General features: G+C 40.3%; 1 protein-coding gene across 4 annotated transcripts; it reads right to left on the reverse strand.

Annotated features, from left to right (window-relative positions):
- Positions 1 to 2,241: 2,241 nt before the first annotated feature.
- Positions 2,242 to 71,525, reverse strand: DAB2 (DAB adaptor protein 2). Of its 4 annotated transcripts, XM_019464231.2 has the most exons (16): positions 54,027 to 54,371; positions 24,438 to 24,624; positions 23,289 to 23,428; positions 22,036 to 22,134; positions 20,220 to 20,351; positions 19,414 to 19,494; positions 18,892 to 18,918; positions 18,600 to 18,653; positions 18,129 to 18,191; positions 12,788 to 13,441; positions 11,625 to 11,787; positions 7,017 to 7,649; positions 6,353 to 6,462; positions 5,685 to 5,752; positions 3,956 to 3,991; positions 2,242 to 2,668 (listed from the first exon to the last, which is right to left on the reverse strand). In XM_019464231.2, the coding sequence occupies exons 2-14, from the start codon at positions 24,526 to 24,528 to the stop codon at positions 5,690 to 5,692; spliced, it is 2,310 nt and encodes a 769-aa protein (XP_019319776.1). In that variant the 5' UTR covers positions 24,529 to 24,624; positions 54,027 to 54,371; the 3' UTR covers positions 2,242 to 2,668; positions 3,956 to 3,991; positions 5,685 to 5,689. The 4 variants fall into 4 exon arrangements, with proteins under 4 accessions (XP_019319776.1, XP_019319775.1, XP_019319774.1 ...); XM_019464230.2 differs by lacking the exon at positions 54,027 to 54,371 and adding an exon at positions 71,397 to 71,525 and having other exon boundaries at positions 2,242 to 3,991; XM_019464229.2 differs by having other exon boundaries at positions 2,242 to 3,991; positions 54,027 to 54,370.
- Between the last annotated feature and the right edge of the window lie 72,654 nt (positions 71,526 to 144,179).

Genomic DNA, 144,179 nt, shown 5'->3' on the forward strand with positions numbered 1-144,179 from the left:
CAGTGGAGGTTTAGTAATTAAGTACATAATTCCAGAAAAGCAAGGGCAAAGGAGGGGCTCGTTCCCTCATTAGGTGAGATGACACATGGCTGGCCCTTGGCCATCAGCCTGGCTGTAATTAGGACATGTTAACAGGGCTGCTGCTGTCCTACAGCCTGGGGTGTGCCTAAGTTTGGCATATCAGTTTAGAACTGAGTCTGTCTTCTATTTTAACAGAAGAAAGTTAGTTAAAACAACATTTCCCAGCAAGAATTAGATGTCTTATTATTTAGCAATTTTTTCCCAATGGTAATAGCTTAAATATTTACCAGGGACTTTTAGGGAGCTCCCGTCTTTTACTAGAAGACTTTATATTGAACCTATTCCGGGAACATGGGTCAGAGTCCTCACTCATCAGCGTATTGCAGGGTCAACCAAACTCCTGAGTTAGCCCGTTCTTTCCCCCTCCCTGCTTTCAGCACAGGGAAGACACAGAACTGTGCTGTGTTTGGCTCTCTTTAGACACCATCGTGAAGATTTTGATGGAGGAGTTTGAAGTCACGGACTGAAAAGATATCCTTACCGCCATGCACAGTTTTATAATAAAATAGCACAGAAACCACTCAAGAGTTGGAACAGATTGCAACCCTTTTATTTTCTTTTTTTTAATGTGTATTTATTTTTGAGACAGAGAGAGACAGAGCATGAAGGGGGGAAGGTCAGAGAGAGAGGGAGACACAGAATCCGAAGCAGGCTCCAGGCTCTGAGCTGTCAGCACAGAGCCCGATGTGGGGCTCGAACTCATGGACCATGAGATCATGACCTGAGCCAAAGTCGGACGCTTAACCGACTGAGCCACCCAGGCGCCCCAGATTGCAACCCTTTTAAAGCATGGATGCCATCCTCAGATGAGATGGAACAGTGACAGACCCCTCCCCCCTGCCAGGATCATGATATCAAACGAATGAAATTATGTTGTGTAAATGGTAAAGCCCTTCATAGATGCAAGATTATCTTGAGAAAACCAATACCTTCTCCCTTTGTATTGCCTACATTTATGTGAGGAATTTGGGGTCATGCTGGCTGTTACAGTTCAGCTGTTAGCTTAGATCTATTAGACGCCTAAAAGAAACACTCTTCCAGGTATAATAGGGTCACCGTAAAAGCTGAACTTCTGACATACAGGTGTGAATACTACTGTTACGAAACAGACGTACAAAGAAGAGGTCTGTTTCCACTTTGCAAAGACACTTCGGTGAGCACCTCTCCCTGCTTGGCTGACAGTAGTTCCTACTGCATTGAAATGAATGTCCTCCCCTTGTATACATGACCAAGGGTTAACCGCTGGCAAGATCTTACAGATTAAGCCACATGGAAACAGCACACAAGGCTCAGTGGGTTAGACATACTGCAGAGCATCTGGATAAGCCAGATAATTTGTGCAACATGTTCTTATCAGCAGCCTTCTCTGGCCCATCTGTGGCTTACTGGAAGCTGCTTTTCGTGGAGTCTGTTTTTTGATATTCCACTCGTTATTGGCAGAAAGCCAACAAATGTTTCAATTAAAGGGAAAGGTAAGGCAGTGATATCAAACAACCTATAATCAAAAACCAGTCAATGACACCCATCGGCTACCAAGTTTGTCTTAATCCTTAGAAAAGTTTAAGATCAAGACTCTGTACTGGAGCAAGGCCTGCCTTGGGGTCATCTTCCCAGTAGATCTAGGTCATTTGAAAAAAATTAGAGCCTTGAACTTTTATACCAGGGGAGAGTGTTTAAAAGTGTCCTAGGGCAAAACAATGTCTAATCACGGATCTTCCCAACACACACAGAAGTTTCCCCAAGTGGTCTACACCAGCCTGGACCAGTCCACACAGTTGTGTCTTGGTGAGGTCAAACATGGCTGAATAAAGAACAAGGAGAGGCAAAGGGCAGGTGTGAATCAAGGGTTCATTAATAAACGATTTTTATATTGGATGTCAGTAGAAGTTGTTCTGATACAAGTCTTATCCACCAGACTCCCATTAAACTCACAGGAAAAGAATATGTGTAGGCCTAAAAGAGGAGAATAAGGCATTGAAAGCTAGCAGACAATAATTTACTCATGCTCTTGTTTCACAGATTTCCACTTTCTCTTCACCTGACAATCCAGAATATACTAACATTTGCTCACTGTAGACGATATGTTTTATACCTTGACTCTAATACATCAACTCAAAGCAGGGGTCAAATAGAAGAATAAACTGATGGTAACACATGAGATTCTGCCATTCCAGTTTATTGAAATGAGTAAATTTATAGCTTTATTTGCATACAGAAAAAAGTGCACAAGAAAATAAGTATGTACAAAACAGTTGTGTGGCTGATCATCACTTTCAAAATTTTTCTACTTTCAAAAATTCAACTACCTAGAAATAATTGCCTCCAGTTTAGCACATTCAGGTATTTGGACACATAAAATACTATTTTAGGTCTGTGTTTATAATGACTGAGTAGGGAGCCAGATGGAAAATTATGCCATACATAATCAGCTATTACCATTAAAAATAAAACCACAGGGCTTTAGCTTGGACTACTTGGGGCTGATCAATAAAGGTCCATGAGGCCACCATTTGTTTAGATCCTGAGCAGTCATCCTCCTCTTCTACTCAAAGGTAACATTGTATGGTTGATTAACGCCCACAAGAACCTGAGCATTAGGGGTCAAGAGACAACATTTAAAAAACCAACATGAACATAACAAAGTGAAACTCATTTTGGCAAGAACAAATCCTTCAGAACTTGGCTAACAATATGACTGGAAATGAACTGGGAGAGTTTCCAAGGTTATGAGGAGAAAAACACTGCAGACATTAGATTTTCAATGATAACACCAAATACTTGTTTTACAGCTTCTCTCCCCCTTCCCCACCATTTATCTTCCTACTAACTATGAGACTGTGGCTTCAAGAAAGTTTTCCAGTTACTTGATAAAGGTCTAGCATGACCCCAAATAAGCACCTAACATGTTTGGCACAATCACATTCAACTTTGTGATGTGTTACTCTTCAGAATACAGTCCTTCATTGCTGAGTTGAGTTCAGTTTTTCTTCAACATTAACTGCTCTTCTGGAACTTCAGCTCAAGAGGATGGCCTCCTATTCCATAGAAAGGATAAAGGTTGTGTCCATTTGCAGTTCCAGTTACTGGGCTTAGCAATTACTGAGAAGGCAGAGACATTTCAGATCCATGAATCATTAGGTATTTTTACCCCATAAAACTCTGTTGCTTGTGAAAGGGAAGTAATGCCATATGAACCTAGGAGCAAAACTGACTGAAAAAAGAATCACAGGGAAGAGGAGAGGAGAGACAAATAATGCTTTTCCCTCATTTGCAGTATCTAGCAAGAGATTGGAAAACAAGAGCAGTCTTACCCTTGAGAGAAAATAATCTTCAGAAAGAGAAACTATATTTTTAAAAAGGTTCTTAAATGTGTCAGATTCCCAAGTGTCTAGAAGTTGGACTTGCTTCAGATTTACTTTAAAAATTCTCTCTAAATGTTGATATGAAGCAAGACTTAAGAAGGTGCCTTGTTATGCTATAACCTTTAGGTTCTTTGCAGTAAAATAGAACCCCCAAACAACTTGGAACAGTAAGGATTTTAAAATGTATTCAAAACAGTGTCATTTGAGGAGCTGTGATGGCTGCATCTCCCAACCAGAGGGCCCATGGTAGAGTGTTCTAGAAAGTTCTAGAAACACACTAGGCAACTGTTCAAATAGGGAAACTACTTCATTTACATTAAGCTAGAGAATTTAAAGTCTTAATTTATTTAAAGCCATAGATTCAGTTTAGCTTTAATCTAAACAGAAAGTGAAAGACATTTTACAAGTGGAAGAGGCAACAAGAAATAAGGCAACAGCGAGTATGTCAAAGCTGGAACAAGAACAGAGGTCAAGCCATCTGGATATTAGCTTTGTCCTTGACTAAGGCCAACCTTTTTGTTCCTCTGGATAGTCAGCATATCAAGTTCCTAGAGAAGTGTAGAGAAGAAAAAACCTGTGGTTAATATCAATGTATTAAATATGAAGTCATCATTTAAAACATCAGTAATAGAAAAAAAATAAAAAAATAAAACATCAGTAATAGGATCTCCTAGGGCTGATGTGAGAGGCTTAAATAAGATAATAAGTGTGGAACCTGTAATAAAGTGATTAATGCAAGTGTTCACTAATATTAACTTTTTTCTCCCATAACTGCTCACCCACCCCAAAACTCAATCTGTAAGTTTAGCAAGTTGACCAAAATAATCCTTCTTTCATGACCTAAGGAAGAAAGGGCCTTCAGGGAGACCTCTAGTCAATTCAGTTTAGTGCAAACGATCCTCCTAGACTCCAGATACAGTTTATTCCTTTCTGTTTGTCCAGGTTTGCCTCCCATGGAGAGGAGGGTGAGAATGAGCTTCTGTTAAGACTTCTAGCCCTTCAGTATCTTGCACTGCTCTATCGGCATTAGAAATCACCAGGCTGCTTGTTAAAATGGACCTTTCCTTAGCACCAGACTCCTTGGGCTGCAGTGGGGCCCAAGAACTTGCCTTTTCAATAATCTCAGCCCATTCTCTGAAGCAGATTTTATAGAAAAGCACTTTAAGAAACACTGTAATTATAGAAGGTGAGTGAGGGGCAACAATCCAAATTGCAAATAAAGCCAATCTTACTGTCTGTGTCAGATTTAAGATATTTATCTACTTAAAATAATGGGTCAAGACAGAATTGAGGAGTCCCACCTGGATGGCGCAAGACTAGAAAAAATGGGTTTGGGTTTCTTTCTTTCTTTCTTTCTTTCTTTCTTTCTTTCTTTCTTTCTTTTTATTTATCCCCTACCAGCTATGCCCTCCCTCCTCGAAAATGCAGACAAGCCTTCTTTCCTCCACTAACTTCGATCTTCTAAGATGAGACAAAGTTGCTTCCATTCCTTGTTGATAAAGAAAGGGTCATGCTGAGCCAGCAAGGCAGTTAAGGTAGTTACACCTAATAACTTACCTACGATGACGTCCGCTAGTGAGAACAATCAACCAGCAGACTCATCTGCGCCCATGCTGCTTTTGAAGGAGATACAGGCAGCTGTCACCACCTTTGAACTTGATACCCTCAGACTATTTTGGACTAACTTTGAGACCTCTCGCAAAGTAATAAATTGATTTGGAAGGCAGAAAATGTGATCAGCATCTGTTTAGCTGACCTGTTCTGTAGCTTAAAAGGTCCTTCAGATTTCGAACTTTCTATAGGAAATAAAGTAATGCCTTTGCAATCACTTCAGTATGAAGGTTAAAAAAACCAAAACCAAACCAAACAAAAAACAACTAGAAAGGTATTAATGTGTTATATGCAGAATCCGAAGCAGGCTCTGGGCACAGAGCTGTCAGCACAGAGCCCGACACAGGGATCGAACTCATGGACTGTGAGATCATGACCTGAGCTGAAGTTGGACGCTCAACCGACTGAGTCACCCAGGCGCTCCCTTATTGTTTTTTAATGTGTGTAAGAATTCTTTTCTTAAGTGCCCAGCTTATTCATTATTGAATTAGTTAAGCACAGATTTACATGTCTATTCCTTCTAAGTTACAGAGATTTAAGCTGGTACCAATTCTAAAATTAAAATTTCACCCTCATCCCCTGTGCCATGCTTTCTTACCAAACTTAAGCTTAATAAAATCTTCTACTTACAGAAGTTAGGCAAAAGGATTTCCAAAAGGATCCCTATATACATCAGGAGATGTGGGTTGAGAAGCCATCTATGAAGATAAAACCATTCAGTCAATAGGGTTTAATTACAGTTATGAAGGAAAAAAAAAAACCCTGCAATTAAGATTTCTCAAATTCCTTTAAAAATCACTTGGGTCCCAGAAAAATGAGATATCATATTGGTCTACAATGATTTGTGTTTGCCTGATCGTAACTGGTGACGCATATTTATTATTTATACCGATGTTAAAGTTGAGATGAATTATGTCTGCCTCTCCCAAATGAGAGGTACTGTTGTTATGAGATAAAAATTGTGGGTGGGAAATCAGGAACTTAAATCTTTGAAAGATTTTTAAAGATAGTATTATTTTGCTCAATTTTCTCCCACAGTGCTTTTATGAGCCAGGCTAAGTGAGATACAAAAGACATTTTCTATATGATACTCATTTCTCAAGCTCAGGATAGTAGCCCCTGGAAACATAATCTCTCCCCAGTTTGAGTCGATGTTTTCACTGTGATGGTTCTCAATGGCAAAGCTTATTTAAATATCCTTTACCATCAAAGAGTTATCATTCAAACAAGGTTAATTCACAACACAGTAGCTCTAGGTGGCACGTACTTTGGAGCAACAGCTTCTAGTAGATACTTACAGAGGCTTGTGATGAACTGAAAGAATCTTTAGAGAAAGGGTTCTCAAATGCATTGTCAGCAGATTTGGTAACTGGCAGGGAACCCTGTCTGGGAACTGGCTTTGGTGGTTCTAGAAGGGAAAAAATGCCAAGTAGTCAGTAGAAAATCTCTCCCCAAATATAGGCAAAAGTCCCCCAGTCAGGCTTATCTCAGAAATTAAAGTTCCATACTTTTGAAATTTACATCATGACACAAAAATCACCACCAAATACTAGGACTCCCAGTGATTATTACAGGCAAATTCATCACAAGGGGAGGCTGTGCGTATTTACCTGAAGTGGAAGAGATTCAGAATTCCCTCACTTAAGGCCGTGTAGTATGGCTGAGGCTCTGTTTTACAGCCTTCCAGGTACCACAACCCACTGAATTTCAATAGTTCTTGGCAGCCCTTTTAGGGATTGTCACAAGAGGGCAGCATTGGGCCAGCCCTTAGAAAGAGCCAAGGTAAACAGTTCGTTCCATAAGTAACTAACTGGTCAAGTTGTCTCCATAACCACTGATTACCAAAGAAAGCGAGCCTAAGGCTCTTGGTGGGTGGAGGAAGTTTCTTCTAAGGGACTCTGCGGACCCATATGACAGTGGAAATACTTGTTGGTACAGTAGGCAGAGCAGTGGGTAGCTTACCATTGATCTTTTTCAACAGTTGATTAGCATCAAAGTCATCATGGTCTGCATTCTCCTGAGGAATGCCAACTTTGCTGTTGAAATAACTGGAGAAGGCACTTGAAGTCCCAGAGGAAGTCTGCTCTCCCTTCCTTGCAGGCACAGCAGGTGGCTGCCGAAGTTGAAAGTCCTTGAACATTTCTTTCACCTCTTTCACTTCTTTATCCCCAAGTGGGTCCAAGGCAGTGAAGGCATCACTGGAGATGTCCTTTGGAGGGCCAGTTCTGGGAGGTGGTTGAGGAGGAGTGACCAGGAGAGAGGAGAGCATAGGAGGGGGCTGGGAAGACATAGCAGAAGTTGGAAAAATATTGCTCTGGAAAGGGTTCCCCAAAGAGCTTGTTGATGACCAAGTATTGGGTGCCACAGAGGCTGACGGGCCCCAAACAACAGGGCCTGGAGGGGAAGTTGAAGCTGCAAAGGATGACGGCTGATTCCAACTTGGAACACCTGGGCTTGTGGTAAAAACAACTGGCTGACTGAATCCTGAAGGCTGACCACTCATCATGGCTCCCGGGACCACTGACGCAGACTGATTGAAGACTAAAGATGTTGGGTTCCATGGTCCTGCCTGAGGGGGACTAACTGGTATACCACCTGAAGAAAGCAAGAGAAAGGACTTATTAGGACACAAGCTTGAAGACAATTCTTGAGTTTCAGAAAGCACAACTCTCTGGGGGGGCATTTACAGGGCATCTACATGGTAAACACCTTCCTTAAGCCTTAAAGCTGACATGGAAATAAAGGCCCCAAGAGATTAGATTACTCTAAAGATTAAGTAGCTAATGCAAGATAGCTGGCATTCAAATGTTGGTTGCATTTTGAAGCCCTTTCTTTCTACCACAGCTTTTTAAACTTTTCTCATTATAAGAGGAATACAATCCATAAGGACCTAGTCATGAAAAAATGAGTGCTTATCATACTGATACATTTCAAACAGCTAGGACACAGCCTGTCAATAGCATGAATGTATTTGTTGAGTGAATACATTTATATAAACAAACCATGCTGATTATGAACTAGTTAATTAAGATAATCCATTGGGTACTCTGAGTCATTGACTTGATCTTTTCATTTGGCAGTTGGCTCATGTCTGGAGTCTTATGGAAACCAGCTATCATGCCTGTATATTAGGCCTCAACATGCTTGCATCCTGAAGAAACCATTTCAGTTTCCTTGCTTTTAAATGCTGCCAAGGTTGACATAGCCATATAAAAGGATGATAAAATCTGGCTGATGCCAAGATAGTTTAAGACTTTTATATATATAAATGTGGAGGAAAGGCTGGTTATCCTGGGAGAGCTGTTTCAAATAAAAGTGCTTCCTGCCATGTGTCACTCACTAAACCTTGCCAGAAGTCAGAACAGAATACTTCAAAGAATGAGGGAGGGAGAGAAGCCCTTTCTTTCTACCACAGCTTTTGGTGAAGCGAAGCAAAACAAAACAAAACAAAACAAAAACAAACAAAAATATCCCCCCCCCCAAGACAAAAAAACTATACCTTCTGAGGTAACTAATTGCCTGTGTCCAGGCATCTAATCTTTGTGGGGGGGAATGACTCCTTCTCTAGTGTCTTTGCCATGCGGATTAAGAACTGGTGAAATTGTTAAAATACAGGTCTCTCCAATATCTTCTCCCTCTACTTGAGAAACAAACTGCCACCACAAACAAAAAATCTAAATTCAGCCTCATACCATTCTACGAATGATGCACTGCTCTCAAAATCTACTTGCTTTGAGCTTTGGAGTAGAGTGTTCTTTAGTTATGAAAATTTTCTGACTAAACTAAGAAAGGGCCTCCAAACTCCTAACTTGGGTTAGGAATGTTTTTGTTTCCAGAGTGAGAAATATTTTAAAAATGATGTTCAGGGGCTGATGTAGCAAGCAAGATATTCTATCTTGAATTTTCTTAGTATTGGAGATTAACGTTATTTGACTCAACTGTATCATCATGAGTGCTAGTCATCTGGCCATGACGTTGTGTGATGTGCTCATGGACAGTGGTAGGTTTCAGAAAAGGCCATCTAGCTAAATTAACATGCTTATTTTTTGAGGTTAGGGAACTGGGTACAAGAATATTCATTATTAAAATTGGGAAGCTCACAGTCTGTAACAATATCCTGGTAACCCAGGAATACCAGCTCCAAATCCATCACCCTATTTTCCTGTTCTGCCTCCTTGGCATCGAGGGACAGGACTACTTTTTTTAGTGGAAATTAATTCAAATACTCATTTTGTGGCTACAGAAATCAGACTTCATGTACACTAAAGAACATATGTATTTTTTTTCACAACTAATCAAGGGAAAAGTCCTTTTGCATTCCATAATATGGGGTTCTAAAAGTGGGTTGGGTTTGAGTGAAGTTATGGCTAGCATTTTAAGGCAAATTTATTTAAATTTTATTAACCAAAGCCAGAGTCGCTCATTAATAATTTACGTCAACTGAATGTGCAAAGTGGGTAGAATTTTATCATCTTCATGTCTGGATGACTTTTGCCTTTAGTAAAATGTATGGCTTTAGTCATAGATGCTGTTAGTGGGAGTGGTGGTGGTTAAAGAGACAAATATTGTATTTGCCAGGAATTAAAGGCTTTCCCAGTATATGCAAATGTCAGCCTTCATTCCCATCTAGGAGATCCCATGCACCGTGTTTCCAAGACACTCAAGGCTCTGCTGGAGAAAGTAGAGGCAAGAGGTAAGGAAAAAGAGAGTGTGAGTGTAAGAAGTTAATTTTATTACCTTCTGGTGCTAGATTAAAACACAGGGTAGCTAGCCAAATCTGAAGGCTCAGCTTTCTACATTACCCTCTCCCCACCCCCAGTTCTCCAGAAGAGACAGTCCCCCAGCTGGGTCTAGCGGAAGCCAGACCTACAACCTTCCATGGTTTGGCTGAGGATCCCTGCTAGTGGACAGGGGCTATACTGTAGAGCTCAGTTTGAGTCCCATGTCCAAACTTGGAAGAATCATCAGTATTCTGCAGTTGTATACCCCAAGGCCTCAACAGGGGCACCTAGCCAAAAAGCTTCACTTCGTCTGAATAAATTAACAGTTATAGGGTCCAGCTGTATTTTCGAGCTGACTTGTTAAATATTGGCTGTAAAAATTCTTCAGGGCACTGATATTAGACTGCAGAGCTCTGTGATGTGATCTAGTCGCAGGCAGTGCACGCAAGCTCTCAACGTTTCTACAAGGAAAAGCACCTTCCAGCTCCACTTGGGGGACAGGGAAAGGAGCGACGCAAAAAAGGGGAAGCCCCCAAGACACATGAAGTTTTTAGAGAGAGTCTTGATGGTGTAAATGCGATCAGAGACCTGAAATAAGTTGGTTTCTCACACTCACATTGATTTCAGCCACTCAGCAGTTGGGTAACACCCCACTCTTGTCACCATACTCCAGATATGATTAAACAGATTTAACATGACAAAATGGACATATTTTCCTTTGCAGGAAAGCAGCAGGAGAAACAAGCAAACAAACAAACAAATAAACAAAGGGTCCTGATAACTGACTCTGTAGGAGGCAGAGAAAACCAAGAGCCCTGGTCAAATATTACAAAATGGGGAAGAGAGTCCCTCTTCATCCATAGTTCTCCAAACCCCTCCCAAGACAGAGAGTCTGTTTGGAGCTTATGGAGGTGCCAAGAAGCAGAAAATCAAAGAGAATTCCCAGCAGGACAGCAAGGACTATTGTCAGGGTTTCTGAAGACTACCACGGAGGCAGAAAAGAACTGGAGGCTGTGGGCAAAGAACAGCAGTGCCAGTCCTCAGCCAAGTGGCCTTCCCCAGTGTCTTGCTTCAGAGTGGCTCAGTGGCTCACGTGAGCTGAAGACACATTTATGAATGAGCCCCAGCACATCCTGGGTATCTGATAACATCCCATCTCTTCCTTTATCTCTGTGTTCTCCTCAACTTCAGGTTTCTGGCACTTGTCTTCCAACTCTACTAAGACACTCAGTGGGCCAAAATATGGACAAGGAACAGCTAAGGCTGAAGTATTCAGAGACTGCTCAGAATATATGCCTGTCTCATACACACTGTATGTCCAGAACAGAGCTGGGCTGAGAACCTAAGACTTTCATTCTATGACTTACACTTGCATTGGACTTAACTTCTATCCCTCTCAGGGGAAGGATAGGATACGATATCCTATCCAAGAAGCGTATCAACTTAATAGGAGATAGGGCTTTGATCTAGTAAACTAATCACCAGTTTTGCCAATGCAGATCACAGATGAGACTCTCCCAACTCCACCCCGTTTCTCCAATGAAGCTGGTCTGAGCTCCAGAATCCCTTACAGTTGTCTTCTGTAATCCATTGCCACTTGGCTCAGGTAAGTGCGATATTGATCATGGATTTCTTCTCACATGTCAACTCCAGCAGCCAAACTTCAGTTACAAGTCAAGAGTACCAAATGAGGGCGGGGTGTACAGAAGTAAAAGTGGGAGAAAGTCTCCCCAGGATGCTCAGCTCTTATGTCCCTGGCACCTCAATGGATCTGAAGTACCTTCCTCCTTTGCCTTATAATCTTATGAGTGAAAGCAACAGCAAATCTAACTCGATCTTTGGCACCTACCTAGACCTGCAAGGGGTCCCACTGGGGTAGAAGCATTTGTTTTGAAGAGATCCAGAGGGTTGGTCTGCAGGGTTGCAGACTGTCCTGTAGGTGATGTCTGGCCGGGAGGTTCGGAGACAGGAGGGGTAAAGATGTCTGATGCAAGCAAGTCTTTTGCTGGAGACTGATAGGGCGAGAAGGAGATACGAGAGTTACTCAGTAACAGTTGAAAGGCAGCTTTATTCCGTCTCTTATTCTGTTACCTCAAATTTGGGAACCACACAAAGAAAAGCTTTTCCTCTTACTGATAAACTACAAAAAGCCAACCCTTCCCCCCCTCCTCCTCCCCGTTCCCCCAGCCCCCAAAAAAAGACAGATCCCTGCAGTGGACAGAATATTGGGTCTTGGTAACTGATGTAAAGAAGACTGTCAAGGTGAAATCTATTTTAGTCATTTACACATTCGTATCTGTCTGGTCTCCTTGTCAGCTAAAAGCTTAAAGCTGGGAAGGAAAGGACAACTATAAATAAATAAGTAACCCACATTTTTTTGATTATTCTACTGGATTTAAATAAGTCTGCATAAAGATGATACTGCAGTCCAACTATGAGGCCAGCCTGCACATTCTAGTGAGATTTTTAAAAAGATTCTTACAGAAACCACATTTTAAATTGCTTTTGAATGAAGTGATCATAGTAAATATATAAATCTCTCTTAAAACAATGGATTATTCAGTCAGCATTGAATAGAGGAGGCAAACTCCAGAATTTTCCACCACCACCTTGGATATTAATGCAACATGAGGGGTGGGGGGGGGGTGTTAGTGTAGGTAAGGTACACAAGGAATCACAAGAACCCTTGCCCTCCCCTTCCAGAACGTGACGATCAAACTTACCAGAGGTACAGAAGCATAGCAGCATTAAAAATGGAAAAACTTGTGTTTAGTTAATAATAAGTGACAAGACATGCAAACAGCAAGCAGGGCGTGAAAACACTGGTGAGCGAGCTCAGAAAGGGTGGTGACTGGAGGAAGGTATTCCTGGAGAAAGATGTGCCTTATCCCACCGTCTATTTTACAGCCACACAGGAAACTACAATAGCAGCAGGAAAGAGAGATTGCATCACACCACCCTTTGGTACCGAACATGCATTCTGCCAATGGATATGTGGAGAAGACAATTCACCTTAGCAGTCCTTCTGCCTCGTCCTGGTTTGGTACTTTGTGGAGGTGGGATAATGGCTATGGAGTCATGTGGTGAGGACTGGACAGAGCTTTCCAAGTCCTGCTTTACGCCATTCGGTACGGACAGTCCTTTGGGAGGGCTTCCCACAAAAGGGTTCGGGGAGGATTTGACATGGAAGCCGTTCTGTTCTCTTTCAGATACCCCATTTTGAGTTCTCACTGCTGGCTGTGTTTGCGTACTTGAAAAGGGCCACGGGCCTGCCTGAGCTTCCTGTTTGCCAGTCCGGTTAGAGATTTGGTCAAACTGCTGACCAAAGTAATCAACATCCCCATTCAGGGGCCCGTTACTCAGTGGAGGAGACAAACTACTCAAATTCTCTTTCTTCTGATCTGAAGATTTGAGAGAATCGAACGAAGAGGGTGTCGATTGGTCTGGCTGTGCAAAAGGATCGTCACGGAAAGGATCAGGATTAGGGGTGGGAAAGAAGTTGAGATTGGCAGAAAAGGCATTTTCAGGCAAGAAAGCTGCCTGAGGCTTTGGTCGAGGAAGAGAGCAGGAGGTAATGCCATTTGTTAAGAATGGATTTTCTCTTAAAGAATTCTGATTGGTGTCGATTTCAGAGTTTAGATCCACTAACAGGATATCTTTGCTTTCCTATCACATTTGGGAAGAAAAAAAAAAAGAGAAAAGAAAGTGTTAGTCCATGTCGTGACTTCAAATGAGAAAGCTACCTAAGATGATCAGGACTATCAAAACTCCCATTAAAGTTTTGTCTTGACAGACAGATTGACCATTTTCTCCTCCCATCACCTCCCTGAGTGCATTCTTTACTAGTGGTGAAAAGGTCCTCCCTGGCCCTCCCTGCCCCTTGACTTTTTATTTAGGTCTCAATTTTGCTGGCCCTTCATTAAGTGAAACTATACTGTTGTTTGCTCTAGTCATGTGTCTCTTACCCTTACAGACTGGCTGAGTTCAAGATCAGCATTGTTCTAATTCCTGCCTTTGCAAGTCTTAAAGGGAACCGACTGCAAGTCACTCTAAGCAATTATCTGAGTACACTGAGCTTGAAAGTAAGACAAGACCTCTGACACCTAACTCTGCTTCCCCACCTGATGCACGGTCCCATCCCGTCCCATGTGTCTACCCTTAGAGTCCAGTAACAGTGTCTCTCTAAATGACCAAATTCATTGCCTAATATTTTATAGTTTCGGTTGTAATAAAATTTAAGGTCAAATATATTTCCCTATAATTGGTCTTTCCTCTAGGGGGCAAAAACAGATTTTCCCATCACATCACACGGTATGGCAGGTATGCCTCTTTAAATATGTAAGGATCCTTTTGAAGGTGCTAGTCAAGCTGGATCTCTCATTCTCATCATCCTAATCTCTGGACACATCCTTTTGTCTGTGTCCTTCTAGAAAGAAGAAAGTGTTACTCAACTACTGATATATAACAACATATCACATTAACCTCTCGCATTTGTGCATTTTTTTTTATAATACAGCCTAGAGTTGCCCAGGTTGTGACAGTAATCTCATCTATTTGGTGAATAAATTCAACTAATCTTTAATTTATGTACAATCTAATCTTTACTTCATGTATAGGATGGAGATTTGGGCTTAGAGTTAATTTGAAAAGCATACCAAATACCTAACTCTACAAATTATATTCCCTCTCTATCGTTTTTCTGGTATATTAGTTACTCGTGTTCCCAACTGTTAGATAAGATATGCTTTTTAACATAAAATCAGCGAGTTTGAAAAATCTGACATGTCTTTATTCAGGTCAGTGACATAACTAATTAAGGTTCACCCTGGGATAGGACTGTCAAACTGACACACCTTCTTCTGACCAACTTTGATCCATTAACTACTCATCTATGCTAGCTGCGGAAGAATATAAACAATAAACAATGCCTAGCTGAGATGGAAGTTAGAGGTCCAGCATCACCCTGATGCTGGATATTTTTGATCACTGGGACAAAAACAACTTAAAGGGAATATGAAATTCTCAAATTAGTAAATAAAAATAGGCCTCCCTGGCTTTAAAAGAACATATTTTTAGAAAGTCTAGGTCCTCAGTCAGACCTAATTGGTAATCTATTTTTTGGCTTCCTTTACTGTTAGGTATAAAAACACTATTTTTCAAAGCCAGTTTTTCTCCATAACCATAAGAATTTGTCAGAAGAAAGAGCTTGTAATTAAAAAAAATTTTTTAAATCAAAGAAATGGATTGGAAGATCTCTTAATGTAGGGATCTGTAACAATCAAGAGAGGACAAAACATACTGCAAAAGTTTGTGATTTCAATATTTATTCATTTATGATGAGCCACCTCTGGGTTAGAACAGTTGGGTGTTCACAGCTGGTAGGGTTCTCCTTTTCAAATACTTCTGAAGAAGTTCTTAGGACACCAAACAGGAGCCACAATGTTAGACTTCTGAATAGTCACCCTATAAGTAAAATGTATAAGGCTCTCCTCAGGTTGGGTTTGTTGTTAACCCAGGATTAAGAGTCTAGTTCATAGGCCACAGTGGAATGATGTAAGACTCCGCATCCACCTCCTAGGTCAGAACCTCATTAGTTCTTTGTTGCATTGTCAACATTGCAACCACTGGGTCATCATCTGAGCACCTGAGAAACGAGCACTGGTAACATGAACGTGAAATGCAATCAATCCCTGCTCTTATGGGGCTTCAGTAAGAGGAGAACGCAGGAAATCAAAAAGGTCTCTGTACAAAGGCAACGTCTTCTATACTGAGTTCCACAGCCTAGCTTTCTCCAAGTAGCTAATCTCTCCCAACCATTCCAGTCTGCCTAATCCTGGACTTCTCTGCCCAAAGCTTTCAGTGGCTTCTTTCTATCCCCTATGTTAAAATAACTTCATTAGCTAGCCTTTCAAAATGACCTACAATAGGACCCAGTTTACTTTTAGCTTAACTACTCTCTATTTTCCTACACACTTCAAAGACCCAATTCAAGTTCAGATTCTTTACAAAACCTTTTTTCATCGATCTATTTCATCATCACCTGTGCCCACCCATGGCATCTTATGTATGAAAGACACTGTGCTTTGTGCCCTGATTCCATCCCTGTACCAAACTTAACCTCCTTCGGGGTGGGTCCTACCTTATGCTCTTCTCATAATAACGGTTTTGAATGGTTATTTTTAAAGTTTGAGAGCATGTCATTTTGTTTTTTCTTCTTTTTCTTTTAAGTGACAGTATGGAAGAATATCGTTCAGTTAATTGCCAATAAAAATATGTTCTAAGGGATGCCACTTAGTTTGCAACATGAGTCTCATTTGCAATGCATAAAACTATCCTGTATAAAATGTTGGGGGTGGAGCAAATGGGTCAGGGAACCACTAATAAAGTCCAAGTAATTTAGATTTCTTCTCTTCATCTCTTCCAGAGAAACTGTTGTAAGATTATGAACATTTTTAAACATTCTGGTTTTATCAAATAGAGATAAATCTATTTTGTGACCTAGGAATATGGAGTCAATATGTAAGACCATGTTGGCAAAATCCAATCGGCACATAATTAGTTCTGTTAGCATTCTCTTTCTTAATCAGATATCATCTGCTTTCATGATATTTATCACTTTAATTTATTGTTAGTTTATCTAAATCTTCCATGTTATTTCTTTAAACCAAAAACTCTTTGAAGGCATTAAGTATAATATAAATAAAACTCAGGATTAATCATGTTGTTTTTCATTTCCTTTTTCAGAACTTTCTAGAAGTCTACTGAAGCAGATTAAATAGTCATTGCTTCCTTGCCTATCCCACTGGAATTCTGCTTCATAGCCTGAGTGCTTAGATCTCTGTCAATGTACTTGTTTGAATGTCCGTTACACTTGGAAAGTAGATCATTCAGATATCAATTTACTTTGGGAAGGGGCTACAATAGAGGAGGGGGCGAAGTTGTGTAGGAATCAAAAGGACCTCAGAGCTATGATGGACATTTCAGGATCATCTAATCTTGTATTGCAAAAAGTTTGTGAAGAGTAAAGTCTCCACAGACAAGTGAATTAGAACTCACTGCTGAAAAGAACATTAAACAGGATTCTTCTCTATTGGAGGCTTTGTACGTCTTCATTAAAATGCTGGTTTGCACTGTGCATGTCACAGGGTTGGGGACAGAAGAGAGACCATGCAGCCCCGGCTGCTTTCATCTCAGTGGGCCTGGCCATTTTATGTGAAAGTTCGGGGCTGGCATTCCCGGAGATATTCTGGCAAGTGAGACTTACCCAGTCCTTGATCTGCTGCTGCTTTAATTCCTATGACCTTTTTGGTCATGTAGACTTGCTTGGTAATTCCCTGATGTAACAGACTCCTAGACAGACATTCTTCTCATTATTCTAGACCGATGTTCTTTTTGTCTGGTTACTGCCTCGTCATCTTTTACATTCAAGTCCAGAAACTCATTTACTCTGAGGCATTATATGAACCTCCAAACTAGATAAATACCCTCTGATTAACATCAACTAATAGGCTTTGTGATTAGTTTTAATGTTGGGCTCCCCACTTGACAGTAAACTCCATGATCTCATTGACATTGTACATCTCACTCATTTCTGTGCCCTGCAAATCTCAGGTACTCAAGAAACTGTCAAAACAAAATAATAGTTGTAAGAAGTGATCCAAAATTTCATGGGTAGTTTAACTTGAGGACTGTTTTGGAAGATGTGAGGTTGGTGTTTAGGCCTTGAATCTGGACCTCTTTCTTGGGCAAGTGAGTTTTTCCTGCATCACCCTTTCCTTATCTCTAAAGGAAAATAGTGCTCCATTCTCGTGTAGTTGTCACGGATAGGGTGATATTAAGAAGGCTTGATACACTATAGCGTCCTGCACAGAATGAACAACGTTTTTAAACAAAAACAGGCCTTGGTTAAACGTAACTGAACATCTTATTTGTTTTAAGACTTACTTCACACCAAGCTTATGCCGCTAAATCACAATAGAAAGAATAGAAAAATATTGAAGAAGCCAAGTGGCTTTATAATTAATCATCTAGCAAATACTTCCTTCAGGTAGACTTTTGCCAAGAATTACTTTTCAGCTCTTCTTCTGATCCTAAATAATACCAGAAAGGATCGCATTGCCTATCTTATTGCTCAAATCTAATCTCCAAGCAAAATTAATATATCTGAGTTAGTGTTGATATGTTCCCATGGTAACTTAAGATGCAAATTGGTTCTAGGAGCCATTTATACATTATGCAGAAAAATCAGCAGTCATCTTCCAAGTTTCGAGATGTTCGAGATTTCTGGTTAATTGCCAATTTGAGTTACAGATGCCATTTCCATTACATTGCAAATTTAAAAACAGACACTTACTGTTGGACTATTTAGGTCAGGAGGTGTAGACATGTCCCCAAACAAATCCATCTGGTCAACACCCTTGAAAAAGTATTTGGATTAGATTCAGATGTGTCTACTAAAAAATAGTACTTTGTATATTGTTGTAATTGTTTCCTAAACTAAGACTTAGGAAAACCATTGTCACAATTTTATTTTTATTTAACTAATACAGATTTGATATTAGGCTATTTAGGTCTGGAAGTGTAGACATGTTCCCAAACAAATCCATCTGATCCACACTCTTAAAAAAGTCTTTGGATTAGATTCAAATGTGTCTACTAAAAAGATTACTTTGTATCTTGATATAAATGTTATACTAATGTTTAGGGAAATAGCTGTCATAATAGGACGTCCATACGTATTCAATGCAGATTTGGCATAAGCAACATCTATAGGAAGTAAACCTATGTTCAGGCAAATAGGAATCATAAAAAATAACATACATACCAATTTTAGTTTGTTAGCTTGGTCATCAAGGGTCAGGAGGGTCTCACTCCCGTTCTGAAAAGATGGCAAATGTTTAAGGGTGACTTTTCTTATAGAATTTAATTTCTTAGTGTATTGGTTTGCTAAGCAGTTATGATTTTGGCACTGGCCATTCAACTGTACATCTTCTATGGCTAGGGGAATCATGAACACATGGTCATAAGCTGGTGGGGGAGCATGCTTGGACAGGTAGCAAACAAGGACTTATACACATCACATGTGCAATTCATAAGACATAAAGACGCAGTTTTACCTCTACTGCCTTGTTGGCTTCTTCCATCTAAAAAGAAAGACACAAACTCAGTGATCTTAGTAATTACAGTTAAAGGGAGTTAAATTAGTATATATATATATCTATAGTTATACACACACACACACACACACACACACGTATGGGTTCACTGGCACAAGGCAAGAGAGAGTCTTGCATATTATTTCTGCTCTACATTTCCTGGCCTGCCCTTTTCATATCAATACTAGATTTGAATACAGTTTCTGAACTTAAATTTGGTCGACCTGTATAGTCCTTAGAACCAATGTGAAGCTTGTGGGGACAGATAACAAAAGTCAGGAACAGAAAATCAGGTACCTAACTATAACATCCATCAATTGCTGTATTGGAAAAATAGACAATACATTTCTATACTTTCTATACTTTGAAGAGCCACAAAGAAGTCAACTCTGCAGACATGCCATATATTTATTTACATAATGTTCAAACATGGTCCTGAATATAGTCTTAAGTGTAACAGAGCCAATAGTGGGTAATACTTGCCTTTTTCTTTTCTTCTTCCTTTTTCTTTACATTATAGATAACTTGAAAGAGGTCTTTAAGATCAACAACTAATGGCTCAGCCTAAAGCAAGAAAAAGCATCTTTATGAGTATTTTAATCTTACTATTTTCTTCTCTTTGTCCCCATTAGTTCTGATTAGTACTGTTTCTTCCTTTCTCTTAAAGTTCCTTACTATCCTCCCCCGGTTTAGAGGGAATCACCACTACCTCAATCCCCACTGCCAGATACATACAGGCCGGCAGAGTTAATAAGTATTTAAACAAAACAAGAAGGATCATGATAGTTTTCCAACTGCTTCAGGATTTTTGGGAATCATTCACTATTGTTCTAAAATCAACATTCACCTTAGGAGAAAGTCCATTCTAACAATCCTTGTCCATACACAATATGGGTGTCAATGACATTTAAAAATGATTCCTGGGGCACCTGGGTGGCTCAGTCGGTTCAGCAACAGACTCTTGATTTCAGCTCAGGTCATGATCTCACAGTTTGTGGGTTTGAGCCCCACGTTGGGCTCTGCACTGGCAGCACGGAACCTGCTTGGGATTCTCTGTCTCTGTCTCTGTCTCTCTCTATCTCTGCCTCTCTCTGTGTCTCTCTCTCAGAATAAATAAATAAGCATGAAAAATGATTCCTAAGACCGATAAAGATAGTCATCTTCCGAGTCACTGTTTAGTCCTCCTACATCTAACTGTCTCTAGCAAGCTCTCTAGTTGAGTGACAGACACTCTATGATGAACTGAGGACAAGTCTCCCTCCAGGTGTATCTCAAGGCTTGGAGCTTACCTGTTGTCCTGTTTTTATGGCAAAAAACTGATGCTGGCCTTCTCCTCCACACACATAACCAAATGCCCGGTTGTCTGTCACATCACGGGCAATGAAAGAAATTTTATTTACTGGGTGTTCATGCTCTATTACCTGAAAAATAAACATAAAAAATGTTTTATTGTTCAAACTAGAATCTATTTATATGGCAGCACGATGAAGCATCAGATATTTGGGCGTATATAAAAAAGCCAAAACACTTGAAGAAAGAAATTTTTGCCTCTGGTTGAAGGTTAGAGCTACATTTATTCTTGTTAGTAAGGGCTCCAAAAGGAACAAAGAGGAGAAAACAGAAGTGGGAAAAACACTTCCTAGAATATTGATACTTGATTATCTCCATCCCAAAGATATGATGCCACATAGCAAGAAAGGATTGAGGACTGTATTAGGAGACCACGAATTTCTAAAGCAAAGATGGCACATTTCATTGCTAAACCATCTATGTGGGTCGACTTTCCCAACTCAAAGTCAAACTTAGGTGAACAGCATAACTAAGTTCGTTATGGGATCTTTCGACAATGGCTCTGAGTGGCCAGAAAATCATCTGAAGTATTGTTAGAACAATCATCCCCAGAACATTCTGCAAGTTGCCAAATGCTCGTATCAGGTTTTTCCCATGTCCACCTCACTATCCACGAGTTGCCTGGGGCAGGGGGTTATTGGTTTAGTGGTGCCTTCCCATCTATTCCCTCCACTCCCCTTTGTCTTGATCCTTTCAAGCACACAGCAGGGCTCAACCCTTCAAGGATATCTGTAGGTGGTCATAACATACCTTAGTTTTTGTCTAGATGCCTAAGGCCACTGGAGAGTATACACTGGATATCTTAGAAGGTTTGGGGAGCAAGGGAATGCTTGAGGGAAACCTGCCACCATTCTCTGATGGGCTTGGGAAGATAACACTTGAGAGATGAGGGACAAGAGAAACAGCAGTGCACAAGGACGAGCAGGGTAAGTGAGCGGCTGCCAGGGTTCCAAGGCTTTGTATTTGACCAGTGGATTTTGCATGATAGATAACAGACATCTCTACGAAGGGATGGTTGATAATTGGAGGTCTCCCAATAGTACGTTAATACAACAGAGTACCTTGATTTACAGAAACGCAAATGAGCTACAAATAACATTTTAAGTAAATACATCTCATGATGTTATGTTGAGCAGAGAAAAAAGTCCCAGAGAACCTGTAGTATGACAGTTTTTTGATACGGTGGCAGAAAAACAAACAAAATAAGTAATACCTTTCATATGCGGTCAAACAACAGCAACCACAAGTAAATGAACAAGTTTATACCTACAGGATGAGAGATTATAACTGCAGGTGAGGAAGAAGGGAAAAGAGAGAAGAAAGAAAAGGTAGATGTGTTACGGATAATATTCTAGCTTCGGATTAGCCAGTAAGTTTGCAGGTAATCAATATATTAAAATGAGACCCAGGCATAGACCTATGACAGCTTCACAAACCAGGAAGTAGGGTTAATCTAGTTCTGTGTACTTGAGGTCTAAAAAATGCCGAAGTGATATTTATAGCATATCTGTGTTTATGCTATATCTGTGTTTATGGAGGCTCACATCCATTACAGAGAATAAATTTCAAAATAAAGTGTCTTGACTCCTCAGTTCCTACCCTATTTTCTGCCTGTTTTCTCTAGAAAAGTAACATGTATTATTATTTTCTTTCCCCCACAGAATTTTGAAAAGGGAAACAGAGAACTGAGAGTTAAGTCACATCGTTTGTGAGACTCAGGTGGTCAGAAAGGTGTCAGTGAAAGCGGATTCTTACCCCAGTTTTCTCATCAATTATTTTTATCCCAGAAAGGGAAATGTTGACCCAGATCCTTTGTTTGTGTTGTCCCTGAGACCGACCAGCTGCCGCCATTCCCTGATGAGAGTGGGAAAACAAGAAAAATCTAGTTAAAACTACCCTATGATGCTTTGGATACTAAATCATTTAAAAGATAGTTTTATTTTCAGCCTGGTTTGCCATCTATGAAAGGATCAGGCACCTTTCAGAATAGATGCAGAATGAAATAGAAGACACTGAGCCAGGACATCGTGAGTTAGCTGCGTGAACTTGGATAAGTCCTTCTGATTCTCTCGGCTTCAGAATACTCATTGGTAAACACAAGACTGAATTAGACCTTCAAAGATGTTCCTTCTAGGTCTTGTCTTACTTAACAATTATTATTTATTAGGTTCACATAGTGACAGTACTAGAATTTAAAAATTAAAAAAACCAAAAGGCTAATACTGAAGAGCCATAGTTTCCAAATAGAGACCTGAATTTTATTTATTTTTGGAATATTTAAAAATTGTTTAAATCTTTATTTATTTATTTATTTATTTTTTAAATTTTTTTTATTTTTGGGACAGAGAGAGACAGAGCATGAACGGGGGAGGGGCAGAGAGAGAGGGAGACACAGAATCGGAAACAGGCTCCAGGCTCCGAGCCATCAGCCCAGAGCCCGACGCGGGGCTCGAACTCACGGACCCGAGATCGTGACCTGGCTGAAGTCGGACGCTTAACCGACTGCGCCACCCAGGCGCCCCAAATCTTTATTTATTTTTGAGAGAGAGAGAGGCAGAGTGTGAGCAGGGGAGGGGCAGCGAGAGAGGGAGACACAGAATCTGAAGCAGGCTCCGGGCTCTGAGCTGTCAGCACAGAGCCCGATGTGGGGCTCAAACTCACAAACTGCGAGATTATGACCTGAGCCGAAGTCGGACACTTAAGTGACTGAGCCACCCAGGTGCCCCTAGAGACCTGAATTTTATCCGAATACTTCCAGGACCTAAAACTTGATTTGCCCAAAGATAGAGTCCCGCAATACTTGATTAAGCCAGGTCTTTAGAACAGCAGACAAAATATGTGAACAAAGTCATGTTTCCTCATAAAATGAGGTACCACAGGATCAATTATGTGATTAGAAATGTTTTTCTTTCAAATAATTGAGATATAAGTAAACACAAAATTCTGATATAATTCCCGCTGTTGGATATTTGCGTAAGATGGAGACAAAGCATGCTTTCCCCTTTTACCTTTAGTTTCATCATAGAATCTTGGCTCATTTTATCCCCTCTTGCATCGGGCACATCATCAATGCCAATCAGCTTGGCCTTATATTTTACACCATCACCTTTGAATCTGGCCAAAAGATACTCATCTGTCTTTTCAGAGCCTGAGGAGGGGGGGAAAAAAGGATAAAATTTATCTAGGATAAAATTTATGAACGTCTTTAAATATCATCCCCAGGGTATGACCAAGTATGTTCCAGAATCTCCAAATCTGAGTAGTATAAATACTGGTCATATTACAGTTGATCAACTATGCAATGTTCTATCTTTATTCTTACTTCCTTTGAGTGAAAGCATGTTCTGTGATACTGTATATGATGTTGGGGTGGAGAAAAAATAAACTCTTAAAGGTACAAAATGGACTGAATTATGGGAAATTTATGGAAATATATGGAGTGGGATTTGGGGATATCCTTCATCATAATTAAAAAAAATATCTTTAAAAGGAAGTAAGGAGGATAATGCCTTTTTTTTAAATAAAGAAAAATAAGCCATTTCTCTATTTGTTAACATTTTGAACTGTCAATAAAGCAGAAGAAAATTGTGAGTAAATTCCTTTGAAAATTATTAAGATTATTATCTCATCTTTATAACTTCTTTTGCTTTTCTTGAAAAGACTGTTCAGTCTCATTCCCATAGCTAACGTATACTAGCAAAAGGCAAACAAACCAGGGCACATTCTCAAACTACGAATGATTAAGGATTCTGGCACTTTCTGGTGGTACTTCAGGTCAAGAGAACAGGGTCTAATAAAATAAAGATCTTGGTTTTTGAAAAACGGCTACTTCAGTAAAGCAAAGTGGTGAACAGGTTCCTGAAAGATAATCAAAGAATAATTGATAGTTGTGTTTATCAACCAAACAAGCTGCTATGAACGCTCCCCAGCAAGATCCAAGTTGGAGCAATCACCCCCTCCAGACACAGGTCTTATTCGAAGTGGAGCAAACTAATCTCTGCCAAAGTCCAACCTTCCTGCTGAGGAGAACCTGACATGAGGCGGAGGTTGAAGTGAGGCAAGGGCCAGCTCTTGCCTCATTTACCCCGAGCCTCACATTTCTTCAGAGGTAGCCAACCCGCGCTCCCCTCAGCGGCCTCAAGAGGATTGCTCCATACCTTTCTTTTTTTCCTTCTTCGACGGTGCTTTTGGTGCAGCCTGTTGGTCAGGCTGACCATTAGTTGTGCTCGTTTCTACTTCGTTAGACATGGCAAGAAGGCAGACAGCCAACTCCAGCACCAGCAGAAGGCTAGTGACACCAGGCGATCCCCGCAGTCTCAAACGAACATAACCTGCTACAGATACCTGTAGGCAGAGTTTAGAGGCATAATGAGATCGTAAGACAGCAAATCCAGACTTTGTGCTAAAAGGCTTATAACCAGTGATTTAGGAGTGTATTTCTTCAGACTCATTTTGTTCTTTCTGAATAAACAAACAGACTGAATTCTGAAGAGGAGCGGGTAGGACTGTTTCCTTTGTAGTTTCCAAAATGGAAAGAGGGTGTTTACTAGATTTAAAAAAAAAATTTTTTTTTTAATGCTTTTATTTTTTTTTTTTTTTGGGACAGAGAGAGACAGAGCATGAGCAGGGGAGGGGCAGAGAGAGAGGGAGACACAGAATCTGAAGCAGGGTCCAGGCTCTGAACGGGCAGCACAGAGCCCGACGTGGGGCCCGAACTCATGGACCGCGAGATCATGACCTGAGCTGAAGTCAGACGCTTAACCGACTGAGCCACCCAGGCGCCCCCTAGATTTTTTTTTTTTAAAGCAATCTAGTAACATTTAATGATTACCTACCTAAGTAGTTTGCATTGGAATTTTGGCATAAAAATCTAGTATTAAAGGTAGGGATCAAAATGTGTCACACATACAGAAATAGGGTTTCATAGCAAAACAGAAATATTTTGGCATTTGAAATTGGACAGTAATGAATCCTGGTTCTTCAAAAACCCGTTTAGTTGCAAAGGCAGTGTCAGGAATAGCGTTATAAACTTTATCTTATTCCCATTGATAAATATAGATTTTTTACGTATTAGGATTCTGGAGATGGCTTCCAGGGCTATCTAGCCGCTATACTTTAAAAGACAAGCATTTTTGACATTAACACTTAAACGTATCAGGGGATCAATGAATTTACGGGATGTCTATTGTGCAATTCATTGAGCGTAAATACTTTTATGCTACTATTCAGCCTTATTATCCTCAAGGAAGTTGTGGTATGTGCTCTTATAAAACTTCTCTATGTATCATGGTAGGTAAAACAGAAAAACTCAGAGTCACTGTAAACACACAGAAGCGAACTAATGTTTCTAAAGGTTTTTTCACGTCCCAGGAGTCAAAGTTTCTACACAGCTTCTGAGAGAGCTAGAGAAAGTTTAACCTTCTACATGGACTGAAGACCAGAGGCACAGCCGAGCCATTCATAGCTTTGTAATCGTGTTAAGACCACCCATGGACTGTGATGCCTGGGTGGCTCAGCTGGTTGAGCATCCAACTTCGACTCAGGTCATGATCTCGGGATTTGTGAGTTTTAGCCCCAGAGCCTTCTTCAGATCCTCTGTCCCCCTCCCTCTCTGCCCCTTCCCTGCTTGTACGCTCTTTCTCAAAAACAAATAAAAGAAAAAAAAAAAAAAAAAAAAAAAGACCATTCGCTAACTGGTACATTCCTCCCACCCCAAAAAAGCTTAATTCTGTTGTTAAAGCATCCATTTATTTGAGCTTCTTAAATTCAAGGACCAAGTCCACCCAAAGAAATACATGCTACTTTATAGATAACTAAAGGATAAAATTTTTGAGGCTCCATCAGCCTAAATTGCACTTTGCTTACTTCATAAATGTCAACATGTTTTCCCCAAGGTCAGTTCTTCCTCTCTCCCTCCATGAGTCTTTAAATGGTCTTTATAGTCTTAATAGTCTTTAAAAACATATATATACAGAAATCTATGTATGACTAATGTTACCTGAATGATTTAAACTGGAGATTTCATTGTTAATTTTGCTCAAAGGTACCTGACTGGTAAGCAGTCAGGGAGACAATCTCTTTACAGGTTAAAGTCTTACATAGCAGAGGACCCAAAGCCCTGTTTACTCAAGACTTAGTCGGGGGCCAGGTATTAGTAGGTTACTCAGAGTAACCCTATGAGTATTTTGATAGGAAAAGCCAAGGCACGGGGTTTTTAAACTATACAGCTGCTGGGGCGCCTGGGTGGCTCAGTCAACTGGGCGTCTGACTTCGGCCTACGTTGTGATCCCGCTGGTCCCAAGTTCTAGCCCTATGTCGGGCTCTGTGCTGACAGCTTGGAGCCTGGAGCCTGTTTCAGATTCTGGGTCTCCTTCTCTCTCTCTCTCTGCTCCTCCCCCACTCACACTCTGTCTTTCTCTCTCTCTCTCAAAAATAAATAAAAACATTAAAAAAAAAACAACAACTATAGAGCTGCTAAGAGGTAGAACCTGGGTCTAACCCAGGATGTCTGGCCCCAAGTTCCTCTCATGTTACACTAATGGATCTCCTATGAGAAGACTCCTACTAGCTACTGAGATGAGCTGTTACATACATGTAGTGACCCCTAAAAAAGACATTTCCAAATTCTAACCCTCGAACCTTTGAGTTTGTCCTTATTTGGGGAAAAGGTATTTGCAGTTGTAAGTAAAGATCTTGAGTTGGGATCATCCTGGACTTAGGGAGGGCCCTAAATCCCATAACAGATGTCCTTATAAGAGAAAGGCAAAGGGATATTTGAAACAAAGAGACACACAAAAGAGAAGGTAATGTGAGTACAGAGGTAAAGAGTGGATTGACACATCTACAAAGCAGGAATGCCAAGGATTGCCAATGTCCACCAGAAGCCGGGAGAGAAACACGGAACGCGTTCTCCCTCAGAGCTTCCGGAAGAAGCAAACCCTGCTGACACCTTGATTTGGGGCTTCTGGTCTCAGGACTGTAAGGAAATGGGTTTCCGTGGTTTGAAGCCACCTCATTTTTGGTGTTTTGTTATGGCAGCCCTAGGAAACGAATACACCTCTATTTTGTGTGCCTTGACTGGTTTCAGTGGTTCCCAAGATTTGTCTCCTGGTGACACGATAAATCTCCTAGTCATATACACACTCTTCCAATTCCAGGAAACTGATAGTTATTTCCTTAACTTCAGAGAATTTATTCCAATTCAAGAGGATATTTGCCCATATTTACATCAGGAGGTGAGACTACACTCTGACCTAAGGAGATACAGGGACAGGCCCTTTCCTTTATAAGTTGCTCAGATCTTATCTTAGAAATAAGGACCCTGTAAGTCCTCCAGTCATCATCTCGTGATTCTTTCATGATTAAACATTTCAACTTAATAGTCTCCTACCCTCTTCTTTTTCTTCCCTTTCTCTCAAAGGACTGTTCATCTCAACTCTACTCTCAGAAACTCAACTTCAGCTGCTGATGGGTCTCCTGACCAAATCCAAGCACTTTGCTCTTCGGCCTTTGGGGGTATCTGATTGCATATATCAGATACCTCTACCTTTTTCTGAGCCTTTTCTCTCCCTACCTTTCGCTCCCATGACAACCTTGGTGCTCCAGTCCATGGCTAGTGTTTGGCTAGTCCATGGCTCCAGTCCATGGCTAGCACCATGGGGTGCTCCACCCCATGGCTATTGGGGTGATCTGGATGTGTTTTTTTTTTTTTAAGTAATGAAGTTCTAAATTTTAGAATAACATTGGAAGCTTTCCTGCTTAGTCTTGGGGTTCCCCTTGCATTTAGCACAAAGACTTAGATGCTTTTGTTTTGTTTGTGAGACTCTTAAATATTTTGCCCCTTCTTATCTTCAATCTCCTTTGTTTTCATTTTTGTAGAGCAAGCCCATATGTCTCATTTCTTTTAGAGTATTATTTGCTTTTGGATCCCTTACCTTTTCAAATATGCCAAATGCCCCTCTCCCCCACATCCAGCCCATCCCAGTTACCTATTTGTCCCTGAAGACAGTAGGTAAGACCTCTTCCTGAAGCCTCCCCACTTTCCCTCCAGTTCAGCTTAAAATAATCTGGGTAAAAGAGTTCATTGGCCATCTTTGGAGCCCAATATTGTACTTTTCTGTAAGATATTATTTCTGATAATAAAATATTTAGGTTATTAAATTTGGCAAATTTTATTCTAAAGTGAGAATATTTAAATTTTTAATGTTTATTTATTTTGGAGAGAGAAACAGAGAAGAGCTGGGAAGGGCAGAGAGAGGGAGACACAGCCTCTGAAACAAGCTCCAGGCTCTTAGCTGCCAGCACAGAGCCCGACGCGGGGCTTGAACTCACAAGCTGCGAGATCATGACCTGAGCCGAAGTCGGACGCCCAACCGACTGAGCCACCCAGGCGCCCCTAAGGTGAGAATATTTTAAAGGAATTTGAGAAGTGCAACAAAACACTTTGAGGGGCTTGGGAGAGGGAATGGTGGTGTGCAGTTTAGTCGCAAAGGTGATTGTGCCACAACCTCACAGCTCAAGAACGGGTCTCAAATCTAGTGTTGGCAGACGGGGCCAAAATGGAAGGGTTCTAAAAAATTTTTTTTAATATTTATTTAATTTTGAGAGAGAGGGAGAGACAAGAGGTGAGCAGGGGAGGGGCAGAGAGAGAAGGAGACACAGAATCTGAAGCAGGCTCCAGGCTTTGAGCTGTCTGCACAGAGCCTGATGATGGGCTCGAACCCACAAACTGAGATCACGTCCTGAGCCAAAGTCAGATGCTTAACCGACTGAGCCACCCGGATATCCCTGGAAGGGTTCTAACGTGAATGGTACTACCCTGGTTTTACAGCAAAAACTTCTCTTTTCAGACATTTAAGTACAACTTCTCACAGCATTGGAATTGTTTTAAAGGCAGTTGGTATCTTTTAATTATATCCTTCCACTGTTCAGGAATGAGCAAGGGGCAAGTTAGAAAAACATAATAGGGAGGAAAAAATTTTTTAGCATAAATTCCCTGAAGAAAAGGTATATAATGTTACAATAACAATGCAAACATAGGTCTGCATTGCAGGCCATGCCATTTAAAATGTATCCATGTTTGGGGGCACCTGGGTGGCTCAGTCGGTTAAGCATCTGACTTCCCCTCAGGTCATGATCTCGAGGTTTGTGGGTTTGAACCCCATGTGGGGCTCTGTGCTGACGGCTCCAGGAGCCTGGAGCCTGCTTCGGATTCTGTGTCTCCCTCCCTTCCTGCCCCTCCCCCATTCACACGCTGTCTCTCTCTTTCTCTCAAAAAGAAACATAAAAAAATTAAAATGTATCCATGTTTGGGTGCCTGGGTGGCTCCATAGGTTAAACATTGGACTCTTTATACCAGCTCAGGTCATGACTTCATGGTTTGTGAGATCGAGCCCATGTCAGCACGGAGTCTTCTCAGGATTCTCTCTGTCCCTCTCTCTCTCTGCCTCTCTGCCACTCACGTATGCTTATTCTCCCTCTTCCTCAAAATAAATAAATGGACTTAAAAAAATTAATAAAATGTGTCCATGTTCCCTGAAATGATCAGCGAATAGACTCTGCTCCAATGCCCCAAGATTCACAGATAAACTCCTTCATGAAGAAATGTGAGAGGTTTTTGAAAATATTTTCATAAAAGCATCCATCCAGTATCACATATACCAGAGTGATAAGCATTTACTTTTCTCCCAAGGTCTAAAGAGCAAACCCCCCCATTACAGGCTTTCTGAATGTCCAATCTACCTTTCAACAAGCAGTAGATGGAAGAAGTCTTGCTTCTAGACTCAGGTCCCCCTGGAGAGAATAAGCAACTTAAACATTTTCAACTCAAATGCATAATAATCCTTCTAACGTTGTTACAGAATTGCCCATTGTTCTCATAAAACCTCCAGCAGGTTTTATAATGAATTGGTTTTGGACAAAGATTGGAGCTGGAAAAGGGATCTGAGGGCCGAAAGGTGCCCTAGTATTTTCTTTGATTACTTTCCCAAGCTAGGGTATTGTTTAAAACAGAACTGTCTAGATTGCATTAATCTGTGTGTTCTGTTTTGAGCTCTAGCAAAGTAAAAGGTTTCCATAAAGGGGAACAAGCAGATACAGGACACCGAGAAAGCCCATAGTCTTCTGATTCATTGGGTTTAGTCCCAGAAAGTCTTCTGACCAAAAAGCACAAAACTAATCAGGAAACACACACAAGGGGTGTTATCATAAAGCAGGGATTAAAAATTAAAGCTCAAAAACATATACAAAAAGCCACATGAACAGCTCTCCATCTAAACCTAGCTGGTTCTCATTCTTAGGGAGGGGCTGCTTCCTTTATTAGGAGCTGGAGGAGAGGAATAAAGATACAGCTGGGAAGAGAGGAGGATCTAAAGCTATTATGTATTCTTCAGTCCTTGTTAAGGCCTAAAATACAACAGAAAGCCCTAAAAGAAACTTTGCTAGCTTCCATTTGAGCAAAGATACATAACTTGGATTCTGGACTTGACACAAACAAACCCCCCTGAGAGAATGCGAGAACTTCCCCTTTCCACGGCACAAGAATCACATGACTAGGAGAGATTTTTGGAGCTTGCAACATCTTTTTCAGTTTCTGAGAAGGCTCTGAGAAATGTATACCAGAAGACTGCCTGAGTCATCTTACCGCCAGTATATCCCTTGCACAAGAAAAAATCTGCTAGTTTGTTTAGCCTTTCAAGTGATTCATGCAAGACGGCAAGTATTTAGAACCCTGGGATGCCCGGTACAGGGATACATTTGTGTAGGGAGGAGTCTGGCTGGTGCCTCCTTATTCTTGTTTACCCTTTCCATCAGCAGGGTTGCATGGGTATCAGCAACGACACTACTTAATGATTCCAGGGTTCGCACAAATATCCTGACACAAGTGTGTCTCTCCCCCCCCTCCCCGCCTCCTCCCCCCCCCCCCCCCCCCCCCGCCTCCTCCCCTCCCCCCCCCCACCGGGTGACCTTATCCTAATTATATAGGGCAGGGAGAAATTTGCTTGGGTCAGTCTCAAAACGCTAGTAAAAGGAGTAATTTAAGGACTTACTTCATGATGGCCCCATTCCACAAATGTTTGAGAATCTGTTTTTAGTGATAAGGAGGATGGGACAAACATTTAACCTACCAAGCACTTGAAACATTTAACCTGACAGCTCTGTGAAATAAAATGTGTCTATTTTATGGGTAAGTTAATGGACTCATTAAAACAAAATCAATCCCTAATAAGTTCCTAGGCTCAAAATGAACCATGATCTATGTTCCCTTTTCTACTATAGATGCTGGTTGCTCTTTTTTTTTTTTTTTTTAAACAAATCATACTGATTTTAATGTGTATTTCATAAGCTGCTTTTAAAGTCATAATCCCACTGACTTTCACATGCCAGTTAATTTTTCAGAAACAGTAACATAAAATAGACACAGGAAAGAGAGTTGAGAAGAGTCAAGAACAAAAAAACATAAACATCTTTGCTAGAGTGTCCAGGACTTTGTACTTGTCAGAAAATATGCTCCTGTGTCCTTTGGAACTTTATGCCTGTCTCAGCTGAGGTACTGAATCAGCATATGTGAAATATTAACCTCTAAGGCAGATCTCGGGGTCCAAGAGGGCAGCAAGCTGCCTTCACCATTATTTTCAAAGTAGCCTTTTGAGAATAAGGTATGTTGCCAGAAACACACAGCAAAGTCAGGCTGTTTCTGATACTTGATGTAAAGCCTTTCTCCTTTAACTGCTTGGATTCCTATGCTTTCAGGAAGGCTTACACTGCTCTGCAAAGGCCCAGTATAATAGACGCTAAGGTTTTTGCAGCTTGTGTAATTGGGGAAATGAGAGTATGTTGATGCACAGTGAAAAGGAGTCCTTAGATTTTCTTGTAAGTGCTGACACTGCTGTAGAGGCCTCAGTAACCAAACACGAGGAAGTATACACGAGGTATGCATTTACCGGGACCATTTTTTCATTGCTTTTAATCGTTGGAAAGGACGCTGTAGGACTTAAGAATACTGAAACGAGAAGCTTTTCCCTTTCTTTGGAACCAAGTCAGGCCAAGAGTTCCCCATACAGTTAATTTTGGGCGGAGGTGTGATGGCATAGCTGCTTTCAGCTTGGGGGTTTTATTTACACTTTCACCATTTCTAGCTCTGTGGCTTGAGGCAACTTATCTAATAATACTCACTTAGGTATGATGGGAATATTGTTTGCAGAGTTGTTACAAGAAATCAGTAAGAACTTATGTGGAAACCTCAGTGCCTACCACATAGAAAGCACACTCAGCAAAGGGTAGCCATGCTTAAATCAAAGCTACATCTTACATACTATGTCCTGCAGAGTCTTCGGTTGTATCCAGCATTGGTTTTCCACAGCAAGTGTTTAAACAATTCTGGAACAACCAGGATCGACAAGTAAACAGCTAGCAAGGACACCCATAGAGGGATGCAGTACTTTCACTAGCAAGGCTTAGGTGAAAAGGTAAGAGAGTTTGTCAGTGGGAGGGCCACCCCCGTTCAACTCTGGCTTTTGAATCTACTCCATATCACCAGAGGTGCTGAGTCAAATCCAAGCCTACATCATTACCATTAGGAGTTTAGAAGGTCTACCTCACATCACCTGGGGAACGTTTACTGGGGGCCTCTTAAAAAGACGTCCATGCTGTTCCCGGATTGATTAAATCCAAACCTCTGGGGAAGGAGACACAGGCACCCATATATTTTAAAGGTTTCCAGATAATTCTAATGTACTGACAAGCTTGAGGTCCCATCATCTACTTCCATGATCCTATGTCTCCTTAAAGAAATACCAGGTGGTTAGATTTTCAGCTGGAAGAAACCTAGGGAATAATTTGGTCATACCCTTTCATTATTAAAAATTAGGGAACTGAGGTCAAGAAAGAATGTATAACTTGTCTATTGTTAAGCAGCTGGTTGGGGTAGAGCTGGTACCAGGAGAAATCTAGATCCTAATATGAGGCTCTACTGTCCTATTCCTAGAGATTATACGTGTCAGGTTTTTTTGTTTTTTGTTTTTTTTTAACTGTTTTTGAAGACTGCACAAAGCCCATTACATACAGATTGAACCAAGAGTACCTTCCATTTAGATATATCAAGCAAAGAACAGGAAGATAGCTTAGCAGAATAGTTTGAACATAAGTTTTCACATACATTTTCTGAACCAAAACCAAAAAAGGATTCTATGTGATCTAACCATACATTATCACTGGATTCTTTTTTTTTTTTTTTTTTTTTTTAACCTAGGTAGCTGGAGTCCTAATTGGTCAAACTGGCTTATTAATGTTGATTTGGCTGCTTAGAAGAAAGTATTTGGCTAGGTTTGAGATGCAACTCACAGATCAAAGGATTCAGATTTATTTCAGTACATTGTCTACTATTCAGTGTGTGGCCTTTTCATGTTTTTCTTTTTTTTAAGCATGATAGGAAGTTTGACTTCTTAAGTTGGCAACTTTCAAGACTTTTGACTCATTATAACCTCTCCTAAGTTTTGTACCCACCACACCCTTTTTTGTTTTTAAAGTAAGTTTTTATTAAGAATATTTTCTACTAGAGCCTAAAAAATAGTCATTATAATAGTGTTTAGGAGAGTTTAAGCTTAAGACACAGCTTAACGCTATCCAGATGAGGGCCCATTCTCTAGACCGGGCAATGCAAACAGTTCACTAGGAATGTCTGAAATTGTTCACAGGTTGAACTGAAGTATTAAGTTTATGCTCAACTTTACAATCATATTACTCAGCTATTTCAGCATAATGGCTATTCAGTTTGAATGCTTAACGAGTTAGAAAAAGAAGAAAATGTAAATTCATAATCAAGATACTCTTGCCTTTGGAAAAGCTGGTTATAAGTTAGTATGTTTGCATGAACAAAGACACGCACAGAGCACTGAGTCTAGAACTTCTCTTTACATTTGTTCAGACTCTAAGAAAGAATGTGGTGTTGAATACCCTTGCGGCCTTTTGACCATGTGGAATTCTTGTGCCCTTGGACAAATGAAGCTTGGAGATGGATTAATTGACATTAGAGTGCATACCCATCTCAACTTTAACATCCCAGCTGATCATTCCACACTAGTTCTTGAACATGACCTCCTCTAGCTTAGACCGAACAGAGAAGAGAAACGGGAATCCGATTTTATCCTTTAATTCACTTCTACAAAGGGACGAAGTGACATTGAAACTTTGGAGGTTTGAAGATCATATTTCTGTAATTAGTTTACATTGGTGGCATTGGATCATTTAGGGTATGTTCTGCCATGGTACCCCTGACACCAGTGACTATCTGGATGTGGCTCAACCAGCCATGGTACGTGTGCTCTGTATATCTCGGGTGAGCTGGGCAGTGCAATGTAGCAGATGCACCTTGACATGGAAAAGAGAATGGGGGGTTTCTAGTCTAGTGAACAGTGTACTTCAACCCAGATTTATCAGAGCTCTGCATATGGAGGTTACTAGGACCTGATCCCCCTTTTTGTTTTCTTATCTTCTATTGTTCCATTTGTATTTATACCTCAAGAGCCACGTGGGGAAAAGAGACTGGCAAGGTGATGACTGAATCCTTGAGTCAGTTTATAATACTAAGTACCATCATGGACTGCCTTATTAGCTGCTGCTCCATTAGAAAGATAGCAAGTCACTATGGAATAAGCTATGAGCGATTCCCAATAATTCTGAGGAAAGGCTATTAGGAATTCATTGTTTTGGGAGAGAGAACAATATGGCTCTTTGTGGGGTGGGAGGGCCATACACCTGTGCTTTAGGCTTGAAGGTAACTGGCAATCTGGTGGGTAAATTTGTATGGCAAGCCAAGACATTTCTGGGAAATGGCCAACGGACTGAAGTAGTCAACGCGGGGCAGATGTGTATGTGTGGGGAGGGTAGGGGGTAGGAATTAAGGGAAAATTCCTTATGGTCGAGAAATGGGTATTCAGTAAGAAGTCTACACTAAAGACCTGGGCTGAAATGTACGGGTTCCCATCTAACCCAGTCAAGAAGATACTTTCGTACTTTGGGCAGCCTCACTGGTACAGTGGCTGGTGGGAATGCAGAAAGAGCTGTGTGGGACGTGATGGGATTCTCGTGAGCACTCCCCCCACCCACTCGTGCTGAGACACTACCGCAGGGCCAGCGATGGCAGCACCTGCTTCAGTCCCCAAGCGCTTGCCTTAGTGGAGAAAACCCAGCATATTTTAGTGGTGGCACAGGAGCCTGCACCAAGGCGCTGTCGTAAGGTAGGGGGCGCCATGCTGCAGTGACAGTGACAGTGACAGAAAGGGCCTTTGCACAGCTTGCCTTTTCTAGTTAAGAAGTGATGGTAACCAGAAAGTATGCCAAAAAAAAGCATGTGGAAGGAATAAGGTTTTTAAAAGCTGAAGTGCTGATAGATGACTGGAATGGACGAATAGAGTAAGTCAGTTTTAAAATTTGAATTTAGGAGAATTCTACTGTGTACTATTAAATAGTAAAGTAGGATACAGTATTTCATTCTGTTTTCCTCTCATCCTAAATCCAAGGTAAGAGAGTGTTCTAAAGAATGAGCAATTTACGTGAACAATTTTAGGGTTTTCAATTAAAAAAAAAATAGCACTCCTAACATGGAAGCCTCTAGAAAGTTTCTACTGCAGGGCCTTTGGGCTGGTGATTTGAGGAGAAGCATTATGGAACTGGTACAAAAGCACAGCAAACCTATGGATTTTACTTTGAATTTGGCATTTAAATGTATAACGGATATTATGCTTGACCCTTGCAGGAAAAGGTAGTCAAAAAGCTAATGAATCAGGGCGAGGGAAAAGGACTGTCATTGCACATTTGATTCCTAAGCCAATACACTGACACTATTCATACTTTTTCCAACAGTCTCTCCTCAGATATATATACTCACCCAAACTGACCAGCAAATATTTCACTCTTTTCATGCCTATTCTTCCCAGGCTAGGGTAGCTCCCCAAACGAACTCCTCTTTCTAGCTCCACACTCGTTTTAAACTAAATCATATAAAAGAATCTTAGTTTGCGTCTTTGAACACACAATATCAAGTAGTGCTTTCTTGTTCCCATATGAAATAATCCTGAATTAAGTCAAAGTTGGTGTGCAATATATCTAGCATGTGGACTTTAGGACACAATAGTGTATTCATTTGGGCCCTTCCCCTATGATACTTGTACATATAAATCTTAATTGTGACACACAGTCCACTTTCTACTCCGGTCCATTGCAACAGTCATCTTGAAAGTCTACGTGGCTGTTAGAAGAGTTAAAGAAAGCATGTTATTTAGAGCCATCTGCATTTTCAACACAAGTACGGACGAAAAGCCACATACACTAGTAGAATTATTTTATGCTATACGACAGCAGAGCACTTTAAAAGCAAGCAGGTAATCTTAAACTTTTCCTCTTCCAAAAACCAGTGCAAGAAACATTGCCTGATATTTGGTTTCTTCTTTAATAGCCTGGCTGAATTATATTAAATCCCAATGTGGTTTTCCTTTCCAGGCAGAGGCCCACATTTATATAATCCTCAAAGCCATTGCTTGAGTGTTTCTGTACCTTTCTGCAACTCATGTTTCAGAGACAAGCTGTGTTTTGAAGAGTTTAAAAGAGAGAGACTCCAGCTGCCTTATAACATCAGCACAGAAGAGTAAAACGGCCGTGTGTGTAGGAATTGACTATGGACAGGCAGCACTTCTTTCTCTGTGTCTACACAGAGACCAAAACCATGCAAAAAGTCCTTCTAGTTATGTAGACACAACACGAGATCAGTTTAAGTTATCTTAACCTAACATGTTATCTCTGGGTTCTAGGTGGTCTTTTCAGTAGAATGTGTCCTTTGTTTTAGTGTCCAGTCTCCCCGTAGAGTTGGCATTAACCTTCCATGAGACACTTGCGAATGGCTCACATTTCCACATCTGATATGATCTCCTCCAGTTGGGCAAGATATCCACAGTCAACAGGGCAGCTGAGTTTCATTTCTAAGAATGATGGTGGCCCTGCTAACCCTCATGGTTAAGAATATATATTTTTATATTTTTAATTTTTTTTAATGTTTAGTTATTTTTTTTTGAGAGAGAGAGAGAGGCAAAGCACAAGCTGGGGAGTAGCAGAGAGAGAGAGAGAGAGAGAGAGGGAGACGCAGAATCTGAAGCAGGCTCCAGGCTCTGAGCTGTCAGCGCAGAGCCCGTTGTGGGGCTCGAACCCACAAACAGTGAGATCGTGACCTTGAGCGGAAGTTGGACACTTAACTGAGTCACCCAGGCGTCCCTAGAATGAATATATATATATATTCATATACATATATATACATATACATATATATATTCATATACATATATACATATACACATACATATATATACATATACGTATACATATATACATATATAATATATATGTATATATATTTTGAAACCACTTTTTTGTTTACTGTTATCCGTGTGCTTGATATATCAATTATCACTTTATGGATGGTTCTTCACAACTTAGCTGATTTCTCTTAGAAAAAAGACTTGGTTTGTTTTTAAATAGGAAGGAAGAAAGAATCGCTTAAAAAATAAAGAGATTTTCTATTTATTTGTCAAATTTCAGTTTTACATAGAACTAGCAAGCTGATAACTAGCCCTCTCCCCTCCTGATACCATTGCTCTACACACCAAAGGTTACAAAGTTCCAGAAGGCTATCTAAAAAGCCAGGGGAACTCTCCTACTTTTTGGTTGCTGACCAAGTCAGATAGGTTAACAGATAAAAATTGCCTAGGTTATTTCAGGTTCTGGTGTACAGGGAGAAGGGTGAATCTACCAACTGTTTTTCTTGCTTCTTGAGGTGATATACGAGTACTACTCAAGTGCTGAAAATTTAGGAGGCAGGATCCAAAAAAAGGTTCTGAAATAGTTAGACTTCGAAACTGTGTGTTTATATACAAAAACTCTAAGAAGCTGCTGCAGAGTGAGTAAAGATGACAAAAATTCACAAGTGTCCTTGAGCCAAAGTTCACACTCTCCTTGCTCTCTCATCTTTCGGGAAATGATACTAGACCGAATAAGCATTCAGGAGGGCACTTGTTGGGATGACCACTGGGTGTTGTATGTAAGCGATGAATTATGGGAATCTACTCCCGAAGCCAAGAGCACACAGTATACACTGTATGTTAGCTACTTTCACAATAAATTATATTAAAAAAAAAAGAAAATGAAAAGAAATGAAAAACTTCAGTGAAAGAAGAAAAGTATGTGACAATAAATAAATGCATTTTAAAATTAAACTGAAGGATGGAAATATTCTAGGTAGCATATTAAGTCATGCTAAATGAAACAGATTTGGGATTTTAATTGCTGCACAACTGAAACAAATACATCAAACAATAAATGATTCTAATGTGTATTGAAGTATCTGTATGCGGTCCATTCACCGCACAGATCGATGAGCACAGAAGTTCCAATCGCAATAAAAAAACCCCTACCACTTAATATCAGACTCTTGCTTAATAAAGTCTAAGCAGGCGAGGAAGGTTTTGTTTCACGAATTATATATATAAATCCAAGTAAATGTAACCATAATTACGCCTGTTGGAATCATGAGTCACCACCATTCACTGGTCCCCCTTCCATAAAACACATCTAGACATCTACCTTAGGAATCATGAAATACAGTCAGCAAGCTTGGAAAAGTAATTCAAAGAATCTTGTATCTACTAGAGCCTTCAGGAAAAAGCCACTCCTACGGGATTCCAAACACTAAACACGGTTCCTAATCTAAAGAAGCTTTTAGAGTCAATTTCCATACCACCTTCGGTAAGTCATTTGGCATCAACCATGGACTTTGAGGAGCCTAGAAAAATGCTAGTTTTTCCCCAAGCACGATATAATTTTGTTTGTTTGTTTTACTTTTGATCTAGTTATTATTCTAGAAGACTGAAGAAATAATTGGTGCCTTAACTGTATATTTTTGTGAAGTAACAGTGAATGTAATATGCTGCTTCTTATAAACCTATACTGCTAGTCTGAGAAGCAACTCAGCTTGTACATTTTAAAAGGAAATAAATGAATTAACTAAACAAATCATCAATTCATATGGTTCCAAAGGAACTGTTACTTCCCTAAAAGGGCTTAACTTAAAATGATAAATTTATACACCTCCACCTTAACTTAAAATGATAAATTTATACATCTCTGGTTTTCTAGACTATAAAGTCTCACTTACTGGATCTATGTCTGTGCCCTTTAAAATCTGTTATTCAAAATCATCTCCAGCTGCAGACAGCTTTCATATGAATCTAATGCTGGGTAACTGTTTACTCATTTCATGTTAAATAAATACGACTTAAGTTAATAGTGAGATTACAATTGTCTAACAGTTGCGCTACGATTTTTTGAAGTATATTCTGTTTTCTATTTATCAGAGTTTTGGCTCGAAATTGTGTCACGTATTCTGCCTTTGCATTAGGTTATCACTTGTAAACCTGCCTAGCACTCAGGGACACACGTATCCTTTAATGGCAAGCCTTTGCTTTAAAACAAGAAGTTGGTAAAAAAAACAAAAACAAAACAAAATCTGACTTACCACAGGAGCCTTTCCCAGAATAAGCGGATGGAATGAGAGTTCTTTCTTCTCCCGGGCCTCTTAAATGCACACCATCCCCATTGGGTTTTTGGAAGATGATAAAACATGATGGTGCCGTGTGGGTCTATAGTTTAGCGTAAGATGTACTAGTAGCAATTGGTGCTTATCACGTGCCACTTTGCTGAGCTTCCACTGAGACCTCCTGGCCCATTATGATACATTCATATTTTTGTTGAACTACAAAAAGGCTTCTGGTTAGCCTACACAGGAACGTCAGCATCAATGACTCACTATAAAGGAAGTGTTCCTGGTTCATAAAAAATGTACCATTTAAGCAACATGTTTCATAGCTTTTAGAGCAATCTTGTCTAGTCCCTGAACTAGTAATGACCTACTGGAAAATTCTGTGCTTGGAAGTGACTGATACTTGAATACTTACGGAAAACATGGGATAGATATAGGTGATTAGATAGGTGTTCCCTGTGTACCCTCTCTTTATTGTCCCTATTACGGTCATTAAATAAATGTAACTTGATCTGGTCCTTGAAGTTTAGACAGATGCACGGTGGAATCTGCTAATTTCTAGTCTTATAATGTAGGCATTTTTAGCATCACAGAATGTAATTAGATCATTCGTTTCCTTAGCTGAACTCTATAGCCCTATGCAAAGACAAGTCTTCTTTGAAAGCCACTATTAAGTTCCTAATCCAATCTTTATTAAAAAGACTCAATATTGTAGACAAGGAGGTTAAAACAAATCCTCAAAAAACTAATGATCAAGCCCTTCTATACCCCATAGGTGGCTTCTAGTGCGGCAAAAGCTGAAATTAGGAATGTTTATAGCTGTAATGTGTGTTTTTTTTAAAACTAGGATGTACTCCTTAACGAACTATAGAAGCACATAGATAATGAGTTTTGCCAAAGAATATAGTAAGAGAAACAACATTAAGGGATTAAGTTTTCTTAGTCCCACTAAAATAAGCAAAGTTCTACTCTTAGGGCTAATTATCAGAAGCGGATGTGATTAAAATTTCTTTCTGAGGCTTGATCTCTCCAGTGTCGAGATTTCCTACCCAAAGTTTCATTCTATGTTTGCACCTCCATTTAAGAAATGCCCTTAAAAGGATTAAAAAATTACCTTAAAAGGAATAAAAAAGCTTTCAAATACTGACAGCTTTAAAAATTTTAATTCTTCTTTTTTTTTTTTTTTTTTCAAAGCATATGGGGTTTGGCGACTAATCTCTGCTCAAAACCACTGCAGTTTAGAGACTGAAAACAAAGTTTACCCCTGAATGAAGCTAATTAATGTAATAAATCTATGCCCCTACTATGTGCCAGGTACTCTTCTGCAGCTTGGGATATGTCAGTGAGCAAAATAAGAATCTATTCCTTTATAGGGTTTACCTTCTAGCAGGGAAACACATAAATGGATTACAGTCTTTCAGAAGGTGATAAATGTCCCGGAAAAGAGAGAGCAGAGTGGATAGAAAGTGCAGGATCAGTGATGGCTTAAACAGGTTTCTTAGAGACACAGAAGGTATAATGCCATATTTTTAAGTTAAGTTTATTGGATGTTTATTATATGCCAGCTGTGATGCTAAGACTCTGTCGTTTAGTGCTATGGGGGAAGGATCATCATCCCTACTTGACAGAAGAGAAGGTGAAGTGCAAAAGTCAACAGGGCACCTGGGTACCTCAGGTCATGGTCTCACCGGTCCTGGAGTTGGAGCCCAGCATGGGGCTCTCTGCTGTCAGCATGCAGAGCCTGCTCTGGGTCCCTCCATCTGCCCCTCTCTGCCCTGTCCCCACTAGCACACTCTCTTTCTTTCTCTCTCAAAAATAAATAGACATTTAAAACAAAATCTTAAAAAAAGTCCATGAACCTACTAAAAACCACACAGGTCTAATACGTATGCTCTCAACTTCTTTTGTTTTAGAAGTATACAAGAAAAGGAATTAAGCTAGTTCTTCAGATTGGAGGAATGTGAACGATCCAGAAAACACTTTTCAGAGAAAAGAGAAATTGATAGCAGTCAGCAAAGGATATTTATGTCAGCTTCGTTAGAATACAAGACCCGTGCTGGGTGATAGGAGGAAAAAAGGTTAAAAGGTGGGTCAAACTGGATTAGAATGAATTTTCAGGAGTATATTTTGTCTAGACAGTACTGGAAAGACTTTGAGGTTTTGAGCAATGGTGTGGAGGTTGGGGAGGTGACGAGTCTGAATATGGAGCCATGGCTTCAAAGGGTCACACAGCTTTGTAGTATGATAGTTGCGTGAACTTGCCATTTTGAGTGATTTAACGCTGCCATTTTTTTTTTTTCATTTAAATACTTGCCTAATCTTTTGGAAACAAAGCCTTTTAATTGAAAGGTTAAGGTCTAACAATCTCAAATGTCAGATCCAAGGTTATCCCATCTTGCCAAGCTATCATGCACAGTGACCCTCAAACTTCATATGAACCAAGTGTCCCAAAGGTGGCTTTAAAAAAAGAATCAAAGGCCATTTTGTCTTATAACCTTCATTCTAAGATCCATTTTATCCTAAAAATAGAATTCCCATAATGCCAGTTTGCTAAAAGCTTATGTAAGTGAATTGGTACTTTGAAATGTGAGCACCTAAAGGAACATCCTTTAGAAAAGGCAGCTACTGACTAACAGTCACATCATTATAGCTCCTCATATGAAGCAGAATATACAGCACTTTCCCATTTTATATATGCGTTCCACATAACTTGAGAAGACTAGAAAGGTCAATACTAAGGAAATGCTGGTGAAGAAGGGGCAAGTAGAATGAGAGACAGATTGCTTCTTATGCATTTAGAATAGTGATATCAGGGTGACAGTGCCTTACTGCATTTTTAAAATTAAATTCCTTAGAGATGAGCTAATTTGTCAGACAGCAATATTTATAATGTAGATAAATCTATAGTCTACATTGGGCTAGAGACAGAATCGTGAGCGCTTGCTAGAAGTCATGTGAAATTAAACTCAAAAGCTAAGAGAAACTACAAAGTGAACATGCGCACATCTGAAACATAGAATCCTGCCTGCCATTATTGACTTAGACGTCATTCATTGATACTTGGTTATATAGTTATCGAGAAACACTCCTGATGTATTAAAAAATGAACAGTAAGGTTTGAATCAAATAGTCACTAGGCCTTAAAAAAATTCTTTTATGATGGGATTTTTAAAACTTGATCAGTATATGGTCTATTGTTGGTTTTTTGACTGGTTTTCCTTGGATCCAGTGGGGTCTGTGCAACAGTAATTAATTGGCAACCCAATTTAAGCAGTTTAAAGAGCCTAATGGATATCACATCTTTACCTACATTACAGCAGCATATGCCAACTAAAAAACCAGGCTTCTTTTGATTTTGGCAGAAATTGTGTAAGTCAAAGGGATAACGTTAATTATCCAGCGTTGAGCCAAAGGTTTCATCTATTTCCTCAAGTTTTATTAGTTTTTTTTAGGAAACAGTTTCCTAGCCACTTTAAAAAGAAGAAACAGAAGGAGAATAAGAAGTCATCCTTGGGAAGAGTTATCAGGTTGAAAACTATTCACCACTACGATAATTATTGGCCAGGTGATAATACCTATCAAGTAAGATCCATGTATGAGCCATGATGAATACTCCATTGGTAGAAGTTAAACCAAGGACTTGAAAAGACCATACCATCTGGAGAATTTCAGTAACAGCTTGTCTGCCTTTCTCAGACCCTGAGCAGATATAAACTAGAGGAACACATGGATGTTGCTCATTATAAATAACCTTAAAGTTAAAAAAAAAAAAAAAAAAGACTCAGAACTGTTTTACGTATACCAGTAGATGGTAAGGCGAGCTGAAATTTCTCATTTTGCTCACTCTATAATAATTTACAATCAATAATGCAAGTGAGAGTAACTTGCCATTCATTCACTTGGCCATCTGGTTATTGGTTAGTGAACACCTACCGGGTGCCAAGCGCTGTGCTGTGCTATACAGACTCTGATGAAACAGACGTGGTCTCTGTTCTCAAGGGCCTTACGATACAGAGAACAAGCAAGTGTTAGTAAACAACTGGTGCCAAGTTTTTTATTTTTGATTTTATTTGTTTTATTTATTTGTTTATTTATTTATTTATTTTTGTTCTTCGATTTTTTCTTTAAATTCTAGTTATTGAACATATAGCGTAATATTGGTTTCCGGAGTAGAATTCAGTGATCCATCATTTACATATAACACCGAGTGCTCAATAGGACAAGTGCCCTCCTTAATATCCATCACCCATTTAGGTCACCCTCATCCCCACTTCTGCCCATCAATCCTCAGTTTGCTCTCTAGCTCGTGGTAAGTTTTTTAGAGGAAATGCTTCTGATGAAGGTAGAAAGTCTCATTGCCATTAATAGTGTTTTGTAAGAGCAAAATTAATACTACTTCAAGGAATCCCACATAAACTGCTTTCTTCATATCAACCGTGGAAAGATGCAAATTTCATCTTAAGGGCTTAATTATCATCTTCGACACACGGTTTTCAAATTATGACATTTACTTAAACCACTAATTAGATAGAGGATATTTACATTCAATGTTTGAGAGTCTCCTATAACCACATTACAATCTGGAAGAGCATCTGTGTGACAGAAACAGTGGGAGGAAAGAATCTTGTGATACACTAGGTTATTAAAGAATGTCAGGGGGCACCTGGGTGGCTCAGTCTGTTAAGTATTTGACTCTTGATTTCAGCTTAGGTCATGATCTCATGGTTCATGGGTTCAAGCCCTGAGTCATGGGTTGACAGCGCAGATTCTGCTTGGGGTTCTCTCTCCTTCTCTCTCTGCTCCTCCCCCACTCGTGCATGCAGGCTCTCTCTCTCTCAATAAATAAGTAAACTTAAAAAAAAGAATGTCAGCGATGTTTCCTAAAAAGTTATCCAAATTTCTGAATCAACATTATTTTCATAAACACCAGAAAGAAACGCTATGCTCACTTGGCATTCAGCTTTGTCATTCAGAAAAGCAGGCGATTCAGAGATGACATGAGCCTCTGTATTCTAGAAGCAAACTCCTAATTATCAGATTTTCTGAGTTCAGTGGTGTCACTTTCAGATCAGGCAACACTACTGACTTACAGATTTTAATGAAGCAGTATTATGAAAATATAACCAGGGCCACCCCCCAAAATAGCTTTGGTTATTTAAGCGGCATAGTCTGGTTACAAGAGCACTACAAAGGGAGTATCTGATAACCCCTGGTCAATGTCAGTCTTTAAAAATTTGGACTTTATAACCACTGCAAATAGTATGCCCTTAAACAAGTGTTGGCTGCATAAAGTATAAGGGTCCAAATCCTAAAACAGAACACAGTTTCCTCCATTGTTTCTCTTAAAGGGTTTTCATAAAGAAAGTTGAACATTTGTATCTCTATACACTCTCTGGAAACAGAGCTACAGAATTTATCTGGTACTTGGATTTACCTAAAAGATCTATTCGCAGTACGGTCTGTAGTTTAGAACAAAGCTAAGATTTATCTTGGGTTCACATGTCTACCAAATCAGGCAAACTTTTGGCCCTCTATTCTCTATAACTACCCTTTATGTCCATACCCCCCTCCCTCCCCATCAAAAAATTTCAAAAAATTATTTTCAGTATTCTTCCCTAATCTTGCCTCATTGCCACCCCCAAGTTCCTGTTTCCAAAAGAGCTATACTTCCTTATATCACGTATCTTGTCCCTCACAATTAGCCAACTCATATTACGGTGTTATTTTGCTATTTTCTGTACACATAACATAGGTACTTTTTAATATATTTAGAATACATAAAGTAAAGAAACTCTTTGTGGGATGAATTTTTCCTTCACCTTCTCAAAAGGGTCCCATGAAAATCTAAGTTGTAAGGCACTAGTTGTAACTGGCCTACTTTTATGGCTGAATTCTTGTGGTAATACTTTATCGGACCTCATGGCCTTCCTGCTTTTGTACTAATCATGTCTATCTATCTATCTATCTATCTATCTATCTATCTATCTATCAATGTATCTTTAGAGAGACAGAGACAGAGACCTGTTCCCTAGAGAGGCTAATCTTTTCCATTTGCCCTGGACAGACACACACACACACACACACACACACACACACACACACACACTGTGCCTTCCTGTGTTGCCTTCCTCATCTGTAATACTTACTGCCTTCACCTGCATGAATTTCTGCCTGTCATTCAAAGTCCACTCAAGGTGTGTTGCCTTAGGGGAGTCTTCCCTGACCTCTCACCAACGGACCGCTTTTATACACTTGCCATGACCTATTGTTGCCCTCTGATTCATGTAGAACTCTTTCTCCAACTCAATGAAATTTTGAGGTCAGCTCCTACTTTTTGAGGTCCCATACAGCGTGGTAAAGAGCAGGGCACTTAAAACATTAGGGGTAATACATAACTTCCGTTTGCTCCTTAATATTCCATTTGCCGGACGTTTTCTCTACTTTGCTGATTTTTCATGAAATACAGGTTTTTCTTTAACCGCTAAACCATCTCTGCTCAAATTCATTCGACCAATATAGCTAGGTTAATTTATCTGAGTCAGCATTTTCTTTTCCCGATTTAACAAAGACATCTACTGCATAACAAATACAGATTTAAGTTCTTGTCCTTACATCCAAGTCTCAGCACAATCCATCTCTCCTTTCCAAACCCATCGCTTCTCTTTCTGCCATCTGTACTTTCTCTTGGTCACACTGGCCAGTCTGTATCTTTGGACATACACCTGCACAATTTGCCTATGTGCTTCTGCCAAAGATGTGTTTTTCTTCTGACTTCCACCATTCCTTTAAAAGCCAAGTCCATTACCACACTGGTGGCCTTTTCTTTCTCTGGACCCTACCTGTGTCACTTAATTATAATAAAACCACGGGTTAGTTGAGTAGATGCCACTTTTTTTTTTTCTAAATTTCTTACAGGCAGCAATTGTTGGCACTTATCTGTCTGCTAGCAGGTGTCGGGTAAATATTATCATCCAACTTTCAATTACAGCCAACTTTTAGTCACTGAGAACTTTAGACGAGCAGGATAAATAAATCAGAAATCCCAAAGAACAAGTTGGCAGGCAGTTAAGCAAGCATCCATGCATCAGGATACCCTTCAGAAGGCAGCCTGGACACCGAATAAAATGACCTTTTCAATTCAAGTCTATGAGTTTTTCCAAAATCTTCAGTTATAGCTGAGCCTTGGTCCAAGCAGAAATCGATATGAAATCTCACTATCAACCAGATGCGGGTAGAAGAGCCTATTCTATCAGTTACATATTTGTCTTCTACTTAAAAAATAGGATTGCAATTAAGATGTTTAACTTTAGAAGCAAAGGTTAAAACACACACACACACACACACACACACACACACACACAACCAAAAATACCACTACCACCGCCCAGTGTTAATGTAATTAAAGCAGATCTGAGACTTTCTTTTAAAGAACAGACATTTGAGCAACTACTATGTGTACCATTCCCACTCTGACCCTCTGATCTAGAGGTCAATTATATGTTTCCCATCTGGATTAACATTGCGCCCCGAAGCCCAATTCTTCATGTAACTCAGCATTCTTCCTACAACTATCCTAGACCACTGACAAATGCTCAAGCATATGATAAATAAAGAAATGATAATAAAAAGCACTTTAGCATCTGTGTGACATATTCTAGAAGATTAAAACAGGCCTTGGGCCCCTAATAGGACACATAAAATATGAAAACTCAGTGAGGTCATTTGTGTGAAATGTTTAGAACAAGGAGGGCAGCAATATCCAATATGGACACATTTAGTGAAGCTGTTCATCACTGTCCAGTTCTCTGAGTATGGATGAACTCTAGACCTTAGGAGGACTGAATTGTCCTGCCCGGATGAGATTTAAGTGGTACCTTAAGAGTTAATATTTGCGTGCCTGTACTGGTTTATGAAGCATTGCCACATTCTCCTGCTTGACCCTCACATTTTATAGTTTCAAGGTGTGCAAGAAGGAAGGTCTCCTAATTTTCAGTGGAAATTCGTCTCTAGATTTTAGCTTGCTTAAAGCTCACAAACGATGAAAGCAAGAACATTTTCCAAATATCAGCTTAGTTGTTGTACCGAGAATTTTGGTTCTAGAGTAGGGGTACTGCGAATGCAACGGCTCTGAGAAAGTTTGTTTTTTTTTTTTTTTTAATGGGTTCACCTTTAACTTTGGGGCCACCTATTCTACTGATGGAGAAAACAAAGCTCAGACATGGTATCTCTTGTCTTCAGTGGCAAAGTGACTGGTGGTCCCAGTCATTTGCCGTTCATAATCCGAGCTCTTACCCACTAATCATGTGCCACCTTCTCGAAACCAGAGTTCCAATTCTCTAATTTTAGATCACACCCTTGTATTTTTCAGTCTAAGGTGTGATCTCTGCTCAACATCACTCTCTGATTAACATCAGGCATTCTTAGGACTGTTTTGCAGGGTGGGTGAGGCAACACCCAAGGGTCAGAGACGTGAGCAGCGTGCCTAAGAAATGGTGCAGCTGCCACCGCAATGCAGATCCAGAGTCCACGGCCTTTGCCTCAGGAGGTACAGACTTTCTTCTAGATTTCCACTCCCTAGGAGTTCTTTCATTGTCAGGCTAGCAACATAATTAACATAATAGGTACTTACTAAAGAAACACCAAGATTCAAATCATGCTTGAATCCTGGCTTTCCCCTTTAATGGTAGGACCTAGGACAAGTTGATCTGCACTGATCAGATCTGAGCTAAGAAATGGAGACATTTTTTCTATGGTAAGTTATTTGAAGTGAAAGTTAAATGGGAGAATGGAATGGTACTTTATAAACCATAAAGCTCTATAAAAACTAAGTGCAGTAGATTCATTTACCAATTTGGAGAGGCCTTCATCTGCACTCTCGGCATTGCATAAAAAACAAAATAAAAAGTTTTATAGGTTAGAGAAAACCATCTGGTTCAAGGGTAATGATCTAGTTTACTAGAATCTTTTTTAAAAGAAGTAACTGGGACAGTCTCCTAATAAATGGAGATTAATTATGACCTTAAAAAAAACCCAAAAGTGGAGAAAGGATTTGGAAGTGAGGTGATATATAAAACTAAGGAGTATATCGGTTTTCCTAGGATCAAGACAGCAATAATTGAGATAGTAGGAAAAATGTCAAGGTCTGTCCTTTTTCATCGTTTTGCATCCTAAGATGCGGTTAAACTGAGCTATGTTTAAGTGCTTTGCTTATTATTTCCATGACTGTAGGAATCCAAATACTTTGTTATGCTTTCCACTGAACAACTGGATTATAAAACAAATGAATTGTGAAAGTTACTCTTAGATCACACAGAGGGCTGGTTGAAATACCATTGGATGAAACCTACTGCTAGAATTTGGCTCAGTGGATTTGGGATGGAGACCAAGAATTTGCATGTCTAACAAGTTCCCAGATGATGCCAATGTTGCAGTCTGGGGACCACACTCTGAGAACTACTATCTTAGATGAATTCTCTCTAGCTGTGAAATACACACCAAGGCAACTAAGTGTCCAATCTTGGAAGACAGAATGCATTTTATTTTTTAAACGAGAGCTTATGCATTTCCTCTATCACACAGAGACCGAAGTCTATTTCAGAGTAACAGACTCTTTGCATCACATTGCTAGAGAGAGATAGGACAGCTGTTTACTCAGAGAAACTGTTAAAGCACATATCCCTCACCCAAAAGTCTTCCAGGTTGAATAGTGTTTTAAATCTCACTCTGCCAGGATTCCTAGTTCCTATGCCACCTGCTCCCTTACTTTGTGGTTACCTAAAAATCTAAGTGACAGCCCTCACGCTTCCTCATTCTGCCTTCTGGTAATTTCCTTATAGCCGACCACTCTGCTTGCTCAGGTCATTCAGAATTCTCGCTAGCGTAAGGCAGTTAAAGGTCACTTGCCTCAGCTAGCTTGTATAAATTATGGTAGCAGAGAAAAATTGCCAGGCTTCTTCAATACTGAGCCAACAGCTCCCATGTTCCTGAAATTTCGTAACGCTTAAGGTTTGGCCACCTTGATGACGTAAGAATTAGTAAGACTTAGACAATTAAGTGGTAAGATTAAAGTAAGTTTAGAAGAGGAAAAGGGTGAGGTAGGTAGACAGGAGGCTACCAATAAAAAAGCAACTTCCATTTTTAGACCAGGAAGCAATTTGTTCAGATTTTGCTTGCCCTGGAGTGGCAGGCTTCCTTCCAGGGTAGGAGAAGGATGCAGGAAGGGGAGTAACCATGGCAACCTGCCCAGCTATGTGGGCAAGGATAGGATGGGGCCGCACGCACTTGGAAGACTTTATTTCTAGCCTAGTCACTCAGTGTAGTATGGGTGGTCCCTCCTTTCCCACTTCCTTCTAGTTTCATGCTGACTTGGGGAAGAACTGCTCTTTCTCCGCAGGGAGGCTGAGAGGGGGTGGAGACCAGAGGAGGTCAGCTTGACCAAACCAAACTGCAGGCTTCCAGGCAAAGAACAGAGAGTAACTCCCTGTCTGTTCCAGCCTCCGTGAGCACAGCAAACACACGGCTTTGTTAATATGAAGTGCTTGAATGATTCACGTTTTCCAGGTTGATGAGCAGCGCCCTATTTTGATGGAGACATTTCTCCCCTCTGCCTTCAGTTTTCACAAAGACACTTAATTCAGTGGTTCAGTGGGCTAAATAAATAAATAAAGCAACACATTTCTAAGTCAAACAGAATAAAGTATTCTATGCATAGGGGCATCTGGGTGGCTCTGTGGGTTAAGCCTCTGACTCTTGATTTCAGCTTAGGTCATGATCTCATGGCTCATGAGTTCAAGCCCCGAGTCAGGCACTGTGCTGACAGCATGGAGCCTGCTTGGGATTCTCTGTCTCCCTCTGCTTCTGTCCCTTCCCTGCTCGTGCTCTCTCTCTCTCTCTCTCAAATAAATAAATAAACATTTAAAAAAAGTATTCTGAGCATATTAGACTCACGCTCCTCCCAACAAGCTTGGGGTAGGTACTCTTATTCTCTCCAGATAAGAAAGCTTAAGTACAGAGAGGTTATGCAATTTGCCCAAGGTCACTTAAGCAACAGTGGTGTGGCTGGGATCTGAACCAAGGCAGCAGGATCCCAGAACCCACGCTCTCAACCCACTACCTGACTGTCCTGGGTGGGAGGCAGAAACTGGCATGACTGCTAGTCCTCGGTGTCCATACTCGGCCTGCCTTGCCCTCCTCATCAGAAAGTAGCAGCTTCTTGTAGAGGAGGAAACTTGACTGCCCACTTGCCTCCTGATTCATGCAATCCCGTCAGGCTCCGTTCCCGTGAGTTAGGTTCCCACCAACCACACCTAACCAACGGTACAGCTAGTTCACCACAAGGTGACTCTGGCTTACCTCCGTGCCACTCAGTGGCACGACTTCAAGTTGAGAATGACACACAGCACCAGAGAGAATTTTAAAAGAGCACATCCTGTGACTCAGGTGTCTCAGATCGCCAGGGTAGTTCTCGTTCTGATTCCGTTTGGAGGACAGAAAACCTGATACGTTGGATCTGTGAGCCGAAACTCCCCAACCAGTGAGCTTTCAAGCTTTTCCACCTAGGGAGGTGTGCTCTGATAACCATTAGGGCAACTGAGCACGCTGGAGAGCTCAGTCTTCAGTAGGCTTCTCCAGTATTTCAGCACCTCCGCTTGTCCTTGACATTAGTTACATCCTCCGGGCAGGAGACATTGAAGGAGAGAAACACATGGAGCCTTCAAAACCATTCAGGTAAAAAAATATCAGTGGGAGCAAGCTTAGGCTTAGGGTAGAATCAGAAACGAAGCAGGATATGTTTGCTGTGCCACCAAGAGCCCACGTGTCCACAAAGCCTCCTGCTGGCCTATATCTTCCTACTCTCTTAATCTTCAAATAATTGAGGCATGACCAAGCAGGCCAATAAATATCGCCCCCAGCCCACCTGGCCAGAAGCTTCCAGAGGTCCCTGTACCACCTCATGCCAACAAGTGTCTTAAGAGCAATTCTCTTCAACTCAAACAAGGAGACAAAGATCCACTCAACCTCGTGGAACAAGGCACCAAATAAACCTAATCCACAGGAATTTGGACTTTTAGTTGAATCTAAAATCTGTAAAAAGTCTCGAGGGGAAATGTGGACTCTTCCTCAGCAAGTTGGACAAGGCTTTTAACAAGGGCCACACATGGCTCCCTACCCTCTCTCACATCCTCAGGGGAAGATCGATTGTGTCCAAGATGGCGAGAATGGCAATGACGTTTGTGTCCTGGCTCAAAGTTGGAGGACATTCCACTACCACCACTTTGTCCCAGCCACCCATTAAAATGTGGGAGGGTATAGCTTAAGAAGACCTGGTTTCTAGAGCAGTCATTTGGATAAGAAGGGATAGAGATGACAGTGGGAAGGGGAAGGGGAAGGTAGCTTATTCACCAATGGGAAAAAGAATCCCTTCTGCCTCAGGGGGAAACTGATTAGCAATTTAGAAGTAATCAGTCCCAGAAATACACATTGGAAAAGGCCACTAGGTCTCCTTCCTGCTTTTTCTAGGACACTGTCTACATGGCACACTCCTTGGTGTATTAAGTGTGGTACTGTTTATTTCCACACGTGCAGCGCTTCAACAAAAAAAGGTCCTTCCCCAAAGATTAAGGAGAGCTCAATCCCAAAAACTTCTGAATTCTCAAGGCCATAAACTTTCCTACAATGTCATCGAGGCCTGTCTCCCTTCAGTGGGGGACAGAACCTGGGGTGGGCGGGGCAGTAGGCCCAGAGAAAATCGGCCTAATCGTGGCCTGACTGCCAGTGCCCGAAGCAAGCATGGAGATGTCATGGAGCGTGGAGAGGAGCCATTTGGTAGCTAGGATGCTCCCCCATTCCCAGCTAGTTCCTCCCTCCCCACCAGCCAGTAGATGCTCCTGTGCCGACCTCCAGCCCGCAAAGAAGATCAATTATATATCCCATCAAAGCCATTCCAAGAGCCTTATCAGACATCTTGAAGGCATTTTTGTAGCTGCCTTCTTCCTTCAGCCATTACTTCTGTTTGAGTTAGTTTTTGTCTTACCTCCTTCTCCCCCACTCCTCTGCTTTGCCTGATTAGAGCCAGAAATTTTTTCATTAGGTCACTTTATAGTGTAATAACAACATCTACTATTCATGAAGTCTCCCCTCCATAATTTTTAAGTCTTTCCATGTGTCTGGAAGCTTATTTCTGCTCTTCTCACTTTACAAGTGTGCCTCTCTTCCTTCCAAACACAAACCAAAAAGAAAGAGGAAAAGGTGGGGTGGGGGTGGGGTGGGGGAATGCGGTGGAGATAACATCCAGATTCTTTAAGTGCTTTTAATCCAGTTAAATTTCCCTTTGGACTCAAACAGCTCCCTGCTGAAACTGACTGTGGACCTGAATTCCAGGCTAGGAATTGAGTCAAGAGGAAAGGAAGCAGAAACAAATAACAGAGTCAGCTCTATGCTATGAAAACCGCTATGCTGACTGGGGCTCCATGGTTTTAACCCATTCATTTTTCCCCCCTTTTCTAGAATTCTTACTTAATCTTTCCAGCCAGTTTACAGCAAGCAGGCCAACACCTTTTAAACGCTCCAGGGATTTAAAACAAGTTTGTTCAGTCTCTTGGGCAGATACTTTCTTAAGAACGCGGGTGTAAGACAAAGTTCACATTTTCATGCCAAACGTTGTCAGTCACCAGGAAAAAGCTTCTCGGGGGCACAAACCAGGTCCCCAGCCTTTGTCACAGGGCAAAAATAAACACCCTTGGAGGAGTTAATTAGGTAGTCAGCAGCCACACCAGCGTCCTACCAGGGTTGCCCACAGAGCTTTTAAACAAGCACACACACGCACACACAAAAGGAGGTGCTTGCTAAATGTCACAAGCTGGACATCTGGAGCCCGACCCCAAAGGTAAATGCATTCCGTGGAAGCATTCCTCGGTTGTCAGGCCACAAAACCGCCGTTTCCCCAAGTACGGTCTCATTTCTAAGATTCCCCCCCCACCTCCACTCCATCCTTCCCCCCCCCCCACTCCATCCCCCCCCCCCCAACACACACACACACACACACACACACACACACACACACTGTCCCTGTCCCGGATCTGCACCCCTAGGGGGAAAAGCAAAGGAGGGGAAGGAGGTCGCCAAAAATGGAGCCACGGGGAAGAAGGCCGGGCAAGCTACTCACGGCCAGCTAGAGCCTCCGCGAAGCGAGCATGACTCCCGGGTGTCGAGCCTCCAGGCTGCCGCGCAGCCGACACGGCGGGCCGCGCTTAAATAGCCGCCGGCCCGGGAGCCTCGGAGCCGCGCGGCCACTCCCGGCGAGATATGGTTCTAATCAGATGCTGGCAGCCGAGGACTCCCCAGGAATGCGCCGGGATGTTTTTGCTGCCTGGGCTTGGTAACTCCCCCTCAACGTGTCTGCTGAGTCTTCCAAACTTAACTGTTTATTAACTCGAGCCGCGGCCACGCACGGCGCCCGGCTCCCCTCGCGCGCGAGCCCCGCCAGCGGGGGGCGATCGCGCCCCCCCCCCCCCAAGCCCCGCGCGGCAAAGAGGAGGGAGGGTGCAGCCGGAGCCCCGGCCTCCCCAGCTGGGGCCGCGGGACAGGGGAGGGGGCAAATAAGGACAGGAAAGGGAAACTCCGCAGGAAAGGGGTGGGATCCACCGGACCTTCGTTTCACAAATTCCTTGGCCGGATTGCCACTTCCAGTGATGTGGCACCCGAAGTCATCCTAACCCGTTGGGGACCTTGGAACAAAGGGCTGCCTTTTCTCCTGACTTTCCTGGCGAGAGGCAGTGGGTCCCAGCGCGGACCTGCTGTTTACAGCGAAATGGGTGATTAGCCCCTTTACAGGCGTGGTCTCTGTGGGGGCACTTAAATTGGTGGGGAATCTGTGTGTGTACATGTAGAACATACTGTATTTAGGTATGACATGACATCCCGATATACAGCTATAAAAACAATACTCTATGAAATTGATATAAACAAAAACGTTCACCTCTATATAACCTAAGTAAGCTGAACATCTGATACCAACAAAAATTATATATTTCCATTAGCGTGTGCATCTGTGCGCAGACACGTAAGATGAACACTCTCCTGCACTGATTTCCACGGTGGTCCCTATACCTCTATGAAAAATATGAAACATAAGAAACATATTTGAAAATGAGGTGCTCAGCACAAGGCATTCTCATCTTGGTGAAACTTACCAAGCTGGAAATTCATTTTCTCCATATTTTAAAATCATGAGCAATTGTACAATATCCCCAGAAACTCTGTCACTTTTTAAGAAATATGAAATTATTCTGGTGAAAAGCATGTCTGTGTTCCTGTTTTGTTTTTGTTTTTTTTTTAAGTTGGAAACGGTGTGTACTAAATGTGAAAGTGCCAAATTATGAGTTGGACGAGAAGGGGTTATTGATTTCATCGAGTAAGCAACACACAGTGGATTTGCATCTTACCTCTGGAAACTGAGGGTTCAAATCGGGCTCATGGGACACCAAGGATGTATTTTGTGGTCCAAGCCTAGCCCAGCTGTAAAGCCGCAGCGTGATGGGCACTTCCTGCTCTCAAGTAGGTCAGGCTTGGGACCGCCAGGGAGCCAGGGGCACTGAGCGGCACCACCCTGCCACAAGGAGAACACCACCTCTCCTGGCCTCTGCTATTTCTGCCACCTGTCTCATCCCCTCACACCTGAGGGTTCGGGGGTGGGGAAGGTGGTGCTGACAGTTTTCAATGTTGCTGAGATGATTTGCTATTATTAAAAAAAAAAAGGACTTCCTGTGAATGATAAGTATGTAGGCTTTAATCTTAGGATAGTATTTACAACATTTATTCAGAAAACTTAAATTCTGGTACATTTTAGGATATAGTGTTTTATTTCGAAGACCCAGAAGTCCAGAAGGATAGTTTCACCTCCAAGGCCTAAGTAGCTGAAAAAATGAGGCTGATTTCAGGCAAATAGAGGCATTAGCAATTCAGGGGGAAAAAAAGGGTTTCCCTTTTAACTCAATAGGTAATACTTTCTCAACTCAGAAGTGACCACCCAAACCTATTTTTTTAAATTTTTTTTAATGTTTATTTTTGAGAGAGAGAGACACAGACCATGAGCAGGGGAGAGGCAGGGAGAGAGAGGGAGACACAGAATCCCAAGCAGGCTCCAGGCTCTGAGCTGTAAGCATAGAGCCCGATGCGGGGCTCAAACTCACAAACCGTGAGATCACGACCTGAGCCCAAGTCGGACGCTTAACCCACTGAGCCACCCAAGTGCCCCAAACCTATTTTTTTTAAATCAAGACTCTTATCAAGCAATATTAACTTATGTTTGCTCTACCAAATGGAAGGGATATGTCTAAGGAGCCAGAGGAAGAAAATGATTTCGTCCGCAATGAGCTGGAATTTCAAGAGAAGACTTTGATGAAAACGGTCCATTTATGAACTGCGGGCTCACACATCCAGCTTAAAATAGACGGCCCTGTCATTTTACAGAGAAATCTTGAGTCCACAGTGGAGAACTCTGATTTGAAGAGTACTTTTATATCTCTAGGGTGCTGATACTGCTTCTGGCAGTAATTCAGTGTCTTGCTCACAGTAAGAAGAAAAAAAAAGAAGGATGAAAATAAATTTAACCCTTTTAATCTCTGATGGAACACAGTCTCCTGCCCCATCAAAGCTGTTCACTTTTCAGTAGGTCTAAAATGAACTCCCTTCCAGCTGGAGAATCACACCCAAGACCACCCAGATGTTAACCCTGCTTCAATGGTCTTTTCTTATCACCACTGAAATTTAATGTTTAGAAAATTAAGGTAAGGAAAATTTAATGCAATGTTTGAAAAAGTACGGTCCTTGCATGACTTTCCCTTGCACAAATCCCGTCTTCGAGGGAGAAGGAGAAAAAAAAGAAAAAAAAAAAAAACCCAAAAAACCTGACGACTGTGTTCCCAGCCTAGGAAAGGGGTAGTTAATCCCGTGATGGCTTGCTGAAGAATGCATGGTTTATTATTAAAGTAATCTCTTAAGATTTTCCTGGAATGTGCTTCCACAGCAACTCTGCTTGTGCAAGCTATCCTATGTGTGTGTCTTTTCTTCCATAATTAAGCTGGTTTTTCCCCCTTTAGCTCGCAGACCTAATGCTTTCTCTCTCCCTTCTTCTATCCGCCTCCCTACTCCTCTTGTCTCCCTTAAACATCCCATTCTGAATCCTTCCATTTCTCATGAACTGAAATGGAACTTTGGATTTGGTCATAGGTGAACTGTCTGAGCACCTTGGTGCCTTGTTGGACACTTCCAGATGTTCTAATCGAACAAGGACTGGTTAAAGTTTATGGATCTAGTGAGGTCACGTCTTTTCTTTTTCCTCCTCAGTGTCATAAAAAAATGAAGAAAATGGCTATTGTTCCCAGAAAATGTTCTTTGACCTTGACTTATCCTGCATGTTTACAGATACAGAAAAATTGACCCTATCAGATTTGGCTGTTGGCAAGGCATGACAAATATTAGAGGCTTTCCTATTATCTACCTATCTATCTATCCATTGATCTAACTAAAATCTAAAATATCTGGAGGGCAGTCTTACTGAAGGCAACCTGTTTTTGTTTGGTTTGGTTGGTTGCTTTGGTTTATTTTCTTGGTTATACATGTATAGCACCTCAGAACACAATGCTTGGTATTTGCTTGTGATGTGTAGGACTAGTAAAATTCAAATGGCACTTGATAAGTTGGGATGTTTAAAGTGAAGGACTTTAAAAATTCAATATGATAAATTCATATAACTAATTACATTTTGCTACCAGTATAAACTTTTATAATGAGAAGTTATAAAGGGGAAAAAGAATACGCGTATGAACTACCAGTTACAACATCTTCTTTGGAAAGCAATTTGAAGAGTTGTTAAAGATAAAAATGCATAAAATCCTACAAAATGCCAGTATTAATTATTATTGTAGCCAACACTTAAATAGTTCTCCATCCTATGAATAAGAATCTATCCCTAGAAATAAAGCAGAGATGTTAATCACTGCATTGTCCATAGTAAGAACCTGGGAACAAATTTTGTCTGTCAATAGGGGAATGATTGAGTCAGTTCTGATTCATCTGCACTGTGAAATCATATGCAATCATTTAAAAGAATAAATTGTGGAGTTAAACCTTGTAATATGGAAGAATTTCTATTAGGTATTGTTGAGTGAGAAAAACAAGACAAAGAAAAATTTAAAATATGTTTCTGTTTTAGTAATACAAAAAGCAACACCTATCTGTGTGTGTGTGTGTGTGTGTGTGTGTGTGTGTGTGTGTGTGTGTGTTTGTATGATTATAAGGGAGACTGGAGGCTGGATTGCATTATAGATCACTGGGGACCTGATGGAGATGAGAATAGACAGGGGAAGGAAGGAGGTACAAGTTGTGCAAAAAGGGAAAAAAATTAAAATAGCCTATATGCAGATCTATAGAGATCACATTTGTGCATCTACGTGAAATGGTATATACACAGGTTTGCCTAATTTTTTTTTTTAAATACACCAAATGATTTTAAGATAAAGAAGGAGAAGAGTTATAAAAGAAATCCATAAAATAGCTTTCAGGGTGCCTGGGTCACTCAGTCATTTAAAAGTCTGACTTCTGCTCAAGTAGCAATCTTGTGGTTCGTGAGTTCAAGCCCCACATTGGGCTCTCTGCCATCAGTGAGGAGCTCGCTTTGGCTCTTCTGCCCCACTCTCTCTCTCTGCCATTCCCCTGCTCTCTCTCTCTCAAAAACAAATAAACATTAAAAAAATAGCTTTCACTGAGGTGTTTTCCTCAAGATCTTTCAAAAGTGAGTTGAGTATTCATCATGCGTTCTCATGATCTCATCTGGCCTTGAGAACAATAGTTCTCCAACATTGATGTTCCCAGCAGACACTCTGGGAGCTTGCGACAAGGGCTAATTCCTGGCCCCAGCCCCAGAGACCTGGACTGGAAAGGCATGTGAGTGGGTCAGCAGGGGGCACGAAGTGCCTGGGAATCTGAGTGCTTACCCACACCTCCGGGTCATTCAGATGCTATAGTCCTGGGTACCACACTTTAAGAAACACTGAGCTCTCCCACAACCAAGGGCATACTCACTCTGTCCTTCTCTGAGTGATGAGAGTTAAGTGGATTGGGCAGAACTGCTAGGATGAGAGGAGGCAGCTGCCATTGGTCTTTAGACATTGGCTTTTCTCTCTCCCATTGGCTCTCAACAGCTTCAGACACTGTCCTGGCTTTGGTGGTGACTCTCTCCCTGCTCCTCCCCTGTCAAAGCTTGTTTTCAGAGAAAGATCTGATATCAGCCATGTACACTGACCTATACCCAGACATTTGCACTGCATTTCCAATCCCGTGTCTTACTGTGGCATGAAAGACACCGCTCATTGTTAAAGAGATCTTAGTCATCAGGAAGAACAGGGACAGATTTTTTTTCCTGTTTTGATCAGGTGAGGCAATTGTCAACTCCACTCTGTACCCAGCTTAAGGTTACCGGAAAGAGAAGAATTAGATGACTTCCAACTCCTAGGATGACCCTCTACTACCCCTGAAGTCATACTACATCTTGGCTTCAAAGGGACCACTGGAAAACTGAGACAGGATGTCATGTAAATGCTTACCTCTGTGATACAGCGAAAGAAAGTGGGATTTAGGATCAGATCTGGCTTAAAGTTCTGGGTGTGTCTTTTACTGACTGCAAGACTTAGGGCAACCGGCCTAACTCCTCAAAGGCTCAATTTCCTTATCTACAAAACGGGCCTTCCCTGTCTCCCGCTCGTGTTTTGGTTTTTGGTGGAAGTCAAAGGAAATCATGTTCAATGAGAAGAGTTTGGAGAATTTGAGACAATATGATAACTGTAAATGATGTTAAAATTATGCAAAAAATACAGTAGTACTAGAAATCATTTCTACTCCCAATGGAAATTCTGCCTAGTCAATCATGTGTTAGGCAGCTATGTTCCTCTGGCTGTGGGGAACTTTCTTAAGGTTGACTTCTCCGGTGGGATAGTCCTTGGACACTGATTTTCTAACATGTTAGTGAGGATCACTTTAACGGATCAATTTCATCCTTTCAAAGAAAGATGAGTAAATTTCTGCTGAGATGGGGATATTAAAACGGGAGAAAAGAGAGAAAATGAGAAAAGGGGGACTGAAGACCAACCTCTTGCCCTTCGGAGTTCTATTGCTCCTACTGAGAAGGTGCCTCACTGTCCACAGACGCTGAATTCAATCCAAAAATCTTTCTACTCTCCTTCAACTTTGGCCACATGCTGGGCCGGGCTGGCCTAACAGCCTCAGTTGTAAACCAGAACAGCCATCTGTGCATCAAGAAGGAATGCTATCTTCTGTAGTCATTTAATACTCAGGCTCAAATTCACATCTTAACTAGAGAACAGGGAGAACCCATGTCTGGACTCCAGAGTAACCCTACTCCCCGATTCTTCTGAAGCTTATATATGTGTGTGCGCCCATGCTTATGTGCAGTTTCTGAAGCAGTGCACCCTAGGTTTCACTGGATTATCAGAAGACCCCATGACATAAGACAAGGTTACATTCCATTGCGCTCTGGGTGTATAGCCACATTCTTTCTACCCATTTTTATCTGAAGATTTTATCTGAGTCTTTTGTACCAATCTGATATTTTTTTTCCTCACAACATTATTGTCAAACAGGTTAGGGCAAGTATTACTGTTTCTAAAGGTTAAGAAATATAAGTGCAGAAACTTTGATTTTTTTCTGTTTACAGAGTTAGGGACAGAGCTAGAACTGTTACTCAGCTCTTCTGAATGATCTAGAATGTATGGCTTCATGCAGTCATGGCCCAAACAATATTATAAGGGTTATTGGCACCTCTGAGGGTTCACTGTATTCTGTCTTGGTCTGTCCACACCTGGAAAAGAGTATCTGTTGAGGATGCCCCTTCAGATGCAGAAGACACTGGCAAATCAGTGCAGGGCCGCTTGGACAGTGAGGGAATATCTTGGGAACTGAGAACTACGGGCTTTGCCAGTGTGGCCTGGCTGAATTGGGCACGCGTATCCAGGGAAAGAGACTCCTTGGGCACATCAGGTGGGTTAGGGAGGGAGATCTGTGAATAGTAGAGCTCTTTCCAAATATCCAAAGGCTTGTCACGTGGAAAGTAGATTCAACTCCTTTCTTTGGCCACAGATGGTAAAAGGGGATCCTGTACCGGGTTGAAGAGTGTCCCTCCCACCCCTAAGATTCATGTCGACATGGAACCTCAGAATAGTCCCTTTGGAAATGCACATACAATTAGTTAAGATGAAGAAATACTGTATTATGTGAGATCTTACCTTTTTGTTTGCCTTATGATACCTTTTGGCCAGAATACCTTGGCTTTTTATTATATCCTATTTTGCATTTGGCACAACTGGGGACCCACTGTGTCTCCAGGTGTGGCTCTGAGGAAAATGGCTGAACTTCTCTTCTATAAAGCGAGAGAAATAATCGAACTTCCTTCACAGCGCTGTTCTGAGGGTTGAGTAAGTTAATCTGTCTAAAGGACTTCAAGTAGCAATTAGCACATGATAATGTGCATTTTTGTCTGAGTGTCTTAAAAGAATAATTTTTCAAATGTTAAGTAAATTTGAAAATGAGCTTACCCTAAACCTCAGAGATTGCACTTCTAAGTCAGCTTAGAGGAACTCCAATTCATTTGCCAAGAAATATGTCTAAGAATGCTTAGAATAACAAAACGTAGAGCAACTTAAGTGTCCATCAACAGAACAGACAAATAAATCGCGGTGCATGTATTCATTGGGAATACTCTAACAATAATAGGAATGACATGAATCTATGACCCAGAACTGTTTATATCAACACAGATGAACTGAGTAAGAAGAACAAGTTACAGATGAATACATAAAGCATGATGCCACTTATATATGGCTTAAAATATGAAAAATAAAATTACTCATTACTTAGAGATACAACTATTCATATAAATGAATATATAGATGCCCAAGAGTGATAAATCACAAATTCAAGATGGTGGTTTCCTTGGAAAGAAGAAAGAAGGATGAATTAAAAGGAGGTCTAATTATACTGGTATTTTTTTCTTTTTCCTAAGGCTTGATGTCAGGTACATGGGTGAATATTGTTTTACTTTTCATCTCTTTACACAGATGCTCATCTAAGCACTTTATAGATATTAATTTACTTAACCTCGTAACACTGCTGTAAGTTAAAACCTATTGTTAGCACCACTTTACAGAGGAGGAAACTGCGGAAGCTGATTAAAGTCACAAAATTACTTAATGGCAGAGCCAGGCTTCACACCCAGGTATTCAGGTCCCAGGGTTTGTGGCTTAACCCCCATGCAATGCCCATGCTCATTAGAATTTTATAAAGAAACGAAAAGGCTGCAGGTGACATTAACTGCCCAACGCAACTTTGGAGTGCACGCAGATCACGTTCCGCTCCCTTGCTCCTGTGACTCTTCCACCTCCAGGCCCCTTGTCCTTCTCTGTCCCCCTTTGGCTTTGTACCTCAGCCCCTGTTTTTTTTTTCTTTCCTCCCTGGATCAATGGATTCATTTGGACTCATGTTTCTGGCTTTGATCATGACCTCGGCACACTTTCCAGGACGTCTGTCCCTGGTGTCTAGACTTTGACCATAAGGAGAAAGTTCTGTGCTGACCCTAAGCCTGGGTCTGGACCCGAGAGAGAGACAATGGGAAGTTATACACTGAGCACAACAGTGAAGGGTCACTGAAAAGGAGTGTTTCTCTGAGGAAGTTGTTAAGAATGAGAAGGTAGAAGTAGAGGTGGTAGCAGATGTGTGTGTGTGTGTGTGTGTGTGTGTGTGTGTGTGTGTGTGTGTATTTATTAGATAAGCTGCTATTTTTCAGAAGAAATTCTGGTGAAAGATACAAGCTGTGGGGACAATAGAAACTACCAATAACATTCCAGACAATTTCTACCTGGCTCTCAGACATCAGCACTCCCTCTAACTGGAGCTACCCTGATTTTCCCCCCATGCCAGGGAAAGCATACTTGTTCTGGTTAATATTGAGACTGATGCTTCTCCCATCTTTGGTAAAAGAACATTCTTCCAGGCCAGCACAGGGAAAGAAACCTCATCGCTTGCTTCTGTTGGGAGAGACGCCCAAGCTCCTGAAACCCATGAGTGGGCCTCTACCCAGATTGCTGTTGCTGCAGCCTTCCGTGGAAGAACTGAGCTCACCGAAAGTGTGTTTGTGGAAGAAACACCACCTGGGAAAGTTAGGCTGGGTGTGGGTTTGGAGGGAGGAAAACCCAGTCCAGAACTCCGCAGTTGTTGCTGAAAATGCTCAAGTCCTAAAGTCATTTTGCCAAGGCCGACCAGGAAATGTGTAATCATAAACTTTAAATGTGTTTATCTGTCAAGTGGACGCATTCTGTTATTTTGGTTTATATTGAGGCAGTTTTTAAACTAATGTTAGACATTAACTACACCCAGTAATTTGATCACACTGTCTCATCTCTCTTTTTCCCTCCTCTCTTCCTTCCTCTCTCCCTTCCTCCCTCCCTCTCTCTCTTTCTCTCTCTCGCTCTCACACACACACCTTTATATTTTGTTGTTATTGAATTCGAATTATAGACAACAGTTTGTTTTTAAATCTGGTCTATGAATAAAAACAGCTCAGGTTCACTGTAGCTTATTTCAAGGTGTCATGTGATGTCACTGAATATAGAGATGGAAAGAGATCTGCGCTGCAATTCAGCTCCTCTGAGCCTCTGGCACACCCTGTTATGAGGTGTAGACTAGCTGTTTTCTCTCCTAATACATTGACTACTGAAGGGTCTCTTTTCACAATTTTCCTGGTCAATAATTATAATCAGTCAAATTAATTAATCAACCATCTATAAATGAAGAACATCAAGTAAAGTCTCTCTGGAACACGGTGTTTAAAGATCGGGACCACAGTGATTAGCTACTTAAATAGAATAATGACTTTGTTTTCCTGTCTCACTGCAATATAATGAAAATCACTTGGGATGGAGATTCAGAATACCTACATTAGAATCCTGGTTCTGGCATTAACTATTTGTATGATTGGATAAACTGCTTAAAGTCTCTAAACTTTACGTTTCTACTGTGCGAAATGGAAAACAATGCTTGTGGTACAGGCTTATTTCGAGGGCTAAATGATATAGGGATGCATGTAAAATAACAAATTCTTGGTAAGTACCAGGCCCTATGATAGCTGTCTATGTTAACTGCAGGACAAAGGAAATGGTCATTTCTCATTTTAAGATTTTCTCATAAAAGCAATTCTTAAATTTTGGTGCTTGCCTCCATCCTCTGGAATGAATACTAAGAGGTGACAAGACACCTGATAATAACAGAGATAAGTATTAATGGGAAACAATTTTTGGGACATTTTTGTGTGTTACTCTTATCACCCAATAGCTTCCAAGTTCTGCCACTGCTACCACTATGGTCCAAACCATCATCATTTCTCACGTGGACTATTGAAATAACCTCTCACTGCTTCTGCTCTTATCCCTCCCACAGTCTAGTCCATATAGCAGCTAGTGGTCTCATGAAAAATGTTCAGTAATTTCACACTTTTGTTTAGAACCCTTCAATAATTCTCATCTCCATCAGAGTCAAAGCCAATGTCCTTAGAAATGGCTTCCAAGGCTGTATTGAACTGCCCTCCCTTCCATTACTTTGTAACTGCTAATCTTCCCTTCACTCACTTTACACCCCAGGCCCATTCATATCTCAGACTTTCACACTTGCTGCTCTTTGCCTGGGCTGTCTTCCTCTGGATTCATGACTTCTAAGCTTTCTAAGTAGTTTTGGTAGTCGTTCAAACGTCACCTTCTCATGGAGAGTATTTGTGACCATGGTTTCGGGTTGAGTAGGGTCCTCCTAAAGTTCATGTCCACCTGGAACTTGTGAAAGTGACCTTATTTGGAAATAGGGTTTTTGCAGATGTAATCTAGTTAAGATAAGGTCATATGGGATTAGGATCGGCCCTAAATCCGACAACTGGTGTCCTTATGATAAAAGGGAAATTGGACACAGACACACAGGAAAGAAGATGATGTAAAGATGGAGGCAGAGGTTGGGCCAATGCAGCTGGCCAGCCTGGGTACACCCAGGACGGAGGCTGTTAACAGGAGCTAGGAGAGAAGCATCGAACAGATTCTTCCTTGGAGCCTTTGGAAGAAGCAGGGCCCTGACACCTCCTTGATTTGTGAGAGAATAAATCTCTCTTGTTTTAAACCACCTAGATTTTAATAGTTTGTTACAGCAGCTCGAGAAAGCTAACGAAACCAATCAATTTTCAGTTGCTGCCCTACTACCTTATCCTTATTCCCTCCTCTGATTTATGCTTTCCCCATAGCACCTATCCTGACAGAGCCTGATGATTTCTAACTTCCCATAAGCAACATGTTTCATTGACTGTAACTACCAGCAAATCATTGTAATCTTCAAACGTGATTTAGCTTTCCCTTCTCACCTATTCTTGCCAACCAGAAATCTTTATCTTTGCCTCTGTGATATTCCTACTTTAGCGAGGGGAACACCCACTAAACTTGTCTGACTTCTACGGTTCCTCTTGTTCCAGGTTCAACAAAATAGCTGCATGGGGCATCTGGGTGGCTCAGTCAGTTAAGCATCTGACTCTTGGTTTTGGCTCAGGTCACGATCTCATGGTTCGTGAGTTGGAAACTTGCATCAAGCTCCCCACTGACAGTGCAGAACCTGCTTGGTATTCTCCCTCTCTCTCTCTCTCTGCCCCTCCCCTGCTCATTTTCTCTCTCTCTCTCTGAAAATAAATAAACTTAAAAAAAATAGCTGCATGTAGTTAGTTACTACACTGATACAGATCCATTAAAACAAGTAAAGCCAAAAAGAGAGGACATATATCGTTTAATTTGAGGATCTGATTTCTAGTAGGTCCAGAATAGGAACCTGTTATATTCTATACTTGGCATCTAAACAGGCTAGACAATGCATTCACACACTTGACAAAATTAACAGTAATTCTTAATGTCTTGTAAAATCCTGATTCCTCTGTCTCAAAAATATCTCTTAATATATTATTTGCTAGACTCATAACCTAAGCAAGATTCAAAAATCAAACAGAAAATTGAATAGTTTGTCTTTTAAATTGTCCATAAATCTGTAGCAGTTTTTCCCACCTTACACCACTCTATTTTGTTAACACCATTGACTTGTCGGAGAAAACTGTCCATTTATCCAGTTTAATGTACCACATTATGGATTTGTTGACATGGCTGGTGGTGTCATTTAATTTGATCTTCTATCTATATTTCCCCTAACCTGGTAGATATATTGACAGGCTTCAGTATACTTCAAATAGACTTCACAGTTAGCTGTGTATTTTCTACAGCATATCACAGAAGTGATCTTTTAAAAAGCATCAGGGGCTCTTGGGTGGCTCAGTAGGTTAAGCGCCTGACTTTGGCTCAGGTCGTGATCTTGCGGTTCATGAGTTCAAGCCCTATGTTGGGGCTCTGTGCTGACAGCTCAGAGTCTGGAGCCTGCTTCAGATTCTGTGTCTTCCTCTCTCTCTGCCCCTCCCACACTTGCGCTTTCTCTCTCTCTCTCTCAAAAATAAATAAACATTAAAAAAATAAAATAACTTACTCCATCCCCCAAATTGAGGGGGAATAGACAAAACAAGATTGTTGAAGCAGAGTGATGGGTATGTAGGGGTTCAATGTACAATTCTCTACATTCTTGTTTATATTTGAAAATTTCTGCAATACAAAGAATTAAAGATCACTGGCACCATTAGGTGTTTCATATAGTTCATTTGTTCATAATTCATTCACTCATTCATTCATCCAACATTTGTTTTAATTATTTTAGAGAGAGAGAGCGTGCAAGCAGGGGAAAGAGGGGGAGGGAGAGGGAGAGGGAGCAGCAGACAGAGACAGAGAGAGAGACTCAACGTGGAGCCCAACGTGTGGCTCGATCCCACGACCCCGAGATCATGACCTGAGCCAAAACTAAGAGTCAGATGCTTAACTGACTGAGCCACTCAGGTGCCCCTCATGCAACATTTTCCATAAGCCTGTTACTGCTGGTTTACCACTTGGGTGCTGTCTGTAAAGAAGTCGTGGCTCCACTCCCTAGGATTCCATGCTTAGCTCAGAGAGCTTCCCACATGGAGCTATTTTAAAAACCATTATTCTTTCAGCCTTTAGAAGCCCCAAATTCAGATTCTGGATATCATGGCACCCCCCCTAACTGAAAGAATGGCTTTGTTTCCCTAGCTCCCCTCCAGAGCAGACCCAGACATGCGTGCCGGAGGGGCGCCTTCCAGGATCACGGATCCATGGAGTCCTAATAACCACTGTCCACTCAACATTAGGCCTTATCAGAAGGCCCAGGCCTGGGCCCCTCTTTGATGGCCCTATGTTCCCAAGTGCTTTTTTTCTGGGTTACTGATTTCAGGCTGGAGTCAGATGATTTGCAAAATGACCTGCCTTTCCTGTCTGCTTCACACCACGGGGGCGAGGAGAACAAATAGGTACAAAGTCTGGCTCCTGAGCCCTAGAAAGAGGCCTGTATTGCTGTCATGTGCTTGTCTGATGAGATGTTACAGGGTTTGTTTTTTTCTTTTTCCTGGCTTGATAAAGTTAAGGAATTAATCTACAAAGCTTTAAGTAGATTTTCTTTTGGGAGTGTCTTTGGTAGTCAGGATAGAGCTGCAAAAGGCAATTCTACATTTTGAAGGTACTGCTGATGTCTTGAGGGTGGGGAGGGCATCACTTCTCTTCCTTATCCTTCTGTCACTCCAGCATGAGTGGCACCTCTAACCAGGGAACAGAAAAGGAATGGGATAGAACTTTGACCTTCACGAAGATGATGCTGATTATGCATTTTTGCATATAACTTTATAGTTTAATAAACTTTCAAAAATGTTCTCATTGGATCCTTATATCCTTGTTGCAAGTTAGAGAAGTATAATTGTCCTCATTTTGAAGGTGATAAAAATGGGTCTCAGAGAATCAGGGATACTCCTTCAAGTGCATGTAGATTCCTCGTGAAGGTGCCAAGATTCAAATAAATTCTTCTAACTCTTATTACCCTGCCAAGTCAACTTTAAACTACTCGGAATGACCTCCTAAACATTTGATGAAGGAGAAGGAAGAGGATATATATATTAGAGTTTTGAATTATCCCTAATGTCTCTCTTAGCACAGATGCTATTAATTTTCCTATTTTTTTTATTTTGCTAGATGCATACTCTTTTTAATCTCCAAGTATCTTTGAGCATTATAATGTAAAATCATAATGCCTTATGTTTCTATTTTGCCTAAAACACTGTAATTGAATCAGAAAATTATTTTGGTACTACTGTATATATAATAAATGGCACTGTATATATAAGATATAGTACAACTTAGGGCTTTCTCCAAACAATTTGTTCTCCAAACCAGTCGACTTTTTGCTGCATAAAGGTAGGATTCTTCTGCCTCATGTCTGCCATCAAGATAGGACAACTGTCCTTTGTTATTTGGATTAGTATAAGTCTCAGAGCAGTGGTAAGTTAGCACACTTGTCCCTTGTGAAGAAAGATTGCCCAGAGGACATGTGAGGGAAACATTAACATCTCTTCATGGCCATCTGGTTCTTCTTAGCTGAGGAATGCTCACCGGTTATGGCAGTCCTGAGTAAAAGTCATAGGAAGAGATGGAGACTTGGATCCAAGCAAGGAAAACAATGTGAGGGAATAAAGATAGAATAGAAATAGAGTTGGCAACAAAGTACTACACACACACACACACACACACACACACACACCAAAACCTGAGATGAATCAGGTGAAAAACTTACTCTTTGGATTGGGAAACATTTGGGGCTGAAATAATCTTTTTGAAGAATTTGTACTATTCATTATCATTGAACAGTCTCCAAACTGAACAGCCATATAGGTCTGGACACAATAAAAACATTTTTTAAAGCCATAACAGTATTTTGTTAGTTAAAGAAGGAAGTAAAGATATTTATCTGAATGGATCTTCTTAAAATATAATGGAAGATGATATGTTAAAGAACACAAATGTTAATGAGGACACAAAGATCGTAAGATAATTTATTCATGGCAAAGAAGGTTCAAGTTCGAGTTCCTCAGTAGAGAAGGTCTTTTTTCCACTCCAATAGAGGGTACGCTGGCCTGGGGTATAGCTGACCTTGTGGCTCATAATGGCACAGCCACTACTTTGTGTCTTATGGCAAATAACTACTCTGTGTGTGCAGCATTCTTCAGTTTGAAAAATACTTGCCCTGCATACGATGATAAAAGATAAAATTTATCATGCCAGAAATGTTGTATAAAATCATATCATTACATATTTTGAACACAAAGAAGAGGATTAAACATTTTGCTTTCAATGGATTTATGTAAGTCATAATATATCTTAAATCGCAAATAATTTGACAATGCTCTGAGCTAGTGATCATCTTACTTTTTTAGGGGAGCTTCAACATGCTTAGTCAGTAAGATATGTTTATTAACCCTTCTCCAAATTGCAAACACCATGCAGAGAAAGATAGGTATTATTTGCACTGAGTACACAATATATCTACAGAGTCTGAATAAATACATACCCCAAAGCAATTCTCATTGTGAAATTAAAAGTGGATTATAACCTGTTTAATAATATTAGATGCTTTATATTTGTCTCCTAGCAACTAAATAATATGGATAAGTAAAGAAATTTTTTTAATATGTCTTCAATCATTATTATAATTACGTATAGAGAGTATTTGAAAAAGTATCTCCAAATATATAATAATTCTTAGTTATAACATAAATATCATGCAGACCCAACTCCTGAAATATAGAGCAAGCAAGCCAGTATCCCAATTAAACCTTCTAAGAAGTAATTAAGTGGAATAGATTTTTTTCTCTCATTATGTCTACAGGTGATATCGAATATTGAATAGACTTTTTAAGTCATCTGATAGAATTTCTCACAGAAAATTTATTCTGGCTTATGTCCCAATTTTACTCTTCCATACTCCTCTTTGCTCAGTGTCAATAGAAGTTGAATTTTCTAAGAACAAAACACAGTTTCTCCTAAAATTGTTAGATTTTGTCACATAACACTGTATACGACTGATTTAATAGAATAAGAAACATTCTACTTCTTGGGGATACTTTTTGGAACTTATTAAATACTAATCAGTGTGTCATGAGTTTTTTATCTAGATACCAGGATTTACTTTCTCTTCAGCTTAATTTTATATTTATTTTTGAAAGGTGGGGTGGGGTGGGGAAAGAATATCCCTTAAAAGTTACTGAAACATTCTAACTTGCTATTGAAACTTGTGAACATTAATGAAAGCTTGGAAAGTGACACCTTGCAAAAATATTTCAGTCATTCGGAATAAGACTGGAAACAACATTTCTCCAACATTTACCTCTGGGTAAAAGCTGGAGGCCTGGACATCCAAACAATGCTGTGTCTATCAGAAAGCAAGCCGAAAATGAAATGGAAATCGTATTTGCTTTCATTTCCTTCCCTCCACATGAAAGGAAGGAAGGAAGGAAGGAAGGAAGGAAGGAAGGAAGGAAGAAGAGAAGAAGTAAAGAATTGAACAAAAGCTATCTGGACATACTTTAGAAATGCTGCGTGCATATGTGTGTGTGTTTATGATTGTGTGGGTATGTGTATGTTGGATTTCAGCTAGAGAGTATTTTCTACATCTCCACAATTTCTACACCAGCTTGAGACCAAATAATATTTAATCACTTCCATAAAAATGCCAAAATAAGAAAAACATGCATGAAAAAGACAGCAATACGAAGAAGGCATGCTATATATGTTATAGCTGACCACAAACATCATTCACAAAACAAGCAAGCGGCCTAACCAGGAATTTTCCAAATGCTTGTTTTGGGAGAAGTTAACTCCCATACAGACAGCTTTAAAATAGAAGAGGAAAATGACAGGTTAGTACCGACCCTTTTAACTGATTTCTCCCTAAAATAAAGACAGCATCTTGAATTAAAATGCAAGTCCTTAGAGCGTGCTTACGAGAAAGCATCACATATACAAATAATAGTTTAGCACGCTGACCCTTTTCACAGAAACAAAAACCCGGTCCGGACCAGGAGGAGGCCTCTGTGTAAGAGGCTATTCCTGCCCTTCCAAGCTGGCCCACTTCTTCCTGGTTTTGGAAGCTTTTCCACTTTGGACCCTTGTTCCTTTCTCCTTCTGGTGTTTTTAGAGAATGACAGAGTTTATCCAACAGGAAATAATAGCATAGTTTTTGCAAGACCTCTATTTCCCCACCACTGGCTTGAACAAGAATCAGGACTACCATGTGGTGCTGTTGAACTTCGCTAAGAGAGCTTTGAGGCATACACACAACATCAGTCTGACGTTATGTTAGTTACGTTTGGGGAAAAGTGGAGAGGTTGGAGTCCGCACAGCTCTTGGAACCCTGGACTTTAGGATCTTAAAGGACCTTGGGGGCCATCCAGCCCCGTCTCCCACTCTCTACTTACATTCCTTCCCCAACACCACTTCTCCCTGCCCCAACTTACCCTGGGCCACTTTCTGCAAAGGGGATCTCCTGAGCCATTCTATCGTGTCCTTACTTAGGCTAAATACTTTTTTCTGTTTGCTCCTCATCAAACGCAGACAGAGTATAAGATGCTGCTTCCTTCGGCAAGTTTCGCTTACCTTTCTTTTAGGCTCCGAGACATTGCATAAAACTAACCCAGATGTCAGCTGATGTATTATGAATTTAGAATGGGAACCTCGAGTTCCTTCCTGTCTCTCCGTGGATTTTCAGGGGAGATGATTTACAGTTGTCCTGGCCACTGCTGGCTTGAAGCTGTTGTTTCTGCTTTTTTTTTTTTTTTCCAGTTCATGGTTTTTACTCTGCTGTTCCTCATCTGCCACTTCTTTTTGTACCCTGTCAAACTCAACATCCTTCCTTGATCAGTGCTCTCTAACTCCCTTAGGAAATCCACCTAAATCAAGACTTTGGGTGTCTTTTCCAAAGGTGTGTGGAAACGAACGGGATTTATTTTGACATACATATATTGACCTGTATATGAGTTAAATATATATTGTATTGTGTTAACAAATACGAAAAATACATATTTATTTGTTGTGACATGTATACCACACACACGTGTATTTGAATATTTGACATCCCAATGATTAAAAGTCTTACTCTTTGCTCCTTTGCAGAGCCATACTTTTTCTTATCCTCAAATTCCTATTTTTTCCTGTGCAGAGTGGTTTCGAAATGCTTTTTGTTTGCTCCCTCTTGCCTTCGCAAGCTTCTAAATTCTTGCTGGTGACGTGCTGAATTATCTTTATTTCTTTCAGTGCCAGCCTCCTCATGCCCTCAGCTTCTTACCACCCACACCAAAGGTTTATTGTGACATTTTAAATAAAACTGCTTCCTTCCTTGGGGAGGATACCAGCGTTGGAGACTCTCTCCAGGCCTTGCCTGGGGGGAATGCATTTGTTGAGAAGGTTATAAGGAAAAGGGAGGAAACCGAACAATCAGTCAAAGAATAGTAAGTAGTGGATTAACCAACTGGACCTGCTGCTGAGGGCGATTTTTAAAAATCTGAGTTGTTGGCTCAGTTGTGCTGTGTCAAACATACAAAAGTAACAAAAAAAAAAAAAAAAAAAAGTCCTTCTGAGCCGCAAGTAGAAAAGTTGACCCTTATCTAGATTAAAAATCTGCCCCGGGGCACCTGGGTGGCTCAGTCAGTTGAGCATCTGACTTAGACTCAGGTCATGATCTCACGGTTTGTGAGTTCGAGCCCCCATATCGGGCTCTTTGCTGTCAGCACAGAGCCTGGAGCCTGCTTCGGATCCTCTGTCTCCCTCTGTCTCTGCCCTTCTCCTGTAGGTTCTCTCTCTCTCTCTCTCTCTCTCTCTATCAAAATAAATAAATAAACATTTAAAAAAAAAACCTGCCAAAGCCTGAAATTGTGCGTATAAATTCCATGAAGTACCAGTGACAGCATCTGGGGGATCAGAGTGCGAAAGTTGGGATCATGAGCGAAAGCTGCCTGGATTCAAGTGTTCCAGGCATCTTATTATTCCAGCTTGGCTTATGATTTTCGAAAATTTAACTAAGGCCAAAAATAGTATGAAAATAGAAGAAAGCAGAGAGTAGGTGTTAGCTAGGAACTACGACTGTGCAACTTTAATTTTTCAGGAGAGCTCTGACTTCCAATGTCTTTCTGTCTCTCATAATGTTCAGATCACGCTTATTGATTTATGGCTCAGAAAATATATTTATTCCATACATGAGCCTCAGGAATTACTCGAGCTACAACTTTGCAAATCTAAATTGCAAATATGGCACCGAGTTTAAGAAGACATATTGAACTCACATGTTTACCCCCTCTGTCTCCCAAGCCTCCACTAAACTCAAATAAATAAAAGGCTATCAAACCTAATACGACAAAAAGAACAGAAGAGGGCTTCAGCAGGCAAGCTATTTGAACAAATTGCTGGGTGACAGACATGGATGAAATTGTAGACGTTGACTTCTTAGGGCAGGGGAATCCAGACCTCATGTCCACACAGGTAGCACAGTAACTGTGGTGAAAGCAGTTCACACTTCAGAACCCTGGAGAGGCTTAGCTCCCAGCAGCAGCCAGTGTGGTAGATGGAGGGTTGAGGCATGGGGCTGGACCCAGGAGTAGATGAGAAGATTATATAAGTTGGTCCTGTCCAAGGAATGGAACCCTAAAAGGTCCTTCTAATTCCCCAGCGCCCGCCATGAACAGAACATTCATGCCTACAACACTTCCCACTTTGCCCATCATTACCATGAGCATCATTTATTAACTAGAGAAACCGGATGGGAGTGGCTGGTGATTCAAAGACACCAGACATGGTGACAGATGAGTGAAGGCTAGAGTCATGACGCAACACAAGGGAACTAATAAAAGTCTGCTCTTATTAGAAGCCTCTAGAATAGTTTAATCCTCCAGTCCCCTTTCCCTTCACATGCACATAACACCACAACCAGGATGCTGTCAGAGGTAAAAGATTAGAGGAAAGACTAGTGGTTTGGAAACCCTGACAAAATGGCCAGGTGTCTGTACAACCCCCCTGCAGGGAAGTCAACTAACCCTGTGTGTGTGTGCACGTAGCTTCCACTCAGATTTTAAAGTCCCACTCTTAACTAGGAACAACCTTGGATCACCAGAAAGTTAAGGTAAGTCCTCATCATGAAGAGAGGAACCAAAGTAAACAAGGAGAAATCAGGGGGAAAAAAAGAAAATGGAGATAATGCAGGGATCATGCAGATGCTAAAAATGTTTATTAATATTCTTTGAGAAGAATATTCTTGGGAAGCTATTAAGTCCGTAAACAATAACAGATTGCTGTAAAGAAAAAAAAATAAACCCAGGGCACCTGGGAGGCTCAGTCGGTTAAGTGTCCAACTTCAGCTCAGGTCAAGATCTCATGGTTCATGAGTTCGAGCCCCGTGTCAAGCTCTGTGCTGACAGCTCAGAGCCTGGAGCCTGTTTCAGATTCTGTGTCTCCCTTTCTCTCTGCCCCTCCCAGCTCATGCCCCGTCTGTCTCTCTTTCTCAAAAATAAACATTAAAGAAAATTAAAGAAAGAAAGAAAGAAAGAAAGAAAGAAAGAAAGAAACCCAATAGAGTTCTCAGGAATTAAAAATACAGTAGTGCTACTTCTCCCATAAAAATATAGGAGTAGTAGCATTGGGAGATAAATTCTAGGAGTGTTCCCAGACGTAGAACCATAAGATGGGGAGACAGAAATTTTGAAGAAGATAAAAATTAAAGATCAATCTCAGAAGCCAAAAATCTGACTGGTGGAACTTTCAGAAAGAGATACTAGAGGGAAAAAATATATAATGTACTAAAGAAAATATATCAAAATGGATAGATAGCCATCTCCAGAAGGAAAAAACAAAAGTGGTTATCCAGTACAATGATGGTACAACTTCAGAAGCCAAGGCAGAGGGAAGATCCAAATCATTATTCATAATTAATCTTATTCTCACAAAGAGAAAGTAAGACAAATGAAAATAAAGGATTTACCTGATGTTGTCACTTTATGCTCAGGCTCTTCACTGATTTGCCAATTTCCTCAGAATCAATTTTCATCTCCTGCACACAGCAGACCGGGCCATTCAGGAGCTGCTTCTAGCTCACCTCACTTCTTTTTGTCCTACAGTCTTCTGGAACCTTTGGCATTTGCCAGAACACAATACTAACATTTCTCTCAATGCCTAGTGTTTTCTTCATCTGAGTATCTTTCTTTTCTCATCTGCCTTCTCCCTTTGAATGGCTAAATGTTCTTATATATTTTTGAGATCATGGCTCAGATGCCTTCTTTCTGGAGTGTTCTCCTAACCTCTGCTGGACTGGGTTAGGTTATCTTTCCCTGCTCTTATAGAGTTCTGTGCTTCTGTCTAGTAGAGCGATAGTCACTCTATTGTAATTCTTCAGCGGCTTTGCGTATCCACACCTCCAATGAAACTGAGTCTTGAATACAAAGACAGTCTCTTGTTTACTTAGTGACCCCAGCACCTACCACAGGACCTGCACATAGTAGACAAAAAAAAATTTGTTTTGGTGATAAAGAAATCAAGGGAAGGGAGAGATAAGGCAGTACTAGAGGCAATGAGGAAACCAAAATGGGAGAAAGCCGGTGGTTCTATTCATACTCTTATAAGGATATTTAAAGCTATTCTCTTTTCTTCTTGCCTTAAATTACCATAGTTCGTCGATTCAGAGATAAATATTTTTTGCACAGTTTAATATTTCTGAAGTTAGAATGTGTCATGCATTTGATGGCACGCATACACTTTTTAAGTGGCAACATTTTCACTGTTTTTAGTGGTAGTTAAAATAATGGTGCATCTTGCTGTCAAAGAAGTCATAGAGTTGATGAATTATGGTTCACGTAAGTTAAATACATATACGACACGTCCACCAGGTCTGGGAAGGAATGCAATGGGATTGAAGTTCTGAGGTGGACTGACAGAGCATGAGGGCCAAGGACTGTAAGAGCTTCGAGCTATCAGTGTTTCTTGGCACCGAGAGAAAAGAGGGAGCAGAGCCATGGAAGACGAACCAGAGTAGTGCAGGAAAGTTATGGGCTTGTTTTTGGTTTTTTGTTTTCCAAATAAGATAGGCTGCAAGCTGATAAAGCTCCTTACCCCAATCCCTCGCCCAGGCCTCTGACAACATAAGTTGTAAAGGCAAAAGGTTAGTTTGACTTCTCGTTTGGTGGTGTGGAAATAACATGTTTTAATTAGGTCTCATGAACTGCCCTGCCAGAAGTGGGGGGGAAATCATTGAAAAGAAAAACAGCGATACTTGTTTCCGGACGAGTCACCAGTCAGTTAAGAAAACTTGGAAAGTGGAAGCCCTCCATGTTCTTAAAGGCCACGACCCCAAAACCAAAACCCAAATTAGCCACTGTTGGGTAAAACCCCTGATTTTGCAAAACCCAGTCTCAAACCAACTCTGGCTGGGTACAATCAGGTGAGGGACTATATTTGGAAAGTATTTTTTAGAAGAACAGTAGAATGTTCAGTCCAAGAGGAAAAAAACCTCTCCTTGAGCCGGTGGTGAAAATTAGTGAGGGCAGGCTACGATAGTATTGGAGACATGACTGAGACATGCTAAGAAAGATTTCTTTTGGCAATTTGTGGGAAAGCTGAGTATGTACCTCCAGATAAGCAGCCCTTCTGTCAGTTACCTGCTGAAGTCTACTGTGTGGGACTCTAAGCAGACTTTAATGGATATCCTGACACATTTACTCCCTTCTTTCGTTATGACTTTATTGAGGAATCCAAATCTTTTACATTTTTTTCTGGATTTTATTTAGTTCTACGTGTACAGCTGTGAGTAAGTCTATAAAAATCATTGCTCATATGTGGAAGCTGAGAAAATTAACAGAAGACCATGGGAGAAGGGAAAGAAAAAAAAATATATGGTTACCAACAGAGAGGAGGGAAACCGTAAGAGACTTTTACATACAGAGAAGAAACTGAGGGTTGATGGGGGTAGGGCGGGGAAAATGGGTGATGGGCATTGAGGAAGGCAGTAGTTAGGATGAGCACCGGGTGTTTTAGGTACGTGATGAATCACGGGAATCTACTCCCGAGGCCAAGAGCGTACTGTATACACTGTATGTTAGCTAACTTGACAATAAATTGTTAAAAAAAGAAAAAAAAATCATTGCTAAAGGAAAAACAAGGACGCAAGCAACAAACCACTTTTGAAATGTGAATTCTAGAAAGAGCAAAATAATAATGCCTCTTTTTTAACACTAGGTAAATCTTTGGCAGTAAACTGCTCACCGCCCAGGAACCCTATCAACTGTTTCTCGGTAAGAAAATCCTACTGGAGTGCAGCAGAAGCAGCCCAGGACTGCGTGTCGCTTATCCAGACAGCTGTATCATTAATGTGCTCACAGATTGCCTAACCTTTAGTTTTTACCACAAGTCAGTCATAAATATTATTGTAAAGGTAGAATTTTTATATTTTAAGTTATATATATATATATTTTTTTAACATGAGGTTATCACGTCTAGGCCTTAATTATCACGGGACGTTTTTTTAAATGATGGAAGTGCGGATCCTGAGAAACTTAACAGAAGTCTATGGGGGAGGGGAAGAAAAAAAAAAAAGAGGCTAGAGAGGGAGAGAGCCAAAGCATAAGAGACTCTTAAAAACTGAGAACAAACTGAGGGTTGATGGGGGGTGGGAGGGAGGGGTGGTGGGTGATGGGTATTGAGGAGGGCACCTTTTGGGATGAGCACTGGGTGTTGTATGGAAACCAATTTGACAGTAAATTTCATATATTGAAAAAAAAAGAGTATAAAAATAAATACATACATACATACAGACAGACAGACATGAAGAAAAAAAATAAATAAATGATGGAAGTAATGAAGAAATGCCATCCTTTACAATTAATGAAAGGAAGAGGGCAAATTGGACGCTCACTTTTCTGAGCTACCTCACTGAGCAATTGGGTGGCCAAGTTACTGTCATATTGAGCTCCGTTTGTTTTATTAGAACTTCATCTTAGTCATACGCTAGCTTTGATTTTCTGACAGTCACTGACCGTCCAAGTGACTCATGATTACACTTTCCTGCAGCACCTCTGGGCGCTATGGAGATATTTCCTATTTCCAAAGAAGCGCCATCATCGTGTTTGTGTGGATTGGTACCCCCAAGCAAACAGCGTGGGTCTACAAATTGAGCGAGTATTTCTTAGACAAAGATGGCCATTGTAGCCTCAAAGGAGCCGATTTATTTGGGTGAAGGGAGTATTTCGTGAGGGAATGACAAGCTGACATATATTTATTAATGTCTCTCGTACCATGTGACAAAACCTGGCAGCGTAACTGTGAATGGAACAATTTGTCACCATTTCATGGAACCCTTTCATATGCAGAATTCATGCCTTGTCCAAGCTGCCTGAAGTGTGTAAGTTTTCTCAGAGATGTCTTGGGCAAAATTCCCACAAAATCCCCCTTATTATTTTCAAAGCTTTCAGCTCTTCTTTGTGCACCTGAAGTTGCTTTTTTTGTTTTTCCCATTCTCCCCAGGAGAATATATCTCTTTAGGAACACCCAGGAAATATGAGTTGAAGTTTCAAAGAAAATTATTATACTTATATTGGGTATTTTCTTATAAAAATGTTAGTCAAATTACATCGATGAGCATTTTCTGGCAGCAGAGGTATTTGCAAGAATTGATTATCAGTGAATCGTTTTTTAGATAGCTGATTGCTATTTCTCAATGCTTCCGTTTGTGGCACAACTTCTCCTGTACCTAATTATTAATTCTATAATTTTAATTTTTGCTACTTGCCTCTATGGCATTGGGTTATAATTTTCACTCAGGTAAGACATGGAACGGAGCCCAAAGATGTCCCCAGAGGTTTTAGAAACTTAAGTGAATGTAAATATATTTTTCATATATTTAAAAATATTTTTTAGGACATTTTGTAAAATACACACTTACACATATTTACCTATGTATATATAATTTAAAATATAAAATATGTATGCAATTTTGCAAAGCTCAGATGGTTGACCAAAGACAGTATGGTGAAAATTTTAGGGAGGCAGAATTTGGCTCAGAATCTAACCACCAGAAAAGGCTGCCACAGAGAGGACTGCTCCAGGGAGCACTGGGTTTTTCCTTCCTAGAGATGTTCAGGCAGAGACTGGCCTCTTGCTGAAGATACTGGGAAGCATTGCAGGTGTATACAGAAAGGTCCCTAAAGGCCCTTTTTGTCTCTGAGACTCCATGAAATAAAAATATCACTTGAGGGAAATTGACTTTTGACTTCATGTTGTTTTCAACAGAAAGGAAGTCTTCTGAGTAGGGGAGGGAAACATCATTAAATTTAACTGAATGCTGCATGTTGAGATTTGGACAATCTGTTTACAAAGCCTGGTATTTGTTGTCCAAATGTTTGTCTTAGAAGGGATCAGAACCATACTAGCACTTAATCATGCCTTTATCACTTAACTAGTAGTCTTATTTTTTTTAAGTTCATTTACTTTGAGGGAGAGAGAGAGCGAGAGGGAGCACCCATGCAAGTGGGGGAGGGGCAGAGAGAGAGAGGAGAGAATCCCAAGCAGACTCAGCGCAGAGCCCAATGTGGGGTTCTATCTCATGAACTGTGAGCTCATGACCTGAGCCAAAATCAAGGGTTGGATGCTTAACTGACTGAGCCACCCACGCACCCCTTAACTAGTAGTCTTATTAACTAGTTTTTAGTTTTTTCTCTAAGTTCAGATGGCCATATCCTTCTGTTATGAGTTGATTTGTCTCCCCTAAAGGCTATGTTAAAGTCATAACCCCAAAAGTTTAGAATGTGACCTTATTTGGAAATAAGGTTGTTGCAGATGTAATTAATTAAGATGAGGTCTTACTGGAGTTGCATGGGCCATACCCCAATATGACTATTGTCTTCATAAGAAGAAGGCCATGTGAAAATCTAGAGACAGGTCATGTGAAGATAGAGACAGGGATGGAAGAGCTGCATCTACAACCAAGGAACACCAAGGAATGCCAGCCCTCATTGGAATTTAGGAGAAAGGCATGGAACCAATTCTCCTTCACAGCCCTCAGGAGGAATAAGCTTGGCCAACACTTTGATTTCTGATTTCTCAACTCCAGAACGGTGAGAGAATAAATTTCTGTTATTGTAAGCCCCTCAGTTTATGGTACTTTGCTACAGCCACCCCAGGAAACTAATACATCTTCCTTATAGTCAATCACCTTTAAGAGCATCCTTATTGGGCTGGCTCCTTCTGTTGAGCATCTGACTCTTGATTTCAGTTCAGATCATGATCCCAATGTTGTGGGATTGAGCCCCATGCTAGGCTTTGTGCTGAATGTGATGTCTGCTTAAGATTCTCTCTCTCTGTCTCTCCTTCCCACTCTACCCTTCTCCCCCACTTGCTCGCTCTCTCTCTCTCTCTCTCTCTCTCAAAACAAACAAATAAATAAAAAGAGTGGGCTTATATTCTTTCAGAAATTTTCTTTGCATATGTATTAACACACACACACACACACACACACACACACACATATATATACATATATATATATATACACATACACATATTCTTTTTCTTTCCAGTAGATATTGGGAGTATATCATACAGCTGCTCTGTACTTGGTTTATATTATTTATTTTTTAATTAACATAACTGAAGTTTTTTATATATCAATACACAAAGAACTACTTTGTTGTTTTGAATGGATGTATGCTAAGCCACTGCATGGATTTTATAACATATTTAACCTGTCCTCTACTGATGGCCATTCCAATTTTTTAAAATATGAACAATACTGCAGTGGACATTCTTGGATGAATGCCTTTGTGAACACATAAATATGTATACAGGATAAATTCCTGGTAGTGGAATATCAAGTCCAAGGATATATGCATTTCAAAACATGATACTTTTGACAACTTGTCTTCCAAAACAGTAGGTCTAGTTTACTTTTTCACTGGGAATTCCTGTATCTCAGAGCTCTTTTTTTTTTTTTTTTTGGTTGTTTGTATTCATTTCCTTAGAAATTAGCCATTTTTCCTAATGGGTTGTTCTTATTTATGTGTCCTTTTAAAATTTTTATTTCTTAGTGCCTGGGTGGATCAGTTAGTTAAGTGTCTGACTCTTGATTTTGGCTCAGGTCATGATCTCACAGGTGGTGGGATCGAGCCCCGAGTTGGGCTCTTTGCTGGCTGTGAAGCCTACTTAGGATTCTCTCTCTCTTCCTCTCTCTGCCCCTCCCCCACTTGTACTCCCTGTCTCTCTCAAAATAAATAAATAAACAAAAAAATTTATTTCTTAGCCCTGATGAATTGGTGTCAGAGGGGGCTATTGCAGTTAGCAATTTTAAAACGTGAATGTTTGGGGGGCGCCTGGGTGGCTTAGTCGGTTGAGCATCTAATTCCGGATTTCGGCTCAGGTCATGATCTCACGGTTTGTGAGATCTGTACTGACAGTACAGAGCCTGCTTAAGATTCTCTCTCTCCTTCTCTCTCTGCCCCTCCCTTGCTTGTGCTCTCTCTCTCTCAAAAAAAAAAATAAATAAATAAATAAATAAACTCAAAAAAATAAAATAAATGTGAATGCTTTTGTCCTAAAGTGGCTTTTGTATATGGAAGAGACTAATCAGAGGTTTGCTTTTGCTTAAGAATTTAGCATTCAATTTGTTAAAGTTAAAAATCCAAATCTGTACTTCTTAAGTTTTTTAAATTCAGTTTCCAGTTTTTTTTTTTTTTCTATTTGTAAAGCTAGATAATTTTAGTAACCATTTGTAGGGGAATTTTAAAAATAATGTTTATTTATTTATTTTTGAGAGAGAGAATGGGTGAGGAGCAGAGAGAGAGGGGAGAGAGAATCCTAAGCAGGTTCCACACTGCCAGTGCAGAGCCCGACTCCAGGCTGGAACTCATGAACTGTGAGATCATGACCTGAGCGGAAACCAAGAGTGGGACACTTAACTGACTGCGCCCCCGGCACCCCTAGGGGAATTTTGAAATGTGTATGATCACATTTATAGACTTAGTTGACTAAATGTCTGCATATATTTTGAGCTAATTTTGTTAATTTAATCTGCTCAGCTTCCTTTTTAAGTACGTCAATTATCTGTCTGAAAAATTTCCCATGTAAGATTCTTTAAAATCTTAAAAAAAAAACACAGAAACATACTGATGTTTAATCCTGTTTCATATTCAAAGCTTTCATAAACATTGTGTGTGAGTTACAGATTGCAAGTCTGTATCAACTATGTCATTATGCATTTTAAATTGGAATTACCTGGTCTCTCATCTTAATATCTCAAGTTCCCTTAAACATTAGTAGTATTTTATAATTACCAAACACAGATATATCACCTAGCCAAAAGCATTAGTAAGATTGTTTTGATTCTCTTAAACACTTCTATACTTAATTTTAAAGTTTTCTAGGGTTGACAAATGCAATCTCCTAAAGGAATTATGTCATCTAATATCATTTTTGGAGTTGCATTTCTAATTCGCTTGCTTGAAGTTACATAACAACAGAAATTTAAGTCAAGAGAGTCACTAAATCCTGATAGAACATTCTGATAGTTTACAACAGGGACTTCATCATTTGAAAGCTGGTATTTCAGTCCTCTTGCTTTGTGTCATGGAGGTCCACAGTCTGTTATAAGGACCTCATATCTTCTATCTAATTGATTATCTGAGAGATTTGGCCTTTTTTTTTTTTTTTTTTCCTTTTTTGAGTTTTAAGACAGAAGCTGTATATATGTATGTATAATCTAACTCCATAGGCGGTATAAGTTGATAGAAAGCTGCATTCTTTAAAGATGCTTCCAAAAATAACTCTTGTAGATATTAAAATATTCAAATCAACCTGGCTTTCTCTTACTATTCAGTTGCAACTTTCAAGGACATTCTACTGACAAAAAGAATGGTGCGGGGCATTGGTTGCAACTCATATGTAGCCCAACTACTTTTGGCTAATCACTTGTGTAAAAGTCTTCATACACCTTGATACTATGGCTACCAAATGAAGGTCACATGCATATCCTATACACATATTCAAATGTATTCACAAAGACATTTATCCGGAAGTATCCATGGTGGCATTATCTATACTATCAAGATTGGAATCAGTCTAAACGCCCATTAATAGAGGACAGGTTATATCATCCATTAAAAGGCACTCAAGATCCTGCTTCACATTTCATAGGACTGAAGATGACCTATTTATTAGCTCTAAAGCTTTAGTTTCTGGCAAGCTCAGCACCGAATCCCCTGAGTCCTCACATCATGATACTTGGCTTGCTGGAGAACAACCTCAACAGCAGCTGCCATAATACAGGGAAGGTAGGGAATGTGTTTTCGTGGAAACACTCATCCTGATAATTCATTGCACCACCACCTGTACATTCATCTGCTCCACTTTTCCAAGATGTGATATTTGTGATGAAAGAATGTACAGCATTTGGAAAGGAGTAAACTTGAACATCCTTTCTCATGAGTAACGTTTTGGGACTATCGTCACTAGAGTCTGTTTTACTATACATCAAAAATAAAGACCACTGAGGGAAGAGGCACAGATTTTGCCTTCAGAAAGTTGTAATCAGAAGGAGGCATATTTATCTACTCTTTTTTTTAATATTTTATATATTTGTGTCTGAGAGAGAGAGAGAGAGAGTGAGTGGGGAGGGGCAGAGAGAGAGAGAGAGAAAGGGACAGAGGATCCGACAGCAGAGACCCCGATGTGGGGCTCAAACCCACAACAAATGAGATCATGACCTTAGCCGAAGTCAGACACTCAACCAGGTGCCCCAAGAAATCTTAAAGTTAATTGTCGACTTCCCTCACTGCACAAATAAGGAAAAGGCAAAGAGGCTCCAGGTTCCGCTTATGGCGGCAGAGCTCTGAGCTGTAGGACCCAAGAATCCATGACCAAAGTAAAAATAACCTATCCATTGTTACACCATTCTAGGGCCAATGAAGATAAATTCCAGTTTTCTGAACAATACATCAGAATTCAGGTACTGACTTTCATTAATGCCAAACAGAGATGCTTGAATGGAAATCTAGAAACCAATGGCAAAGGATTTAAAAAAAAAAAAAAAAAAAAGCACCGGGGAAAAAATAAATAAATAAAAATAAATAAATACATAAATACATAAAAATAAAAAAAAAAATAAAAAGCACCGGGAGTTTTCAGTTAACTACTGAGAGCATTTTATACTGAAAGCATACTGAAATACACAGTAGTTAACTGATAAGAGCATCAGGGATCACTAGCAGGGTTTAAGGCAGAGAGGCCAGGGTCCAACATTTGCCACGTTTTTAAAATCTCCCACAATATAGCACACAATATGGTACTTTCAGTTATAGGGGAGTAAATAACGCCCTGAGATTTTATACAGACTTCTGCATTTCAGTGAATATCTTTCATCTGGCTAGAAGAGTCACAGTTTAAAAAAGATTCTTAAAAGTCTATGCAGCTAGAAACAGGCATCAGTAATTGTTTATGGTTAAAATTCCTGCCTGGTGAAGAATGTGCCAGCAAGAAGTTATTCCTAAGATGTAGGTGCTAAGTTCCCCCAACATTTCATCCACAATCCTGTCAATGCTTTATTCTTTTTCCTACAGAGATGGCAACTCTTTAATTAAAAAATAAGGATTTCAACAGAGATATGAATTACTGTTTTTGTAAGCTATAAATATGCAGGTATAATACCAGACATGAAAATAGCGGCATTGGAAATTAAATAATTTCTCCCAATGAATTTAAGTATTGTTAATCACTGCTTATGCAATCCAAAGATCAAGGGGGTCATCTCTTTAAGATTTAAATAAAAAGCGGTTTTTTTTCTCATTCCTTATTCTTATTGTTCCTCCCAATATTGGTGGTGTGGTGGGGAAGAGGCTTTTACCCCTCCCCCGCAACCGCCGTCAACTAAAGCTCTTTTGTGTCTGCTCCAGGCCTTTCTAAACTTGAATGAAGCCTGTTACTTTGTTATTTTCTAAAACCCTCCGCCGACTTTACTGAAGGTTTTGGGTAATGCAGGGCAGTTTTTAAACGTTTATTTATTTATTGGGAGGATGGGCAGAGAGAGAGAGAGAGAGAGAGAGAGAGAGAGAGGGAGGGAGGGAGAGAGAGAATTCCAAGCAGGCTCTGCAATGTCAGTGCAGAGCTGGGCGAGGCCCTTTCCCTCCAGCCATGGGATCATGACCTGAGCCATCATCAAGAGTGGGTCACTCAACCTGCTGGGCCACCCAGGCGCCCCATGCAGGGCATTTCTATTGCAGCATTACAGATGACTTTAAATTGAGTATTGAAACTTCTGTTCATAAATGAGCCCCAGCATCCCCACCCCGGGCTCTCTCATAGATCCCCTGCTGTTTCTTTCTTTCTTTTTTTTTTTTTTTTTTTTAATTGAAGTGTAGTTGACACACATGTTACATTAGTTTTAGGTGTACAACACCGTGACTCCACAACTCTAGTTATGCTGTGCTTACCACCAGCTAGCTGCCATCTGTCACTATACAACACTGTTATAATACTATCGACTAGGGGTGCCTGGGTGGCTCAGTCGGTTAAGCGTCTGACTTCCACTCAGGTCATGATCTCATGGTTCCAGAGTTGAAGCCCTGCATCAGGCTTGTGCTGACAGCTCAGAGTCTGGAGCCTGCCTCGGGTTCTGTGTCTCCCTCGCTCCCTGCCCCTCCCCCGCTCGCACTCTTGCTCTCTCTCTCTCTCTCTCTCCCTCTCTCTCTCTCAAAAATAAATAAACAATAAAAAGAAAATAATACCATCGACCGTATTCCTTGGGCTGTGTCATGGAGCCCTGCTTCTATAGGCCTGCAGCTTGCTGTGGGTTTTAACCCTTCTTTTTTCCTCTAAACTTCCTTCCCTCTTTACTTTTCTTTCTTACCCCAATCATTGAATAACTGTTAGCTGTTTGTGAAGAACAGCTTATCTAATATGTTTAAAAAAAACCAACCTGCCATTTTATACATCATGTTTTTGCAGGAGGCTCATTTTTCCACCCAAAGAAACATTTCAAGGTATTTTCCTAGACAAAGATAGCTCCTCTCTTTAAGAGAAATTCTGCTGCCCCCAATTAAAGTTATATATGTATATGTAAGAGTAATAATTAAAATTATGGGTGTGCATATAACTTGAATAATTAATATGAAAATAATAAAATTGTTTTATTTTTTGTTTATCATGCTACACTTAACTGTCCTGTCCAGGACTCTCTTTTCTTCTCACCTGTGTGTACCCAGCTGCGGTGTATGAGGTATAAACATTTCCTTGCTTTTATCTGGTGTTTATTTTGAGACCTCTTGATGGTTTTCCCCTGCTTCTCCATTCTCAACATTTGTATTTCTCTTTCGGAAATAGTTTTCCTATGATCTTTGGGAAAGCTTATATTTATGGCTTCTCCATCCACACTTAGAATGCCTTTGTTTTTTCCCTTTTTCTTCTCATGATTACAAAAGCAGGGGGAAAAAATCCCACTCTCTATATTGCTAAAGCCATCCTCCAACTCTGAGATGCCTTTTTTTCAATGAGGAAAAACACAGCAAGTGAACACATGACTGACTCATACAGTTTACTTTCCCTTTCTCTATACTCAGTACTCAATGCGCCATGCACCCTCTCTAATAATTCTAAATCTTTAAACTAAACTTTAGTCTTTACTCAGGGGCTACATATTTTATTCCGTGAATGTTTAAAAATACATTTTGAACAGAGTGCAGCACTCCTATTTTATATGAAGCCATCTAGTATCCTACTGACATAAGCAGCTAGTAATGTTTAGAAGATGCTGGAGAGGTTGGGATTGCAGGTAAGGCCATGTGGATGCTCTCGTGGAGGACTAGAGCCATAGATGTAATGAGGAAGGAGTAAGAAGCCATTGTAGGATTTCCAGGTAATGGGACAAGCTGTTACTTGGGGAATGGCAGTCAGGACACATTTGAAGGGGTTGGGAAGGGCTGCTCAGAAGGAGGAAGGTGGTCCAGATAAGCTGAAGATTTCTCAGCATATATACTCAAGAGTGTCTGAAAGATGCGTTACTTGCCCTGGTAGGGATGGCAGAAATGAAAGATAAGTTGGTAAAGCTTTGTAATATTCAGGGTCAGTTGATATTTGTGTACCCATTTCAGACAATGCATCAACTACGATTGATTTCCTGGGAAATTTTATGTCTTTGAAAGAAGAAGTTCCTAATTAGCCTCTGTTTCACTTAGACCATGTAAATGGCAAAGACTACTCAGGCATCTGTTATGTGTCCCACATTATTTGAAAAGCTGTCTACATTAATCAAATTAATTGTGCAGAGCTGGGCTTCAGATTCTCGGATTCTTTTTTAACACACATACAAAACATTTCTACTTGCTCTTTAGAAATTCTATTTTTTAAATAGTTATGTCTAATGACTTTTTCCTTCAAAGTCCTGTGTTTAGAACAATCACTGAAGGGTTGTGATAAATTGTTTCCAATTTCACTCTTGTCTTAGGCAATGTTATCCAGATCTGTGGTTTTAAAACCATTTCATATGCCAGCAATTCTTAAACTTATATCTCCAGCTCTAATCTCTCCCCTTAACTCAAGACTCATAGACCTACTGCCTCTTACACATCTCTACTTGAAGGTCTAAGAGGCAGTTCAATCTAACAGGACCAAAACAGAACTCTTCATTCTCTATCTTTCCCTTCTCTCAACCTGTTCCTTCCTCATTCTTTCTCTCAGCTGAGAATGCCAGCATCCACTTGGTTGTTCAGATCAAAATTTAACCAAGTCATCCTTAGTTAACTTTCTCTTGTCCTTGATGTTGATACCGCTAGTGAGCTGGGTCAACTCTGTCTATAAAACTCTGTAAACCTGCCTTCTTTTCTTCATCCTCTTGGCTTCTATTCTGGACTATCTTCCCTTCCAACACTGCATGCGTTATCCACAAGGTAATCAGAGTAATCTTTGAAAAATTCAAATCAAAGCATGTCTGTCCATCTTTCTCACACTTAGAATAGCAAAATTTGTGATCTTGTATCTATTTCCTTCTCTGACTTTAGCTGATCGCTAAATTCTCACATGATGGTACAGCCACTCTGGCTTACTTTATCCTCCTTGAAGAGGCCAAGGTTTTTTGTGCTTTCTGGACTTTCATGTTTATCAACCTGGACCTCCTTCTAGAGCATCAGATGACTGGAATCTTTTTAGTTCTCCAGTTACTATCTTCTTCTTCTTATTATTATTTTAAAACTTAAGCCTATTTATTTATTTTGAGAGAGACAGAGACAGTGCAAGCAGGAGAGGGGCGGGGGGGGGGGGGCGGCGGGGAGAGAGAATCCCAAGCAGGCTCCGTGATGCTAACACAGGGCCAGATGCAGGGCTTGAACTCATGAGCTGTGAGATCACGACCTGAACCAAAACCAAGAGTCAGATGCTTAACCAGTTGAGCCACCCAGATGCCCCTTCAGTTCCTATTTTAAATCTAACTTCTTCAGTTTAGCCTTATCTGATACCTTAGCACAGCCGGAGTTCACACAGGAAAATGAAACCACTCCTAAGTATTTAAAACAAGAAATTTAGCATATAGTACTGGCTACCTATGTGGGGGAATTGTTGAGAAGCCAAAAAAGAGACCCAGAATAACCCAGAGATTCGCAACTGCAGAAAGCCACAACCAGCCTTAGGCTGGAGGGACAAAAAGAGAAGGTAGGTTCACTGAAGCCTGGGACCACAGCCTAAGCTAGAACCACATCGGGAATGACTGGTAAGAGCCAGGGAGGAGATGGAACTTCCACTGAAGACATCACCCAGCGCAGGGAAAGAAGGGAGAAACGCTCTGATGTCTCCCCTCTTCCAGTGTTCCAGTCTCAGGTCAGTGATTTCGTTGATTAAGCCGCCCAGCCATAACTTAAGTAACATAAAAGCCTGTGGATTGTGACCTGCCAAGGTCAGCCCCACGGTGGTGTAGAGCAGAGCAGGACACTGAGGAGAAATTAATCGGAATGGAATCAGATGGAGGACAGTCCTATTTCTCAACTTAAAGTGGACCCCTTGCCCAGGGGTCCTATGCAATCATTCTGTTTTCACCACAACGCATATTATCCCACAGTTTCTGATTTGTTTATTTCTTATTATCTCTCTTTAGGTCATATCCAACACAGCTTTGGGCATATATCACATGCTCAGTAAATGATTTTCCAATGAATATAAGGGGCAAACAATTTTCTCTATAAGGTCATAGTAGAAAAGATAAAAGATCACTTTAATAATTTTCTAAGTTTATGCACAGTGTCACTTGAAATCAAAGCTGGATTATTCATTAAGTCAGTAGCACATTTCTTGTGGATTCTCTACCTCGGCGGGGAGGGTGGCATCTCCACTGTTACGTTTTACTGAGAGATGATTATGCACTTTTAAAAATAAATACCTGAGAGATGATTATGCGCTTTTTTAAATAAATACCTGTTGGTTCAGTCTTAAGAGCTTAGTTTTTGTTTCCTTAGCCAACATTCTTCTTTAAGGAAAACTTTACTGAAATAGCTATAACATGTTTCTAAAATATTATAGGATGTTTTTGTTTACAGGTAAACATTTCTAAAATTAGAAAACGCTAAGAAAGACTTAACATTTAAAAATTACAGAGTGCCTCCTTTTTCTTCAAATCACCAATTTCTCCAGTTAGTATTAAATACATTGTATCCATGCTGTTTATAATACCTTTAGCACTAAGACCTCAGAGCAATGTGACACAGTTTAGCATTACCATTCTTCTATTTTTAATTGAGAAACATGAGATTCAGGAATACCAGAAGTTTCTCTCAGAATTATAGCATCGGAGGACCAAAAGAACCTTAACAAGATAATCAAATCCACTCCCTTTGCTGCCAAGGTATGCATTGAATTATTGAGCTAAAACAGGATTACATCTAAATCCACATTCGTTAAGGGCCCTTGGGGAAGGAGATTGTAATGACCCCATTCTAATAGCATTTACTGTTCATAAATGTTTCCTGATATTTATTCTATATCCCTTTCACTCCTTCCTGACCTTCCATAATACCCTCAATTTTGTATTGCTTTTTGATTTTTTCAGACACAAAAATCTCATCTCTGTGACAAGAACATCAATAAGAATTACATTGCTTTACATTGTTTCAGTTAACCCTGGAGTCTGTGTCAACTAGCTGATGGACAGTTGATGGGCCTTATGTAAATTTAGAAGTTTTATAGCCACGAAAGCATTTAGGAATGTCAGATTTCATTCACTTTGACATGGCGGTTTTGTCAATTACATCAAGTGCTAATCATTTCTCAATCCTCAGTAAGAATTTTTCCCAAATAGTTAGGTTACCACTGAACAGTAACGTAGTACTCTCTCACACTTGGTATTGTCACTCAGAAAAATATGCATAGAAATAGTCAAACACCTAGTTAAATGATAATGATAAAGATTGTAATTTTAGAACCTATTTTACTTGGAGAAACTTAATGAGTGAATGAGTGCTATGCTATGTAATCTACATGATACTGGGGCAAAAGAGATTTAATAACAAGATAAGAATCACAAGAAACCTTTAGTGAGTACCTGTTATGTACCAAATAACTTTCTAAATCCCTTTATATTGATTCACTTAGTTAATCCTCACAATAACTCCACGGGTTGGCACTATTATTATCCTGTTCTAAAAAAAGGAAAGCTGATGTGTAGAAATGCTACATGTCCAAGAATGTGCAGTTGGTAAGTTGCAATGCTGGCGTTCAAATCCAAGAACCTGTTGCCCGTAACCACTAAACTACAGCTTCTGTGGGTGAGGGGAAGGGAACTTTAATAGGAAGTGTCCAGGAAATGGCATATGGTGGTTCTGGTTTCAGTTCTCACTACAAGAAGAAGTGACTGTTGCTTGCCACAGCAGACAGAAGACCACTCTTCTCCCAGAGGAAACACAGCTGCCAGAGGGAAGGCACACGTAGACATAGAATCTAGTGCAGCAAAGCCACGGTCAGAATTTAAGGAACCTACTGCAGGGAAGCAGAACTTTATGAAGAACTTGATCAACAAAGATGAGTGAAGATGATGTTTAGAGGTAACATGAGTAGTGACCTAGACTTAGAAATAAGGACTCTGGAGCAAGAAATGGACATTTCAGGCCAAACAAGAATCATGTTGTCCGGATCACTGAGTACACACAGATCAGACAAGATCAGATCTGTTTCCATAGCCCTTAGCCTACGCAGATGAAGTCTTGTGACTAGCTGCTCAGTAGTATACATCGGTGGTCTTCTACAGATCGTTGTTTATAATTAGGGAATTGAAGGGCATACAATTTCTATATGATGCTCTCTCTTTCTCTCAAAATAAATAAAACTAAACTAAAAAAAAAAAAAAAAAGGTTCCCAGACCAAAGAATCCTTTTATCTATATTTATATAGATTGCCAAATATGAGCTCCTAGGTAGGAGAGTAGAGCGTTGACAAAGTTTAGGTGCTCCACGCTATGGATACAGAGTATTTATGTCCGCGTTACCAGTTGGTGTTACATTGAAAATGCAGTTTCAATAATTTTTCTAGCTATTAAGTAAATACACATATATTACTATACACACACTCATGTGCATTCCTGTAATGCATTGCCCTCTCCCATTCTAACCTCGTCAACTGACTGTCAAAATCTTCTTATGATACTGCCCCACCATACTGAATGCGTATTGCATTTTAATTTTCCATTGTTTTCTGCAGACACAAAATCATGCCATATCGCTTCACCACTCCTACCCCAAACTTGTTCTTGCTGCGCCAGCCAATAATGAATTTCCAACTTCTAGCTTTATACAAATTCAGTTACTCTTCAAGGCACAAATCAGGTGCTATTTCCTCAGATGATATTTTCTACTAACTCTGATCATTCTCATCTTTATTCTCCCTTAGTACCTCTTATGAATGCCACTTTGGTAATCAGTCACATGGTGCCCTGTACATTGTTGTGTTTTGTGTGTATACGACCTGTCTGAAAAACCAATCATGTATTTCTTGGGCCTAGGAACTGACTTAAATTTCTTGCCCTTGCACAACTCCTAGGACATTGGCAGGCATATAGCTGGTTCTCAATGCATACTTGTTTGTGATAAAATGAATTGAAAGCACTTAATTGTTTTACTTCAGATTTACTGACGTCAATAAGTAAATTATTTTTGAAGGACTTTTATCTCCCCCTGGATTCCAGGAGGACCTGTGGGGCACACACTATACTAGAAAGAGTCAGAGCTCCCTTTAAATCCATTGTATGTTCAAGGAGATAAATTATGTACTCTTCTCTCTATGTCCTTTCTAATCTGGGTAATTTATGCATCACTAATGTTGGACATAAAAGCATTGCATTGGAAGACAAATGGAGGGGAAATTTCTATTATTATAGAAGCATGAAATTATTTGAGCACAAACATATTCTTATAATAGTCCTGAAGTTGACTTTTCTCCCATGGATGCCTTTGTCAGCTTAAGTCCTCTATGTCCAGAGATTGGTATAATTCTGTTTTATTGGCGTTGGTATTTGGACAGGCAGCTGTTGGATGGACTAATGAGAAATAATGAACCTAAAATATAAAATGTATCTGATAAGTTAAACTCAGTAATCATATGCCATAGTGATATGCCTCAGTTTCAAACATTTTAATCCATTTTAATCCATTTTGTAGATCCACCAGCTGGTTTTAAGTTACCTAAAACCTTCTTCAACTACTTTGTGCTTTCAGTCTTAACCACCTCCCGGAATTATGACTTTAATAATACTAATAATACTAACCGTTAACATGCAGGAAATATTTGTTATAGGCCCACAGTTATTTCAATTAATCCTCACAATAACCCTATGAAGAATGTACTATTATTACTCTCCACTAGAGATGAGGAAATTGAGGCTTAGTGAGGCCAAGTTGCTTCACTAAGGGCACACGGTTAATAAGCGGTGGAACCAGCCACGCAAGGTTGGCTGGCTCAGTCAGTGGAGCATCGGACTCTACCTTATGTCATGATCCCACCATTCTTGAGTTCGAGCCCACCTTGGCTCGCTGCTGTCAGCGCAGAGACTGCTTTGGTTCCTCTGTCCCTGCACCGCCCCCTGTCCCCGGCAATTTCCCTGCTTGCGCTCTCTTTCTCTCTCTCAAAAATAAAAATAAAATTAAAAGAAAATACACGGTGGAACCCGGACTCAGTGTTCTTCTGACCCTTTAAGATCTGCTAGTCTAAACCCTTGCCGTACTCAGTACCAGCATCACCTGGGAGCTTGGTAGAGAGGCGCAATTTTAGGCTCCATCCAGACCTACTGAACTATGACTGGGATTTTAACAATTTCCCAACTGATACCAATGCACATTAAAGTTTTGAGAGATGTCTGTTTATGTCTTCTGCCCATCTTTAATTGGATTATTTGGGAGGTTTTTTTGGTGTTGAGTTGTGTAAGCTCTTCATATATTTTGGGTACTAACTCTTTACTGAATATGTCATTGGTAAAGATCTTCTCCCATTCAGTAGGCTGTCTTTTCATTTTGTTGATAGTTTTATTGGCTGTGCAGAAGCTTTTTATATGGACGTAGTCCCAATAGTTTATTTTTTCTTTTGTTTCCCTTGCCTCAGGAGACATAGCTAGAAGAAATGTTGCTATGCCCAATGTCAGAGAAATGACTGTCTGTGCTCTCTTCTAGAGTTTTTATGGTTTTAGGCCTCACAGTTAGGCCCTTCATCCACTTTGAGTTTATTGTTGTGTATGGTGTAAGACAGTGGTCCAGTTTCATTCTTTTTGAGGTAATTGTCCAGTTTTCCCAACACCATATGTTGAAGAGACAGTCTTTTTCCCATTGCCTATTCTTGCCTCTTTGTCAAGGGAGGATGGGTAAATTAGGTGAAAGGGATTAAGAGCACACTTATTGTGATGAGCACTGAGTAGTATATAGAATTGTTAAATCATTATATTGTACACCTGAACCTAGTATAACACTGTATGTAAGTACACTGGAATTAAAAATAAAAAACTTTGAGAGGCCCTGCTCTAATATACCTGAGATAATGCCTCCATTCTTCATCCCATCTCTGCTCGTCTCTATCTTCTTCTCTTATGTGTTGTAAACTTCTCTCTCCAGGCTTCAGGGGGCCCCAGGCTAATTTATAAATATATCTTTGGTTGTTCTTCAGACTTTACCTTTTCTTTCCTCAGCTTTCATTATTTTACATAAACCTTCAGGAGATTTGTTCTAATTCTCAACAAATTTCCGTCACATTAGTATAGTCATTTTCCAGTTCCTTATGGGCTTCTTGAACATGAACAACGCTAAGAGGAGAAAAACACTATGCTGAGATGGAGATACAGTTTGTCTCTGTTCAGGGAAGGCCTAATTACTCCTAAAACGATTTCTCACCTGCCCAGCACTGCTTTGGCTTTCCCACCACCAATTTTATTGATATTTGATTGACCTATAATTTGATAGTAAAGCATACAACATGATGTATGTATGTATGTATTGGAAATATGTATGTATTGGAAAAAGAGCACCACAATAAGTTTAGTTAACATCCATCACCACACAAAGTTACACATTTTTATTTTTTTGTGGCTTTTTAACAAAAATTCAGGGATACATACTGGCCAGTGTCCATAGGGAGCAACGACTACCACAGTCTTGGCTGAAAATAGGTGCTCACTAATTATATAGGAAATGAGAAAGAATGAGGCAAATGAATATTTTCTGATTCTCCTTCCTGGGCCCTAATTATTCGCTCGCAACCATTCATTCCATATGTTCAACTGAACCCATGAGTTCCCGTGCCACCCGGGTCTCACATGACCTCCTAACTCAGTGAGTGACACCCCACCTCTTCTGTCATGCAAGCCAGGAATCCAACAGCCTTCCTTGATACCTCTCTTTTCTTTTTCTTTCTGCCCTTCTATGTGCGAGGTCGCTCAGCTTCTAGATTTCTCTTGAATCCGTCCACCCCTCCATGGCTACAATAATCCAAGTCACCATCATCTCTTACCTACATTATTGCAGTAGCTTCCCAAGTAGTACCTTTGTCTCCTATTGCTCTTCCCTCCCCACCCAACTCAATAAGCAAAATAACAATTGTAAGAACAAATCTGATCATTCTACCCTTCCTTTGGCTTAAAGTACTCAGTGGTTTTCTTTTGACCTTAAGATAAAAACAGAACTCCCTAATTGGTCTTGGAGGACCTCTCTCCTGCTGCTTAGATCCTTGTCCTATCTTGCATAAATGACTCCATTTTTTTTTTAGAGACAGAGCCTGTGTGCATGAGCTGGGGAGGGACAGAGAGAGAGAGAGAGAGAGAGAGAGAGAATCTTAAGCAGGCCCAGACGCAGGGCTCCATCTCACGACTGTGGAATCAAGACCTGAGCCTAAATCAAGAGCCAGACCAACCAAACCACCCAGGTGCCCTGGACTCTATTCTTTCTTTATGACAATGACAGCCAGCCGTCCTGTCTCTCCTCATGTGACCCATGCTTCCTGCCTAGCACATTTATTCCCTGGCATAGTCTTCCCTCCCTTCTCTACTAGATGAACATCCTTCAGAAGTCAGCTTCATTTAGGGAATCTCTTCTCTGACAACTTTGTCATATCCTTCTACTATACACTCTCCTTTATTCATTCACTTATTCATTCATCCAAGCAATTCAGTAAGTATCCATTGAGCAATTCCTCTATGCCAGACTCTGTGCTAGGTGCTGGAGAGACAACAGTGAATAAAGCACATGTGGTTCCTGATCTCATTGTCCAAAGTAGAAATCAAGGCACAAATCTCTCCTTTAGTGGGCCTTATTACAGGCACAACTCGACACTTTTGTTATTAATTTATGTCTGTTTCCTGTATAGACTATAAGCTTCATGCAGGCAAAGATTTTCCCCCATTGCTTTATTTCTAGTACCCAACACCCTACCTGGTATATAATAGGTACTCAATAAATATGTATTGATTAGATGAATTTTAGATATTTAGACCTAAATACTCACATTAAAGTTTATCTGCCACATATAGACTTTTTAGGTCTTAAAATATTTATTTTCTTCTTAGTCTTGTCATTTCATGAATCATAATGTAATATCAGTCATAAACATGGATTATTTATTTATTTATTCCAGAATCTTTATTTATTGCTTACTGATCAATGCTGGCTCATTCCTGTCTATAATGCCTCCAGATAGTAAATGATAATACCTTTCTGGGTAAAGACTCCTGAAGTATCTGGGAATATTATTTCTTGCATAGTAGTGCCCATTTATTAACCACATTGAGCTTTCTATTTTTAAGCCTTATTCAGCTTCTGATTCACATCTAAACACTGTGCCCAACCCCACAGTGACTCAAGTTCTAAAACAGAGTCTATAATGGCTTTCAAAAATCTAAACATATTACACACACTTATTACTCCCTTTCCCTTTCTTGAAAAAATAACATTTCTCCACTTGTGTTCAAAGGGTTCCCTGCTCAAATACTACTGGGAAATAATGGCTTAAACCCAGCAAAACAAGTTTCTTGCTGCAGCATTTTCAGAGCCCTTAACCTAATAGTTCACACTGGATCTCCAAGTGTGTGTTTATTGAAGGGCACTGGGGTATATTACACACTCAGAAGACCAGCTTTTTCAAACACATTTGATAGGGGGACTCCTTTCTCCAAGACCATTTGTCCGAGCACTGTGGGAAATACCACTTTTAAGTCTCCCTGATTCTAAGGGGTGCCTGGGTGGCTCAGCTGACAGCACAAGCCTGCTTGGGATTTTCTCTCTTCCTCTCTCTCTCTGCCCCTCCCCGCTCATGCTCTTGCACACCCATGCGTGCTGTCTCTCTCTCTCTCGAAATAAATAAACTTAAAAAAAAAAAAAACAACCTCCCTAATTCCAGATGTGGAATAAAATGTCAATGGTTCACTGTTATTATTTTAAAACGAACTGTTTTATTTTTCTCTGGAAGTCAACTGACTCCTGAAAATACATGTGTCCAATTCAACTTCAAGTGGTTCAAATGATTATTGAACATCTGTTATCTGACTCTCTAGTGCTGGCTGCGCTCTTGACCAAGAAAACTACAGCAACATCTCTGCTCCTATGGGGTGGAGAAGACAAGACAGTTGGGACCGAGTCCTTATTATGTGGCAGGTCTACTGCAAATGCCAATGCAAAGTGCCTCTAAATGTGGAATGATTATTCCTGAAGATAAGACAAGGGATATTCAGGGTCACACAGTGAACGATGAGAGATCTGGAAATCCAATCAGGGCCCTTCACTTCCAAAACCTGTTTCCCTTTCCCTGGCCCTACTTACATACACTCTTTTGGAGAAACTCATTAAAAATAATGTGAATATTGTATAAATAAATGACTGAAGTCCTATGGAAACCCTCAGAACTACACTGGGTTTTCACCCAGAGCCCAGCTTGGAGAGTATGTTTCTAGAGAAATGTGTAGCTGACAAATCCTCTGCCTCCGCCACTCAGTCTTAAGTCAATTGTGAAATTTCCGTTAATACAGAAGTAGAACTACTTCTCAGCAGAAATGTATAACTTGTGTTTGTGGTTTATATTGACAGATGTGATTTCCTGCATAAAATCTTAGAACCGGAAGGAAGTGAAGAGATTGTCATAAGGTCCCACTCATGCACAACTAGGGTAGTTGAAGCCTGAACAGAGTTAATGATTTGTCCAGAATCATGTCAGAAATAATAATACAAGTAAATATCAATGATGATGCCAAAAGAGTAACTCTTGTATATTGAGAATCTACCAGATAATATGGCCTTTGTAATATACTCGTTGTGTACTATATATTGTCTCTATTTTCAGATAGCATGTCTGAGGCTCACATACATTAAGCAACTCACACAAAGTCACCAGTTCACAGGTAGCAGATCCTGGGTTCATATAGGTTGACTCCAGGGTTTATGTCCTGTCCACTGTGCTATTCCTTGTCTCAATACTGTGGATCATCAAGATAAGCAAAAAAGAAGTGATTTGGTCTAATTTTCTTCAAACCTAAATCAGATAGAAAATTGAGGAGCCCAAGAAAACCTTGAAATCACATCATTTACATCACGTATGACTGAAGAACAATGGGCTTGAATTAAAAAAAATATATATGTCAAATGTCATTGTTCCAAAGTGAGGGGTATTCCCTTCACATACTCATTGTAAGAGGATGGATTTATTTTAGTGGTGGCCACAGCCTGAAACCTTTTGGAATTCCTTTTTATGTGACTAATTTTGTGTCCTGCAGCATGTTTTGTTTTGTTTTTTATTTGTAAAACTTTTACATAAATATTTTTACTATTGAAGTGTAGTTGATATACACTGTTATAGTAATTTAAGGTGCACAACATAGTGATTAAGCAATTCTATACATTACACAAAGCTCACCATAATAAATATAGTTATCACCTATCACCATACAGCATTTTTATAATATTATTCACTGTATTCCCTATGCTGTACTTTTTCAGTATGTTTTTTTAATAACATCATTACTGGTAAAATATTTTTCTTTGAGAGTAGATTTAGTTTTTCCCATTGTTTGGAATCTAATTTGGTGAATAAGTCAGGATCAGGCTGTATGATAATGGTCAACATCATGTAATGAGACCAGTTTCCTTGAGTCACTTTCTATAGGGACTCAGAAGCTCTTACTTAGAGTTATGCTTGGTCCTTTGGATTAAAAGTGGTGTCAGTGAAATCTAAGACTTGTTCACATCTGTATGGAATTTGATGGAGCTTCTACATCCAACCAGTATGTGCTGTATAAAGATAAAGTAATTCAAAATGGCTACATATAAATATAAAACTTCGTTATTATTCTTTATTTCAAATGACTGTGGGATTATGATGATAGATATAAACATTGATTTTTTTTTTTATTTTTCATGGTACATCGAGTTCTTTATTTTGAAGTCTTACCTATAATTTTATTATAGGCCCAGCTATGTCCCATTTGGTTCAAGACAATGCCTTACCAAAAGAGTCTCTGAACCATTATAGTATTTGCTATCTTCTCCAATTTCTTAGAATCGAATCAAGCACTATACTATATATTTATTTTACCTTTCATGATGTCTGTCTTATTTTCTCTTAAAGACCATAGTATTTTTAAGAAAAGAAGAAAACAATTTTTAAAGTTCCTCTGTATTCCTTTTATGTTTTGTTTTGTTTTGTGTGGCCCTGTGGTGGCTGCATTATAAAATGAATGCTTTTAAGATGCAATTCTTCCCTCAATTGCTTCCTCATTTTTGTATATCTGCTCTCTATGACTATGAACTGAGTTCCTAGAAAATTGTCAATATTCAGTCTCTTCTTCCCTTTGATGTTACTCACTCTAATCTTTATTTTTTCTTGAAAAGTTCCATTTACCAACACTTTTTCTCTATGTATTCAAGTACAAAGTTGAGCTGTTTTCAAGTGTTTTAGGTCAGTGTAGGCAATCTTCATCCCTAATTTAGGGCCAATCTCCTAAAGAAAGTTTGGATATTCCAAACTAGAAAAGTTTTCTGGGATAAATAATTTCTCTTCTACAGGGCTAAGAGACAATTCTTTCTTGAGTTTATGGACTAAGAGTTGTCTGCCACCAACATCTGTTGTTGCTGTTTGATAAGACTTAGGTCAAGTCAAAGTTCTTTATTGAAGTGTGTTTATACAACACCTACTCTGCCCAACTCATGCAGATTTTCTACTTTCAACAGTGATAGGTTGGCTCATAGCTGTCATTCCATTCTGAGACAGCCTCAGAACAAAATGAAGCAGTATAGGTCAGCACCCAAATTATGGAGTTTAAAATCTATCTACTCCAGGCAGAGGAAGTCAGTGGTGGGTGAGAGGTAGACTTCTCTGACAGTGGATAAGGCTCTTCACTGAAAAGGAAATGTTCTTGGTCTCAGAGGACTGGTGAAACATGCAGAGGGTGCCTTTCTACTTTTTCCGTCATAGAGGAAGAGTGCTACAAAACCACAAAGGGTAAAATATTGCTGGCCAATGGAAATAGACACATTTGGAAATCAGGAAGTTGACCTGCTCCAGAAGTGGTATCAGTGATTGGCACTCCAGCATTGGAGGTGCCTTGGGAGAGGAGGGTAGTCTTTTTTTTTTTTTTTAATTTTTTTTTTTAAGTTTATTCATTTATTTTCAGAGAGACAGAGACAGTAAGAGGGGGGAGGGGCAGAGAGAGAGGGAGAGAGAGAGAATCCCAAGCAGGCTCTGCACTGGTAGCACAGAGCACGATGCGGGGCTCGAACCCACAAATCTGGGAGATCACGACCCGAGCCGAAATCAAGAGTCGGCTGCTCAACTGACTGAGCCACTCGGGTGCCCCGAGGAGGGTAGTCTTTAATGCTTACTAATGAGAATCTTCAGAAGAGTTAGTTCATGGGGCTAGACTAGAAAGGTGGGGTGATACACTATGGTAGGGTTCTAGAATTCCATCTGTAATGGAGCTCAGTTTTTAAAAACTTGATAATTTTATATTCTTCCAGGTTCACGACAATACATGGCCTGAGCATTTGCAGGGCATATCCGGTAAGGAATTCCAAAATCCTAACAGTTTGATCAAAGCAGTTTCATTATCTTGTGAATTTGACAGAGAAAAGCCATACGGAAAACAAACTTGGATTGTTTTGCATCAAGCAAAATCAAGGTAATATTCTCAGTAAGAAGGAAAACAATCTGAACTAACTGGTATGACCCAGTAGATGACTCATTTTAACAAGCCAAAACATGACACCAGAGCTGTTCCTAGGAGTCTGGATGGTCAAATGAAGTGATTTCTCTTACAATACAGATTTCTGCTCTTTATCACCACATCACTACCAACAATCCCATCCTTCACCTACTCCCATCCCTAGAGATTCTGATTCAGTCCCTCAGTGCTTAGGAATCTCGTTTCCAACAAATATTTAAACACTCATGTTTGGGAACCTCTGGGCAAGGAAACCAACAAATTAGGATAATTTCTGCCATTGGTTTTCCATTCTGACTGCATATTGAATCACTTGGGGAGCTTTAAAAAATACCAGTGTTTGGGGTGGGGAGTTCCTCTCCCAGAGATGCTGACTGTTGACTTTCCTTAGGGTATTGCTTGGCTGCAGTAGCAGCAGGAGTGGGAGAGTCTGACACACAAGCTCTATTGCTCCAAATGTTTGAATTTCTTTTGCAAATGTCCTATATATATGTTTTTCAAAGAGCGCACCTGCCAAAAGATAGAGACAGTGAATAGAACTCTTAGAATACATGGAAGATCTTCTAAACCCAAAAGGCAATCCAAGAGTACGAAGACTGAGCAAAGATTCTCAGTTGTCCTAAGAGGAAAGTCAATAGAAAACTTCTGGAAGTTGCAGCACAATTTTTGTCTGAAGTTATTCTGTCATTCCCTGACAGGCTCTGCTTTTTGACTTATTTGACTGAAATCTACTATGTTACCCTGCAGACTATCCAGACACCATAATTCCAATTAAATCTGGATTTAAATTTAATTTGCAATTTTATTCTGCAATTAAAGCATTTGCATCTTCTGTATTATATCTGAGTCCTTGAGAGCCTGACTTCTGCCAACATCATGATGGCCCAGTCCCTCATCATTCTATTTAACTCATCAGAGTACATGTTGATAGCTTGAAGAGTGTAAACCCTGCCTATACCTTTAGCCAATGGATCAAGACCCAACATATTAAAATGGACATCCTATACTGTCCCTAGATGGTTATGCCATTCTCTGTATATGCCTTCTATTTGTCTTGTCTGGACGCAAGTAATGATGGGAACTTGAAAATGATAAATAGTTTGGTTAGCCTTTTTAGTAAGAGTTCTAGGACATAACTATTTTAGAGTACAAGAGGAATTTCTTGTTGTCAGAAGCTTGCAGAACGCATGTTGTGAATGAAGTAGTTAGAATAGATTTCTTTTGACAAACAAAACTGTTGCAAGTGTTTTAGGAAAGGGAGGGTATGGGAAGGGAAGGCGATATTCTACCATCCCAAAAATAGCTGGGTTATTACTACAGGAAAAGATAAGACGAAGGCAGATTAGTCACATTTCCTTATTTGTTATTGTACCAAAATTATCCTGTGAATTGCAAAGTCATTTTGCATTGCTATTGAGACTTCTTAAATGCATCAAATTACTGAGACTGGAGTAGAAGAAAAAAATCACTTAAATCAAAGCACAAGTCTTCACAACATGAGATAACAGTGAGTGAGTAGGGTTATAAATTCGTATTTGCTTTGCTTTTCTCTCTCTCTCTTTTTTTTTTTTCATTTGGCAACAAGTCCAGCACTGTTCCTTTAAGCTACCTGGTTCCCTCCAGGGGTGCATAGCTGGTAATAAAACCAAGTCTTGGCCATATTAGCTTACTTCAACCTTCTTTGCAAGTCGTATACATATGCAGATTTGCTTCAGATCTTCTTAGTCTGCAATTATGATTCTCACTTACTAATATACTCTTTCAGCATATGTTTATTAATTATTACCTCATGCCATGCACCACTCTCTGATTTATCACCTTGGCTTATGTCACCTCATGTCATAGGAGAGACTCATACAATACTGAGGTCTCCAGCTTCCATTTTGCTTCTCTGTTTGCCTCTAATAATAAAAAATAACAACAGCTTTTTGGTATTTACCTCGTGCAATGCAGTGTTCCAAGTGCTTTATATATATTTTTTTATCCTGAGAATCACATGAAGAAGTCTTCATTTTTATCTCCATTTTCTAGAAAAGAAAACTGAGGTATAGTTTAGACTTTAAATAATTAATTTCTCCGAGGACAACACAGCTACTAAGTGGTAGAACTTGGTTTTGAACATGGGCCATCTGGCACCAGAGGCTGTGTTTGTAATCACTATGGAATTTCTTGATGTGTCTTCAAACCCACCATTAGTGGGCAAATCTCTGACCTTTGCTTTGGCTTAGCCCTCCATGATAATGCTTCTACCTGGTTTATTTCACTCTCAAACAGAACTCCTTAGAAAGGATGCTTGAAAGTAAAGACCTGTCCACTGCCTACTTTTAGCCAGAGTTATAAAGACAATTCCTTTTGATAAAGTAAATTGCTGTCTAAGGTGGTGTTTTTAAAATAGTGTTAGAACATCTGCCTTTCCCCAAATGAAGGCTATATTTTCTTTATTATAAAGATATCATATGTTCTCCTCCTAGTTAATTTGAAGATTATTTGTTTCTCTAGTGTCAAGTGTTTTATAAATATGAGGTCTTTCTGTGTACTTGATTTTTCTTGGCTAATGTTTGGCATAATCATTTACACATTAAAAGAGGTAACAGTTTTAAGTCAAGGTCAAAGCCTTTGGTACACAGTACAGTTAGTTCCATTTGTGGCAGAAGTCATGTTGTTCATTTCATAATCCAAAGATGGCACATAATCCAGTATCAAGTGACACATGAACCATTTGTCATTGCCACTTTTCTTTCCTGACACCCTGATTTTTCGGGGACTTTCTCTTAGATTCACAAGATTCCTCATCTTCCATTCATGAAATTCTACTGATTCATTCTCTGTTCCCTATCTTTTGACTTGAGAGATCTATTGGGATGTAAATGAATGATGAAAAGGTTCTAAGAAGAAAAATACACCAAACAGAAAGTCTTTTCCAACATCTTAAGGCAACAAATCATTTCACAATATCCAGAAAATGGTCACATAAACCATCTATAAGGAGAAAGAAAATGAAGACTTTAGACTTAATGAAGGTAACAACGATTGCTGTTGTGATGTTTGTTTTGGTAGAGAACATTTTTGAAGACTATAAGGATTTCCTGAGACCTTGTTGGGAAATAGTAGGATGGGAGGAGGTAGAATCCTTAAAATACCACCTCCATATACTCCTATTACACATATCCAGTTACCGGGGGAATCGTATACACACACACACACACACACACACACACACACTACACCTCACCACATATGTATGCCTCAACTGTCTTCTCCTTTCTCTTCAGCAAGGGCTACCACCTCCTTCCCTTTCCAAAATAAGCGAAGGAATAGGCATTTAATTTCAAATGACAGACTTATGAAAGACATCTCTCGATGTGCTAATTTGACAGAATGCTTCCACTTGGAAATAAGTGATGGTCCAGATGGTCCAGAAAGGAAGTCAGGAGGTGACACTGTGGTCCCAGCCTCAGTTCATTGATCTCTGAAGACAGATAAGTTGAATAATTCAAAACAAAAAAATCACTGAGCTATCCAGTGTGTATCTTTCATTGATCCAATTAACTGGACAAACGCCAAATGCCCATTTTATATTATGCTGTGAATGCCTTTTTTGTTGGTATCATTGTGAAAGTACTTTGTGGTTCCTGAGGGAAAGGCACTCTGTGGTGCTATCAGCAGTTTTTCTCCTTCTGACTTGTTATGATAATAACTTTTGTTTTTATAGTCAACACTCTGAAATTCAGGATAACATGAAACACTCTAAACTTATGACTCAATTTTTCTAGAACCATGGATTTAAAAAGTTCATCTTACCATCCCTATAAAACACTGTCGTAGAAAAGTGAAGTTGTACAAATGCTATCTTTGGATTTGGATGGACTAAAATTTGAATCACAGCTCTGCTGGCCACTAGGCTGATGGAGAAGACGCTTGTTTGACACTTTGAGGCCTCAATTTTTTTTTAAATGTGTTCCTTCTTCTTAGTTAGGGTTTAAATGATGATAAAAAATAAGATTATGCATGCAAAGCTTTAATTTAGTGGTGCCTATCTAGAAAAGGCATAAAATTAGCTATGGTGATTAATTATTAATTTAATTTTTTTGTATTATACCACTTATTCTAGACTGCTTTTCATATCCAGAAACTTCCTCCAAATTATTTTTGAAATCCAATGTATTTTCTTTGTGAAATATAATAGCTCCATCTAAAGAGAATGGAGAATATATTAAACAAATATCTCCATGTGTGTTTTAGGTTAATATTTTGAACTTCTTTCTCAGTCACAAAGAAATGAATAAATAACAGAAAGGACTTATTTGAAATTCACTTTTATTCTTTCTTCAGCTATTGGTGTTTTATGAAATTGCTAAGGGAAATAGTATAGGGAAAGAAAAGGAGAGGCACATAACATAAACAACAAATTGCCTAATTGTTTCCTGAATCTTTAGACAGGACAGAACATTTCTTCCAAAGTGTTAAAATAAATACCTATTTGTTCTAATTGCAATCTTGTGACCTGGTGAAAGGGAAGAATGATTAGCCAATATCACGGGACGGGGAGGGGGGGAACTGAATGTGGTAGTATGGGGAGGACATTCCCAGAAAATCTTGGCCCAATTGTTCATTGCTTACTAATGCTGCTTCCTCTAATCACTGAATCACACAGTCTATCAGCTGAGTCATTAATTTATTTCTATTGAGCAAATATCTATTTGAGTATCTGCTACGTGATAGTCACTGTTCTAGATGTTGGGAATAAACAAATGAGCAAAAGAGAACCAAATCCCTGCCCACATGGAGATGGCAAAATTAATAATTAAACTATATATGATGCTATATGGTGATACATACTACAGAGCAAATTAAATCAGGAAAAGAGGATGGGAGAAAGGTTAGAATTTTAATGAGTGGGGATTAGCAAGGTGCACACTGAAAAGGTGACATCTGAGTCAAGACTTGGAGGAGGGAAGGGAAAGAGCCATGTGGGCATCTGGGGGATGTGCACTCCAGGTAGAAGGAACAGCATGTGTGGGATACACGCAAATTGAGAAACGAGGAGGCCTGGGGTGAGTGGACAAAGGAGGAAGCAATGGAGGCAGGGGAGGAGGGGTGTCAGAAAGTGTAGGGTCTTGCAGGCCATTCTGATGACTTTGGCTTTGGCTGGGACTAAGTTGTAAGTGTTCGTAGAGGTTTCCATACAGAGGAATGGCACGATCCAACTTCAGTTTTATTGGGGTCACTCTGTGCTGTGTGGAGAATAGACAAGGATCAAGGATTGAAACAGGAAACCAGCTGGGAAGCTATTGGAATGGTTGGTGCAGGCTCCAGCAGAGGAGGTGGTAAGAAGTGGTCGTTGCTGAAGCAAGCGCCAAGAATTGGCTGAACATAACTGGATGAGGTTTGTGAGAGAGAGAAAATTGAGAACAACTCCAGGCTTTTTGGCCTGAGAAACTGGAAGGGTTGAGTGGACAGCATCATGTGGTTATCTGAAAAATGCAATGCTTGGTTCCAGAAATAAAGCTGCAAATTCAATCAATAGTAAAATCATCCCATGTGCACTGTACTCATTTGGAAAGTGCAAATTTAATTTGAGCAGAGGCTGAGATGACACCTACCATTGCTTTGTCTGGAGACAATAGATGGTCTAAAAAAATAAATCATATAAACAAGACTATGGAAAAGGATCTTTGGGTAGAAGGATGTATCAAAACTTACTAAACGGATTTTTAAACAGACATATTCTCCTGGCTCCATTGCGAACTTAAGCAGAATTAATGGGCAGGGTGGGTCCCAGGTTCGGGTATTTAAAAAATCTCCCTAGATTGATTCCAATGCACAGTTTCTCAACCCCAGGCCTGAACTTTCTCATTGCCAGCCCCTCCCACCGGGTGTGATGAGAACTGCTGTATTTTGTAAAGATAGCTGATGTTTTAGGTGCATGTAAAGCAATTTGGAAATGGTTTGTGTATTATAAACCAAGGACTGGTTACATTTTCGCATTCCTCAGAGTGGGTTCTTGCAGGATCTCTATCAGCATATTGGAATTAGCATGCTCCAAGAAGTTTTGAAGTCATCTAGACCCATAAACAGACTTACTAGAGTGTGCTGAGGCTGACAGACTGACCAGTGTTTACTGCAACTCCGTGAAGAAACATTCAGCCTGTTTCTTTGCTTAACAGAAAGTTTACAGGTTAGCAAAATTGGCCCTGGAGGCAGGAGAGAAAGTGACTTTGCGCATACCATGTACCTGCCATCTCGTTCTGGTCCCAACCTCTCATCTCAGGGCACTTAGCCCAAGGCCCCACAGACAGCCGGTGCTCCCAGTGCTGCTTCCAGAACACTCCACACAGTAGGTCATCTGTAATACCCTAGAGAATAAATGTCCCTATACAGACAAGCACACATACTTCTGTATAGGATAAAAACTTGAACACTGGAACTCCATAGCTCACAGTCTCGACTTTTTACTAACCTGGACAGATCTGAATTACTGAGATTTTACTGTATTATGAAGGGCGATTTCCTCAAAGTTAAAAAAGCCTTTTTGTTGTGTTTGTTGTTCTCTTTCATTTTGTTTTGTTTTTTAAAAAAATTATGATTTGGTATGAAGTGGAAACAATGAAATAGCCGTATTTTATAGACTACAGTGGATTTATAGCTAACACTATGATCTACAAACGTGGCATAAAGAATTTCTTCCTTCTGTCTCCAGGGCCATGGAATGTAAAGGAAATGGCTGAACAGCAGCTGCAAACAATTACTAAGCATTTTCAATGGTCTTGTGAAATGCCATGAATTTAGAGCATCACTTCAGAAGCCAGGATTTGCACCCTTCTGAAGAAGTGCATCACCATTGGCCAAATCCATATTATGCCCCTCCTTGGCAAGGTTTATGGATCAGACTTAAAAAAATTTTTTTTTGATGTTTATTTATTGGGGGGGAAGGGGCAGAGAGAGAGAGAGAGACACAGAATCCAAAGTAGGCTCCAAGTTCTGAGCTGTCAGCACAGAGCCAGATGTGGGGCCCGAACTCACGAACCCCAAGATCGTGACATCAGCCAAAGTCAGACCCTTAACTGACTGAGCCATGCAGGTCCCCGTAAGATTAGACTTTTATTGACGTTCTGTCTTCTGACACACTGACATCGTTTCTCTAGCTTTTTCTTCTTGACTTTTCGATCCTTGCTTTGCTTTCATTCTACCTTCTAGAATGTATTTCTTATGATTCCTTTAGTTTTAGCACATCACAATTCATCAGTGCAGAAACTGGCTGGTAGAGAACAACTCCTTTCTGCACATGCAAGAAGAAATTTTCCTTTCGTCCTGTCCAACACAAATGAGCTAATCATGAAATGCTGCCTGTATGAACTTTCCTATTACTGCACTGGGGATTTCTTTCTGAGTTTTAGTGGACTATAAGAGAGACTTTACTGAAGAAATTTAACTCCTTAGACTAACATGTGCAATCCTTCACATAAAATGTAACTGAAGTGTGCATAGTAAGCTATGGTTGCCATCACCAACTTTAACTTGTGTTTAGAGAGAAAATGCTCTGTCGGAGATTGGTAGGAGTGATAGGAGCCTAGAAGAAACTTCAGTGATGTAACCCAAGATTGGAGGGGAAGATTGGGTGGACTGGTGGCATTCCAGGCCTGTTTGTAACCATCACACCAGGCTCTTGATTACACAGTGGCTCCAAATCACATCATGGAGGGTCAGCAATAATTATGGACTCACTGAGTCTTTTGTTAACGATTTACCTTTCTGTCACTGCCATAGTGAAAGAATAACTGCACTGTAATGATTCAACCAAGCTAGGTCAGGATCTGGATGAACAGAAAACTGGCAGAAGCATTAGCAAAGACACTTTGGTCTTTCTTCTTCCATATTTTAAAGGAGTAAATAATTGGATGAAATAGAAACAGACACTCAGGTATGCTATGTGTAGGGAACAGGTCAGATAAGGAATGGCTTTGTTGGTTCCTAGAAGAAAGGGGCTGACTCTGTGTGTTCTAGTCTATCTGGCAGGTATAGTAACAGATTCCCCCTCCGAATTTACAAAATGCAGAGTGGGAAAAGGAACAGAGCTGACCTCAGCCCCACCTCTCTTCCCCAACATCTTGCCTACTTGGCATGGATGCTCTCATCCAACTTCAGGAGCTGGTGGAAGCTTGGAAGCCTTGTCACTTCAGTGCCAGGTGGTTCCAGATCTCAGGGTGAATTTCATGTTTAGGAGATGATCCTTGTGCATTTCCTTCTCTTTGTGAGTCCAAAGCAAAATAAAATTTTCAGATAGTCTGTCCTCAAGTATGGAAAATATTCACGAGAATGAGAATGTCACATATCAAGCTTGAGCAAAAGGGCCAAAGTTGAAGTTTGGGATGCAACCGAGAAAATGAAATAACAGTATCTGAAGGAGATAATGAAAAACATGTAGATATAAATCTAGGGTTAGGATTAGAAAAAAAGTACCCTTATAACTTTGGGATGGATTATTGGGAAACAAACATTTTAAATTGTGAACATCTGAAGCAAAGTTTTAGTTGTTTGCTCCCTCTTCTCAGCAGCCCCCGCCAATCAATATTCTTACTAAAAAAGCTGTGTTTGTCTCCATGTGGTATTACTTTCCAGTACACCACATGACAGGGTCATCACCTTCATATGTTGGGTGACCAGTAGGTCTGCACTAAAAGATGAAAACATTCTCACATCAGGATTTTTGATAATGAATGACCTCTGGATTGACTTATTTTTTTGAGGAGTTCATATTTTTAAATTGAATAGGCAATCCTTCTAAGGAGAAAATAAAACATCTGCCCTATGTTTGTAGATATTATAAAGACTGACAGGAAATGAACAAAAAAAAAAAATTGGAGAAATACAAGAAGCCCTACGACTGCTGAGATTTACAGAGAAGCTGCCCCAAACTGGAGCCGTTTAAGCTCTCGTAGCTGAGGCTGAGGGTGTTGTGTTGTTACTGAAAGATCTGAAGTTTTACATGTGTCTAAGTCTCATCCACTTCTATCGTGTACGGCGATAGGTCAGATTAAATTGAAACACAGAGGAATTGGGTAAACTATGCAGAACTATGCAATAGATTGCAGAGAAAATAAGAAAAAAAAAGAAGTAATGAACTGAGGTTGTACTTAAATATTCAGATGTGCTCATTGTATGTAGGAATTAAAGACAGTGAGTCCTTCCTTTCCTTCCCAAAGACCCATTCAACTGATTTTCTGGCTTCCTTACCAGCTTTACAGACATTTTCAGAGAAGTTACTTATTATGTTAATATTTATAACATGTTTAACTATTTTAACCAAGGTGACTTGTTAATCTCAATATAGTCTTACTTGTAGAGCCAGTTTGGATCTCTGAATTCCTTCCCAAAGAAAGTAAAAGTAAAGCAAAATAAAAGGAACATTTTTGGCTCATGGTTTGCCTCGTTCTGGGAAATAAATATGCTTCTAATCTTAGTAGTGATGTTTCTAATTTTGGAATTTTCGTCTCTCAGATCTTTGACTCCCAAAGGTCTTTCATTCCCATTCAATCACCAAAGGTTTGATTCCTCAGTATAGATTCTAATTTTCATACATCAACCTACTAGTCTTTTTAAACATTTTTCATTCTTTTAAATTAAAAAAAATTTTAAACTGTGAAACATAATGTCCATTCAAAAAAGAACAGAAAAATATCAAACTAGCTTTTGGCAAAGTGGTTTGAAGAGAATATTCATGCCACTATCACCCAGATCAGAAATGCAAAACACAACTCACCCAGAAACCCCCTTCCTCTGCTCTTGTCTCATCTCAACATCCTCTCTCCCCTACCATCAGGACCTGTATAATATTCATTTCTTCTCTTTTCTTCTCTTTCCTTCTTTCCCTTCCCTTCTGTTCCCTTCTCTTCTCTTCTCAGAGAGAGAGAGAGAGAGAGAGAGAGAAAGCACATGCGTAAGTGCATGGAGGAGGGACTGGAAAAGAGGGAGAGAGAATCCTAAGCAGTCTCTGAGTGGAGCACAGAGCCCAACGCAGGGCTCGATCCCATGACCCTGGAATCATGACCTGAGCCAAAATCACGAGTTGGACATTCAATTGACTGAGCCACCCAGGTGCCCCTCCTTGCTTTCTTTATAGTTTTCCAACCACTGTATGCATCCTCAAAATAATATAGCTTTATTTACTCTATTTTTGAACTTTATATCAAGGGAACCATACTACAAATGTTCCTTTGTGTCTGGCTTCTCTTACTCACCATTGCCACTCATTCCTGTAGTTCTTTTATTCTCCTTGCTCTACAGTATTCCAGTGTGTAAAGACAACCCATGCTACTGTCGGTTACTATTTGTGTTATTTTCAGATTGGGGCTATTATGAGCATGCTATGAGCATTCTTGTCCATGCGCCCCGGAACATGCCATGCATTTCTTTAAGGTATATCCCTTGGAGCGCAAGTCCTGAGTCACAGTACTACATCATAGGCTTCAACTTGACTATATGATGTTAAACTATTTTCCAGAGTTGTACAAATTTACATTCCTACCTCTATTGTGCGACTGTTTCTCCTGCTCCACGTCCTCACCATCCCTTGACATCGTGATACTTTTTGGCTTTTGTCATCCGTGTATTACTTCATCATGGTTTTAATTCGCATTTCCTGATTACCAAAGATGTCGAGCCTATTTTCACATGTGTATTGGCCATTTAGTTGCCCATTTTTGTGATATGCTTCTTCAAGTCTTTTGGCTATTTTTCTAGAAGATTGCCTTTTTTTCCCTTATTCATTTGTAGGAGTTCTTCACCTATTTTGAAATCAAGTGTTTTATTGGATATACATAAATAGGTATATATTCCATATCTACCTACTATACATATGTATGTAGGTATTTATTTATTTATTTTTGCTTTAGAGACAGAGAGAGAGAGATAAACAGAGATAGAGCGCGTGTGCACATACGTGCACGTGGGAGAGGGGCAGAGGAAGAAGGAGAGAGAAAATCCCAGGCAGGCTCCACACTGAGTGTGGGGGGCTTGACACAGGGCTCAATCCCATGACCGTGAGATCACGACCCGAGCTGAAATTAAGAGTCTGATGCTCAGGGGCACCTGGTTGGCTCGGTCTGTTAGAGTCTGACTTTGGATCCTCAGGTCATGATCTCGTGGTTTGTGAGTTTGAGCCCCACATTGGACTCTCTGCTGTCAGCACAGAGCCTGCATCCGATCCTCTGTCCCCCTCTCTGCCCCTCCCCCGCTTACACTCTCTCTCTTTCTCAAAAATAAATAAACATCAAAAAAATTTTTAAAAAGAGGGGTGCCTGCGGTGGCTCAGTCGGTTGAACGTTCGACTTCGGCTCAGGTCATGATCTCGTGGTTTGTGAGTTCGATCTCTGCATCGGGCTCTGTGCTGACAGCTCAGAGCCTGGAGCCTGCTTCAGATTCTGTGTGTGTGTGGGTGTCTCTCTCTGTCCCTCCCCCACTCACGCTCTGTCTCTCTCTCCTTCAAAAATAAACATTAAAAAAACTTTTTTCAAATTTTTAAAAAGAGTCTGATGCTCAACTGACAGAGCCACTCAGGCACCTCAACATGTAATTATATATAAATTACAGAGTATATATTTAATTGGAGACAGAGGATATGTAATAAATACACAATTTTATATATTTATTAATAAATATAACAAATATTATATAATAAATATATAATTAAAAAATCAATAAATATAATAATCTTTTCTTCAGAGAGGCTTAAGAGTAGGAAGGTGGGGTCTGCACTAATGTAATTATTGGTATAGATTTAGAAGACAAAAGAAAATTAGGACCTTCACTGTCTCAATGTTAATAATGCACGGCCTTCTTATTTACTCTTGTACTGACAAATTCAGAGTATGTAAAATCATTAGCAGAACAGTATGGAAGAACAAAAAGAAGATTCTAAGCCTAGAAGGGACCCTAAAGGTAAATATATCCCATTAAAAAATTCACGTTGCTGATTTGAAAATGTGGCTCTGCCCGAGGACCTGAGAAGTAAAACATAGGTCTTGACTCCTCCTCCAGTGCTCTTAAGAGCCACCTATTAGGAAGAAATCTTCCTCCCGTAATTCCAGTTAGCTTAAGTCTCCTCTTTGAGACTTACTCCATAGAAACTGTTTTTAATGTATTTAGAAAAAAATCAGAGGTGCGAGGAGATGGCAGCAAATTTAGTTGTTCTGTTACTTCTTCTTTAAAAGAGGAAATATTTGGGGAGAAAATGTCCCTTATTTATTTCCTACAGAATGGTGGTTTTTCAAGCTTTCCGGATCAGGCTTCCTGCCTGGAGGGTTGGGATCTTAATTCCAGAAATCTGCATTGTCGTTCAGATCCAGAGTCCATCTGTGGTCTTCGGTTGCTGGGAGGCCCAGTGGCCCTGACCTATCCAAGCATCTTCCCTGCCTGACTCCCAGGGCTCCCGGCAGTATGTTTACTCAGGGCTTTGGCATTTATGTTTGCTCGGCACATTTAGTCAAATGGAATCGTTAATGGCCACTCTGACTGCTCAGTGCCAATTTCCAAGCTGGGCCCCAAAGGACAGCAAGAGGAAAAAGGAATAGAACTTGGCAGGGAGGGAGCAAGCTCAGAGAAACTGCAATTTTCAATTTTCGTTCTCATGTTATTTTTTCAGGAGTTACTCTGTTTTCATGATGGCACTGAGAGAAGCATTTGTTGTTATGCTTGAGGCTTTATAAACTATATTTTATATGACATTGAAAATGAAATAGAGTAATACAATTTATTTAAAGCTGGCTATATCTCCCTAGAGCAGGAAAAGGATCTGGTAATGTGTAAGTGAAGTCCAAACTGACCATGACAAAATAATATAACAATGTCATTTTAAAAAGCAAGCTCGCTATTGGGACGTATAAATAGGCATAAATTGGCACTTCTCTAAGTGTGGTCCGTGACCATTGGTGGGCCTAAAGGATCCTCCAGGTGGCCTTTGCACCGGTCTCTCATAATTTCAGCATTTAAATAAACCACATTTATGCTTTCTTTGTAGTCTAGAATAAATCCGTTTATAGCCCTCATTAATGTCTCTTTAAAAACAACATGTCTCAATAATTCTGGTCAGGATATGTGGTCTGTGATGTCCTGTGCCATATGGAAATGATCTGTGGGCCAGAAATATAGAAGGAGCCTTAGAATCCCATAGATAAACCTGGCAAGTATAAGTTCACATTTATTACATGCACAGTATGTGCGAGGGATTGCACCAGGTAGTCTTAGAAAAGGATTTATGGTCCCCAACCACTTACTGCCTCATCCCAATTTATACCAGAAGGGAATGAGTTCTAGAAGAATTAGGAATGGGACTTGAATTCTTTTATTTTATAACCTTCTGAGTATTTCACATTTTTTTTTCAGAAAGCATGCATTTGTTTATTGTAAACATCTTTTAAAAATAACATGCTATCCAAAATGAACTGTTTAGTCCGGGTCAACTACCATTCTGAAGTTTACATACATTGGGGCATCTGGTTGGCTCAGTTGGTTAAGCGTCTGACTTCGGCCCAGGTCATGATCTCAAAGTTTTTGAGTTCGAGCCCGCGTCAGGCTCTGTGCTGACAGCTTGGAGCCTGGAGCCTGCTTCGGATTCTGTGTCTCCCTCCCTGTCTCTCTCTGCTCCTCCCCAGCTCACGCTCATACTCTGTCTCTGTCAAAAATAAATAAACTTAAAAAAATTTTTTAAAATATAAAGTTTACATACACTAACTCGTTCATTCTAATTCTAAAAATTACTAAGTTTGGTGCTATTCCCCCTCCCCCCCCCCATTTTGTAGCTAAGGAAACTGAGGCACATGGACCTTTCTTAGGGTCACACGATTAATGAGTTATGGAGTCGGGATTTAATCTCAAAGGTCTGACTCCAGAGCCCCACATGCAGCTGAGACTTTCTACTGACTTGATTCCCTGAGGGTTTTATATTTGGCAGAAAAATTAGCAATATAGAAATTTTAAAAGAACACCAAAAGTAAATACACAAGTCTACCATAATCATCGCTGGATTCATCGCAATGACGGTGGTTATATAGAAGTTTTGTGTTGACTCTAGTTGGTAATAGAGAACAATTGATTTTACATGCTCACAGGTCCCTTTGGCCACAGAACTATGTGTCCGATAGCTTACATCAAAATGTCACCCTGATATGGTTGCATAAAAATGTCTTACTTGGGGTGGAGGAGGGAGCACAATGCTACACTCCATTTAACTGCCTGGTTCAGAGCATTTTTGTACCTCTGGGAAGTCTTAGATTCATGTCACAAGCTCAAGAGGCAGTGACTAGCAGGAACAGCAGAAATGTACGCAGAATCCAGGTAGAAGCCATCTCAGGTAGGCAAGGGCTGACCCTGGTGCAACGCTCTATGAGGCAGCAAGGCCTCCAGTCAGACACCTGGCTCCACCAAGAAAGACTGTAAGTGCAGATATTTCACAGGGCTCGGGCATTCTTCGTGCTTCTCCCCACCACTTATTAGATGGCTGGTAATCCACATCTGTCAGCCCTCCAGCCTAAAACCTGAGAAAGGATTTCTAAAAGCAACCTAGGAGGGGTACCTGGGTGGCTCAGTTGGTTAGGCATTCAACTCTTGATTTCAGCTCAGGTCATGACCTCCTGGTTCGTGAGATCGAGCCCTGCATTGGGCTCTGTGCTGACAGTGTGGAGCCTGCTTGGGATTATGTCTCACTCTTTCTCTGCTCTTTCCCTGCTGGTGCTCACTCTCTCTCTCCCTCCTCTCAAAATAAATAAATAACCATTAAAAAACAAAAAAGAGCAACCTAGGGACCTTGAAACATCTACTCACCCTGTTTACAGGGATTCCCCAATGTTTATGTTCTCATTCACACATGTATAACCAAACAAAACAGCATGAAGGGCCATTCAAAGCTTTCGTAACATGGAAGCAGAACTTTTACATAGAGGTGCTATGGAAACTGCGAGCGTTTGCAGAAATGAGAATTAATCTTACAAGTACCTGCTCTGATTCTTCATGAAAATCAAGAACATTTGGGTTCTGTGAACTAAGAGATTAAATGTGAGATGCTATGAGAGCAGACCGGGGTTTAAATACAAAACAAAACTTTTGTGGCTGGGAGGCAGGTAGAAATAAATAGGGAACTGTGAACGTGATAGGGAAACAGTAAGAGAAAACTAAACTAGGGTCATATGATGACATTTACCTTAGAAGAAGTATCACAGTGGAAACTGTAGGAAATAAATGGAGTCAATTGGAAGACTCACTTGAAAACGTGTTCCAGGGGCGCCTGGGTGGCGCAGTCGGTTAAGCGTCCGACTTCAGCCAGGTCACGATCTCGCGGTCCGTGAGTTCGAGCCCCGCGTCAGGCTCTGGGCTGATGGTTCAGAGCCTGGAGCCTGTTTCCGATTCTGTGTCTCCCTCTCTCTCTGCGCCTCCCCCGTTCATGCTCTGTCTCTCTCTGTCCCAAAAATAAATTAAAAACGTTGAAAAAAAAAAAAAAAAAAAAAGAAAATGTGTTCCAGAATTAGAAGGGGCAAAGAGACAAAAATGATTTCAGAAGAGATAAGATACGAAAGACATAGAAGGCATCTCAAACTACGAATGATGTATGTTCCAGAGGAAGAGATCAGAATAAATGAGAAAGAGCAGTGACAAATATAAGAAAAGAAAAAAATGTGCCGAAGAAAAATCTGACCCTGTAGGTTGATTGTCTTACCCTGTTTCTGGTAAAATCAGTTCACACACCAACACTTGGAAAGGTTTCTCTTATTTCTGCTGCCCATTCTCCTCCTTGAATTCTGAAACTGGAAGGATGTCTCAGTAGAGTTAAGGAGTAGAAACCAGATAACAATAGAAAAATAGAAGGGAAAAAAAAAGCCAAAATGGAAGTGAGCACTCAGACATGGCCTATGCTCTCCAGGAAACTAAAGGAAGATAAAATCAGGGGTTTATATTAGGGCTATAAAATAGATGGAACCCCGTGGATGTGGATGTATTGATAATCTAAGCACAAAAATTAATCACAATTTTTCATTTAGAGATAGGAAGAGCACAGCCTATACACTCAGAAGACTGGAGCATATAGTCCTGAGCCCGGCACTGACTAAACACACAACCACACATCTTTATTTATCCACTCTTTACCTCAACGTCCTCCCCTGTGAAACTGGAAAACAACTAATAACTGTCTAACCTACCCCAGAATTGTGTTGTAAGCATATGGATAAAACCACACGCACAGAAGTTTCCCACAAATGTAGATGTTATTAGGAGCACAGGGACCATTACGTCAAACCGGGTGACTGGACCGAATCCCTCAAGTGGAAGCAGCCACGCCAGCTGATTTTCCAAGAGTAGCCTGAGTTTCAAAGCAAGATCTTTGCTTTGTAGATAAGCAATCTTTACTTATTAAGAGAGAAGCATGCACTAACTTGCACCATTGTGTCTGCGCAGTTCCTGGACACATCAGCTAAAAGTCATTAAACGTGCATCAATCATATGGAATATCAGAAACAGTCCCAATAGCAGAAAGCGATTATGGGATCCATGCCTCCCTCTTTGAAAATAAACTCGTCAGCTTTGCTTCACCATTTATTTTCCATAATGTTTCCAATGTACTTGATCAGTATTCACATACCAGCAGGAGACTATTATCTCAGAATAAATAATATTTCCCTCAAGACATTCTCTTCATTGTACTCTACAATTTTATATTTATTATAGGAGCACTTCATGGTAAAACCTCAAACAAGAGCAAAGAAATGATGTTACAGAGAATGTGTCTTTAGGCAAGACTCAAATGTTTTCTAGAACATTCCTTGAAGAATTCCATAGAAACATAGCTGTAGGAGGAGAGGTAGGCATACTCTTCTGTCTAGGTTCCAGTACCACTGACTCGTGTACAAAGGAGTCTGTTATTGGAATCCCACGTCTTCACAGATATATTAATACTTTCAAAGAGCTTTGACTCTTGGGGCCATGACCGATGGAGGACAGTGGTTAGTCCAATCTTTAAAAGGATAACACTGTATGTTAATTAGACTGGAATTAAAATTAAGACTTAATAAAAAAAAAAAGTAACTTTGCTGATCAGGGCTACAACTAGGGTAGGCTAGGGAATCACCAGCCTCAGGAGCAAATTTATGTGCATCAAGAAACTGAGTCAACAAGGAGACGATATTTGAAGGCGACATTTAAAAATACAAAAATTAATGCAAAAACCCCACGATGAACAAACTCTGAAGGCAATCGCTGCATCAAATTTTCACATAAAGACAGGATGAGAACGTCTTTTATGGAGCTGAAATCGGATGGCAATGAACACGAAGTCTGTCTTGAAGGGGGCATAAAGCTGGGAAGAGGACAGACGGAGGAGTGTGTGCTCAAGAAGTCAGGGGAAACACTTCTGATTGAGTGACAGTGAAGGGAAGGGGGTTCCAGATTGATTATTGGCATGGACTCTGCAGGAATTTTTTTTTTTTCCCTTGGCTAGACAGAGCCACTGCCCCATTGCCAACCTATTTCTCTCAAGGCCCAGAATTTAGGAGGAGGTGAAGGGCGCACCTAGCTTCCTCTGCCTTCAAAGCAATTTATACGGATTTATTTGCAACCAGCAACGCGAGCTCCTGTCTGAGGGACTGAGGTGGATCTTTAAGAGGATGTTAACCCTAGAGGATAAACGCTTGTTCTAAAAGAAGAACTGCTTTTAGCCACATTTTTTTTTTTTTTTCCCAATCCCTGATCCCTAGACGTTGGCCAGTGAGAGTGGGTGGAGCAGTGTTCCTCTCAAGAGGGTACAGTGAGCTCTTCTGGGGGCGGCGCCCCTGCCCTCCTGTGTGATTGCTGGCTGTGCCGCAGGCCATTTGGATGATGTATGCATGGCATGAGGCCATAGCCCAACAGGTCAGCTGCCAAGTCACAGGGAGAAGCCATGCTCCCACCCACTCCCAACCTGAAACAGCTATGGTTGCTCTGGGCATTCCATCTCCTTCCCTCTGTAAAGTGGAGGGAGGTTGAGAGGAACAGGATTAGAAGAAAAAAAAATGCATTTCAAGCTGAGAAGTGAGCAGATGATTCAACAGTCTTCCACATTCTTTCTAGTGCCCTGCTCAAAGTAAATGGCAGTGGTTTATTTTTCTTCTGTTAAATTCGAGCATGGGTTATATATGGCTTTCTGGGTGGGCAGTTTATTCTTTCGTCCAGGTTCACCTTTAGTTCATATCTTGGTACTGGAAGGCATCTATGTGTTTGTCAGTTAACCTCTACTCCAAATATCTGCCCAGACCAAAAACGTTTAGGATCAAGCTCAGTGACAAGAGACATGGTGATATGAAAATCACTTTTTCAGCAGGTGAAGGATGAGTGGTGGGATTTGTAACTTGAAGCTGGGCCCTTAGCCAGAAGGAAGTCTGGTGGCTTCGCCCCCGCTGACTGCCTCCAGCACCCTGGACTCCGCAGCCAGTCACTGAGGCTCGTTTTGTCATTCCTTCTTTTCTTTTCAACATGGTGAGATAGATCCGTGAGAACTGAACACCCCTCTGAAGTTGGTTGGGAGAAAGAATTTGTCATTGTAGGCAAGCAAGGGCTGATGTCTTCCCTTCCCCAACGTATGTCTGGGACATTTTTAAGGGTTAGCCTGGGACCCTTCTCTTCGAAGAAGCTTTCCTTGCCACAGTTGATGGACATTTCATGTGGCACTTTTATACTGCCTTATATTCCAATTACTTGTGAATATATCGACTATACAAATTCACGTATGTGAATTTCTAGAGGGAATTACTGCATCCAGTTCATCCTGAAATCCTTGCGTAGTGTCTTCAACATAAATGAGTGTTTGCTAAAAGTGTATTAAATGAATGAATGAATGAATGAATCAATGAATGATTAAAACCATAAAATTTCATAAATCCAAGTTGGTCAACATGTCGTTAGGTAAATAGGCTTTTCAAAAATTTGGGTATGTGGCTCCCTGATGATTCTTTATACACTGATGCTAGGTTGGGAGCTGTGACCTTTGCCACAGCCTTCCTGATGACTCTGATGTGGGGATAGTTGTAGGAACAGTCATGATTCTGCATTTTCAAAAGGATAACCAAATGTCTGATATACAGCTATGTTTGTGATTCACTGGTTTAGGATAGCTGACCTGGTATTAGAAACATTATAAATAAAATAATAATCATAACGACTGTTACTTATGGCTTACTATGTGTCAAATACTGTTCTTATTGATTTGCATATTTTCAGGCACTTACTCTTCACAATCATCTAATGAGGTGAATACCATTATTGTTCCCATTCTACAGATAAAGAAACAGAGGCACGGAATGTAATTTTCTCAGTGGTGCTGGGATTTGGACTCAGTCTGGCTCCCCAGCCGTGTTCACCTATTATACTTCCTTTCCTCTCACTTCAGCTTCTGGAGACAGTGGTTTGAGCTTGCATTTCACCTTTCCCTTCATCTTATATCCTATTGAGATGACAAAAATTATAAAAAATAAGAATAAATTAAATACATGTCCCCATGGTTGTAAGAGAAGCTCTGTTGACCTGCTCCCCACTGAAACAGGCAGAGTGGGTAAAAATTGTAAAAGAAAAAAACATTTAAAAGTCCCTGGAAATTGTCTTAAGGGCATCCAGCAAATGAAAACTTTTTTTCAAGAAAATCTACTAAATCTCAGTAAAAACAGTGAGTCTGTGGCACTTGAGCTATCGATAGAATAATGGACAGAACCATCCTGATTATCTCCATAGATGCAGAACAAGAATTTGACAAAATCTAACAGTCCTTCATGATAAAAATACTCAGCAAACTAAGAACAGAAGGGAACACCTTTAGTCTGATAAAGAGCATCTATGAAAAACCCACAGCTAACACCCTACTTAATGATGAAAGACTGAGTATTTTCTGCTAAGATCAGTAGCAATACAAGGAAGTTTGCTTGTACTTTATATATTTAACATTGTTCTGGAGGTCCTAGCCAGGTCAGTCAGACAAGTAAATGGAAATAAAAGGCATCCAGAGAGGAAAGGAAGAAATAAAACTGTCTGTAAATGACTTGTTCTTATATTTAGAAAATACTAAGGGACCCATTAAAAATCTCTTAGAATTGATATCAAATCCAGCAAGGTTGGAAGATACCTCTAGAATACAATACACAAAGATAAATTGTCCTTCTATATACCTGCAATGAGCAGTCCAAAAAGGATATTAAGAAAAAAATTTCCTTTACAATAGCATCAAAAGTACTTACGTATAAATTTACAAAATAAATGCAAAACTCACACTCTAAAACCTATAAAACTTTGTTGAAAAAATAATTTTAAAAGATCTAAATAAATAGTAAGACATTCCATGTTTATGGATCAGAGGATAATATTAAGATTAGTATTAAGATTGTAATACACACCAAATTGGTCTACATATCCAATGCAATCCCTATCAAAATCTCAGATGGCTTTTGCAGAAATTGACAAAGTTGTCATAAAATTCATATCAAAACACAAGGGAGCTGGATAACAAATAATTGTGAAAAGAAACGGAGTTAACAGACTCATATTTCCCAGTTTTCCTCCCATTTGATAGTGAAAATAATAGTCTTTTCAACAGATGGAGCTGGGACAATTTGTATCCACTTGCAGAAGAAAGAAACTGGATTCCTACCTCACACCATATATAAAATTATAAAATGGATCAAAGGCCTCAATGGAAGAGCTGAAGCTATACAATTTTTACAAGAAAACGTAGGAGTATATCTTTTTGACCTTGGAGTAGGCAATGGTTTCTTAGATAAAAGATAAGTTATATTTCTTCAAAATAAAAAACTTTGTGTTTAATGTACTTCACCACTGAGAAAGTGAAAAGGCAAACTACAGAATTATTTTCAAGTCCTCTAACAAAGAAATTCATTTCAAAACAGAACTAGAACAAAAGTATTTACAACTTTTGTTCTTTTCCAACTAGCATTTTAACAGTGCTACAATTCAGATTTGGTGACCATGTGGGGATGTAGAAGCTCTCATTCTCTACTGTGTCTTAACAGTATGCTTTGCCTATTACTCTAAATGTCCCTTCCTTTTTATCCAGAAAGCCTACCTCTATGAATCCATTCTACTAAAATGCTCACCAAAATACACAGAGATTAATGTACAGGGATGGCTATTGAAGGATAATTTACAACAGCAAATAAAAGGAAACAATCCAAAGCCTATCAATAGAGGCAAGATTTAATAAATCATGGTACATGATATGTTTGTATGATGGCTGTTTTTGTATTTCCACAGGAGTGAAGTAAATCTGTGTAAACTAACATGCAAAGTCGTTCACAACAGACAGAGATATGTGAAAAGAATACATGCTATGTGATAATATGTACAGTGCCTTATTTACAGTAAATATAAAACAAGGCTATTTTGTCCATTATTTCTCAGGAGACATCTAAATATTATTAATTAAAAAAAAAAACCACCTGCTTAACTTATCTTGCTGCAGACTGCAGATCAGTGCCCATATAAGAAGCTCAATCCATGGGGTGCCTGGGTGGCTCAGTCGGCTGAGCATCTGGCTTTAGCTCAGGTCATGATCTCACACTCCATGAGTTCGAGCCCTGTGTTGGGCTCTGTGCTGACAGCTCAGAGCCTGGAGCCTGCTTCAGATTCTGTGTCTCCCTCTCTCTCTCTGCCCCTTCCCTACTCATGCTCTGTCTCTCTCGGTCTCAAAAATAAACAAAAAACATTTAAAAAAATTTAAAAAAAGAAGCTCAATCCCAAATAAAAATAGATGGAATTTAAATATTTCCCCTTTTAATGTTTGATTTGAGGCATATATTTGAAGCTACTCTTTGTTTGTTCTACGGTATCTTCAAATATGTACTATATGTACTCCAAATTTGGTGAATATTCATCCAGCCAATTTTATGTGATATGACAGAATAATAAGCAGAAATACGATTCAAATGTATACATATGTATATATAATCACCTGGAAATATGCATTCCAAACAATTTTCAGTGGCTACCTTTTAGAATAAGGGTAGAAAAGAATAAAATATTTTACCTTGTACTCTCTATATTTGAATTTAATACTGGCATTTAATACTTTCATAATTAAAAATAAAGAAAATGAGGTAAATTGGATAAATAAAAAAACTGAAGGATAAAAATGCAACTATGTTCAGAATATGACACACTTATTTTTGAAAGTAGCTTAGTTTTGCTCTTTAAAAAAAAATGTTACTCTCTCTCTCTCTATTTTTTTTTCCTAGTCCTGCAGCACTCAAAAATTGACCACTTCCTTGAAGCTATATTTTCCCTCTGTAGATTTCTTCCTTCCTAATTAAGTAGTATTGAGACAGACTGGGTTAAACTCCTTATATTTACAAGCCCCCCATCTTGAAGTCTCTCATGTGCCTTGTATTCACTCTTTCTACCAGGATAACATCTCATTTGTGTTCAAGTTTCAGGACTCACTTTTCAGTATTCTGCTGGTTGGCCTGACTTCGTTTAAGATTACATGAAAAGATGTGCCAAATGGCATGACCCATTATTAAGAGTCTAGAGTGTTCCAAGCTTTGAGACTTGCACCAAGTATTTTCAGTATCACTTACTGTTTTATGTGTATGCTTGTCAAAAGCAATTACTCCTGATTCAGCAAAATTCAATGCTTTCTAACAAATGATCGGAGGGTAAACAACTCATTTACATGGCGAGGTTTATATTTTCAGAAATGCCTCAAGGGAACCTTTCCAAGAGGCTAGAAAGGAATTCAGCGAAAAGGAAGCAGCAGGAGGATCCTGTATTTCTCTGCAATTCAGCAGTACTGGTTGCCAATACCAACATCATAACATTTCAGAGCTCAATTTTCCATATTTTGAAACTTCATACAGAGATTCCATCAAGGAAGTTGATCTCCTATCAGACCCAACTTTGTCTTTTAGTTGCTGAATTTTCTACTTCATGACATGTAAGCTAAAGCTGCAATCGTTTTTACATCCTGAGAATAAATCAGAACTGATGGGGACTTGCATAAGCTTGGTGGTTCTCAAAGTTTGGCTTGCATCAAAGTTGCTTAGAAGGTCTGTTAAAAAATGCAGATTGCTGGGCCCAACCACAAAGCTGCTGATGTAGTGAGTCTGGCAAGGTGGTGGTGGTGGGGGGGACCCTGAGAATTTGCATTTCTAGCAGGTTTTTAGGTGATGTTGCTGCAGTTCTGGGTACCACACTTTGAGAACCACCATTTTAACTCTAACTACTAGGACTCCAATTAATAACTAGATGCTTTAGCTCACTGAAAGGTATCTTCCTGGCTCTCAGATATTAAGGAACCCAAATATTAGGGGCATGGTTTCTGAATATGATTATTTTAAGAGAAAACAATGATTTATGGCTGCTGCTTTTCTAAAGGAATTGATCTGGGTGCTGGTGGAAAGGGATTCATCAGTGCTGGGAGGCAGATTGTCTTTAACAGGGGTGCTGATTATTTCAGTGTAACACCTTCTCTAACCTTTATTTGACACCATGGAATCAACTGAGAAGAGTGGAGATTCTGGAGTCAAATGTAGGCACGGTGCTTTAAGATTTCATGATTCTAACCTTCCAAAATTAGTGGCCCCTCACCCTGTGCCAATCCTTACTGGAATTGTCCATGGCCCCCAGGGAGAGTGTGAGTGGAGGCAGATGATTCTAAAGCACTTCATTAGGCTTCTGATCATATAGATAGCTTTTTAGTCTTTGAGCAATATCTTTCGAGTTCTGACTTATAATTCAGCAAAATTAGCGTATTCCAGACGGGTTTCTTCTGGTTTGGCAACTCCACTAGTTAATTAATAATCCTATTATTAATTAAAAGTGAAAGCTATTACTATTACAACATAAACTGGAGCTAAGCCAGGAAAACTGGAACCATATAAATATCCAATTTAGTCAGCAAAATCAATGTGCCAGATGCTGTGCTAATTGTTTTATATATACTTAAATGTTTTCTTTTTACTGTGTTTTATTGAAATGGGCAGAACTTTTATTTTATCACCAATTTAGTCAAATTGATTTTCAACTGAATCATACTCATTGGCACAGTTTTCCAGAGAACTGAGGTTTGCCAATGAGAAGCCAAAGGCAACTCTAATTTTTGCTTAAAACATCACTTAGATGGAGAGAAGGCTCTCCATACACACTTAAGTTACAAGAGGAATACTTACTCATCTTAACTGGGAATTTTGGAGAATTATAAAAATGGAACACATTATTAAATTAATACTGATATTTAATATTTATAAATGTTTTCATAGCATTTTAATAGCTTTTTGCTCATTTAAACCTTCCTGTAAAATTGCAGCTATCATTTCCATTTCACGGATAGATGAAACATAAAGTGGTAAAGGGATTTCTTTAGGCCCCAAAACAGCTACTTTGTGTGCATGTGTGTGTGTGTGTGCGTGTGAGAGAGAGAGAGAGAGAGAGAGAGAGAGAGAGAAAGAGAGAGAGAGAAAATGTGAAGGCTGGGACCACAATGAAATTGCTTCACTCTTACTTTATAGGTAATAACATGATGGAAAGAATGGACTTTCTTGTCAAACACAGCTGGTTTGGATTCCCACTCTTGTCCTTACTAGCCACATGTCATTGAACTAATTATTTAACTTCTCTGAGTCTCGGTTTCATTATCTGTAAAATGGAGCTATTGTCTACTCCTTACTTCACACGATTGTAGTAAGGATTAGAATTCATTTATGTGAAGCATCAAGCACATGAGTACTCAAAGAATGTGGTTGTTACCAATGCATATTGGGTATTGGGATTGTAAACTCTAGGTTTTGTGAGGCCAGGAAATATCTCTCTTCCCCATTGTATTCCCAGAATTTAGTACAGTGCCCGACACAGAGAAGACATTCATTAAATGTGTATTGAATGAATTAATGTACCACAAATAGTGGCTACTTATTATTTAATCAGTCACGTGGCTTGATTTAGGTTTAAAAATGCACACCAGGCCATTCCTATGGCCTCATCACATCTGCTTGGAAATCATACCAGGAGGTCATGATAGAAATAGTTCTTGGGGCACCTGGGTGGCTCAGTCAGCTGAGCATCCGACTCCAGCTCAGGTCATGATCTCATGGCTTGTGGGTTTGAGCCCCACGTTGGGCTCTGTGCTGACGGCTCAGAGCCTGGAGCCTGCTTCAGATTCTGTATCTCCCCCCGTCTCTCTCTACTCCTCCCCTGCTCTTGCTCTGTCTCTCTCTGTCTCTCAAAAATACATAAACATTAAAAAATAAAAAAAAAGAAAGAATTCTCCATTTGTGATAGTCTCTCCCAAAGAAAAAGAATATTAAATTCCAGTTTTTACCTAGAAACTATGTTGAAGATGGAAGTACAAAACCGTGGGAGGAAGCAATTCTGAATTATTACAGAAAATTCAAATAGATTCCCAATTCTGGCCCGGGATTAATCAATATGAAATGGATTCTGTGTCAAATTTTCTCAAGCCCAGCCCAGTAAGGGCAAGTCATGTCTTCAGCTTATGCACAAGTGCATGTATTGTATTACCACAAAGAAGCATCCGGAATATTCAGAGTTGTATGTGAGGAGGAACCACTCCCTTGGATAGATTTTGGAATGTGCCCAGTGCCCACCACCCCAAACTGGTAGCCAAAATTGACCAAGCATGAGGTAAGTTCATTGGCTTCACTGCCAGACAAGTCTGTATTTAAATCTCAGCTCTTCTGTGCAAGTTACTGAACCTTCCTGAGCCTCAATGTACTCATCCATGAAATGGGATAATAACAGAACCGAGGTATCTAATGGGGATGTGGGTGTTAGATGTGATAATACATGTAAAATGCTGGGCATAGATGAAGCACTTGGTGGGTACTGCTGTATGATGATGATGATGATGATGATGATGATGCAGGAAGCTGGAAATGATCCTGAACATGATACAGTGGTAGGGAGACCTGGGTAGAGGTCAGGATATAGGATCTTCAGTTGGATGAACAAAAAGCAATCGGTGGGTGTCAAAAGCAAGCCAGGGGCCATCCAAACCCATTTTCATCTACTAAACGATTTTGCTTAAGGGTAACTCTGAAGGTGGTGAATATAAACAGAAACTGCCATAGTTATTCAACTTGTTAGGTTGGTATTATCTCGTTTTTCACTGTTCTACATAATCAGGATTGGTTTGAAGTGTGTGTTGCTTTGCATGCCTTTGCAGTGATAACACAAGAATAATGCCAGAATATGTTCAGAAATAATCTTCTCGTTGGGTTCTTGCAAACCAAGTTTACGATCACCCTCCATCTCACTGAGGATGTTGCAACTTCGTGTTTTTCACTTTCTCTGCCTTAACCACAGACAGGCTTATCAGTTCTGATCCCTCTCACTTCCAGGCATCCAGTGAACCCAACATGACACTCTTTCCCCTCATCCTATGAACAGGAAAAGTGGGCTGATAGCCGCATCCACACAAAGGTGTGAGTGATGTGTATATTATTTCTGTCAAAATATTTACAATTTGAAAAAAAAACAAAAAAGGCCTGGGGAGGCTAATCCTTATCTCAAAGGGGTTGATTTTTAATGATGGAATTTCAGGCTTTGTAGTGCATGGGAATGAGCTTAAGCTGAAGTAGGAAAAGGAAATGACTTTGGCGGGGGGGGGGGGGGGGGGGGGGGGGGGGGGGAACTAGGATGGTTTCTTCTCATCTCTGCTATATTCCCCTTTCTTTCTATGGCTCTGTCATCCCCTATTCTAGATGTCACACTCAATTATTGGAGGAAAAACTCAAAAAGACACAGGGTTCGGAATAGTCATGCAAGCAAACACATTTGAGAAACACGGGCTTGCATAATTACTCAACCCAGTATATTAAAATCAAAAGATTAGGATAGAGCACAGGCAGGATCATTTTATATGCTTGTGATGAATTTCTGTGCAGATTCTAATAAGTAAATGACAACACACTTAACTCCAAATAGACACCATGAATTAAGATCCAAAAATTGTCATTTTCTTAACCACGAGAAACAGGCAACGTGTCTTTAGCCTAGGAGACCCTCAAGCTCAGGCGGTATTTTGCAGGGACTTAATATGCTATACCATCCAGTCTATGAGGGCAGAGATCGTGATTGTTTTCTGTAGAGTCTATAATACGAGGCAGGATGCCCGACACATAGTGAAGGGTTAATAAAGATTTGTTCAATACGTGAATGAACAAACACATTCCACATAACTTTGGTTATGACGATGCTTATGTTGCTACAGAGTGGTGAACATTGAGATGCGTCGCCCCTATGGCTGTTGTAGGGAGCATAACTGACCGTCTCAGGTGCTGTCCCTCTGGCTTCATCACTGTCTGTGCTGAGTCATGCTGTTCAAGAGCTGCTCTTAGCCAATGGCTGAGCTTAGGGTGTGGGAGGGGCTGGGGGAAACTCCTGCAGGCCAATTGCTGTGAGGCTCAGGACTTTCCACCAGCCCTGAGTTCCCATCAGCCTGGCTAAATCTTTCTTAGAATTGCATTGCCCTCTGCAGCTCTCCAAGCCAATCCTCCTTCTCTCCCCTTGCCTTCCACTAATGGCAGACCTGCATTTCCATCTTAAGGATCTCCTTGCCTTTTCTTGTCCCTCCTCCAGTAACTCTCTTGCAAATCAAATGCTGCCTTGGTGTCTACTTCGAAGCAATCCTGAAATAACACAGAAGTATATATATAGTAGCTGAGTCACAAAGAGACATGGAAAGGTTTACTCTCTGAACAGTTTAAATTTTAACCTGTGTAAATCCAACCCTGCAATTTGTTGTGTTTTTTTCAATAAATAAGTAAATACATTTTCATTGTATCAAAATTATTATCTCACTCAGATGTACTTAGTGGTAACCTGTTCTTAGAAACACCCTCTCTCCACTACTGCTATCACAAGGTCACCCAGAATGTACGAAATAAGAAAACCATTGGTCTGAATATCCATTAGGAAGCAACAAATGCGTTTATAGCACCCCCACCATTTTAGATTTCAGTGAAACTTAAAAGTTTAAAATTTGATTCATCCACTGTGTATTAAAAAAAGTGGGGACAGTAAGACTTACGTTAAACCTATTGCCTGGGGTCCCTACACAGAATACAGTATCACCTGAAGTCCTGGGCATGCAGACCAAAGCTTGGCTTTACAGCTGGACTTCACATCCCTACTTTGGTGATTTCTAAGTGGCACCTCATGTGCCCAAACACACTATGAAAAAGAGAAAATTGTTTGGAATTTGAATGTCTTACCTAACTTTGACAATCGCATACCTAATCTCACATGAAGCGAAGACTGCTGGCTGGGTATGGGTCTCGTATTTCCTACAGAATGCTTATTTTCAGGTAACGGTTATGTGGTCCAGAGCACACAGTAGGGATTCAATCTATGAGAACGTTGAGTACTAAGACCTAGACTCAGAGCCAAACGAACACGTTAGGATTTAGGTTGCAGAGTCTTCAGAAGACACAGTTGGTTAATAAAAACCAACAACCGAAATGCAAAAGACGGTACTTGTTCTTGAGCTGAAAAATGATTCTTTCCAGCAGGCAGGGGAGGCCATTACCCCGAGGGCCATCTTGCCAGGTCCAAGTCGTTCCCAGGGAGCTCGCAGCAGCCAGTAAGCACAGTCATGAACTGGAATAACATTTACTGGAATGGGATGGAGAGGCCTCCTTTTGGATGACTCCAGGGTGATTCAGAGGAATACTTTATGAAATTTTCACAAGGTCTCAAATTCTTCCTGCTTTTCAAAAATATATGCATTTCTACACACAGGGCACAAGAAGACTAAGAGGGGAGCGTGGATAATTCCAGCTCATTGTCCCTGGTGATTTCCACACAGACCTTGTGGTTGCTTTTTTTAAATTTTTTTAATGTATTCCAAAAGGCTAAAGGAAACATGATCCATCAGCTGTGAAAAATGACTAAGTGCTAGCTGTTTTGCAAAGGTATTAACCATGGGACTTCTACACTATGATGGTTAAAATAACAACAACGTGTGTTGCTTTTTTATGTCTGTGTGTGTGCACGGGTGTGTGTGTGTGCACGCGGCAGTCTTGGCCAGGTTTGCTCTTGGCCTTGGTCTGCATAGGTCTGGTTTCAGTTCTAGGCAGCCCCGGACAATTTGTCTTTTTATTCTGCCTGGAAGCTCTACCGATGATGCTGTGTAAAGGGCTCAGGTGCTGACAAGCTGGGCACGGTCAGTATCTAGGGTCACAGGAAGTCCAGCAAAATCGCAGAGCGGCTCTCATGCCACACACTGTACCCAAAAGGAAATGAATGTAAATCACGTGCCTCTTTCTTCGTCTTCCTGTCACCGGCCATCCAAACCCCTTCTTCAAATTCTGGTTCAATAGTAATTCTTCCTGCTGATGTTTTAGCCAATACTTAATGCTGTTACTGTAAATGATAAATAATAATCCCTTGACTTCCTTTTTCCTTTAACTTTTACACATCTTAAGGCCATATTATGAAAATCATATATCCCTTGCCCCCCCCCCGCCCCCCCATATACTGACTCCAGCACAACACCTACTCACACACAGGCTACAAAAGGCTGGAATAGAAACCAGATCTTTATTATATTCACATCAGTAATGAGCCTCACATATTGGTGTACATCAGAATCATAGATGAGGAGGGTGTTGTGAAAAACATAGACTCTGTCACTATTCTAAAGACCCTAAATCAGGATCTTTAGAAATGGGTATCTGTATCTTCTACACCAAAATTTGAGAACAACCGATATTTTTTTAATTAAAAAAATTTTTTTTGATGTTTATTTATGTTTGAGAGAGAAAGAGGGACAGAGTGCAAGCGGGGGAGGGGCAGAGAGAGAGGGAGACACAGAACCCGAAGCAGGCTCCAGGCTCTGAGCTGTCAGCACAGAGCCTGAGGTGGGGCTTGACTCATGGACTGCACGATCATGACCTGATATCATGACCTGAGCCAAAGCTGGACGCTCAACCTCCTGAGCCACCCAGGCACCCTGAGAACAACGGATATATTAATTCTTTGATGTGGTCTCCACTGAGTACAAGAAGACTCTCGCACTTTTAAAGCCCTTTCTCCTATCACTCTACTCTCTGCCACAAGCTGGTCTGCCAGCATGGTCAGCTTAGCTACCCATCCTAGCTCTCCTGAGACATGGAGGGATTTCCCTCAACCCCCATGTGCGGTCTCTACAGATGGCCAGCTCTGTGCTTATGATGACATTGCTGCCTGTTTCCCTATCTATATAATGAGATACATTATATATACGTATATATACGTTATATATACGTTATATACGTTATATATACGTTGTATGAGATACGTTTCTGAAATTCCTTTGTACTCTAAAATTCTGTGTTTCTAGATAGCTAGTATTTTCTGTACTTGTACCATGTTGGATTATCGAATGATCCCACAGCAGCTGTTTTGGCTCAGATGATTTCCCAATCTGTCTGTTGGCCGCCTGCTTGGGAGGTGTCCTGTCCCATCAGACAGACTTAGCAGAAATAGTGTCTGGGGGTGTGGCTCATCACTTACAAGAGGTCAAAGAGAAGGACACACACTAACCGGAGATGGGAGGGTGGAGCTCAGGAGGAAGCCCAAATGGCACACAGAGTAATGGTGAACACAGGGCAAGCACGCAGGTAGTCTAGGCTACCTGCTAGTGGTGAGTATGCGTCTAAATCCAAAAAGCAAAATCCATTTAAGAACCAAAGGAAACTCAAGTATTATAAACAAATATTGAGGGTGACGTTTGCAAAAGGGATGTTTGGGAGAACTAGGCTACTGGCAGGTATATTCAGATCTAAATTTCAAAAGTGAAACCTGTTTAAGAACCAAAGGGATGATAGGTATCATAAACAAAATTTGGGGGGTGGTTGCAGGACAGTGTTAGGAGAAAACTGCAGACTCATAGTTGGCTGGCAATGACCTCTGGTTCCTCCTTCTTTATAACAGACCAACAGTGCTTGCTACCTTACCTTATATTCAAAGGGTATTTCAGCCTATATTCTCAGCCGCCTCAGGCTTCTGGCCTGAGTCCGGCCAAAGCCTTCAATGTAATAGGACGTTTGGGCCCACCAATGGATAGCCTGTGAGATCAGGCTTACTCTGTTTCCAGTATCAATGTGATAGAAGATAGGATTCAGTAGGCAGAGAGGGAAAGATTAAGACCTGAGGTCCCTGGGTGGGGTGAAACACCTAATTTGGAACAATGCTGGGAGTGTCTGACCACAGCAAGCCCCCTCAGGCATAAGGTTTCTCTTAAGAACCTACTCCCTCTCAGGTTTCCCCTCTGGAATTTGACAAAAGACCTAAGTATGACCTTAGATGACCCCTCATACAATGGAAACGAGCCAATCAGAAATGGACAACCCAGCCCCTAGAACTATCCAGCCAATAAAGGTACAACCTGAGAAGGAACAAAGGGGAAGGGAAGGGGGCGGGCTGACCAGAACCTCATAAAACAAGGACCCTCACCTAGAGTTCTCAGGGTTTACTTTCCAATGTCCCCTCTCTGTAGAGAGAGCTTTCCTACGATTCTTCCTTTAGAATCTTATATTGTAATAAACTTTTGCCTGTTGCTCATTTTGTGTCCACCTCTTCATTCTTCAAAGTGGGGAGACAACGAATCCGGGTATTGTGGCAAAAAATCCTTCAACGTTTCTTTTGTGGGATGGGGACTCAGAAAGCTTGGACAAGTTGCAGCTGTCCCCCACTTATGTCTGCCCCATCCACCTAGTCTCCATGACTGCCTTTTGGCCCTGATGTCCCAATTTTTTGCCCCAGTTTCTTGGACCTTTGCCAGTTGACTTGAGGGAATTTTGTATTAGTTCCCCTAGGGCTGCCCTAACAATGTATCACAAAACAAGTGGCTTCAACAACAGAAATTTATTGCCTTACAGTCTGGAGGCTGGAAGCGTGAGATCAAGGTTCAATAGAGATAGTTCCTTCTGAAGGCTGAGAACGAGAAATCTGTTCTATGCCTTTTTCCTAGCTTCAAGTGGTTTACTGGCAATATTTGGTGTTTCTTGGCTTCTGTTATATTACTTCAATCTCTGCCTTTAATCTTGACATAGCATTCTCCGTGTGTATGTGTGTGTGTGTGTGTGTGTGTGTCCAAATTTCCCCTTTTCATAAGGACACTAGTCATACTGGATTAGGGGACCATCCCAATTGATTAGGGGCCAAGGATGTCCTCATTTCAACTAATTAATACCTCAGTGACTCTATTTCCAAATAACAACATATTCTCAGATACTGGGGCTAGGACTTCAAAATATGAATGGGGGAGGGGCACAATACAACCTCTAATAGGGTGTCTCTAGTTTTTTCCAACCTATTTTCCTTATACCTGCAACTCCCTACCTACATCCCTCGCTATTGACAGGAGTTTAGTTTTAAACCAGATAGACCACTTGGAATCATGATACTGGTTGGTAGTCACCTGACTTCACAAAGCACCACAGCCTAGGATCCTAATGCATACTCTGTCTTTCAGATCAAACTCTCTTGGATAGTAGGACTTTCCCAGGAAAAGAGCCAGTGTGCCTGGAAACTTGGAATCTGTGCTTTGACCTGTTTCCCCTCCCCTGTTTTGAGGCCCGTGCTATAAACAGGTTAGCACTCTCCACCTTCCTCTATTCCTTAACATCTTTTCTACTTATTCCTGTACTCTTACAGACAGCTCTGTGAAGGCAATATCTTAGAAGGATCCTAGCTGACCTGGCAAGCAATAGCTTCTTATAAGCTATATGCATTATTAATTAAACTAATAAGTCATATAGATTAAAGCAACACTTCTGTGGTTTAGAATTCACAAAGTACTACCAAGAATATTACCAACAAGTCACATATGGGATATTGGTACTTGAACTCTGAGTATCTACAAGAAATCTATAGGTAATATGACTTTAATGATGGGTTGAATTATCAGAAAGTTACCAGGTATCTATGCATCTACTTTATCTTTACATTTAACTCACTTGATTATCCCTAAATTTTCATCAGTCATTCATTTGGCAAACTTCCTGTTTTGAGCATTAGCTCTGAATTAATTACTATGCTATATTTGGGGAATATAGACATGAATAAGAGCTGGTTTTCAGTGTGGAGGTCATCCCCCATTGCCCTTTCATGAGATTATTCAAGAGACAAAGAATTTGACTAGACGATAGAAATGACTGAACTTGTCAAGTTCATAAAAAGAATGTGAAAGGATTGATTTCTTATATGTGGGCACAAAATGACCATTACAGTTGGGGGGTTGGCCTGTGACTTTTGTTTAAACATGAAGACCATCACATTCTCTGGAGATAGTTTGTTATTAGAAGTTAATTAGTTCTTTTGCAGTGAACTTGGATAAATTTTCTCTTCTGACATAATTGTAAACCCTCTCCAGAGACCCCATAAGGCTCTAGCACCCAGCCAATTCCTACGGTTGGTTGACATGTAAAAGAACATCTCCAAGAAAAATAACAGGAGTCTAGAGAAGGAGCAGGCGTGGTGGGGATATGGATGGCAAGGGTGTGAGAGGGGGAAGCTGTGCCGGGGGGGTGTGCTAAAAAAAAGAGGGGTTGAGAAGCCGCTAGATTTTCATAAAAACACAGTAGTAACAGATTCTGCCAACACAGCTGCCCTGAGCTTTCTCCTGTTTACGGTAAGATGGCAATGAAGGGAAATTGTAGATGGATACTACCCAAGGAAAAATTTTCTTGGAAGCCCGAATTCATGCAGATAAATTGGCCTTTAGGCAAGTTAAGAAACAAGGAAAAGAGAGAAGTTCCTATATGGAACACCAGGCAATTTTCTGTTAAGTCAGGCCGTACAGCTGGACCCACCTCAGCTGCCTGGGTGGACTGCTCCTCAACATTCGCTCCATTACCTGAGGCTTGGGTGGTCCATGGCTACAAGCTGCCCATCTGGCACTACAGAGATTGCCCTGAAGCAGATCATTAGGCCACCAAACTGATCTCAGCACAGCCACGTTAAGGGGGCTGGAGACAGAGACTGTGAGCCGCCACCCAGTTCCATAGGCTAGAAATCGATTTTGGAAGTCACTCTGATTGAATGACCTTGCTCTGGGTAGTTTTGGGTATTGTACTCTACTCTTGACTCAAACTCTACAGCTGAGATTTCTCTAGTATTTTCATTTGAGCTGAGCGGGTCCTCCCTCAGCTTCGTAAAGAGTTCTAGTCTTCTGAACCAATATGTCTTCCTCTTTCTCTTATTCTTCATCTTTTTCCTCTTTCACTTTCCCTCACTTGCCATTTTAATTCCTCATCTGTTTTCACTCTAATAGTGGTTCTTTTCCCTGTGCTCCTTAAGTTTCTTCATAACCAGCTCTGTTATTACACGTCTTGCCGTTAGGAGAGTTGTCTCTGTGCAACTTCTCTCCTTGCTCTTCTCTCAGCCTCCCTGCCACCACCTGCATTTCCTGGTGGCAGAGGCTGTGTCTCAGTCACCCAAGCCTCTTGCACAATGCCTGGCAAGGATGGCCTTTTATGCTAATCTGGAGGTGACAGAGGCACAACTTTGGTTTCCTCACAAATATTTTATGGAGACAACACAGGCACTTCGCATCCGATCAAATTTTATTTCTTTTTTTTTTTTTAATTTTTTTTAATGTTTATTTTTGAGAGAGAGAGACAGAGACAGAGAGTGAACAGGGGAGGAGCAGAGAGAGAGAGGGAGACACAGAATGCAAAGCAGGCACCAGGCTGCTCACATTCACAAACCGTGATATCGTGACCTGAGCCAAGTCGGATGCTCAACCGACTGAGCCACCCCGGTGTCCCTATTTCTGAATCAAGTGAATCGAGTGAAAGACACCACATGCAGGGCAGTGTACAAAGAACACCATCATAGCGCCAGACCTCAAGCAAATGAGCTTGCCATCCAGTCAGAGGCTCAGGGCACAGAAATGAAGGGCTCTGTAGTAACTTATAGGCAGGGCAGGTGGGTGATATGGGTAAATGCACAGAGCTCAAGGTCAAGAAACCCAAAGACTAATCTCAGCTTTGCCAGGAGCAAGGTATAAACCCATTTTCTCTGGGGCTCAGTTCCTGAGCAAAGTGAAGGAAATGAGCTCCATCAGTGTTTACACAATATTTTTAGGTGATGTCCAGAACTCAGAATTAAATAAGAAAAAAAAAAAATCACATGATGAGAGAGTTATTTCCTTTCAAATTCTCTTTTTGGTCACAAAAAAAGATGGGCCAAGGAGCAGTCTCAACCTTTAAGTCTTTGCTATCATAGCAGTTAGGACTGAACAACATTTTGTTTTCATTTTGTTTATTTTCAGGCAAATTTTTCTGCAAGTTTTTATCCTCTTATGTTAATAAGATTTATGTTTAAAATAGTGTATTTTAGAAAAATAAGTGAGTTGATTTCAAGAAACATATCAAGAAAATAATAGCCCATGGCATGTGAGTGTAACAAAATTGTAAATGTGGGGTTGGAATATTCAAAATTTAGGAAATACCAAATAGGTAAACTCTGAGATTCTTTTCAGCCCTGTGTTTCTTTTGATTTTGCAATATTTCCAAGGGAGTGGTGTGGTTAATAACAGACAAGTGTTTCAAGGTGATTTTCTGACAACACAGCATGGCAAAGGATCCATTAAGAAATAATCTGTAATATCGAGGGGTGCCTGGGTGGCTCAGTTGGTTAAGCGTCCGACTCTTGGTTTCGGCTCGGGTCATGATCTCACAGTTTGTGAGTTGGAGCCCTGCCTCAGGCTCTGTGCTGACAGCTCAGAGCTTGAAGCCTGCTTCGGATTCTGTGTCTCCCTCTCTCTGTTCACCCCCCAACTGAAGACAGAAGGATAGGGATGGACCCTCTTTTCTGGACATCTATGAGGCTTCAGACCCCAAGAAAAACTGATATCAAACTTCTCATCCACCTTGCTGAGTGAAGCACTGAAATTAGATTTTTAAGAAAAAATGCAATGCGACATTTGTGCTTTAATTTGTGGAAAGTTTCATTCACTTTATAGAGGAGGGAGGGGTGGAAGAATCTGGAAAGGCACAGGCTTTCTTCTCACACTCTCTTCCTTTTCTTCCTTTCCTCTTCCTCCTTTTTCTTTTCTTTCTATCTACCGATCACACATACGTGTATAAAAATTAAATGTGTTTTTATATAATATATACAATATATTATTGTAACAATATAATAGGTGCTGTACCAATGTTTACACGCATAAAAGATATAAAAATAACGATAACCGAGACACCGTGTCTTAAATGGAAAACAGACCGTGTGTTCCACATCTAACCTTTGGAGATGACACGGCCACGGCAAACAAGTGAAGTGCCCTGAAAACACGCTGCCATGGCTCTCAGCCTCATCCTGTGAGCACATATTTCATTACAGCCAGTATGGTGACATGCTCTCACACTTTACATCATTTCCGTGTTAATCTCCAGAAGTATTGTGCACCTCTACCTGAATGTGTCGCATAAGTATAATTTGCAGTTGTACGTAATTACTTCGCAAAAGGTCCCCCCCCACCCCCCAAGACATGTAACAGCGTGCCACGTAGAGAGTAGCTGTTTGTGAAGTAGATGGATGGACGGACCCTGAATAAATTATTTTTAGTTTAATTTTCTCCACAGTCAGAATTTCCCACCTCCTGAAAAGCTGGGGAGGCCTTTCCCCTGACGTTCGGCTTCCAGCTTTGTGAAGTAGAAAACCGTGATGAATGTGATAGCTTATTGCACCGTATTATGCAACGGAGACCCCCTCTAAAAACTGTGACTTTTAGAAACATGGTGTCATTTTCAGACACAACCAGTTACCATGAGTCTGAGGAGAGACTACAGAAGGAGAAAGACCCCAGGAAAAGTGTGGGGCCAGGAGTAAAAGGGAAAACGGGTTGGCCTACCTCGCCATCTCAGCTGGTCATTGAGCTTTGTGGCCGGATGGCACGTTAGCCTTCCTTTATTTCTGAGGATAAAATGGGAATATTTAGTAGCATCTACATTTTTTCCCATGAGAATTGTGGCCAAGGGGACATTTTGATAAATAATGGGTTCATAGATCCCTGTTCTTGCCTGGTTTCTATCAAATATCCTCATCTTCCCAGTGAAAAATGGGAAGCAAGTTCATGCTTTCATTATTCAACCTGATCTGATTTCACCAGACACTCCATGGTTTAGTCCATTTAAAAAGATGAAATATGTTTCCTCAATTTTATATGCAGTTAGGAGGGAAGGCTTCTGGGTGTTAGACTCACTGTGGTGGCCATTCTGAGGGGTACCTGATGGCAGAAACAGGTGACAACAGAAGCCCAAAGATTATTTGTCTATACTGAGAATAGTAAACTTTACCCTAATTTTGTCCATTTAGTATGAATGGTTTTTTTTTTTTTTAGAGAGAGAGAGAGAGAGAGAGAAAGAGAGAGAACCCCAAGCAGGCTCCACACTGTCAACGCAGAGCTGAACACAGGGATCGAACCCATGAACCCTGAGATCATGACCTGAGCCAAAGTCGGACACTTGACTGATTAAGCCACCCAGGCATCCCCTGAATGAGTTTTAATCTACCCTCCTGTGTATTTTGTAACTAAGAATCATTTGAAGACATTTTGGTGAAAAAGAAGCAAAGATCAAAAATATTCCTTCAAAGATACTGAGAGCAAGAAGGATGAATCGTAAGTAGATGTATTCGAGGAAGAGAGGGGTTGATGGCTAAGTGCAGGAGAAGGAACGCTAATGCAATTTTTATTACTTCTCCTGGGTCTATTTCCATGCCTCCGAATCAGTTCTGCACAGCCAGCTTGCCTCCTGCCCGGTCCTTCCCATATGTTCCTGCTGGGTGAACGCAGCTTTGCCAGACTATGACAGTTCTTTGCTCAGAAACCTTAAGTGACTTCCTGTTCTTTACATGAGTGTATCCCAAACCACATGATCAGTTTGGAAATCCCTTTAAAAGTTTATCACTCCTTTTCATACACTCCAGCCAGATCAGACATGTTTTCTTCCCCCGGAGTGCTCTATTCTTTCCTGCCCAGCACTTTTTGTATGTGGTTTCCTCGTGTAAATCTCACATGAAGCACTTCAAAATATGATTTTTCTTCCTAATATTCTTCCCTGATCTGACCAGTAAAAAGAAATCCCTTGGGCTTTTGAATTTCTGAGTACTTTTTATGTACATCTCTCATGGCTGTTAAAACATTCTGCACTGTAATGTGGTTATTTTTCTAAGTTTCTAATGTGGTTATTTTTCTAAGTTTCATCTCACAAGTTGGATAAATACCTTAAGAGGTACCAATAACCTTTAAATTATATTGCATGTAATATCTAACACATAGTTGGTGCTCAATAAATGTTTGCTGGATAAATGAGTGAATGGCAGTGATTGTATTAAAATTTCTCAGTGTGGTTCAAATTTCCTAGCATTTAGTGAGATCTGAAATTCTGTTTGATTTATATCCAATATTTGTTTACTTTCTGTCCATTCCACTAGACTCCCCACAGAACAGGGGTCTTGAGCCATGTTGTACATGACTAGCTAATAGCAGGCCATCAATTAATATTTCAATAATAATGATATTAATAACAATGATAAAGGTAAAAATTTATGGGCACCTGTCACATGTCAAAGTCTATATAGATTCTCTCTCTAAATCTCCAATCAGCTTTAAGAAGCAGACCTCCCTTTTAAGAGATGAAGAAAACGAGGCTTCCAAGAGGTTAGAGAAGTTAACAGGCTCAAGACCCTAATGTTTCAAAGACTCTGAGATTTTAATTTAGACATCTGACTGCATTCCTTGCTATACTGCTTCCTTATGCTTCCCATATTTAAAAAATCAAGTAAAACACATCCACTGCCTTACATGATCAGAAACTATTGGATTGCGTTACTGTTAGTGAGCAATAATTCTTAACATTTTCTCTTCAGGTTCCTTGTACCCCCTTTCCTAATGAACCACATTTCTGTAAGGAAATATGTTACCATGGTGTATCATTTCTCACCATAAATAGTAGTTTAAAATTTTCTCACTTTGGACACTCAGATCACCTGTATATAATACTTTCTTCAAAGAGATATGCTCTGGACAAAATATTTGCATCCCTCCAAAATTCATATGTTGAAACCTATTCCCTCAATGTGATGTAATAGTAGGTGGGGGCTTTGGAGGTGAGTAAGTTATGAGGTTGAAGCCCTCATGAATGGCACTAGTGCCTTTATAAAAGAACACCCAGAGATGCCCCTTGTCCCTTTTGCCATGTGAGGTTACAATTACAAGGCACTGGCTATGAACCAGAGAGAGTAGCCCAGAAACTGCTGGTGCCTTGATCTTGGACTTCTCAGTCTCCAGCTGTGAGAAATAAATTTCTGTTGTTTATAGGCCACCCACCTGTGGTATTTCTGTTGCATGGGCTAAGACAAGACAGATATTGGAACAAAGTGAAAGATCAAATGCAGAAGTAATAATACGATGCCAACAAAAGGATAGATTACATGTCAGTGATTCAGAAGTCAATCACTTAAAAGAAAACTAATTGGGAATAGCAGATTTGGTGAGTGTATAGATAAAGTCTTGATTTTTGGCTTTGGAAGTGTCTCCTAAGATTTCCTAAAGGTTTCCACTGGGTCCTGAGAAAGACTTGAGGTGATTCTTAAAAATAGAAATTCCAGCGCCCAACTGCAGATCTACTAATTCAGAATCCCAGGGTTGGAGTGGGGGGAGGAAGGAAGACCTGTCCCAGCAGAATATTAAATTTAAGCAAATCTGGGAAGGCATTCAAAGAATGCTTGTTCATTTGAGTAATACAGGATGCACAGAGATGATGATATAAGGCAAGCAAGAAGCCTTTATGAAATTCTTTACCTGGAGGAAACAAGATTAACACCTACTGTATGCCCACTATTGTATTTCTTGTATCTTTCCATTGTTTCTCCTATATTTAAGGCCAGAATTTATAACCACCTTAGATGAAAGATTTAGAAGTTCAAACATTTAAAACTCCCATTATTAGGTTTTTGTTGTTGTTGCTGTTCATTTCTTGACTCTAAGAGGCTGTTCCTTTCTTTTACTTATAATGTACCTGAGCACACATGTGCATGTACAAGCCCGTGTGCACACACACACACACACACACACACACACACACAGAGTTCCATGGCAGTAATGAAATCCTCACATTCCAGATATGTCTTAGTGAGGCATGATGGCTAAGAATTCTCAATATTTTCGCGTTACTTAGAACACCAGTAGGTAGGTTACCCTGGCCCCGTTCCCAGAATTTAACAGTAGGGGTCTTGTGAAATGCTAAACGATGTGTATAACAGTATTCAGGTTCTCCAAAAGCCAATCCGTCAAAACATTTGCTGCTTTGAAAATGTGTTCTTCAAAAAAATGGGCATATGGAACTTATTACTCTGCTTGGTGGAGCTCAGGCAGCAGGGTCCAAAATAAGCAGAAAACCCTTTTGAGGACACAATCCTACCTTAAGGTAATAGGGTCTCTAAAACTGTCCTTCCCCGACCTAAGAGGTATAGAAGTCACAAGAAATAACAGAATTCCAAAGATTTTCCTGGGATCCAAGTGTTAGAATAGCACAAAATTAGGGAGAAGCTCTGAAAAGAGAGCAAAAAACGTAATAATTAAATAAAAATCTGAAAATACTTTGACCCGTTTCAATAGAGATCTCTCAGTTGGTATCTCTTTATTTATTACTCATTTCTGACTCAGTCACTGGCCCATAATTGTTGTTTACTAAATATCATGAACAAATAAATCTGACATTTTACAGCTATATATTCAAGTAGAGACCAGAATGCATAATTACATACTGGTGGAAATTGGATGGATGAAAGAGAAAGCAAATTCTTTAATCTCCATGGAAATAAAAGAGACATTTTAACAAAGAAGAAAGCGATCAAAAGAAGGACCATGATTAGCCTACTCTTACTGATATCTATGTCACTTGGATTTAAGAGGGTTAGATTTTTAAAAAATTTACATGTCCTTATTTAATTGAAATATTGAACTATCAAAGGAAGCTAATTGATAGAAGTTATGAAGGATTAACTTACTTTTCTTTGAACCTGCATAACATGTGCTGTACTGGGTATTAAAAGAACAGCCATGTTTCATTTTCATTAGCAGCAAGGACAGAAAACGCCATTATCAGTCATTGCAGACAACAAGCACAGTATTTAGTTTTTGAAGCTGAAAAGCCTCCAACTCCTTGCTGTGTTTTATTATGCATAACTGAAATTCTTCACAGTTACAAAAGTGTAAACTCCTCTTGATTACATCAATATGTGCTTGGAACAGGGAGATACGTGGACCACTCATTGTGAAGGAACTCTGCTGCTACATTTCGATTTGTTCTGAAGGGATAAAAGCAAATCTAGAAAGTGTGCCTTTTCGTAAACCACGCAGGCATTTCATTGCTAATTCCTTGAAGACCATAAGACAAATTCCTTGCCTCGCGGTTGAATCTCCCTCACTTGAAATTTCCTGACAGAGATATTTTTTTTTCTAGCATGTTTGATCCCCCGGAGAGCATTAGGTGGACCACTCTTTGATGGTTTATGCTCTCTCGATGCAATGCGCACTTGCGCGTTACCTTATTTTTCACTATTTCATGATTTGTCTTTTGTATTTTATGAGTGCTTCCTTCGGGATTTTTTCCCCTAGAAAAATGACAAGAATGATCCACATAAGTCTATAAGAGAGGTTGTAAAATAAACATTATACCATGTGTGGGGTAAAAAAAAAAAAAAATACTGCAAATGGCTGTTCTCACTTTCTGGCATTTACACACATGGCCATCTGTTTGAGAGCTGTTTTACTTGGCTCTTTCCCAACCTTTATGTAACTGGCCGATGGAAAGGAAATGACATCACCAAGTTTCCTGAAGACTATCACTGGAGCCACAAAAACGTTAGGAAACAAATTGCTTAGTAAAGAGAAAGATGTTTTCAAATGTCTCTTTTCCTTTCCACTTCTCACGTTCTTTTCTAGCATTTCTAACAATCTCTTTTCCCTATTCTGTACGTTCTGTGTTAATACTTGTCAATATTTTCGTTATTCACTTTGGAGCTTCTTTTGTTTGAATTGTGAGGAAGTTAGAAAAACACGCTCTTTTTGGGGGGGAGGGGCGTCTACACAGTAAGATTGTAATGTGTTGAAAAGGAAGGAGTTTTTGGATCTAACATCCAGTAATAGATCAGACTGGCTTCTTCATTCAGGTGACAGCAGATTCCGAACCTGTAGACCTAGCCTTGAAAAGATCTGAGGTTATTCTCCCATGACCTAAATCGTTCTGCTACAAAGGGATTCCTCAGCTATCCCCACAGCTCAGTCCACAGAGCATGAGTGAATGAAGAGGAACATTTGGAAAGTATATCGTATTTGTTGGTAACACCAGGACATCAAAGCTAAGAATGGTGGAGGTTTTTATAGCAGAGTTTATAGATCCTCTTATCCCAGTGTCTCAGTAATTTGCACCACCGGACCAAGGAGCCCTTTCATCAGATTCCAAAATTAAGCCATCTCTAGGGGAAATCTAGCACCTGTTTTTAAGGCTCATGGTTGTATGGAAAAAGTATTAGTGTTAGAGGAAATTAAATATACCTGCTGTCCAAACTGTCTCAGGATCTCGGAGTAAATAGAGGGGCTCACTTAAGCGGGAATCTCTTTAGTTTCCTCTGTTAAAACTCTTTTGGGATTTTTAAGTGCCTTCCTATGATCCAATCTGCTTGCGGTCTACTATAATAATGCCCTGCCTCTTCATTCTTCCAAGTTGGGATGGGAGCATCACTTTAAAAGTGTATCCTTTTGCGGCACCTGGGTGGCTCAGTCTGGTAAGCGTCTGACTTCAGCTCAGGTCACGATCTCACAGTTTGTGAGTTTGAACCCCTTGTCAGGCTCTGTGCTGACAGGTCAGAGCCTGGAGTCTGCTTCCGGATTCTGTGTCTCCTTCTCTCTCTGCCCCTTCCCCACTCTTGCTCTGTCTGTCTGTCTGTCTCTCTCTCAAAAATAAACATGAAAAAAAGATTTTAAAGTGTGTCCTTTTGACCCTCCTGATTCATTTAAAACTGCCTCCCCACCCCCACCGCGCCTGCCCCCATTTCCTTCTCCTCTTTTCCAAACTTACCATAAGCCGTGGATTCTTTTGGTGTCCCACCCAGATTTCCTTTGCCAGCTGGTGCATCCCCCTCCTCAGGTGTTTTCTGCATTCTTTCTGGAGAGTTGCCTTTAGCTGATGAGAGCCACCTGCTGGGGAGGTGAAAGTGTCACCTTTCCCCCATCCTCCTGAGTGGCCAATGACTGCCGGGTTTAGGGATACAAAAGCCTGGCCACATAGCCACAAGGTGAGACACCTCTGAGGTGTGATTTATGCTCCAGTCTCCTGGGCACCAGTCAAGGCTACTCTTTATCTGAGTCCACATCCTTCCTTGGTTCTTTCCCCTTCACTGTCTAGGTTAATCTATTTCCTTCCTGGTTTTTCCTAAAGACTTCTCCCTCAAAGCGCATATATCTGAAGCCTTTTCTTAGGCTCTGTTTTCAGAGCCTCCTACCCAAGACGCACCGATTATGGACTATGACATCCGAATATCGAAGTTACAA

Source organism: Panthera pardus, unplaced genomic scaffold (assembly GCF_024362965.1).
Source record: "Panthera pardus isolate Hobbes unplaced genomic scaffold, ASM2436296v1 HiC_scaffold_2, whole genome shotgun sequence".
NCBI lineage: Eukaryota > Metazoa > Chordata > Mammalia > Carnivora > Felidae > Panthera > Panthera pardus.

What these genes read in the sequence shown, in the direction of transcription:
- DAB2 (XM_019464230.2), bottom strand. Translation starts at nt 24,528, where the DNA reads ATGTCTAACGAAGTAGAAACGAGCACAACTAATGGTCAGCCTGACCAA. An exon ending in TAATTGATGAGAAAACTGGG is followed by an intron (nt 20,352 to 22,035) that starts GTAAGAATCCGC and finishes TTTATTTTTCAG; the next exon opens with GTAATAGAGCATGAACACCC. An exon ending in ACTGTTGAAAAAGATCAATG is followed by an intron (nt 6,463 to 7,016) that starts GTAAGCTACCCA and finishes TTTCCCTTCTAG; the next exon opens with AACCACCAAAGCCAGTTCCC.